At 39.2% G+C, this 144,179-nt stretch overlaps 2 protein-coding genes across 2 annotated transcripts; one reads left to right on the top strand and one right to left on the bottom strand.

Annotated features, from left to right (window-relative positions):
* Positions 1 to 69,038: 69,038 nt before the first annotated feature.
* Positions 69,039 to 81,260, top strand: CCNH (cyclin H). Its single transcript, XM_032206545.1, has 9 exons — positions 69,039 to 69,187; positions 69,316 to 69,438; positions 73,010 to 73,083; positions 73,342 to 73,552; positions 73,827 to 73,990; positions 75,951 to 76,021; positions 77,749 to 77,860; positions 78,164 to 78,224; positions 81,075 to 81,260. The coding sequence occupies exons 1-9, from the start codon at positions 69,071 to 69,073 to the stop codon at positions 81,111 to 81,113; spliced, it is 972 nt and encodes a 323-aa protein (XP_032062436.1). The 5' UTR covers positions 69,039 to 69,070; the 3' UTR covers positions 81,114 to 81,260.
* Positions 81,261 to 83,256: 1,996 nt separating this feature from the next.
* Positions 83,257 to 129,599, bottom strand: RASA1 (RAS p21 protein activator 1). The gene is made up of 25 exons (XM_032205466.1): positions 129,228 to 129,599; positions 127,831 to 127,980; positions 123,929 to 124,064; positions 123,008 to 123,078; positions 120,193 to 120,310; positions 119,159 to 119,190; positions 118,547 to 118,599; positions 117,710 to 117,860; positions 112,225 to 112,303; positions 109,838 to 109,958; positions 107,962 to 108,118; positions 105,267 to 105,354; positions 102,955 to 103,032; positions 101,125 to 101,282; positions 100,747 to 100,823; positions 96,793 to 96,965; positions 96,435 to 96,594; positions 96,126 to 96,268; positions 95,182 to 95,297; positions 93,854 to 93,940; positions 91,134 to 91,201; positions 88,464 to 88,552; positions 87,189 to 87,266; positions 86,132 to 86,266; positions 83,257 to 84,122 (listed from the first exon to the last, which is right to left on the bottom strand). The coding sequence occupies exons 1-25, from the start codon at positions 129,419 to 129,421 to the stop codon at positions 84,039 to 84,041; spliced, it is 2,796 nt and encodes a 931-aa protein (XP_032061357.1). The 5' UTR covers positions 129,422 to 129,599; the 3' UTR covers positions 83,257 to 84,038.
* Between the last annotated feature and the right edge of the window lie 14,580 nt (positions 129,600 to 144,179).

Raw genomic sequence — 144,179 nt, 5'->3', positions numbered from 1 at the left:
TAAATTTTAAATTAGCTTTAATAATCTTGACTAAAAGTTAATATCTCTTGAGTAGGGGCATCTAATCATGATGCAAACTTTCTTTTCTCTTATTTTTACATGTTAAGTTTGTATTCCTTATTTCCTGTTTCCCCTTCCTGTTTCACATTCAAAACACAGAAACTCAAGGGAAAAAAGGTAAAACAGAAACTGACAAACAGTTCAAATAAAATAAATAAATAAATAAATAAATAAAAACATGCTCCTGGCAGGCCCTCTGCTAAGAATCCTAAAATTAGTCCTCTAATGCCATTTAATAAGCCACAGAAATATTTGTTTGAAGAAATAACATTTACCCAAATAAGGAAACTAAGAACCAAACCATCCCAGGCATATTGCTTTTCTCTCCATTCCCCCAGGGTTTTGGCTGGCGCCAGGTTCTCAGGATTTAACCAGCAGTTAAATCACATTCTGTATTCAGTATCCTCTCATTGGCAGTGACTACATGGTAGAAAACACATCAGCCTCCCATGTTCTGCACCACATTACTCCAGGTTACCTGAAATCATTATAATGTGCAGTTTTAGTAATGCTGCATTGTTAAAACCCAGGCATTTCAAATTTAGAGGTGGAAATGTCAGTCTGAAACCACAGACAACTGAGTACTTCCCACTGTCGCTTACGAAATGCACAGGGTGTAGTCTCTGAAACGTTTTAATGGGCAGATGCTCTGATTACGCATATCATTTAATACAACTTTTACAAAAACTGTTATTGTCTATCACGCTTCTCTTTTCTTCTCTCTTTCTCAGTTTGTCCACCTCGTGTTCACACACATCACATTCCACTTGGGATATCGACCTCCCCAAGGGCTAGCATGCCTCTGAGCCTCTGGGTCAGACCTACTCATAGGTTCTGGTCCAGAGCAGCTTTTAGACACTGTGGTTTTATCTCCTACCCAATGGTTCATTACAACAGACAGGCAAAAGCCGAGAACCGAGCAAAGAATAAGGAGAACAATGCTAATTATCTCCAATAATTTAATTACATAAACTAGCTTTGACTCTCTATATCCTGTTTCCCAGCTGCTGAACCCTTAATTAACCCTTTCCTCACCTTTTCTTAGTTTATGAAAAGGTTTCCCTTCCTCCAACCTTCGTCTTTGAGTGACATTACTGACAGATAAGAAGAACCAAGCTAGCAATACCAACAACATATTTACTGTCTAATTCTTCCCTTTCCAGATTGCATTCATGTTTAAGAAGCGGCAAGCAGAGAGGTCGCCCCGTGAATAGGAGGGTGCAGTGCTCCAGCACCATGCTCCTTATTTACATGATTCTAATGCTTATGCAAGTTACAGACAAATACAGCTGCTGCCACCTTCCCCGGGAAACTCAGGCACTGGTCACGGCCACAGACCAGTCAAGCTGGTAACACATTTTTCATGGAAGTGTGAAGCGCTAAGAGCTGGTGAGGTGGAGCAGGTGACCTGTGCAATTTATTGTGAGATGATAGCTGACATTTTCAAAAAAACAAATACCCTACATCGAGCCCAGATTCTTTAGTGGCTTGCAAGCTATAGGAATATTTGCTGGTGATGACAATGCCGCAGAGCCAATCAAGCCGCTGTGCTACACAGCCCTCCGCGTGAGGAGCTGGGTGTTGAAAATAACCCTCATGCATTATTCATTAAGAGTTGATGTTTATGCAAATTGCAGAGGCATGTGCTTGCTTGGCCATCCTGGGTTAACAACAACAACAACAACAAAATACACATATAGCTTCTCCCTAAGCAAACCAGCAAGCTTTGGGTGTTCCACGCAATCTATATAATCAGTGATAATTCTCCTTCATTAAATGCATCAAAAAATTCCAGTTCTTACCTGGTTAGCTTTGCAGGGCCCTCAGATTTGCTGGATGAAATAGCCGACTGTGTGGGCAACCAATAAATCTGAACTGAAAAGCTGATTAAGGGCACTTGCTTAATGCAAAGCCACTCACTGAATATTCATATGATGTCTGTGTTTATGCAAATTAAAGCAAAGAAAGCCCAAAGGGATTGGTTGCCATAGCCCGCAAACACTATGTATGGCAGTAAAACAGGGAATAGTGACAAATAAATCTTGAAAATCATAGGTAGGAAGGAGAGAGAGGAGTAGAGGATATTAAAATTCTTACATGACTGACAATTCTAAAGAGTTTTATCTAATCATATCATTTTTAGGCTAATCAAGTATTTTTCTGCAATGTACCAATCTGTAATTATCATTTCATAAGACAATACCACTAGAGTTTGTCAGCTTTATTTTTTCTGCTTCTTTATAAGCAAAATCTTTAGCATATCAAATAGGTGAAAAAAATAATTACAACAACAATTATAGTGTCATGCTTTAGGAACAAACCCCATTGGTTTGTTTACACTTTATTAAGTTTTTCATCTGAGGTTGTCTTCTCAAGCAAAAGGATAGAAAAATGCAGAGTGTGCCAGTGGGAGTCTGCGAGAAATGAACTTAGGTCTTGGTATCTTAATTTTGTAGCATAGCTGCTTCATTCCAGAAGCAGCCTGGTATGTGATATGGTTAATATTTTTATAAATGAAGCCTCATCTCAATCTGAATTTAGTAATATTTATAAAAGAATGTTTATAAAAGGTATAAAAGGCAAGGAAGCAGCGCTGGGTGTGCGGGGAGTCTACTCTCCACCAACATGCACACATGAGTGTCAAACCTTCTAAACATACAGAACATTGCTTTTACTTGTACATATTATACCCGAGTACACCTATATATATGTACAATCAGAAAAGGTAACAAACAATCCTTTAATCTCCATGACTTAACAGTCTCCATTTTCCATTTATTTTCTTGATTACAAACAAATCTCCATTTTCCATTCCTTTTGAACAACATGTCTTGCTTTAAGTTGTCAAGCAACTCGGCCTTCGGGCCTTATGTATCCCATTCTTAGACCAAAGAAAAGCATATCCATCTCCTTCTCAAGGTCAATAGGGCCTGGGTCAAAAGGCACGTCCAGGTCACAAGGGGGTATAAGAGCAAAAACCTTCGATGGCTGTAGCAGCAGAGGGGCTGATGGCGTAGCAGTCGGATCAGTAAACAAGCCCACAGCTCCCTCACTATCTGGCAAACCACACGTTTCTGACTTGGTCCCACATGGCTCTTTAAGGCCTCAGAGTTTGCTCGCCAGGTGCCAAGCAATCCCACTGCAACCTTGTTGTGTTTAGTTGCAGAGTCCCACACCTTGACATCAATTTGGTCCCATATTTCAGGATCATAAACTGTCTGATTGTTAATAAGAAGAGTAAGATGTAAGGTTACCAAGACAGTCTTTGTTCCTAAGGACGTATGATTCCCCATAATGCGCAACTGCTGACCAGTGAGGGGCAGTTGTGTGCGCGGGTCTGCTTCTCTCAGCTTGAGCTTCTTCCCAGCTCCGGTGTGCCTATTTCCAGCGACTGTCTGTACGAGCTTCTCTGAGCAGTTTGCTGAGTTTGGTTGGACCTATCTTCATGAGGTAATCAATGTGTCTGCTCCTGTCCTGGTCTCCGTTCTGCTAGCCTGTTCCTTTCCATTCCTCTTTCCTGCTTCTTTATTGATGACATAACTTCATTATATCGTGTTGACTTTTTTTATCTTGAGGACAGGCTCCCCTCTTATACCCTTGTCCCCACAGCAGTTCTTTTCAAAACAACTTTTCATTGGTCAAACAACTTTGCATATAACAACAACAGCAAAAACCCAGAAACTTCCATGCCTTAACGGCTGAAGAACAAGCAACCCTAAGACTGCATGGAGTCTCCTGAATCACCCTTCTTGGTTCCCTCTAAACTCTTTTACATTCCTGATGGCCTCATCGTTAAGAGTCTGATGTTATCACCAACCACAGGGCTTTCCAACCTCCATGGCCACACTCCCACATCTCCATCTTCTTTATTAATATCAACCATTATCTGGACATGAATTACCACTCCATATATAACAATATTATTGTTGAACTGTTATGTTGTTTGTTTTTTTTCTCAGTCCAAAGCCATGTTGAAAAGACCAAGCTTCTTTACAATTAAAAACAAAACCAAAAAAAAAAAAAAAAAAAAAAGGGAAATTTACATAAAATGCTAAATCGGGTTCAGATATACCTATCCAAGTCCTTAGTATGCTATCACCAAAACTGAAAATGTTTTTTCACATACAGATATTGCAAAATCAGAATGATATAATGTATCAGCATTGCTATTTCCCTGATAAGCAAGAATATATAAAAATAAAAATCTTCTATTTTCTTAATCAATATATTTTAGACTTTTCAATTTACTAATTTATTTTTCAACAATAAATTATACTTTCAGAGAGATTTCTGTTTGTACATAACTATTTATTAATAGTGCCATTGCTATTCAAGGTTCAAACAGGATCAGATAAAACTGCTTCATATAGAGATATTTGAATTATGGATCAGCAGATTCAATTGGCTCTTAAGTTTGCTGTGGTGTCCTCTGGTATCTATTGTCTGCTTTTTGCAGATAACTGCAGCTGAAAACAACCACAACCACCAAACCCAACAGAAACAGCTTCTCCGTGGGTATCCATGAACAATGGTCACTGGTTTATAGGAACCTAATGGGATCCCCTTCCTGGCAAGACAAGCTGAGATAAAATTGTATTCTCAGAAAGTGGAGCAAAGGTCCTGCTGAAAGTAATCAACGTCTGTGCCCGGTTCTATCAAACATTGCTGATTTGAAGAATTACTGTATTTAGCTATTCTTGGAAAGCCTCCATATCTTACAACACCAACATTGCCACAGGTAGCCAGAAAAAAAAAGGAAAATGCAGAGTGCTCACCTATTTACCAGAAGCTGTGGGCTCAACCTAACATAAATAGAAGATATATACTGGGGGACAAAGACAGTTGGTTACGAGGACTGAAAAAAAGACAGAGTCTGAGAAGAAGAAGCCAAGAGAAGAGTCAGTCCTGCATTCACTCTTGTGAGTGAATTACTGGGGTCTCAGGAGCAGCTGAGTAAAAAATATCCAGCAGATGGAGATCAGTCAGTTGATGAATATAGATGTGTATTAAAGCAAAAAGAATGGGGAAGGCTGTGACGCAGTGCTCTCCTCTGCATTGCCCCCAGGAAAATAAACAAACAAACAAACAAACAAATAAATAATAACTATATAACCATATAGTTATGTTTAAATACATATATGCATATATTTGCCACAGTTCACCTGGAATATGCATAGGTTCATATTGGAACTATTGCTGTTAGAAGTATTAAGCCACTGTTCTTCAAACTTCAGATGTCTTGAGAGAGACTGTGCATTCATCTCCTGCAATGAGTGTATCTGCCTTTGGATTTTCTGAGGAAAATCTGACTACTAAATAACCTCCACAATTTGCATCTGCCTGATGTAAACTTCACTTGTCAGACTTCCTACCCTGAGTCCCCACATTCATTTAAATACTCAGCTGAGAGATTTGCAAGAAGACGAAATAAACTCCAGCTATTGAGATCAATGACTCACTAAACGATCTTTTGTTCTGCTCAGATGTCAATATTCCTTGGTAGCAAATGAGGACACCAAACTCTCAGAAGTCATGCCTTTTGAATCAGTCCTGCTCCTAAGAGAGGTGATGACATCTTGCCTGTATATACTAAATCGGGAAGTTGAAAACTTGTTGAGGATGCAACTTGTGAAATCTTTCACACCTCCCCAAATGAGAAATGAGTCTAATACAAAGTAGTAAAATATCCCCAAGAAGTACAGGAAGGGCTTTTCTATAAAACTAACCTTGTTTTCCTAATTTCAAGCTAGGCATGCACTACTGAGTGTGGGAGAATTTCACATTGTTCCATGGTTTTGGAAAGATCCTGAAGATCTGATAGGACAAAAATATTTCCAAGATTTTCCATTTCTTCTTAAGAAAAAAATGTCTGAAAAAATAAATAAATAAATAAAATCTTGTCCTCAGAGAAGAAATGTATTCCCAAGCTGGACACAGTGCCAACTGTGACACGGTAAATATTCAGCCACTAACTGAGCTGGGTGTGCTTATGAACATTGATGCAATGATTTGGCATGCAAGAATGTTATTCATAAGGTATGCAAGCGTGCAAGCAAGCAGGCTTATTTAGGAGGCAGAAACGAATATGAGGCAGAATACGAAGAAATTGTGAGGGGCTTTAATGAGCTTTATTTACTTCACTAGGACCAGACATTGCTCCTGGGAGAAAGTAGGTTCCTGCTGGATTCTGTGGGATGGGGTTGGTTGGGTGAAGAAGACAGCTGTTTTCAGCCTTCCTTCCCTACACTTTCATGCATTTGTTTCTAACACTCGACACAGTATGATACAGAGTGTGCTAGGGTACTTTTTTTTTTTTATTTATTTTTTTATTTTTTTAGGGAATTTAAATTTAAATGCAAATAGAAGCTAACAAAGTCCTACCTTTTCAACTCCAGCTTTACCAAAGATGTGTGTGTATGACCCGATTTTGTGGAGTGATATTTCTGCAGTGTACTCCTGTCAATCCTCACCTTTCAGCACACTAAACCAATAAAGTAAATTATTTTAAAGAATAAAGAAATAGCAAAAATCTGATCCATAAATTGACTTCTTTGTTCTGCCAATTGACTAAATGACACTTAAGTCATCTTTAAGTGCATGAAAAAAAAAAAAAAAGCATTTCTATTGTGAAGCTGATGAACAATTAGGCAATTGTAAAGCATGGAACAGCAAGGTAGAAAATGCATAGTAATAATTCCATTTTTTCTTATCCTGTTATTATTATTTATTTATTTATTTATTTATTTATTCGCAGCAAATACCATAAGTAGAGCAGCAACAGAACTTCACTTTCTAATCTCTGGATTATTGATTATTTGGGAGACTTAGTAAGTTTGCAGAAGCTCATCAGTGGAGTTTAATATTCCACCACTGTTTTACCATCATTTAGATAACAAGGGGACAGTTGGGTTGGATTGCCCTTTCCTACTGAGACCGTATTGTACCAGGTTAACTTTGGGTGCTCACACCATTTCCAAAGCCAGATGGCAAAAACACATGCAGAATTAAACACAGCATGAATTCATACCTTCATCAGAATGTTGTGTATCTCCTGGATCTCCAGAGTAATAAAACAATGAACTTCGACCACATGAACCTCCTTATTTATGATGCAAATATGACCAGACTTGTCATACTTCCAAGGATTTCACCTCACATTTTGGAAAAGATAGTGTTGAGGATATCTCCATAAAAGCAGATTTTTACTCCTTGCCAAAGAAACATGTCTGTAAATCAAAGGTGATGTACCTCTTACCATCTTTATTTCCATTAATAATATTTTCTGTTGAACTCTTTTTACGTTTTTCTACAACCTTCTCTTTCCCTGTGTCTAGCCTTTCTGTCCCAATAACCAAGTATTTACTCCTAGCCAGTAACTTCCCTGCTCTTCCCACCAACACCTAAGCTCATTTCAATTTCCTCTTTTCTTGGGGTCATCATCAGTTATTCATGAGACAATACCAGTACATACCCATGCCAACATAACTACTCAGATACACTGAATCAGGAAAATTTTATTTCATCTAATGTAAACAGAATTAGCATCTAGAGAAACTAGGAAACAAAGAAGAAACATGACTTTGTGTTACAAATAATTGAAGAGTCAACAGAGAAGATTGAAAGGTGGCCACCCAAAAGTTTTATGGAATACTTCATATCTATTTTAAAGAATGACATGATACTGCAAGTTGTCACAGGAAAAAAAAAAAAAAAAAAAAAAAAAAATTGTCTTGCTAGTAGAAAATGCTGACTTCTGAAAAACACACACACTTACAATAAAATAAAATAAAATAAAATAAAATAAAATAAAATAAAATAAAATAAAATAAAATAAAATAAAATAAAATAAAATACTTCCAAAATCAAGTAAAGATTAAAAAATGCAGTAGGGTGTGGGAGGGAGGGGGGAAGGAGGAGTAGAAACATCTTTTAGTGTGTTTGTGCCTTTTGCCTAGATAAGACAAAAATAAAACTGCTACAATGAGGATAAGGGAGAATTTGCTGCTGCAGTCATAGACAGTTTTTATAAAAAGTGGTACAAAATGAAGGGCATATGAAAGAGCAGACATTTATTTTTATGACCTAACACGACTTTGAAATTAAGCACAGCAGGTAGAAAGATCCTGTGCAATTTAAAAAGCAAATAAAAATGCATTGCATGTCTGTATGTGAAAGCTAGTTCTCTTTTCGAAACGCTCTGCTGTCACCTAGGGTACGGGAAATCAAAGAGTGGGATAGCAATGGACACACATCTATCTTCACAGGCAGTGCAGAAAGGACTTCTGGAGCTAGGCCTGGAACCAAAATTCAAGCTAGAAAGAGAAAAAATAGGAGGTTCTAGTGTCATAAATCACCTCTAGATTCCAATGTCTTGACATGCTACTGTTCCAGGATGTCTGCTTTGGAAAGCATCTGATTTAAGAGGAATTTTTTTGTGATCACTAAACCTGCAGGTAGCCCTTTGAATGGGCACACAATCTAATACGACTACAAAAATCTTTTTCTCAATTAATATAAAGGGCAAGGTGCCATTTGCAAAACTGTTTGTGAACAGAGAAAGAAAGGGAGAAAGAAGGAAATAGATTATCTGATTCTAGTTCTGAAACATTTTTCTGTAACATGAATCTAGAGATTATGTGCTGTGAACAAAGTTCTGCAAGGTCTGGAAAGTAGCTGCCTGGGCCGGAGCCGAGTTCCCCTGTGTGAGGCATAATTTTGCATACAAACCAAAAAATAAAGGCAATTCTGGTGTCTGTGCATGAAAGGTGTCAAAGCTGGCAGTGAGTGTGAATAATCTGATATGTGTTTTATACCACTTCTTTAGTGAGTGTGATGTTTATAATACTCAGCAGAAGGGATAAAAAATTAAAGAATATCATTGTTTACTTTTTTTTTTTTTTCCTTTGAAAAACAGGTATATCAGATAGTCCATGTCTCCAGGTTGCTGAGGATGAATGACCTAGTGAGGGAAGACCTGGGGAACTGGGGAAGATTTTCTAAGGATTTGTATTGTCCCTCTAAATATGGCAAAATTCAGAACAAGGAACTTTTGCTTTTATTGGGATGCTGATTCTCAGACCACAAAAGTTTTTCTCCCTTACTTTAATTTACGTTAGAATGAGCAAAGACTATTCAAGGTGCTTCTGTCTGAGCTCATGATGCCTACATTAATGCCTACATTAATTTTAGCAGAAATGAAAATCCTTATTCTCTTATCTTTTCTCTTTCTAGTTTGAATTTTGGTTCCAGGCCTAGCTCCAAAAGTCCTTTCTGCATGGCCTGTGAAGATAGACATATTCTTCCTTTTTGTTTGTTTGTTTGTTTACTGGTTTGTTCTCAAGTTGATACTTACGAAGAGAATACATTCACAGTTTTGTCAAACAAGGTGATGTGAGACCAATCATACCCCTCTCTCGATACAGACAAATTACTGACAAAGAGAAAAGGGTACTAGCTGGTACCTGGACAGCAGATGAACCTCAAAATCAGCAGGTCTCAGGTGCTGTATACTCCATGAACAGGTTACAAAGGTGCCCACAAAAGGTGCTAATATTCCCCTGCATGCCCTAACAGATGTAAGTGAACTGATTTGCTCTCCTAAGAGAAGCTTTTGGAAGTGCTGCACACTGTCCAGAGCAAATACACTCAAACACTGTTTGGATAATGATGTGGAATTACACACTGCTATTTTAATCTCAATAGACTTCTGTAGATATTGGTCATAATGCAAGGTATTCACAGTCTAGTAATTAAAATTTTAAGAAAATATTACAAAACAGAAATTTACTATCTAATGTTTACCAATTAACATGCTTTTGATGACACCACAATAAGGAAAACCATAAAAACAATTTTTGTAATGCAAATGGCTGAGGAAAAAATAACATCTCAAGAGAAGTAAGGCAGTGTATGTATGTTGCTTAACCAGACTGTCCTTGACCAGCATTTGAGACCCTCATTGCTAGCAGAAACCACAGGTCTATTGGACAACTGTGTGTCCTGGTTTCAGTTAGAACAGAATTAATTTTCTTCCTAGTAGCTGGTGGAATGCTGTGTTTTGGCTTAGGATGAGTGCTGATAACATCCCGATGTTTTAATTGTTGCAGAGCAGTGCTTATACCAAGCCAAGGACATCTCAGCCTTTTGCTCTGTCCTGCCAACAGGCAGGCTGGCGGTGCAGTAAGAGCTGGGAGGGGACAGACCCAGGACAGGTGACCCAAACTAGCCAAAGGGGTATTCCATACCATCTGACGTCATGCTAAACAATATATAGGGGTGGTTAGCCGGGGGGAGGGGGCCGGACTGCTCGGGGTTAAGCTGGGCATTGGTCAGCAGGTGGTGAGCAATTGCATTGTGCATCACTTGTTTGAACATATTATTATTACTTTCCTATTATCACCATTGTAACATTATTGTTATTATTGTTATTATTATTTTGTTATTATTATTTTCCTGTCTTATTAAACTGTCTTTATCTCAACTCACGGGCTTCACTTTCCATTTCTCTCCCCCGTCCCAGAGAGGGAGGGGGGAGGGTGAGCGAACGGCTGCGTGGTGTTTAGCTGCCAGCCGGGTTAAACCACGACAGTCTTTTTGGCGCCCAACGTGCGGCACGAAAGGTTGAGATAATGGCAGATCTGACCACAGTGTGTTAAACTAAAATTGGTGTAAGTATTAGACCTGCTTAATAGTCACTTGTCATAATGCTGATTGCTTTAATCTCAACTCTGCTGCGCCTGTTTTCCAAATTGAGTATTATAGTACATTATTTACCGTATTTGCTCTCTGTCATGTTGTTTATCCTCTCTGGGCCCTGGTTTCAGATCATTATGGTACTGAGTGTTGTAGCAATGGCTTATGAGACGATGAGATATCTGGTCATGACTCTAACTTGGTATTTGTACTCAGTTACATCGTCGACTCTGTATTTTGGAAACTGTATCTTGGAAACTATTAGCAATTATACCTATTGTTTTTTTCCATTAGGGAGTCAATCTGTGGAGGGGAAAGGGGAAGATATTTTCTCTTACTTGATTACTCTCCCTTTCTCCTTCACCACCCCTGTATCCTCCTGGATCACTATGCCTTCCTCCTTCACCACCCTCTTATCCTCCGAGCTTATTACAATAGCTCTCCAAGATATTGAATATCCTTGGGATACTCAGACCAGCATAGTCTTGTTGTTCTGCCTCCTGAATGCACTTCAGGTTCTGCTTAAAGTTAAACAACTACTTAGGAAGCTCATCCGGAGATCTGCCCGGAGGCAGTATAGTTGTGGGTATCAGGGAGTATGGGAGGATATGGGCAGGCATCTAGAGCAGTTGGCACCCCCAGTGTTTTGGAAATTCACCCCTGAACAACTGCAAAATCCTCAAAAACTGGCAGAATGCTTGAGAAAAAGGTGTCATGATTCTGGCAGTTCCAAAGTAACACAAATCATTGTAACATGCTGGGGCCTGGCTCATGCCTATCGAGCTGCCATTGATACTGCTATCAACTTAGTGACAGACCCTGCGGCCACTCCAAGCCCTGTGACAGATTCAACGGCCACTGTGACCCCTACGGTGGACTCTGCAGCCGCTCCAGTCCCAGCTTCTGCAGATGCTCCAGTCCCAGCTCCTGCAGCCACTCCAGTTCCAGCTCCTGCAGCCGCTCCAGTCCCAGCTCCTGCAGCCGCTCCAGCCCCAGCTCCTGCAGCTGCTCCAGTCCCAGCTCCTGCAGCCGCTCCAGTTCCAGCTCCTGCTGCTACTCCAGTCCCAGCTCCTGCAACTGCTCCAACTCCAGTTCCTGCAGCCACTCCAGCTCCGGTTCCTGCAGCTGCTCCAGCTCCTGCAGCCGCTCCAGCTCCTGTGGCTGGGTCAGAGAAAAGAGCTGTAGCAGTGCACGTTGACCCTGCAGAGGGTATTCCAACCCCTGTGGCAGACCCTGTAACGGGGTCAGAGAAACGAGCTGTAGCAGTGCAAGTTGACCCTGCAGAGGGTATTCCAACCCCTGTGGCAGACCCTGTAACGGGGTCAGAGAAACGAGCTGTAGCAGTGCAAGTTGACCCTGCAGAGGGTATTCCAACCCCTGTGGCAGACCCTGTAACAAGGTCAGAGAAACGAGCAGTAGCAGTGCAAGTTGACCCTGCGGAGGGTATTGCAACCTCTGTGGCAGACCCTGTAACGGGGTCAGAGAAACGAGCTGTAGCAGTGCAAGTTGACCCTGCAGAGGGTATTCCAACCCCTGTGGCAGACCCTGTAACGGGGTCAGAGAAACGAGCTGTAGCAGTGCAAGTTGACCCTGCAGAGGGTATTCCAACCCCTGTGGCAGACCCTGTAACGGGGTCAGAGAAACGAGCAGTAGCAGTGCAAGCTGCCCCTGTAGAGAAGGTGAAAAAATGGTATAGAGATTCAGGTCGTTTAGAACGCAGAGAGTCTTCTGCCAAATCTAGGTATAGAGACGACGGAGACGACGACGACGATGGGCCATCAAGGGTTCGGGAGGAGGAAGATGAGGATGCTGAAAAATCAACAGTAACTACCCGAAGCCTAAACGAGCGTGAGTTACGAGATGTGCGAAAAGATTTTGGTCGCTGTATAGGTGAGCAGCTTGTCACCTGGCTGCTCTGATGCTGGGACTCTGGAGCCAATTGTGTGGAATTAGACGGCAGGGAAGCCAAGCGACTGGGATCCCTTGCTAGAGACGCAGGCATTGACAAAGCAATTGCAGATGGAGCACAATCTCACAGCCTCTGGAGGCGTCTCCTCTCAGCTGTGAGGGAAAGGTATCCCTTCAAGGAAGAACTTTTATGTCTACCAGGCACGTGGACCACTATGGAGAAGGGAATCCAGTACCTGAGGGAATTAGCCGTACGGGAAGTGATTTATGAGGATCCAGACCTCAGACAAACATCCAAAGATCCAGATGAAGTCAGGTGTACACGACCCATGTGGCGGAAGTTTGTACGGAGTGCACCATCATCATATGCCAGCTCATTGGCAATAATGGCCTGGAAAGAGGATGAGGAACCCACAGTGGATGAAGTGGCTAAACAACTCCGGCAGTACGAAGAAAGTCTCTCCTCTTCCTTACAGGCCTGCATCTCAGCAAGGTCTCAAACTCAGGTGCTGTGTAACCACACAGTTTTCAGCTATAACTGTTACAGACCAAGTTCAATAAATAAGTTGCTTTCATTACTTTAGTGTAAAGAACAAATAAGTGCAACTTCCATGACCGTAAAACAGGGAAAAAAGAAAAAGAAAAAAAAAAAAAAAAAAAAAAAAGAGAGAGAGAAAAAAGAGAGAGAGAGAAGAAAAAAAAAAAAAAAAAGAGAGAGATGAAGAACCAGAACCCTGTCAAGATTTTCAAAGACTTTGAGCAGCACAGATTTCAGTGTTCTCTGTAGGTGCGTTGGGTGCTTTGCACCCATCAAAAATGAAGCTGAACATAATAACTACGTGTCAGAGTTCAGTAGGTAAAAATAACAGTACTTCAACAGCATTATTAGATGAAAGAGCGAATTCATTATAATGTGTAATTTGGAAGCTATTTGAACATTGGGAGTTTGCAAAGTGTGTTTGAACATTATTGGGTTCTTATCCTCTGTGGAGAAGATTAAGACAGAGAGGAGAGTGAAGGACAGAATATAAAGCATGCAAAAGAGCCTTGAAGAGGAAAAAAATAAGATCCTAGGCTATGTTTTATAAATTTGATTTTTCTTGCACAAGTGATTCCATTCCCCATGTCTGTGCAGAACCTCTGTGTATGTGCAGAATGGACTTCATATTCACACTCCAAAGAGACATATAAGTGCCTTCGTGATTGTTTATAGCTAAAATCCTGAAATGCCATGTTTTCAATTAAAATCTGTGTAACCACTTTTGCAATTCTGAAGCTGCGTTAAAATGACCAAATTGCTAATACAAGACTTTCTGACTTTCATAACAAAGGATAGCAAGTCTCTACAGGGGCATGGAACCTAGTGTTACAGAATAGCTAAGATATCCATACAAAAATTAATTACATTGAAGTGCAAAAAATGAAAATCAGACAGAGTTGTGACCAGGTTTTTAACTAAAATTTTATAACACCTTTTAAATTAGACTTGGCAGTTCTAGGTTGATGGTTGGACTTGGTCTTAGAGGTCTTTTTCAACCTAAATGATTATATGATTCTATGAAAATGTTTTTGTTTTTTGTTTGTTTGTTTGGTTGGTTGGTTGGTTTGGTTTGGTTTGGTTTGGTTTTATGAATTGTAGGATTGGATCCCTAATGCAGCAACAGACACTAAAGCACTATAGCTGGTCATCTCTAGACTTTGTATTAAACCTGGTGCCCAAGTCCACTTTAATTAGAAAAAGACTCAACAGCAGAGCACAAAAGTTTTCTGCTCCTTATAATCAGACAGCATTGCTCTAAAACTCCAGCCAAAATATCTTTAAGTTTCTAAACAGTGGTTGAGAAAGTGATATTTTTAGTAGTTTTCTTACATTGTATTCTGAAGCAATAAAATTTTACTAAAAAGAAGTGAAAAGCAGCTGCTGTTGACTGAAAATTAACAGTCCCTTATGTGGAATATTTTCTGAACAAAACTGCATTTCTCAAAATCTCACTGAAAGATTACTGAAACACATTGTTCCTATAAGGCCATGCACTTCTTTTTCAACTTTGCATGATATTTATATTGTAGTATAAATCACAATAGTGTACTTATAAGGTATTTATGAATTTGAAGTAGGAATAACAATCTGGAACAAAACACTTCAATGAAAGGTTGTTTTTACATTAAGTAGTATGTACATATTGTATATTAGCATTTTATTTTTAAAAAAAGACTATGCATATATTTTTGGGGATGAAAAAATAATTTTCCAGAAGCTAGGCATTCCAACTTTTCTTTCAACAATGAGAGAAAAATGTAAGACATCTGACAGCTGGAGTGGAGGATCACCCACGAGGGAAGAGGGAGCCTCATAAAACAGCCTAAATGTCACGGAGCCAATGTGCCAGGCTATCACCATTCACAGGAAGACAGAGGAAATTCTCTTCTCTCTGTTCTGAGGTCCTTCATTCACACCAACCACTTTGCTAGGGAAAAAAGTATATGATGAGTGTGGATTTTTTTATTATCAGAGTTTCTGGAAGCTGATCAGATTAAACAATGATTAAACATGATGCAGTCCTCACTTCTGACCTAATTAGTCTGTTTTTGGACCAACAGCTCTAACTCTTATGAGTTCATCAAAAGACTCCTGCTATTTGGAGATTTCCTAGAGGAGCTGATAGCCAGCATCATGAGGGTGTGCACAAATTTCCACATTCATTTTTCTTCTAACAAAAAACCAAGTTTTTATTCCTGCTGACTTTGGAGAAAGCTTGCAAATATGAAGCCAGTGCATACACAGAGTCTTTGCACAAAGACTTCAAGACCAGAAGGCAAATAAAAATTACCCCAGATGACTGTACATGTTTTCAAGTTGCTCTTGTGAATGGGGGATATAAGCATAGATCCTGGATTACCTGGCATCATTAATATTGCTGCTGTTGGCAAGGTCTGAACCCCATGCTTCAGCCCTGCTTCCACAGGACTAAACCCACTTATTCATTTATTGGAACTGTGCATTTTCCCTCTGATTTCCAACATCTAATGTTCCAGTGCACTAAGAGCAAAATTCAAAGATGGAATTGTGTTCACTGTGTCACTTCTACCTTGGTATTGCACATGCTATTAACAAAAAGATTTACAACAGGGGCAGCCCAAATAGGTGCTGTAGAGCTTGTGAGCTGCATGAATGGCTCAGTTAAAATAGTTTGAGAAAGAGCAAAACTGGAGATCCTCCCTGTGTTAAAAAAAAAAAAAAAAAAAAGGTTCAAAGGAGAAATGATGTGGCCAAAGGGGATCACAAGTGACGAGAGGCACTGAGGCTTCAGCAGGGGTTTCAGCTAATTTTACCAAATCTACAGAATAACTGCAGAGGTTTTTTTTTGTTGTTGTTGTTTGTTTGTTTGGCTGACTGCGCAGGGGCATAGAGTGCCTTGAGACGAGATACAGCAACAAGAACCACATCAAAAATAGGTTACCTTTGATTTTGTAGTAGCTGGGATGATGATTCAGACTATGTAAGGGGTGCAGGGTATCATTTCCATTCAGCTGGTTATTCAGGTTAATTCTATTGGACTCAGCCTCAAAGCAGCCCATGCAACTTCCCCTTCCATCCAGTGCTGAGCAACCTGCATTATAGGGTGAAAATTAATGAACCTTCACCTGGGAGAAAAAGTCCTTGTACCTGATAAGGAAGAAGAGATTTTTACACCCAGAAACTTGTCTTTAGGATTCTTCATGAAGAGAGTTTGCCTTCTTAAAACAAATAAACTTTTTGTTACGCCCTTTCTGTCCCCCTAAATAAATAAATAAATAAATAAATAAAGAGGTGTAATATTTGTATTTTGTAATGAGCAAACAGTGTATTGGTCATACATATAAACATATTTCCAGTGTTAAAAACAAAACAAACCAAAAAAAACACACAAACATATCTATTTCTCCCCACCTAAGCTGTCTCCACACTTTAGGGGAGATGTGCACAGGTCACCATGGTCCTGGCAGGACCTTAGATCAGAGCAAAGGCTGAAAACATGGGCAGATGATACCTCATTGCATGACCATGACTGGGAACCAGCTGCTGAAATGGAGTTATGGAGGAGGAGAATAGGAGACGAGGACATGGAGTCTGTCAGGTGCCTGGGGCATCCTTCCTGGCCAAATACAGTATTGGATAGCTTAGAAAAATTATGTCCAAGCAGCAAGCCTCAAATTATTATTTGTTTTACATTGCTGCTGATATTAGTTACACTGTGCCAGCAATAATGATCACTGTGACAGATCTAGGCCCCTCTGTGATGAAAAAATTACCTCCCACTGCAAATGTGTCTGGTAAGTCAGTGCAAGTCAGAAGTACCACCTGAGCAAGGAAAGACAAAATTTACTTATGCATGGCCATGTTTTATGTAGATGCCCCCACAGTCATCTCAGGAGGCTTTAACTTGAGTGTTGGTCCCATCTACATCTTCTCCTCTCACAGGCGGAGCAGCAGCTCTACCAGGCAAGATGCTGCTGAGATGGATTGCCACTGAGGGACACAAGCATCTGGATTTTATCCCTTTGATGATTTCCACATCACTTCTTAGCCTGTCAATTAACATTCCAGCTGGCAAGATTATCCCTCCCCGACCTTCACTTTTCCATTTGTTTAATTTCACCACCTGTAACAGTTTCAGATGTCCCATTAGCTCTTTACTTTTACCTCCATGAGCCATAAAGTCCTCGCTTTTCTTATTACTAATTTTACTTGTGTTTTCTGTAATCCCTAAAAAATAATTTGTGTTGTGCATCCCTTTGATCTGCAAGCTCTTCATACCTTCTTGAATAACATTGGGCATAAGGAGTTTGTTGTGCCTGCTAAGAACTTCAAACACTGTTGCAGTAGCTAAGCAAAATATCAGGCAAGCTCTTTTCAGTTACTTGAAGTGGTGCTTTTCTGATTTGGTGACATTCTTGTAGCTTCAGCAATTTGCTCAATTTTATCGCATGAACAAAACAAAGAACTGAACAATATTGCACAGCTCATGTGCTGTAAGCCAGCTGTGATTTTAGAATGGCCAAAAGCAATATTTAAATTGGACAGCTAAATATCTTAGCTCGAACTCTGCTCTTTCTGCATATTCTCACTAGTGAAGCTTGAGTGTTAAAATAATGTTATGAAAAGATGAAAGAACACAGAGCAGAAATAAATCAAGGTTGACTTTCAAAGTCAAGCAAATATTTTTGAAACAGTTTTCTGTTCATTTCATTTCTGTTCATTTTCATTAGCTGGCCAGTGATCAGGGACTTAAATCCTGAAAATGTCCTTTTATCCCTTGGCTGTCGTTCAGACCAGAGAATAAGGCACCTCTACGATTTTATATTACTTCTGTGTTGTGACTGGGGTAAGCAGAAATTCAATAACCTGTTTTAAATGCCTTGGCTTTTTGGAAGGCTTTCAAGTCCTTCACAGTAGAACTAGTTTCCTTCTCCCACTTCACACTGGCCACAATGCTCAGCATCCTCAGATTTATGGAGACAGTAAAACGTTGCTGCAAATTTCATCAGACCTCCTAACAGGATTTACAATTAACAGTGAGGTGGGTGATGGAAGTGGAAGCCCTTGCATGTGGGTACCATTTAAAACAGCTGGAGCTCCCCAGGCTGTTAGTCATTTTCATTTCCATTATGAAAAGGAGAGCAATGTGTTCTATAACTCTGCAGCCTTTTAACACAGTGCAATAGAACCATCTGAAGGCATCCCAAGCAGGAGATACCAGAGGAGACCAAGGTTTCCCTGGCTTACCAAAACTGACTGGGGCAGATTCATGTTCTGCTTGATAGTTAAGGTCTTCCATCATACAGATGGTCATCTTGTCTGAAAAAGAGAGATGGATGTACTTTCTTATCTACATACACCTATACCTGTTTGGTTCAGAGATGTCAGGGCAGAAGTCAAAGAATAATTAGGGATGGATAAGACCACACATTCTCATTATAACTCCTTAAGAGTAGACGTCTGATACTATGGCCACTTAACACTCAGGCATGCAATTTAGCTTTGACAGTTATTAACCTTGGTAGTGATTTATAATCTACCTAGTTTGAGTGCTTCTGAAATCCCAGGTCTGCACCTTGTAGGCATCTAAGCACCTTTAACAGTCTACCTCTTAGTTTAGCCAGCTCAGGTGTAAGAGCAGCATTTGACACCTGCATCTTATATTTTACTGCCTTTTACACATTGAAGAGCAGAATAATTACTGCCAAGTAGTTATTTATTCTTTTTTAACAAGACAGCTCTTACATCACAGGGCAGGATTAATTTTTCTGTCTCTTACCCTACCAACTTAACATTATTATCTACAATTGAAAAGTCCAGCGAGTAACCAGACTTTTCTGAGTGAAAAGACAAAAAAAAAAAAATAAAGAAAAGAAAAGTGGTGTTAAAGTAGGAGTGCTAAAAGAGGGGCAAAAAAATTGCAAGGATAATTACCCTGAACTACTTTAACCCACTTTAAAAGGTAATAAATAGGGCTATTCACATGTATCCCTAAGGACAGTGTTCTTTTGTAATGATGAAGAGTAAGTATAAACCAGCGTTGCTAATGTTATTATGATAATCCTATGTACTTCAGCAGCCACTTGCACTTAACTGTTTGTAGCTTAAAACACTTTCTGTAATCAAGCTCATAGCACTTTCTTCCAAGATTTCATTATTTATTTTTTCATTTAAGGCACATCTAGTCCTTTCCATATATGAACTACATCAACGTGCATCCACATTGCAATTCTCCCCAAAAACCTTTCCCTGGAGAAGAGGAGGCTCAGGGGTGACCTTATCGCTCTCTATGGGTACCTCAAGGGAGGCTGTAGCGAGGTGGGGGTTGGCCTGTTCTCCCACGTGCCTGGTGACAGGACGAGGGGGAATGGGCTTAAGTTGAGCCAGGGGAGTTTTAGGTTAGATGTTAGGAAGAACTTCTTCACTGAAAGGGTTGTGAGGCACTGGAACAGGCTGCCCAGGGAAGTGGTGGAGTCACCATCCCTGTAAGTCTTCAAAAGACATTTAGATGTAGAGCTTAGGGATATGGTTTAGTGGGGACTGCTAGCGTTAGGTCAGAGGTTGGACTCGATGATCTTGAGGTCTCTTCCAACCTAGAAATTCTGTGATTCTGTGATTCTGTGATTCTGTGAAGTGCTGCACACCCATTGCCTCCATGAATTGCCCCATTAACCCAGGCTTTTTTGTCTCAGAATCCAGAGAACGAGGTCCCAACACTTATTTTCAGGTGTCTCCCTGTGCATATTGCCTGCAGCTATGATTTGAGTTAATGCCCGGGACCCTTTGGGTAGTATAACATCCCTTGTGTTCAGTGATCCTGCAGTTATCTTTGTCTAATTTTTGGTTTGCCGACTGAGCCGACAGGGTTTTATCACGCAGCAGCTCTGAAGCATGACACCATTAATCTCACTGATGTGCCAGCATCACTCAGCCCATCTTCCTAGCAAGTACTGTTATAATATTATCCCACAACATGTTTTATCCTACTCTTACCTACAAAGCAGACTGAGCATTTTCCTCTCTGGGACTGCAACACTGCACATTGCTGTGGCATGGCAGAGATGAGCTCTCCATTCCACTTGTTTCCCTGCCAAATCAGCTAAAAAAGTGCACAAGTGTAATGCTTTCCCAAGCCGTCAGAGGAATGGTGGGGTTCCTCAAAAAATATTTGGGGTTTGGAGCCAGGGTCAACACAGTAAATAATGTACATAAAGTATGAGGGATGTATATAATGGAAATATTCAGATGTTTGTTGTGACATTTGACATCTTTCAATGAAAGGCAACAAGAAGTGGACAACACTGAAATGAAACACATACAAGACAAACCTAAACCTCACTGAAAAAGCAGTGAGTTGTGGCTCACAAGGCTGTCTGTTCACAGGGATGAAACGCACAGAAAGCAGGGTCAGAATAAATGAGATGTGTATTAAATTATTTCTACAATTACAATGTTAATAATGATGCACAGAGACAGTCATCTAATATCTGTCTAAATTTATCCTGTGGGCACAAGTATGCTTTCTCTCACTACACAAATGTAGACTAATTAGTGATACAAATGCTTGATTTTCACTTCTCACATACTCAAATGTAAATCAAGAGTGACTTCCTATAAATAACCAGTTATGGTAATGCAAGCTGATAAAAGAATAGAAATAAGATCTAGAAAACTTTTTTTTTTTTTTTTAATAATAATAATAGTAATATAAAAATCTCTATTATTTTTGTCTTTTTATTGTTTATTACAAATAAATAGGACAAAACATGGAAAAGAGTTCCTGATTTTTCTGCTCAAAAGAAGAACAAAAGGCAAAGCTGTGCATGCAAAAGGTACACAGCAGTGAAAGAGGTCACAGCCTGGCCACGATTAATGCAACAACTGCACTTAAGTCTAAAATAATACCAGTGCTGTTTTCAGATTGCCCTCTGCTCTTCTGCTGCGCTTCTGATTTGTCTACAAAGAATTCAGCATGAACTGGAGCCCACAACACCATGTGTTCCCAAGCTCACCTATATTTAAGCGATGCATACTGGCTAAAATGAGATAAAACACATCCATCTCTTGCCTGGAGAGACAGCGCTGAGAGAGGGTGCTAAAGGAGGGCTCGTTGCATCCCCTCACTCATGAAACCTGTCACCTTTCCCTTCCTTTCCAGAAGGCCAGCCCAGAAGTTCCTCACAACGCCACACCAGCTGCTGGCACTGCTGGCCTGGAGGAATGGCACCCGGAATTGCAAATGTGGTCAGGAACTCAGGGATCTTCATCTCCAAACCTCTCTTCTCTTCAAAGTCAGCTTTTTCCAGCACTCAGTACTTCCTAAATCTGAAGTTCCCTGAGTGATGGCTTGGAGAACTCTTTTGAGATGAATAATTTTGAAAATGCTGCCTGGAGCATACAACTCTGAATGTGCTGAATGCCCTCTGTGCCTACAAATGAGAGGTGTTTTTTAATTTAAGAACTCAGATTATTAGACAAGGATTCCCCTGTTTCTTATGTTGATGTTTCTTTTTTTCTTTTTTTTTTTTTTTTCTTAACCCTTTCTCTAAGTGAAACTTAGAAGATGTTTTCCATAAAAATTGTCATAATCACTTGTGCTCAATAGTTACTATTATGTATAATTAGAATAAAGCTGGTTGATAATCACATCAGCCATAGTCAATTCACCCCAGGATGCAGCTGTGTGGTATCTGAAAGGGTTAGTAAAATGGTGCTGAAGAAAATAAATGTTAAAGATATAATAAAAGAGTTCACACTCATTCATTCATCCCCCATTTGAGTGGCCAAGAAGTATCTATTCATTTGATGAGTTATTCTAGCTGTATTTCACAATAACGTTTATTACAATTATTTTTATTTATTTATTTAAATGAAATAGAAATATCTGGCTGTGCAAGTCTACCCATAAACAATAGTCTGACATGGAAGACTCCTTAGCAGGTTTCCCCCAAGCTATTTTGCACCTGACTACCCGCATGGTTTTAGCACCATTAAAACAGGTCCAACACTTCAGCACAAAATAAATCGTGCCTGAAATTGGGACTGTTAAAATTCTACAGTGCCATCAGGAAATTCACAGAGGTGATACCAAAGACCTGTAAAGAGCACAAAGTGAAAACACCTGCAACGTGAGGCTCCATTCATGTTTAAATGGATGGAGCCTCATGGAGCATCATGTCCAAAATGTTTAGCTAAAATTTTTCAGCTCCAATAAGCTGGTTCCTATTCCTTTGTCAAGTTAAAATTTACCAGCCAAGACTGGGACTTACTAGCAGTACAATAGTCATACAGATTTCTTAGGAAACATAATTCGTCAATGGCAAATATTGTCCTGTTCTTTTTCAACCTTAGGGTTGTTTACAAAACAATTTAGCTAGATCAAAGGTAGTAAAAAAATCTCATTCTTCAAAACTTCCTCTTGGTTTGTTAGAAGAAATCTACAACAGTCAGGCATTTTCCAACACAGATTTCATGTCAATCACAGATCTGATGCTGGGAGAATATTCCTAGCCTTTCTTCTGGTAATAAAGGAAAGAGAAATGTCATGTCATTGCAGCATCTCAAAGGAAAGGAAAGGAAGATTGTGGCTTTCTGCCTTCCTAAATGATCCTTCTCTCACTACACCTCAGTGTGCCATTTTTAATAACAATATTCCCTAATAAGAAAGCATTCCCTACAAATTTCAGGTGATTCACAGTCTGGTGCAGACATCCTTCATAGCACATCCCCCTCAAAGATGCACATACAGATCTCTCTTTTCAAAAAACTCAGCACATCACAATTGATCCTAAACTTTCAAAAAGATTCAGTTCCCATTTAATTCCTCTGAAGGAGTGCCAGGATTTCAGAAGAGCTCAGTATCCTACAGCTCAGCTCCCGTTGTCATATGCACAGCCCAGATTTTGATTCAAGAGACTTCAAAATGTACTGACCTCTTCTGAAATGTGGTTACTAATTTTGGTTCCTCACTGGAAAAAGTTGTCTCAACAGTTCATTCCCACCTGCTGTTGCCAATTTTTGTTGTTGTTATTGTTGTTGTTGTTGTTTTTTCCTGAAAATATAGCTTTTTGTTATTGAGTGAACATTCACAAAATAACACTAAGAATAATAAATAAATAAAGGATTAAAATTCTCTTTAACAGGGAAACAAAGTTCCATTAACACTCCATTACTGAAGTAACTTTCATTCAGAAAGATTCTTATCCAAAGAAAGAGATAGGCTTTGCTCAGTATCTAGGAACATTTATTTGGGTTATGGGAATCCCAGCTCCCTGACCGAAATGATATCCTGTTTTCTGGTCAGCTTCATGGGCTTCATTCAGCAGCTAAAGAGAAAACGTGCCACTTAATTTGACAGGTTTCACCTTCCCAATCCCAGACAGAATGTCATTTAAGTCAGAAGGGAATTGATGTTTGTAATAGCCATTTAAAGCCAATAATATTTCTAAAACACTCCTCCCCTATATTGATATAAACCTAAAAATTCCAAAAGAGCAGGCAGAGTTACCTAGCAGATAATTAACTGGTGTTCTTTGTCCAGCTTTGAAGTTCCACTTCTGTCATTGGCCTTCATTATCTTGAAAAAATAACTACTGATGACTCCATTTTCTACATATAAAATAATAATAATAATAAATGATGGTGGCCTTTGTGAAGACCTTTGAGTTTTTATCATCATCATCATCATCATTATCATTATTATTATTTTCAAATTACTGTCTAGGAGATGGGTGTTTTTTTGTTATAGTTAGCTGTGTAAATCAGAACATAGAGTTATAATACAACCATAATGCAGACTACTGTAGTATTTCAAAGATAACATATATATAGTATAGTCTATATATACTGTAGACAACATATTGCATATAGAAATATTTCACAGATAAGATTTCGTCTGCTTAACTAAAGTTTTAAATGTCTATATGAAACTTTATCTATCAAAGAGAAAATTTACAATTACTTTCGTGGGCATATGTTACTATTTTCAGATCTCTTTTGGCTCAGAAAAGTGAAAATACAAACACAACACATTTCAGACAACATCTATGGTCTTGGGAATTCCTCTCCTTGGCCACACAAACTGTCTCTGGTGGGCCAGTAGGACCTGGCCAGGTACTAGCACATCATGCTGAGTCAGGAATCAGAAGTGGCAGGGAGGATTGTCTGGGTAGCGTGTAACTGATCATCAGCTACTGCTGCATGACACTCTGGAGAGCTGCATTTTAGGCTGACAGTTAGGATGGGAAAAGAGAAGTGGACAGGCCATATGTACTTGAAAAGTAAATTGTCCTTTTTACAACAAAACTTGATCCTTTTGTTGTTACATGCTGGAAAAAGAAGTCTTTGTACTAAAGAAATATTGCAATGATATATTTTAGATTTGCAACTCCAAGCTTCACTTTATATAGAAAACAATTTCCAAATCTGAATAAAATAAAATAATAAAATAAAATAAAATAAAATAAAATAAAATAAAATAAAATAAAATAAAATAAAATAAAATAAAATAAAATAAAATAAAATAAAATAAAACAAAACAATGTTTGCATGCCATAATTGCATGCGTAGATTGCTATTTTTGTTGCTTTCATTTTACGTGTTTCTAAATCTAACATACCTAACACATAAGTGCATACAGTGATGTGTGCATACACACAAACACAAATAGGACACATAAGTGTGCCATGCAGAATTCACACAAGCACTTCTACCATGTCAGTGTGTCTTAATTCCCTGCCACACAGCCCTGAATTAATATATCAGAAAGGTTTTTCCCTATATTGCAAAATTTATTAATGTCATGTTCAGCAACCACCAAAACTCTGAACTCCTGAAATATGCAGAGAAGAATCCGATGATTGGTGTTTTTTCATACCTGTACTCTAATAAACTTACTGCCCAACTACAATAGTGGCAATAATCCAATTGCTAGAAAGAGAAAGAGTTGACTTTGTAATGAAGGTTTTCTAATCTATATTTGTAACCACATATAATTTAAAGTAAAACAAAGTCATTTAATATGAGTACATGCATTCATACACCTGCCTATGTGCATCAGAAAAATAATAATAATAAAAAAATATGGAGTTGAAACAATTTCTGTTCAATTATTCTTTTTAAGATTAAAGAATTAAAAGTATTTAGGTTATTTTAAGTAAGGAACAAGGAGAAAGGCATGTTTTTCACTAGATTATACAGTTAATTCAACAGCAATACCCATAAAACTTGATGGCTTTCAAATTTAATGCAATTTGATGTTGCTCAAGTGCTCTACTTTGCCCTATCTGTTTCCTTTAAAAGTCCACCATTTCAAGCAGAACAATGTTTAATTTTATATTGCGTGTAAAAATCAATGTTAGTAGAGGCATACATTTTAAGCTTTGACAGATCTATTGTGATAACCAAATCTGACCTCCTCTGTATCACAGGGCACATGAACTCAACAATCAATTTCTGCATTGATGCATTATTTCTAAAAGAATGAAAGCATATACTTTAGAAATAAAAGCTTTCCTTATTTCCTATGATGGACAGCTCACTTCATCCATACAGAAGTTGTTTCATTGATTAAGAAGTGAAAAATAATTTTGCCTTATTTTAATTGAAGTTTTTTTTATCTTCGGCTTCTGGCCATTGGATTTTGCTGGCACAGTGTAATTAATTTATGTGCAGTGAATAACTGTACTTACTTCCAGGAGCAATTAGATATTTGTAGCTGAAAACCATGTTTCTAGGTTCAGTTTACAGCACATACTTTTGTTTTTTCTCAAATATTTTTTAATAATGCCTTCTCCAACTACTTTAGTAACAAAGTAGACAGACTGGGGATCCCACAAAATTTATGCTACCAAACTTTTTTTCATAGGTTGAAAAGGGTCATGTCCCAATTGAATATTGCCTGATATTCCTGATATTCCTGACATATGTTGCTAAAATGAGAATTAAAATTTTCCACTAGAATGTAAATTAAAATGATCTGATGGCATCCCTTATATCTTCTCATGTTACAATAGAGGACAAAGTCTCCTCCTTAATTAGGAAATTAACCAGATTAACATGAAATTTAGGAGTTATGTTTTTTAAGAAGATGCTAAAATAATTTTGTCGTTTTGGCCTAGACAAAGGCCATCACTTGTGATAGATCTTGGGTAAACTGTACAAGGAAAATCTGACCAGTGTCAGATCCGTAGCCAACCAACACCTTTTCCTCAATTAATGTTCTATACTGACCTAATTTTCTAGAGGTGACAAACCTGGAAAGGGGCTAATTTGAAGTATTGGTTAGAGAAGAACTCTCTGCAGCTCTAATTTCCCTGGTTTATTACGGTGTCCAAGAGGGATCCCAGATGAGCCCTCACCTCTCCTCCCCTATGCATACAACTCCTACAGCCCCTGAGAACTTCCTCCATGGATATTCTGCAGCCTCCTCACTAGCATTCATCTAAACAAACTTTTTTTTCCCCCTGCTTCTCTCCCAGACTCACTTTCCTTTGCCATTTAGGCACACTTTTCCTATCCAGTTTTGGCATTGAGAACTCTTCATTCCTCCCAGATATACACCCTTCATCAGTTTTAGCACTGTGGTTCCCTCTCCCTGCACTCTACTCACACCACCAGTTATATAAAGAAGTTTTGTTTCTCATAACTCTTCACAGATTATCAAATAACTCTCCCCCAACTTTGGTTTTTTTTTTTTTTTTTTTTTTTTTTTTTTTTTCTTCTTCTCACTTTTCTAGCTTGTTAGTAATGGGTAATAAATTACACTAACCTCCCCATGCTGAGTCTGTTTTGCCCATGATAGTAACTGGTGAATGATCTCCCTGTCTTTATCTCAACGTGAGAATTTTTCACCATAGTTTATCCTCTCTTTTTTTAAGGAAGGGGAGTGAGAGAGCAGTGTGGTGGTGCTGAGCTACCTACTGCGGTTAAACCACCACAACTGCTTGAGGATGGTCTGCAGGGTATATTAAAAGTGTGGCTTAATTTTCTTAATATGTTTACAGATATGTTAGTAAAGCAAATTTTCCCCTTCATTACAGCTTCAGCTTTTAACCTGGAGTGGACTTTGATATTGTGTCTTCAGATAATAAGTTCCCTGGTTTTGCTAGACAAAATGTCTCTGGGAATTAATATAATTCAAATATTCTCTAAGAAAATATTCTCATAACATCAAAATATTCTCTCTTCAAGAATGTCATATTTTAAGTCATAATATTCTTGACCTAATCTAAGAGGCTGTAGAGCCTGATCCAAGCCTAGGGAGCTGTACATTTCCATATCTATACATCTGCATTTGGTCATTTATGAACTATAATGTTACAACAAACAAACAAACAAACAAACAAAAAACACATCAAAACAATTTATATTATGAAATGGAATTTGATTAAAACAATCAATCTGAATCCCTGAAAAATCACCCATAAGTGAGTAAGATTCAGGAACAACTACAATCAGTCTTCAGTTTCATCAGGATATATTTGCAGGTTTGTTTGTTTAGTTGGTTGGTTGGTTTTTATATTTTTTTTATTTATTTTATTTTATTTTATTTTATTTTATTTTATTTTATTTTATTTTATTTTATTTTATTTTATTTTATTTTATTTTTTATATATATCTCATTTCTTTTTCCCTAAGAATAAAGTGAATACTGGCTTGCATTTCATGCTTTTAAACTCTTCTGGAATAAGGATGAATGAGTTGCTAAAAAGAATGGGAGATGTGTAATTAAAAACATATTTCATAATTCTAAAAGAAAAAAAAAATCTCGTAAAGGTGTCTTTATAAAGCAGAGCTACTGAGAAATAGAGAAAAAATACAAATAGCATTTCAAAGAAATTAAATTTTGAAAATTTAAATCATATTTTCTCATTGCTCTTGGAACATATTCATAGTACTGATGGATGATAAATTTATATTTAGTTTTACTATGACATAGTTTTAAAAGAGACTTAGAAATATTTATGAAAGTCTAAAAGCTGCCATGCAGTAAGTCCATGGAGGTATAGTGGAAATAAGTCTGAATTGCTATGTTGATTTAAGTATACAATAAGTGTAAGTCTTGTACCTTTTTCATGATGTTAGTAAGGAGCGAGCATAATTGTTTCAGTGATCTGAACCATGTTTTCAAACAGAATCACAGAATGGTTTGGGTTGGAAGGGGCCTTAAAGATCATCTAAATCCACCCCCTGCCATGGGCAGGGACACCTCCCCACAGCCCAGGCTGCCCCCAGCCCCATCCAGCCTGGCCTTGGGCACTGCCAGGGATGGGGCAGCCACAGCTCCTCTGAGCAGCCTGGGCCTGGGCCTCACCACCCTCTGAGTGAAGAATTTCCTCCTAACATTTAATCTAAATCTCCCCTCTTTCAGTTTAAAGCCATTCCCCTTTGCCCTATCCCTGCACTCCCTGACACAGAGTCCCTCCCCAGCTTTCCTGCAGCCCCCTTTAGGCACTGGCTGGCTGCTGTGAGGTCTCCCCGGGGCCTTTTCCTTTCCAGACTGAACAACCCCAGCTCCCTCAGCCTGGCTCCATAGGAGAGGTGCTCCAGCTCCTTCATCATGCTTGTGACCCCCTCTAGCAGGCTCCTGTCTTCATGCTGGGAGCCCAGAGCTGAGCGCAGGGCTCCAGGTGGGGCCTCACGAGAGCAGAGCAGAAGGGGACAATTCCCTCCCTTTCCCTGCTGTTTCCCTGCAGTTTCCACTGCTGTTGGTGCAGCCCAGGGTACGGGTGGCTTTCTGGGCTACCAGCACACATTGCTGGCTCATGTTGAGCTTCTCATCAACCACCACCCCCAGGTCCTTCTCCTCAGGGCTGCTCTCAATCCATTCTTTGCCCAGCCTGTATTTAGGCTTGGGATTGCCCCAGTGTGGGTGCAGGACTTTGCGCTTGGCCTTGTTGAACTCCATGAGGTATGCACAGACCCAGCTCTCAGGCCTGCCCAGGTCCCTCTGGATGCCATCCTTCTCTCCAGCCTGTTGGCCACACCACACAGCTCAGTGTCATCAGCAAACTTGCTGTGGGTGCACTGATCCCAGTACCAACCCATTAGGAACTCCACTCATAACTGGTCTTGACAGGGACATTGAGCCACTGTGTTGCAGAAGATAAAGACCTTCAGCCACTGACTGCAACTCTTCAAGTGCAAACATCCAGTGAACATCCTTATCCACCACATAATCCACCCATCATATCCATGTCTTTTCAATTTAGAGACAGGGATATAATGCAGGACAGTATATCTATCTTTGTATTTCAAAACCTCTTTTAATGCATATAATCAGGTCCATGATCTCCCTAAGAGAATTTTTTTTTTTAAGAAAGAAAAATTTTGGAATTCAAAAGCAGATTTTCTTCCTCTGCTCCCTGAATACAGAGGGGAAAACAAACAAACAAACAAACAAACAACAACAAAAAAAACAACAACAACAAAAAAAAACCACTCCGATGGCATATGACAGTAATCGTGCATGGTTTTGGCAATGAATGGCTTTGCTATTCCTGTGGTATATGCCCAAGTCTATGTACGTGGTTGAATGTACGCTTCGGAATAAGTGCTGAAGCTTACTTGACTTTCTAGGAGGGAGATCACAGTCAAAAAATTCCCTGTGAGACAGTAGGACATAGCCCCTGGATGTGTGTGCTTTCCTGTCTTAGTTACCCTAGTAATAACACATTCCACAAAAGGCTGTTGTTAGCAATATACCTGTAAAGTGCCTTATTTCATTCTCCTCTACTTATGATTTTCTGCATTATTTTTGTCTATGCTCATCCTATAGTAAGAGTCATCATAGCATGAACTGCTGATGTTAGAGAGGTTCTCTTCCTCCCTTGCTATTAGTACAGGCTGAGGGCCTAAATTTCTAGTCAATTTGATTGGTATGAATCAGAAGTTCCTACACAATGAGTGGAATAACATGGATGTAAATCCAGCTCAGATGTGAGGAAAAGCAAGCTGTACTGCCAGAAATGCATTTAGACCCGTGTGGAAAATACATGATGGAATACAGTCACACAAAGGATGAAAAATGAGTTACCAGGTGCTGATTGAACTGCCATCACTAATCAGGTGTGTGCTTTTTGACCATTCCAATCAAGAGGTAATTGAGTTAATCCTCAGTGCAAAAGATTCTGTTCAACTGTGTTCAATGTGCATCCTAACACCTTTTTAATGAACAAACCCTTTCCTCAGAAAGTAGTCCAAAGAAAAGCATTTTATACAAGGTGATGAATTTAAGCCTTTTTTCCACCTTGCACTTCATCACATCGAGTCTGAAATTGTTCCCCTCTTACTGTGTAATGGGCATGACATTAACGTTCTCACAAGCACATCAGAATGGGTAGCACAGCTAAACCAAAGGTGGGTACAGGTGGCTGAAAAAAATGTACTCAGCAAATAACTATCAGTGTATTCCTGTCAAATGAGGAAGACAAAGCCAGTGACACCCTGCAAAGTGGGTCTGGTAGTATCTGATTTTTAATTTTCATTAAGGACCTGATTGACAGAATACAAGATATACCTAATAAATCCTCAGACAATAGAAAACCAACAGGGAGTGCTAGTTGATTGGAGAAAGGTTTAGGATCTAAATGACCTTAACACATTGGACATGGGGCATGAAATTATAGGATGTTCTTCAACACTGGTAAGTGCAAGGTATTGTCCTTGGGAGGAAGTAGCCTTGTAGTTTGGTGCAGGATGCAGCAAAGAACCAACCAGATGAAGGACCCAGGACCTTCACAGGGTTGAAGATCTCTCAGTCTTTTACCTTGACGGCATTGCTACAGGAGGACTTCATAGGTTTTGCTGCCCTGAGCACAGCAATGGATCCTTCCTTCCCCTTTCCCTGACCTTTGGCTATAGCTTTATATCAGGGCATGTAGTGTGTGCATGGACAAAGCTCAATGGCCAGTCAGCACACAACACCCACCCACTCACCGTCAGCACGTGCTCCAATCTTCACTAACAGCAACACCAGCAGGAAAAGGACCATTGGTGAGTTAGAGCAGGACCTGATAAAAACTCAATCATTACCAAGGGGAAAGAGAGGATAGCTGTGGAGGAACCACCAGCAGCACAACGGAGGAAACCAAAGGTATAGCACTCATCTAGAGACCCCTGTTTCTTCTCTTCCTGGCTGGCCACCATAGAGTTTTCCCCTTTTCACTTCTCTCCATCTTCTTCTGATGTCTTTGTTGTTTTTCTTCATCTGTTTCTCCCCCCAAAATAAATTCCACTATTAGTCAACACACACTGTATTTTGCTATGGACCCTTCTAATTAATCTTGATGTGTGGGAACTTGAAACCCTTTATGTAACATGGGATGTGGCTACTGCACACTATCTCATTTGGCATGGTCATGACTCCCTGGTCAGTTCAAGCTGAAATACTTCACCACTGCTGGAGAAAGGGTAAAACAGCTTTTTTATCCTTGCTCTGTCCCCTCAGTTCTGTCATCAGAGCTTGCATGGTTCTTCAGGATACCAGACCTAGCTGCTTTCATTCTTCAAGCTTAGTTTTTTGATTAAAACACCTCCCAAACCCTGAATTTGAGAGAGGGTAGAGAGTTGTGCGTTTTGGTGATGGGAAGCTGGAGACCACCCATGTCAGCATGACAGCTAACTAGATCATGCTCAACCACTTGTGTGTCTCATCCTGAGAAAAGACAGTTAAGTGGAATATGGTAAGAGCCTTCAGATATGTAAAAGCTGCTAAAGAAAGGACAGGAACCATATCTCCATGTCTCAGCAAAGGTGATTTACCATCAGCAAAAACTCTCAAACAGTAAGGGTGATGAAACACTGATGCGAATTGCTTGGGGTGTTATGGAGTCTCCAGCATCAGAGACATTTACAAAAGGTGGAGAGGAGCTTGCATCATAAGTGGTGTAAGTGCAGTCTTTCTGGTCTTTGGAAAAGTGGCAGGCTTTTGGTAGTCCTTTACAGCCTTTGGTTTTACAGCTGAATGGAGATGAATTGAGATTAATTTCTCGATGTATGTGGCTCCTCCTGCCATTGATCATGAGTGTCCAAATGGCTCCTCTCCACGATCCAACCTGTTGTTCCATATTCTACAAGTTCCCATAAAGGTAAATTTTAGGTCCCTGCACCCAAACTCTAAGTACTCACTGTGCATCTGTCGCATTAAGGGGTGTAGCTGATTAACCATTACGGGCCCGGTCAGATTCAGGGTACTGAACCAGTCGGACATTCACCAAAAACACATTAACCGTCTGGGGGTCCAGTCAGACATTCACCATCAATGCATTAACGGCCTGGGGGTCCATTCAGACATTCACCAAAAACGTATTAACCATCTGGGGGTCCGTTCGGACATTCACCAAAAACGCATTAACCGCCTGGGGGTCTGGTTAGATTCAGAACACTGAACTATCACGGATAACCACCCTCACCCTCGTTGCACTCAATGAGAGTTATCACAATGCAATCAAGTATGGTTTATTACAGCAACAGATAATCAGGTTCTTTTGGATTGCCGGCGATAGTGACTGTCTGCAAAAGCAAGTTAGTATGCATAAAATACACAGGTGTTATAGGTGTTATAGATGTTACAGGTGTTTATAGGTGTTACAGATGTTACAGAGGTTATAGGTGTTGCAGGTGTTACAGATGTTACAGGTGTTTACAGGTGTCACAGGTGCGCAGCCTAGAAATAAACGCATTAAAAGGATCAAAGACTCTATAGAGATTTATAAGCAAGTATTCAGATCTCACCCAAAGGCGTCCCAATGGGGGGGAAGAGAGGCTCAGCCCGTCGACTGATCCCAGGAGTCAGGAGGTCCTAAGGATGTTGTATTTCCTCGGGATGGTATCTCCCCTGACAGTGGTATCTTCCCTAACATCCCCTTTCTCTTGGGCCAATTTATATGATTTTCTATCTTTTAGGTGGAGCTTGAGTGGCTCTAGTCAAGCATATCTTAGTTATGATTGGTGTAAAGTTTTCCCGTCTCCGTTTAAAGTAATAGGCTCCGAGAAATTCAGGGCGCGTGCTCAGTGAGGGGTGGTCGCACCTTGGAGGCGGGTAGCTTTTGGGATGGAGGTGTGTTTTGGTATTATAATGATATTATAATGAGCAAAAAGTACACTAGGGTACAGCATTTGTCAAAACATGACAGGTCTTTGGCTTAGGGTGGCAAAAAGTGCAGCTTTGTGCACAAGAACAATCGAGGCCCCGTCTGATTACAGAGCCTAGCCATGGTGTCTCCACTCCACTCTACGCTCCGTGCTGTTCCTTAGAGCTAGCACACCAAGTTTCCCCAGCACGATAGCATCTAAGGTTGGGAGCCTAGGGAACGCTCAGATAATGCAGTTATACCCTACCCTGAAAGCCTCTTCAATGCTGTACCTTTTCCTAAAAATGTGAATGTTAGTTTTATTTTCCTAATTACTTCAGGCATTTACACCACAGCATCCAAATAAAGAGGAAAAATGCCCTCTACCATTTCTTTCACATTGCCTTTCCCAAGACAGGTACAACAGTCAGTACATCTGACAGCAGTCAGCCATTCTGAAAAAGTAGGCTTGAAAGGATTTTTGCTCAGTGTAGTAGCAGTGAGACATCTGCCCCTCGATGAGACAGTATACATGTACATGGGCCATCTTAACAGCATTTCTCTGAGGAGCAGGCAATAATGTTGGTGAAACAGACAGTGAAGAATCTTTCATTGATCTCTTTTTAAAGAAAATACTAGTGGCATTAGATTTTTTTAATTATTATTTTATTTTATTTTTTTTTAACATTCATAGTCCAGTGCCACCTGGAACAGAGCATCACATCTGTGCATCACCCTTTACACTGAGCAGCATACAAATACTTGCTGACCCCATATAAACCACAGTATATACTCACCGGTAACAGTGTTAGAAGTGCTTGCCTCTCTCTCCTATCCCACTGGAAACAGTACTACAGAAGCACAAGAAGCTCAATGAAGTACAATGATGCACAGCAGGCAAAAAGGGGAGGCTTATTAAATCAGAAGGCAATGAGATGGGGATTTACACTAATAAATGCACTATATACTGGGCATAATTTGGGCATTTCCTGCTGCTCACTCATATACAGAATTACTGAATTAAATGTAAAGACAATACTTCATAAGTTAATGATAAGGCAAGGACAAGTTGCCTTCATTGCCTGGAGACTTGAGGGTTCATGCCTGATTCTCCTTTCCTGTACTTCACTGGGTCAATCACTTTAGTAGAGTTAGGTTCATTGCTAAACTTTTAAAAAAATGTTGAAACACCAGCAAAAAGTGGTCTTAAGTAACTTGATGAAATGTGGATATAGATGGATCAGAGATCTAAGCTTAGATGGATGTTTCCTGTTCTCATAGGAGGGAAGGGAAATGAGACATCCAAAGACGCTGGTTATTCCTAATTAACTCACAAAAAGAATAATGATGAAAATATAACTTTACTGTACATTTTGCAAAGTACTGCTATCAAAGCAAAGCATAGGCACAAGATCATGGGAATTACTGGCCTTAGCTTTTACTCTTGAAAGACAAAGACAAAAAGAACAGTCTTCCATTTAATTTGAGGAAGATCTACATTCTTTCTAATTTTTATGATAATGACATATGTTTCAAATGCAGAAAATTCACCTGGCAAACAAGCCTGACCTTTTTTTAAAGGTCACAGAAGTGATTAAACTTACAAGCCTGGGTAAAGCTGATTAAAACTAATAATGAATTTTGAAGTGCGGATTTAAACATTCTCTGTCAAACTTATGGGGTCTTCCAGAGTGATGACTGGCTTCTGGCATTGCTTTCAGGCTAACAATCCTAAGTCCTCCTGAAAAAAAAAAGCCTACCCTTTGTGTGCAACATTTTTATGTTATATATAGCTGACCAGGTTATTGACACCTAGCCACTGAAAGGAACGGCAACCAGATCAGGACCATGGGCTGAAGAGCACCTCATCCTTCAGCTATTCACCTCCATGTTCCTGGCCAACCTCTCCAGACTGGACATGCTGTGATGGTGAGGTAAAGGAGTTGCTCACTGAACAAAGCACTGAGCAGAAAGTGAGTAAATAAACTGAGAAAGATCGTTTTCCTAAGGACACCTGCCCTGTGTCCCCTAAGTTTTCCTGCTGCTCACCCACTTCCCTCTCCTACCCCCTGCTTGCCGTGCTTGACAGCATATGCCACGATGGTGTGTGTGCTGATGGATCAGCCAGCGTGGGCATGCTGACTGACCAGCTGGCTGCTCCCTCTTAGGAAGGCCAGGGATCTGCATTATAGCTGCCTTTGCCTCAGCAGAGGGTACAAACCTGGGCTTGCATTTCCGCCCTGCCCTCATCTTGCTGGCTACCACAGGCTGGCAGAGGATGGCTAAGTTCTTCCCCTCTCTGCTTTTGTCATGGCTGAATCCCAGTCCCTTTCCATGACTAGTTGCCAATTTCCTACAGCATTCATTAAAAATAAGTATCTTTGAGCCCTCTGGCTGGCTGTCAAAACTGGCCACAAAATTTACATAAAAATTAACAGGCAGGTAATGTGGTCAAATATGTATCATGTTCCTCAGATTTGGGCTTATTGCACAACTGTTTATATGCAAAATTAATTTTCAAAATACCAGATGAACATGAGTTTGGGTGACTTCATACATTACCATCTGTCAAATGAGTCACAAAAACCACCTGGGGGCACAGAGTCACCTTATCCCAATTGTGAAAATACAGCTTTTTAGCCAAAACCTCAATATGGCTCTCTGAACCTGTACCTTTGCAAGTTTGGGTCTTTTGAGTTCTACACCAACCTTCTTCAAGCACTTAGTGGATTTTTTGTTTTTGTTTTTGTTTTTGTGTGTGTGTGTGTGTTTTTTCTTTTCCATTTTGAGATGCAGATTTATTCAACCAAAAACATTTTTGACAAAAGCTTAGCTTCAGGATTGCCACCATATAATTTTACACTCCTAAATTGATTTTTTTTTCAATGTGGCACAGTGATCCTGCTTCCCAAGACAATGTATGGCTTTAGCTAAAAGAAATGACAGATTCCAAAGATGTTCTTGATGGACAAAAAAATGCAAAATGTATGTTAATTTTATTTAAGGGTTGTTCTGAAAGCCTTATTCTTCCCCCCACTTCCAACAGCCAATTCATTTAACTACAGGTATTAGACCATTTTATCTTTGGAACTTTTGCCAACACTAACTCCTTTGGACTATTAACAGCATGGGAGCACACAACAACAATGAGATCTGAAGTAGACAAATACTGCAGGCTAGCAAAAGTACAATAACAAGGACAGAAATTAGATTTTAATATGCATTGTGACATGTAGCCAAGCTCCTGGGCTGGCAGTTTTGTGCCCATAGTGTTAATTAGAAACTTTGAAGCCAAGAAAACCTCTAATGGCACTTTACGTCCCATTATGTTTGAGACATTTGAGATAGAATATGTTGCTTTCACTGCAATTAAGGCTGAATGCTTCTTTACTTTGCACCTTACCTGATCACTTTAGTGTGATAATGGAGCAGATTGACAGTTTTCCTCCATCATATGTTCTGCACAGCTGGAAATGATTACACAAGATGCTCAGAAGCACTGGGATGACCATTTCTCAGATATCTCTTCTTTCTTGTTCCTCAGGCCCCATTCACTAATTTGATGCCTGTCATTGCTCCAGTACTGTCAAATTCCACCAAACAGAAGGCTGAACCCAATGAAGTATGGTGCTTCTTTAGTCACTACTCAGCATCAGTTGTGACCTCCCACTGCCTTGCAAACTCCATGCTCATCATAGGGCTTATCTGAACCCCTACCAAACAAGCCTCATTTTAGCAGTACACCAAAAATGCCAGGTGACCAAGTCATGCCAACAAAAGCCCTACCAGTGCCATCACCCTACTGTCCAGAAACAACAGATTTTAATGTCTTAAGCAGGAAACCTGTATAAAATAGAAGAGATCTTTCATAGGCCTAGGTAATAAGCTTTGTTTTTTGTTAGGATATCTTTACTTGTAATTCTATGCCAAAAAAACAAACAAACAAACAAACAAAACAAACAAACAAACAAACAAACAAAAAACTAAGTGCTTGAAGAAGCTAGTTCACAGAAATCAATGTTATTCTATCTTCCGAAGTGTTTAATAGCTATCTCCTTGAAATCTTGCCCATCTCATACCCACTGAGAACAGAAATACATGCTTGTATTTTTGTAAGAGACTAGAGTCAATAACAAGGTGGAAATGCCTTTTAGAAAGGGAGGGTTGGCAGTCTCTCCGTACAGCTGTTGGCAAAGTAGGCTGTGCTCCCTACAAAAGGCCCAGTCTCTCTGACCTGCATACAACAACTCCTCACTCCAGGAACATGCCTGGAAAATGCCACTCTCATGGTGACATTTTATATGTGCAAAAGACCTCCATGCCTATATTTGCAATATTTATTAAGCAACGGGCAAGTAGCTAGCAGCAATGAGTCCTGGCAGCCTGTCCCAAACCGAGTGTCAGGAGAAACACATGCTTTTTTAGCCCTGGTCCTCTTCCTCTTCATTTACATGCACATAGATCAAAGGAAAGATGCAGAAAAAAACAAGCAAGTGAAAAAAGGAAAAAGGCATTGCTAGCAAGGGCAGGCAGGGAAACATATTTACTTGGAAAAAAAAAAAAAAAAAAAAAAAGTGGGGCTAAATTTACAGACAGGCTGTTGAGATTTAAGGAGAAGCAGTGACTGTGAATAAAAGACAGTTTAAACAATTTGACTGTACAAGGAGAGATTTCAGTGAAGGACAGCTCCTTGGTCTTGCCTAGTGAACACCAAGAACACCTTGGATGCCTGGGACACCTGCCACAAAAAGATAAAGTGGAAAGAAAATGCATTTATCTACCCCTTCTGTCCCAAAGAGTGGGGAAATAAGATACAGATATCAGAAAGCACAGTACAGGCCAGCACAGAGACTTGATTTAACATATAATCTTTCAGCTTTCTGCTTGGATGATGCTATTAAAGGCCTTCATAATCAACGAATTTCACTTCTGTTGAGGAAAAGAAGGAGCCTGAACACTTCAGCAGTTTCTAAAGAATGTGCAAACAGCAAATGAATCAGTGATTCATTAAGCAGAGGAACCTGATATTTTAAAGAGGTTCTTCCTATGTTGTGCTAGCTGTCCGCCTGAGGAGTCAGCATCACTGGGGCACTCATGATGAGAGTCTCTGCTTTGCATTTTTCATCAGGATCAGATGTAGCCAAAGTTCTGGTGTTATCCTGGGCATGACCTGCAGCAGTACAGCAGGTGAGAAGCCTCCTGCATCTTCATCCCCCTTCACACTCTGTGCTGATCTCTGGTTGGAGACACTGGGCTGTCAGATTTATCTGCTGAGGTTTCCAGGGACTCAGAGCAGCCACAGAACTTCTCTTGCAAATTCTTGCTACCTTTGCTGTAGATTAGGTGCTGTGTTTTGTTTGCTCATTCCTTTGGTTTTGGTTTGGTTTGGTTAAATATGCAAAATCTGCCACTGTCTCATTCTGTAATGAGACTCCTTTTCCCTGCAGCAGTCCCAGCCCACAAGGGCACCACCTGAAAGCTAAGTAATAAAGTGAAGTGGCTGCAGCTTTCTGTTTATCACATGAATAGAAGCAGCACTGGTCACAGTAGGCAGGACCTTTACAGGAGGACATAAAGGACGTGCATTCAGACACATCTTTGTGTCGGTGTGCTGTGTGCTGTAAGCTGTGCAGGGGCAGAATGTGAGTAATTGCACCAGATGTATCAAAATAACAGCAAGTGTGGGAATGGTGTGGATTACTCAGATTTTCTCAGCCTCAGCTCCCAGGCAGATAGGGAGAACATGCTTGTTTGTAAGGAAACGCTCTTCTATAGGTGAATAGATTTTGAAACCAGAAGAAACTCCCTTACAGTCATCTCCTTTTTGTGGGAGATTGCATTCAGGTAAAGATGAGGTGTGTGCAGCAAAGTGCATCCAGAGGCAGCAGATACAGGGCTGGCTGTTAGTGTGACAATAACTGAGCAACTGAGATACAGGTATCGTCTGATATTTGGGCAGCCCTATTAAAATAAATAATTCCTCAGATAACCAAAGTCACAAACTTACATTCACGTTCTGGGGATACAGGAAGGGAGAGCAGTGTTTTTCACTTGGATCTCTGTTTCCTGGATAACAAGCATGTTGGGTATACTTCTCATATCTGAATGCCAACTCAAAAACTAGCTGAAAGAGAGAAAAAATATTATATAATTCTATAAAGGGGGGCTTACAGGAAAGATAGGGAGAAAATCTTTACCAGTGAGTGTAGCCATAAGACAAGAGATAATATCTTTAAACTAAAAGAGGGTATATTTGGATTAGATATAAGGAAGAAATTCTTCACTCTAAAGGCAATGAGGCCCAGGCCCAGGCTGCCCAGAGGACCTGTGGCTGCCCCAACCCTGGCAGTGCCCAAGTTTTAGGGATTTGATAATTCATCCACAACTTCTTTCTAAAGCAGCAGTGACAAATGCCAGGACATCCTTGATATTTGATTGAAAATATGTCATCATCTGCCACTGGGCATACATGTGGCGACGATGAGCCAACAAAGAAACAGAGGTTCTTAAACCAGGGCTCTGAACTGATTTATGAAGTAGTGTTTATCCACAGAGACACATTCAAGGAAAGATTCCCAGGAATGCCAGCTTTCCTGGGAACGCCAGAAAAGTTGGAACAGCAGAAAGCTGAGGTAACTAGAGTTTAACTGAAGCAATTTAGAAATTTTAATTGGATGTTGAATGGAGAATAAGAATAAGAATAAAAAAAAAAATAAGAATTGTCTCTCTTGGGTGCAAATATAACTCCTTATCCATTTAGGTTTTGGTTAACAAGAGAAGAGAGCAAAGAGGTCCTAAAAGCTTGGCAAGGAGAGAGAAAATGGGGAGAGGGGTTTTGAAGATATCACCTCTTTCCACATTAATATAACAGAGAATCGGTAGAAAATTTCTGTTTTCTTTGGCAAACCTGGGGTACTATAATTGTTAGAGGTGAAAAACATACAGGCTCATTATAGTCAATTCCACCAAGGAGATTCACGGCAGCTAAAAATCCATCTCTTAGCATTGAAAAACAGCTATAAAATTTGTCTGCTAATGGACTATATCATAATGCTATGTAATACTATGCTATACTTTTCCAGAAGGAAGGAAATACACATTTCCCAACAGCACAGGCGAACAGATAGCAGAGCTGATGTTGACAATTACTGCCATGCCATCCCTACAGAACAGGAAAATCTCCTCATCAGACAAATGCCTTCAGTGAGAGTTTTGACAGACTAAAGATTGCATAAGGACTTAAGGACTCAACCCTGGAAGACTGAAATATGAATTGATAGGAATCATTTTCAGAATATGAAAGTTTTACTTCACTTCCAGTAGGGAAACGAGTCCGATAGAGATAATAGTAATCAAGATGCCAGTTCTGCTCAAGCTGCAAGAGAGGGAAAGCCTCAGATGGTCGCAGTAGCTATTGCTCTATGACTGAACTGTGTTTTCCCCCTAGTGCTTACCTCAAAAATAAGAAGAGCAAGGAGGAAAAGGCAGAGAAATAGATTAAGGGAGCATCAAGGTGGCACAGAGGCTTGATTTGCTCAGACATCTCAAGATCTTTCATTAAGATTTACATCACGATGCTGACCTAGGTGGCAAAGCAATTTTTTCATTGTGGGAGAGGGAAGCTGGCGCTCTCCAGCTGGGTCAGGCAACCTTTCCTGTGCTCACTGCTGGTGATGCAAGTGGGACGGACCAAAGAGGAGCGGGTTGCCCAGGATCACTGTGCGGCTGCTTACAGCTGAACAAGCAGCACCTTGATTTTATCCATCATCCTGCACGAGACAGGCCAGGCACAAGGCAACATGATTTAAAAGTGCTAAACAGATTGACGATGAGGGTCTGATTTTTGTGATTAATTTCTAACTTTCTGTCTGCGTGAGTGCAAACAGAGTTTTACTGTTTGAGATTGGGAGTGGTCTGCTCACGAGAAGACCTTTCTGAGCAGGATGCTTGGCAGCAGCATGAGTTATATGTTAGTTTGTTCTGAAATTGAAGCACTGAAACAGCTCCCACCTGAAATCCTGGTCCTGAATCCCAGCCCAACACAACACATGCTCAGCATTCAGACCTGCCCCAGAGCTATGTCCCCATCCCCAGCATGAAATACTTTGTTTAAAGGAAAACTATTTGTGAAGATGGTTTACTGCACACCTTGGGGTACCAGGACAGGGATCTCACAGCCACACTGATAACCCAACCTGGCCCAACCACAGCCAGCTGTGGTTCCAGCAGTGGGGCTGTACCTGAACCAGGCACACTGGTTTCCAGCTTTGGGAAGCACGGCCACAGCCTTGGGAGCCTCTCAGCCACTTGATGGGCACTCTGTCTTCCCAATGAAATTATTATTCGAGCAACGTCTTTGGTTAATGAAGTATTCTTCTTAATGGAGACAACGGGCCATCTGCCAGGGCATCTTGATTAGGATTCCACTGTATTAAATTTATGGTGGTTATAGAAGATTGAAGTGGAGTGAACCAAAACAGATTTTCTTCTTTACATCTTTTTGTTTAGAAGCATTCTTCATTGTCACTGCACATGGGTTGCCTTCCCTTGCTGCTCACAACTTCCTGTCTTTCAGCCTAGTTTCATCATAAAACAATCTCGTCAAGAGCTGGTTTATTTTAAGGTTTGCTAGGAGGGACTGAGTTTGTGAACATAAGAGAAAAATGATCTCGATATTTTGCTTGTAATGTAGCCATGTGACCTAGCATCCTCACTGGCCCAGAATTTCTTTTTTGGGCATGTCTCTGGAATAAGGCTTCTGACTGGTGGTGATTAGCAGCATGAAGGGTGTTTTGTATGTTAGCATCTGGCTCAGTAGCTGCTACGGACATTTGTGCATGTTTTTATGGCAGAACTGAGAGTATCACAGAATCCAAACAGAGCCCTGCATTAGGATTTTGCAAGGAAAACGAAAGAAGCACTTCATTTTAAATATTTTCAACCATTTATGAGCAACATGTTGGCTTTTTTTTTTTTTTTTTTTTTTTTTTTTTAATAGAAAAACACACATGCAGAAAACACACTTGTTGTAGCTGGAGCCTGGCTTGCAGACTTGCCGCCTACAGGGGAGTGCTCCCCACCCCTTCTACAAGGGGTCAGTGGGGCAGCGCCGTGCCCTCCTGTGCGTTATGGAAACCTCAGCAACTGCATTTCTTTATTTATTCATTTGTTCATTTATTACTCATGTCCAGAGTATGAAAAATAAACCTCAGGTAATGTGTCAGCAACAAGGCTTGGACACTGGCTGCCTGACAAAGTTCTGCCATTGTTAAAAGAAATGAGGGAAAAACAGACAAAGTTTTACTGCTGTGTTTTGGGTGCGTAGATGCAATGTGATACAGGTAGCTAATTTTCTGAATGACTAATATAAGCAGCAGATGGCGAAATGACAGTACCCTCAGCTATTAAGAATATGAATCAAAGCTAACAGTGAGTACTTGTACGTGACCTAAACATCTACAGGGACTGTTAAACACTGTGTGAAACCGTTTGCTATAGTAACCTCAGATACTTCCACAAAACATATACAGAAATCAGAAAAATTTTTCTCAAGTCATTTATTGATTTAAAATTTTCTAAAACAAACCTTTAGTTATGTATCTGGATGACACTGGAGGATAATAGCAGGTGCATGGTCGGGCTGGCAGACTGCCATTCATTTTATTTCACAAGAAGTACCCTTACCTTCTAACAACACGCTTGAAAAACTTGGAAAAATACTGGTCAAAACATAATCGTGAGCTACATCAATTTTTAGGACCTCAACATTTTTAAAAAGTGTGTTTTTGTTTGTTTGTTTTGTTTGTTCTGATTTTTGTGGGGAAAGGAATAGAATGAATTTATATTTTTTCTGCATATACATAATGATATAACTAAGGCATTGCTAAGATAAAAGTGTACCCTTTGTGCAACTTGCTTAATTAATGCAACATCTTTGTTTTCTATTAAAAATCCATTTGCCTGTTCAAGGTAAGGGTAACCTGTATGCTGTAACAACACTAATGACCCAGATACAAAAAATTAATGTGTATTGTAGAAGCCAATTCATTTTTCTTGGGGGAAAAAAAAAAATAAATAAATCTAAAATACTAACAACTTTATATTTAAATTTATTTTAATTTTTGTATGTTAAGATATTTCAGCTTTATCTTCAGATGTTCTTTAACATTACCTTGTTACCTTAATTGATAAACCTCAAGGAATCTGATGGTTCTTTATTTTTTGCTTGTGCTTATGTTTATGCAAATAAAGAAGAAATCCAGCAATATCCTTGTAAAATAATAGTAATAATCACAGATCTGACTGAATCTTCAAAAGAACAATCACAGACCTTTTAACCCATTCTTCTCAGGGAAAAACTAAAATAAAATATAAAATGAACAATAATTGTATTGCAAAACTTTGCAATACAATTGCATTGAAAAGACTACAAATATTTCTCACAAAATAAATATTGTCCATTTCTGTCAGCCTTTTCAACCTCTTTTGTGTTCCCAGAAATTGCCAGTAATGAAAACAGAGCAGAGCCAATCAAATTGTTGTGTACACTACTGCACAGTGGGAGCTGGAAGCCCTGCATTTAAAATAAGTCTTATGCATTATTCATGCACTGTGTATGTTTATGTAAATCACCAAAGGCGGAAGTGTGTACTAAAGCAGAATGAGAGGTAAAAAGGTGATATTAAAAATCCCCTAATTAAACCGTACCTTAGCACGTGAGATACATGACCTTTCTATACCTACTTGGTAAAATAAATAAATAAATAAATAACATAAAAAATAGTGTGCATCACATGCTTTGTCCTGTATGGAAATCCAATATACTTTCTGGCTTCTAGGACAGATACATTTTTCAATATTTATACTGGAACAAGTGTACTAATATAAATCAAAGCATGTGAGCCGTTTAGTCATTCAGAAAGGAAGTGGGGAGATTTGGTTGTGACACTGAAGTGGAAGTTTAAAATTATAGCATAGATATTTGTGGGAATTGAAACGTGAAAGCTGACTAAAATAAAGAAAGGGTCAGGAGCTTGCAGAGGAGAAACAAATGTTTCCAACAAAACCTAGACATTTCTAGGTTAAGGATCTTCTTTCTACGCATCTATAACATTATCGAGGACATATACCATCTGTGAGGAAGAATTTTGGAGGTGATCGTATTCATTACAAACGCATAGGGAAGGGTTAAAATGCTAATTTCATTCAGGCATTATGAGTGGCAAGAGGAGGAGGAGCATTTACGTAAAAAGAGCTTTCTACCTCACGGTTGACTCTGCAGCCCTCTGCAGTTTAGTATTGCACATAGCACTGACACATTTACTGTTCCTGGATTAATATATTTGCATAAAAAAAAAATAGAAAATTCATACTAATTTGTTTATATTTTGTCATACTATTTTGAAATTATAAATCTGATATAATACATGCTGTATGAAACATGATATATTACATGAGTATTACTTTAGGTAAAATCATTTTACAGTTTTCATTCTTTACATAAAAACTGTTACTTGGCCTAAGCTCAGAGCATAATTTACTGAGTGACTGTGTAATTACATAGCTGCATAATTACATACCTAGTTTGAGCTGGAAATTGCTTTCCTGATCTTTGTTGTAATTTTCCTGGAATGCATTAAAACAAAACCAACACCATTTGAAATATTTCAGATTTACATCTTGCACCATTAAGTATCCATGTTCCTTTAAAAATACGGGTATTTTGAGTAACACAAAAACAGAGGAAACTCAGATGTAAGCTGGCTGATAGGAAATAAGGGTTTTGAAAGGCATTTTCCCACTCTAATGCAGCACCGATTTTTGAACACTGTGATTATAAGATGAATGCATCATTAAGGTGCTCAGAATGTGCACAAAATTCTGTGGGAGGACTTGGACCCATGATCCTGCACTGACAAACACAGAACTAGCAACTGACTCCAGACACCAGATATCTCCCTGCCAGAACATGGGTACATCCGTATCTTTCCTATGCATATGCATAGATCGAGTGTCTCTCCATCACCGCCTTTCTACATGTGTAGTACAGAGATCCCTCAGGAACACCCATGATAGGAAGTGTAGGCAAGGGCTTGGATTGTACCTCAGCAACGTTGCTGATAATGTCAGAAACCCTCGTGGCAAGGAGCTGGGGACCTATATTACTCTGTCAGTTCTCATCTCACAGTGCTTCCACACTGTGAAGTTTGAGAATAAGGAACTGTAATGAGTTTATGTTGTTAATTTGACAACAGGAATACACTGAAAGACCTCTCCAGAGAAGAAAATCCTGCATTCAGGACTGCCTGAAAAGATTTTCCATCTTTCAGGAATATCTTGCACCAAACAAGTCCGGCAGCCTCAGGCACCAGCTGTTTTATGCAGGCACCTTATGACATTTCACTGATACAGCACTCATCATCTTTTATATCATGCAGTGGAATAGCTGGCTACAGACTTTGCCTAATATTTCCTGTAGACACATGTATATGTATGTGTATGTGTGTGTGTATATATATGTATCAGATCTATCCATAGTTTACATAGAGAGATAGATCGGAAAGACAGGTCACATATGTAGAGATCAGATATGTAAAGATCAGATATATGCATATCAGAAAGATAGCATTTAACTTCTTGATACTGTTGTGACAGTGAAAGGACAGAGTGAAATAATGTTAAGTCAGGAGATCTAAGCACATTACACAGTTTTAGGAAGCAACATCAATATTTAGCTCCCTGTTGAGGCTGAACAAAGGGAACAGAAATGTTGTAAAGGTTTTGTTTTGACTACAGTGCACGTAGATTTTTTTTTGAGAAAAATTACCAGTGTAACCCTTGGCAGGCTTAAAACCCAGGCTGATATCCTAGAGTGTGTCAGCATGTGTTTTTCTTGCTCAGGCAATTTTGTTAATGTTCTTATCTGCTTTATGTTCCTGAAAATAACTTCTCTATCAGCAAATTTTGCAACTCACTCTGGTTCACAAAGGGCAGCCCCCAGTCTTCAAACATAACACACTTTCTAGCTCATACCATCATAGTTCAGAAGCATCATGACCTGACAAGTTAGAAAGAGACATTCTGTTCTTTCAGAAAGGTCTCACTGGTACCTAACACTGGAGCTCTGAAAGGCGGCAATAATTGTCAACAAACAGAGACATTTAAATTAATGATATTTAGTACAGAAATGCTTTACATGTACTTCTTACAGCTTGTAGTGAATACATTGTCTAAAGAGGTAGACATCCAAGAGGATGGTTATGAATACAAGGCAGACTCTATGAGGAATGCTCAGAAGAGAAGAGGACCACTTGCTCTATGGGATTTGACAATTCTCCAGTAAGATGGCTCTCCATACACATCACAGTGTGATGCAGTATAAAAGCATTCATAAAATATGCACAGTTTTACAATTCCATTCTCCAAATGATTCTATAAGTACCAAGTTTGAAGACATTATCTGGACTACTGAAAGACAGTGCAGAATAACTTCAGTGCAGAATGTCCATGGAGTCTCTTGTGGCCATTCTCCCAGATGTCCAGCTAGAGTAGCGAAGCAAAATGGTAAAAGAAGACAATTGCTAGACAATGGGACTGCATTTAGCAGCTGTAACCTAAGCCTCTTATTAGTGATTTTAGATGAACTTCTGAGACCTTCTGTGTACAGGCATCACCCAAATTAAGCACAAACCTTGCATTGAGCTAAAGTTTTGGTATTAAACATTCAGTGAGACAATGGCTGAAGAAGGGATTGAGACTCATATTGCAAGCCCTTCCGTGGGACTCGGGAGGCTTCAGTCCAGATGTTGCACTTTAGACAAAACTGGAGAATATAGGTCGAAAAACGTGCAATGGAATTACAACAAGATGTTTCTCTTGCTACACCATCATTGACTGAATGCATAAGAAACTCATGGTAAATATTTCTTCATGTTCACCTTTCTTCATAAAGGTAAAACACCAAAAATCATCAGTATGGTTACTTTATATTTGTGCAATTTCTGTGTATGAAAGCTTCTCTCTCAAATGTATATTAGCTAAGCTGTAATGTAAAAATGGAATCACTGTGAATTACTAGCAAGTATTCTGCAAATTGTGCTTTTTGCTGGCATGGAGCTGCAGCAGATTTACACACAGTATAGATGGAAATGAAGCAATGTGACATGTAGGACTTCACAAACATCAGACCTTTGTGCTACAAACTCTACCTCCTCCAACAAACAATTACTGCCACTTACAGATCAAAGGCTGTGTTACAACTGTTATGTGTTCACTGTGAAATTTTAAAAATACCTGGTTTCCTTTAATGGGATTAGGACAAGGAGCTTCATTATCACACGGCCACATTTTCAAATTAGGGAAAGGAAGCCACTTTTAAGTTTACTATAGGGAGAAATCCATGCTTTCCATCAGGCTGGCACGTTTTTACGGAATAAGAAATTGTGCAATAAAAGGACGGAAGTCTTCAGAGACTTGATACAGTGAGTAAACAATATGTACATGAAATGTATTTTGTTATTTACATAACATTTGTCTACACTGTAAGACTCTCTGCCCGCATGGAAACACAGTGAAGAATTTCTGTGTCTCAGTACAGAAATGTCTGAGTGTATAATTCCAGCTGTTTGATACTTGCTGATACTTTTGTACGCTACACTGGTGATTTCAAATCATATTTTAGGAAAGCAGTCAAGAATCCTTGGATATCATGAGTAAGAAGACATAATATTTACCTCTTAAAGTATCAGAATAAATCTAAGGAAATGCAGAAGTTACTCTGTGATAATTCTCAGGGAAATAAACTAAAGATATAAAACAGGAAGGTGATACTGGATTCCTGAGATGTAACTTGTTATTGTGGCACAGGATGCTGGATGGTATTTGTTGTTCTGTGTCTGAAAGCAAACACCAAGTGTTAGCACGACTTCTTGTTAGCATTGGCCTATACAGCTGAGACTAAGGAGAACACGGATTTTGCTTTAGCTGCGGTCAAAGAGGATGGGAGAACAATGAAAGAAATTTTAAAAACTTCTCCAGATTTTGCCAATGCCAGGTCTTGCTAGCTTTCCAAGTAAATGAAGCAGTTCCTTCCAGTTGCTAAATATTCACTGTCCCATGACATATCAACACACACAAAAACAATAAGGATGAAGTAAGAAGATTGCCTGTGGTCCATTGAGAAGGAAAGACTGAAGTGGCACCCATGGTCAAGCCCTTCTGGTGGCTGCCACCTTTGCCATTGCTGCTGCAGAAGATAGGATTTAGACAGTGTGGTAAGGTAGAACCACAGAAAGAATTAGGAAACGTGATTGTTTTCAGCCTGAGGGTCCCAACAGCAACAAGGGGATACATGCCTTCATCTCCAGGATAGGGTCAATATAAAGGTGGGGGTTGGTCATTTACAGATTTTGAGGGATATTCTGCTTGCTTATTTTTAAACAGTCTTGTCAGAGAGATGTGACATTGATTAATGGTATCAGTATTGCTGACTGCAATCACACCAAATACAAAAGTCAACCTACAGAAAGATCAGCAGAGGTTTAGAAGTTTCAACATACCTTTTCCAAATGGAGGAGATTTTAATGCCTGCATTATTACTATTATTATTACTATTACCAGAACACTTATACCAGAAGTTATATCAATCACTTAAATATATAGAGTAATAGCACGATAGCAGAAAACACAGCTTTCATATGATTTGAAGCAGATTTGTGTCAGGGTTAGTTTCAATATACAGACTTTAAATTTCATTATGTTATGCTCACAGAACCAGTGAAATAACTGCAAATTACAAGACAAAAAGCCTTGCAAAATGCAGCTTTTAAAAATCTTCCGTGTGAAAGATACTTACCTGTAAGAAACACTGTCTTTTTTTCCCATTTTTCTTGTGAAATGAGATCATAAAAAGAACAGAAGAGGGTAGAATTTTAATCAAATGAGAAAGCTTTAAGGGAGTTTTCCTTAAGCACATTTAGTAAGATAACTGTGTGCCCCCAGATCTGATTATGATGATTTTTGATAACACACGGCGGCTGGAACCTACTTGGGTGTCCAACAGCTCAGCAGGCATTAACAATCCACAGATAGCTCTGCAGCAATTGTGTCCTGCAGACAATAGGGACCCCATGATCAGTAAGAGGTACCAATAGCCTTTTAAATTGTTATCAAAACAACTTTTCAGAAGACAGGGTGTGACAACAATGAAATCCCCTTTAGCTTCCACATCCTCTCAAAGTACCTGTGTACAGGTACTTTTGCTACAAAAACAGAAGAAACTGCTTGGGAAGAAAGGTACAGTTTCTTTAAGTAAGAAACTTTGACGTTCACCAAAGTTGGTTTAAGACATTTTACGGTATCCTCATCTTCTTAACTTTCTTAGTGCTCTCAGTCTTTCTGTGTCCTGAATAAGGTTTTCACAGTTTACAGATGGAAGTTCCTGAGATACGAGTGCCGAGTGCCACCTATCTGCAGATCACAACACATCACCTTTTCTCAATTCAAAGGCAAAAACTACTAGCTGCTGCTCTTTTTTTTTTTTTTTTTTTTTGTCTATTTCTTTTTTTTTCTTTTCTTTTTCTGCCTGTGTTGCCGACTATATGCTAGAGATCAGTTGTAAAACATTCAATAAAATGAAAAGAAAAAAATAAAATAAAATAAAAATCTGTGGAATTCCAAGGTTGCAAACAGCTATATATTATGTACTGGCATTAACCTCCATAGAGTAAAACTGTCTCCTGTTCTTTCAAGGTGAAAACAGTTTTCTGTTTGCAAAACCTGCACACCAGTCAGGACAAATTCTCTTTCAAATAAGGAGAAATAAGCCCACCTGGATGTCCGTGGAGACACGGTTACATATTCCTTTAGGACTGAAACCAGCCTCATTTAATTCGTTTGCTGATGAATTTGCTAAGGGAAGAAATGCAAAAATTCAGTGGCCAAAAAACAGCAGAAAGCACAAGAATGAAATCACAGCTTCAAGTCCAGTGATTTGCACAGTGGGCTTTGGGGAGGTCCTAACATCACTATCTTAAAGCATCACTCTGTGACAGAAACACAAAACATACCAGCAGAGGTACCCTAATACAAAAGAAGAGTAAGTGCATTTAGGAAAATATGCAAAAATGGCAAAAAGCCATATTTTAAAATCTTAGTAAAATAATAATAGAGCACTACTTCTAAAGTTTTTCCTTTGTCTCATTGTATGGCTTTTTCTCCCTAGGATTTTCTCTTAAATGGTTACGGAAATGTTAATATATTCAAAAAGCATTTTTCATGCAGACATTGTTCTTTCCGTCCAACATGCTCAGAAATTACTGTTATTACCAAGAAAAACATAGTAACCAAAAAGGAGTCATGGCAGTCTGGTGAAGTTCCCACTGACTGGAAGAGAGGAAACATAATGCCCATTGTTAACAAGGGAAAAAGGGAAGACCCAGGGAACTACAGTCTCACCTCTCTGCCCTCATCAAGTTTACCAGTGACAGAAGCTGTGGATGCCCATCTCCCTCATAGTAAAAAGGGGGAGTGCCTCACTTATAGTAAATAATTTCTATTAACTATAAGTGCCCTTATAGTAAATAATTTCTTCCTTATAGGTAAGCTAATTCCACCCTCTTCTGGTTTAAAACCATTACTGCTTGTGCTATCAATACATGTCCTTGCAACAAGTTTCTTTCCATCTTTTGTAAGCCCTCTTGAAGTATTGAAAGGCTATAATGAGGTCCTCTCAGATATTAGATTATTCCCAACAAAAGCTGAACAACCCCATCTCTCTCAGCCTTAATTTAAGAGGTTCTCCAAAAAGCATAGGAAGACATTTCTCTACAAGTTTTTATTTTATTGGGGAAATAAAGCAGATCTTGAAAGCCTAGTAGCATGATCTTATATAGATGCACATCCACCACTGTTCACAGTCCCCCAAAATTCTTAAGATTTCTGCATTCTACATGAAAGTAAAAACAAGATTGAAACTGGAAAAAGATAGAAGGCTGTTGAAGTATGGCAGAAAAAATCTAAACAAATCTTGATTTTTCAGTAAGACTCTTAAGGTGTAGCATGAGAATAAAGACAATGAGGTAGTTTCTGTGTACAGTGTAGAAGTAAAACAAATATTTCTATGCACTAAAATATGCATACATTTCCATCCCAAATGAACTGGTATATCAGACTTAAATTCCCTTCTGACACCCTTTTGTTATTAATCTATCGCTACTTAGCTGTCTTGTTTTTAATCCTCATCCTTTCCATGTTAAGTTCTCATTGAACGTATTGAATGCTTCACTGAATAAGATATTCTTCACTGGAATCCATACTGACGTAAGAACTATTTGCTTCTCTGGGCAACTGGTTGTTCAAGAAAGAGTTTAGTTCACTGTAATATAAGGTAGATAATAATGAAGTAAGTAAATATATATAATCTGAATATGTCAAACGTATTTCCTAAGGACATGGGTTTAAACTGTGAAGAGGAATATTTGCTTCATTCCACATAATAAGCACAATGATTTAATATCCCTTTATAGACAATGGAGGGAATCAAAAGGGATTTAAAAAAAAAAAATGGTACAGAGGGAGGTTTTACTTTATATGTTCAGAAACATCTCCTAGAGAGAGATTTCTAGAAACAAGATTTCTCTGAGAAAATCAGGCTTCTAGAATAATCATCTAGGTTGGATGATGTTGCATTGTTGAGGTTGAAGAGGGTCAGAATATCATACAGGAATAAACACATGACATTGGGGGAGGGAATAAGAGGGATGATCGTGTGCTGATGAATACAGATTCATGTGTTCAGACATCATTAAGCAGAATTTCTACCAAGAATGTTGAGTCCATGCTGAAAAACATGCTTTTGGTAAAAGAAAAATCCAAAACCAACATTTGAGGATCCCCTTGCTCCTAGGAAGACTGTGATCTTATGAAGACATGACAAAAGAAAAATAAAAAATTAAAAATAAAATTAAAAAAAAAAAAAAGTAAAAATAATCTAATTACTCATCAGGAACACTTCTTCCAGTAGAGGCAGGGAAATATTATTCACAGCAATAATGTTTCCCTGGGCTTCACATACAGTCAAAGGAAAATTGAATGGGACTTAGTAAGCAGCAAGTGTATTTGCATGATAGGAGAAATGGAAAGTCTAAGGGTGAAGGAGAAGACCTTCTTAAACTAATGAACTATGCTCGTACAAAACCCAATACTCTTAAGGTGCCCATGAATAAATGTAGATCAAAAAGTAGGTTTCTTACTTTTAGGACAAGATATTCCAAGGCAACCTTCCACTCAGAGTGGTCCAAAAAAACAACCAAATTCAAGATGGAGAAGCTTAAGAATGAGCTTTATAAGTGGCAACTGTAAAGCTCCCAGAATATGGTCCAGGGCTGTGATGGAACCGTATAAAAAATTTAGAGAGGCATTCTGAAATCATCATATAGAAAGTGATACATAACGTGAAAAGAACTCTTCATAATTAAGTATATCTGCTTTTTCATCATTTAAAAATAACATCAAAACAAACAACCCCACAACATTTTAAACATTGATATTAAGAGGAGGAAAATGAACACAGAAGGACACCATAAGAATCAGAATTGCGGAATGGATACAAGTGGGCAGTAGAAGTCAGGTAGACAGAAAATTTAGGTAGTATCTGCAGTGATATTCCATAGGATCTACATTACTGAAGTCTTATTTCTTTGACTTCTATAAAAAGCACGGGCAGATGATTGCCAGGCTACAGTTAGACATTGTGTTATTGGATGCTTTCAGTATGCAGTGCACACCGAGTTCTGTATTTCAGCTAATAAAATAACTGTTCCTAATGACATCTTATGAGCTCCAAATGACAGCTATGGACAGAGAAGATGCTCCCAGCACTCAGAGACTAAGAATTTTTGTGGTATAATTTTATAGCCACCCCTGGTAACAAGCACTGATACTGCTCTGCTTTCTGATGTCCTGTTTTACATATGTGCCATGCCTGAGCAGCATATGAAAAGAACTATTAAGCTTCAGGAACAAAACTAGTTAGGGTCCCTGCCTGTTTGCCTCTCTTTATCCATATAATCCTTTCACACTATGGTCAGTTAGAAAATATCTATACAGCTAAACTACTGTAACTTGGCTGGTTTGTATTGTTAACAGAACTGCCCATGTGTTGTTTTTTTTCATAATCTTGACTTTACAGATTTAAATTGGGAGGATGTGAGGGGAAGAAAATCAGTTAGTTGCCATTATTCTGCTTTAATTATTGAATTCACTGTTTGATGAGAGGAAAAGTAAACTTTGAAATATATGTCTGGATACACCTTAGAATAGTAATGCTTTTCTTCTTAAAATAAGAGGAACTTCAAGAGGGTTAATTTGGAGACCTGTATTTGCTCTGTGCTTATGATTTCCAGTAGAGTCAACAACTTAAAGCTGGTTTAATTGAAACACAGTACCTAATAAGCTGAAAAATATTTCAGAATATGAGTCTTGAAGTTAACAGCCAAAAGCATTTGAGGAATAAGGGGCTCAGAGGGGTTCTATGAGCATAAAATCACCTTCAAATCTTTTCTTGTTGAATTTGATAACACTACTCACCTCTCAAAAGTATTTATTACTTTAGAAGTACTACAGAGCAATAATAAACTCAATAGTGTTTTATATTTTAATTTATTGAAAATAATATAGCTAGCACCAGATTGAAAAATGATGGAATACTGTGCATGCTTTTCTTTGGAGAAAAGAACAACCCATTAATGTGAGAATAAAAAGGTTTTCAACCTTTGAGTGTCAGTTCTCTGGCATGAACATGTTCCTTTTACTGCTTTGTGCTCATACCACAGTGGTTTACAGCAATACCAATAAGATTGTCAAGATGTTGTAAATCTACAAAAAAAAAAAAAAATAAATAAAATAAAAAAACCTGCCATTTATAGCTTTTGATTCAGAAACATGACTTTTTATTTTGATTTATTTTTTTCAAATAAAAATGAGGACTGGTTCTGACCCACAACTGAGATGAAGTACAACTATATTCTCTCGTACAAAGAGTGGATCATATTCTTTACAGTTTTGGGGGTGACTTCAGTGACTTCTGTATGATACCTGCAATATTTTCCCCCCAAGAACCATTTTTATGATCTCTTTCCTGTTATCTTCCTGTGAGTCCACTGACCTCACAGTCTGAAACATAACCATAGCATTCTGATAAATGAGGCTCTGCAGACACAAGAATTGTGTCCTACCAGATGTGATAACTCATACCCAGAAGTTACTGATCAGATCTGATATTATTTTTGAAGTAACAGAAGAAATCTTCTTTTATTGGCCTGACACTTTTATTGGGAAAGGTTTTTTGTAGGTGATACTTTTCCTCCTGTAAATAAGTAACTATATAATACATGCTTAGAGGTAATATGTGACTATCTGCTTTTACTGGGAGAATCTGTCAGCCCATTTTCTACCAAGTGTTTTGAACCACAGACATGCAAGTGACATCCTGTGTATTCCGTCAATATCTCCCTTGACATTTTAAAGGAATATTGTACCCAACTTCAACTTGTTTATCTACAGGAAACAATACTGTGTTTTATTTTTTTTTCCACAGGTAAACTTTGAAACAGGAAATCCTCTCGTGCCCAGAACATAGTAAAAATTTTCTTAGATCCATCCTTCCCCTTTGGCATACACGTAAAAGAACTCTTGATTTTTAACATGGTATGTATGCTGTGAGCTTCAACATCACTTCTAAATTTCTGAATAAGATATATTTTGATGATGTTTCTAGATGCATCACTTCAAAATTAGTTCAGAATTTTGGGAATATGACAGGAGTAAATCATGACCCTTGAATTACAATCTCACATAATCCAAGCTTGAATTATGTTTGAAAATGTAACATTAAGCATCCCAGAACACTCAGAGCCTGAGGTATTACACAGAATTAAATGACTGTGATTGTCACCTTCAAGAGAAAAGTAGGTTATACCTATGAGTGAAATGTATAATATATTCCAATAATGTAAGGTATCTCATTTCATAACTTGAAAAAATTACTACAATAAAATCAAGAATGTTGCATTCATACAGCACATGCTTGGATGCAAAGTAAGAATAAAAACATTTCTAAACTCTAATTTTAGTATAAAATTATCTTTTTAATGTACACATGATGTGCTAGCTTTTTACTTCAGTTTACATGGCTAGTAGTATGACCACAGCACTATGGGACTGAAGAAAAATTTTAGAGTTCATAACATACCCTACTGGTCAAGTAACAATCACCTCTTATCTGTGGTATTTCTGACAGACACCCGGTGAGGATACATCAATTCTGCAGCAAGCCAGCAAGCCTACATTTCTACTAACACCTAAACTGTGCCGACATTTTCCTCACCAGACTTCTATTCTCTTTAATTCAGATAACTCCCATCTTTGCAACACTATTCAAATTTTCACTCATTTTTATTTTTTTCCTTTAGTCTCTTAAAATATACCATCTTTTTCTTTGGGTTGGGTTGGGTTGGGTTGGAAAAGCCCCAGACTGTGAACTGTTCCAACCTTACATGCATTAGGCAGAAAAATATAATAATAATAAGAATGCCACATCCATTTCCAGCAGCATGACATTGATTCATATTTAGGTCTTCCAAGAGATAACTGCCTAGCAAAACTACCTTTCCAGATGCTTTGCATCTTTTATGTGTACAGCTGACTCTGTATTTTGCACTTTAACACAATTTTCTCAAAATTCCTTTAAAACAACGCCTCTTTTGCAATGTATTTGCAGAGCACCCTAGGCTGTGGTTTCATGGCAATGTAACATTTTTACACATACTACATTGCCCAGGTGAAGAATTACAATGCAGAAGATGCATCTAGATGCAGAAGAGACTGTTATAGAAGCCTACTCAAACCCATTGACAGATGATACACCTTTTTCATCATGAATCATTATTGCACTAATTAAAATAATCTTATTGTTCCTGTATTAAAAATAAATCAGGAATGAACACACTCAACTCCAGGTGCTGAACTGGCTTTCCAGAACTCAAGAAATATTCTTATCCCACTTTGTAGGGCATACATGTATGCCCAAGGAAAACCGGGACAACAAATTTGACACTGACATTTCAGAACGTATGAAACATAATAGATTTATTTTATTATTTTTTTTTTTTTTTTTGTAGAAAGAAGTCCAAAACTGGTAATTACTTAAGGTCAGGGAGGAGACAAAACACAAACAAGAATAATGTCCATGAAAATTAGAATACCCTACTAGCAATTCAAGGCCATTAGACTTACACAGCCACAGCTACCTTATTTTTTTTTTTTTTCTGCAGGGAAAAGAGAAAATTATATATGCACTTGTGAACTACTTATACTTCTAATAATATTTCGTAAGATAAGGATTTCCTATGAAAAGCCTAGTTTGAGAGGAATCTATTCCAAACTATCCATTGTAACTCAAGGGTTATTAATGCATGTCGGGGGCAGACAGTCAAAGCCCTCTGCTCTGTTTTCTCCCCATATATCTCCTAAGGCAGCATAGTGAAATTTCAATATTTGCAAAGCCAGTTCCAGATGACAAGTACCTTACCTCTACAGCTTAAGCCCTTTTTCAGCCTGGAAGTTGCTTTTGTGTAGCAACAAGGAAGATCTGTAACATTTCTTGAAACCTTTTATATTTTCATGTCAGTGATTATGAAATCAGGAAATCTCATATGTGCTGTTAGTAGTTATTTAGCCCTCAGAAAATTACCCTCTAATGGGCTTAAGTTAATAGCATATTTTGGCTAACAGGTTGGAACAGTACTTTGTATGTGAAGTTTCATATCATCTGATTTGCCTGACTATTTTGGTGTATGTATTTCTCAAATCCCTCATTCTTTTTCTTTATATCTTTGCAATGAAGCTCTAAAAACATTTGCTAACCTCCATCAGTTTCCTTTATGTTACAGTTATTTCAGGTACTTTAGATTCACAGGGATTCAGTTATTTCATTTTAACTTATCCTACAGACTAGAAAGAAGAAAATGTTTTCTTGCCAAATCTAATGCAATAAAGAAGTGAGATGGAAGAGAAAAACCACCTAAAGCCACTTACACAATGCTGAACTCAGTGAAGAATTACCTCCATAAGTCCAGCAAAGAACAACTCTCAGAACAGCATAGATCACTCTGAGCTGAATGGCAGTAGAGATGACATGAGGCAGTGGCATGCAGGACTCTTTGCTGCTCACAACAGCATTCTCTCCTAAGGCCCTGTGAGCAAGGCAGGCAGGGAGGGTATTCCAGCTCTAATGGCAAAGATGGACAACGGGAGGAATGAGTTGATCCCTGGTAGCTGAAAGGCCAGGAGCTGCTGCGAGTGAAACAATTCTTTCTTCTGAGTTTCATAAATATTCCTTTATTTTCTATTTCTCTTTCTTCTTTATGAAAAAAAAAAAAAAAAAAAAAAAAAAAAAAAAAAGTAAATGGTTGATATGTGCTCTATTTTTAAAGAAAGAGTGGTGTGGAAAAACAGTCATTTCTCTCCTTTCTTACTCAGGGAAGCATCTGCTCTTTAGCAAAGAAGAGGCAAGAGGGGAAAGGAGACCGTAGCAAGACAAATAAGCAAGGAACACCACTCATTTCTAAGGTAGCAGAAAAAATTACTGCAGTTGTAGGAAATGGGGATCCTGACCAGGACACATCAGGAATCATCTTTCAGAAAAGATACTGGGTAAGATGAGATAAAAAGCACAAATATAGGAAAATATTTTTATTTCAAAGTTTGTTTCCTGTTATGAGTTCAGCTGTGGATGGACATTATGAGATTCTCACATAACATACAGATATGTTATGAAAAACACAATAAAATGAGTAAATATCACAAAATATGGAAGTACAAGCTGCTGACTGCTTTAACTGCATGCATTTGAGAAAAAAGTTTAGAATCTCTTGGGCTTACCCACTGTCAGCTTTGAAAAGTTTCTCATGTTTCCACACAGTTTAATTTAATTTATTCAAAGATATAAAGAATTGTTTTCCTTCATGATAATTTACAAAATACTTCTGGTCATGTCCCTGTCATGATCACAGAATCATGGAATCATCTCAGCTGGAAAGACCTTCAGCATCATCGTCAACCACCAGCCTGACCCACAAAATCCCATCATAAAACTACATCCCTTAGTGCCACAGGTACCTGGAAGAGGTTATAAATTCTCAGTCTCGTCTCTCAGCCCACTTTGTATCAAACAGATAGCAACAGCAGCACTCCTCCAAAGGAAAAAGATAATTTTTCCAAGCAGCCTTATTAATATATTACAGTCTCAAACTCCTTTGCCAATTTTCAAGTGTTTCTAGTTTTTCTGGTTTGCTATAATTCTGGCAAGTGCTAAAGATTCACAGCCAGATGCAGAGCATCCACCTCCTTTATCTGTGGAATTTAGACCAGGGGGTAAAAACTCAGACAGTGAGTACAGAATTAGTTTTGTCTGCTTTCACGTGGTCACTGCTGCTAGGTTAAGCACCTCTTCAATTACCCCTGTGTGCAGCACTTCCAGCTCACCTTCTGCTGCCCCTGGTTTGTGGGGAGACAACACTGCGTCATGTCATAAGCACGGGAAATGGGAGCAAACTGGCACCCTGCACCTTCATACATGAGCTGCTCAAATACAGAGGCTACTTAGTAAGCCGTAACAAGAAGCATACCAAGTAATCACATAAAGTAACCTTAATTTTCAGTGTTTTCATGCCTTAGGACAGGAAAGAAAGTTTTTGGATCTCTGCAGGCTGTACCCACAGGGTCAACAATGTCTACACAAATACTACAAATGTCAGATTTGTAGTAAAAGCAGCCTGTCTTTATCCTTTCCAATCACATCCTAGAACATTGTACAATCATGTAACAATTTGAAATAAGATCTCAGAAAAACACTTCAGAAACAAATATCCCTGAAATTTAGGATAGTTTGCATCAAATCTTGCCTTTGCAACAGACCTTTTCCATCTGTATTAAAATGAACTAAAGCCCCAGCTCTGAATACTACATTCTAGCAAAATTCAGGTCCAGACCTGAATCTGGTGTTGTAGCTCAGATTTATCCACAAAAGTGGTATCTGCCTGTGCTAAGCAAACACAAAATTATTGATCCACATTCAGTCTTGGCTGTCCATGATCATAAACCTTAAAGAAAGTATTTGAAAAGTTGGAAAAAAAAATAAATAAAAAAGAAAAAAGAAAAAAAGAAAAAAGGTGGTGTCCAACACAGATCCTCAAGGCTGGAAGTGGCCTAGTATTCCTGTAGATGTGGTCGTCAGGAGATTTTCTTATTCTGCAGTGCTGAAGAGCTCTCATTTTTAAACCACATTTCAAGCACACTTGGTTCCTAATAAATCTTTGCAAACACACCATAATGGTGCTTTCTGAATATGAAGGCAGTTGCAGTGAATGACTCAGAGGTCTGTGTCCTCAGTTCCTTCTTAATTTCAGTTCAGAAGTCCAGTGATGATTTTTCAGCATCAATAATTTAATTATAGGCATCTGAGATGATATACTGGGAGTGAACTGAGTGGGAAGAAAGAAGTTGTGAAGAAATTGAAAAGAAAGGTCAAGAACACCCAGGCAAGGTCAGGAAGGGTAACAGAGAGAAAGCAACAGTGAAGCAAGGAACAAGGGATGGAAGCAGCAGTACTCACTCAATCAATGATTCAGGGCATGTCAGTGAAGAAAGGCAAAAAATACTATTCTCCTACATAAAAGCCAGCTTCAGCTTTTGGTCCTTAGGCAAATCTTCTACTGACTTCAACAGATGTTCTCTGCTGTATCAAAGGCAGTATGTAAATCTGATTGCCCAGAAGGGATTCAGTTCTCACTACTGAATGAATGTGATGCCTTTAATTTAAGAATAAACAAACACTTCTACCTTAGCACATTTAATTTTTGCTCCCATGTTTTCTGATTTCTTTGATGCCACACTTAGTGCGCACTTCAAGCTGTACTGTATTAAATGCAAAATGTTTTCTTTGAGATTTAAAAAATGTCAAGGTCAGGAATTCCCAGATGACATATCTTGTCCCTTTTCAATTGTTTAAAGTTTGAAGTTTTGCCAAGAGTTATAATCTTTATGTAGGGCATAACCAAACTAAATGACTTATAGCCTTATGCACATGCAGATTTTGCACTGATTTGAACAACCAGTACATGTTACTAACACAGACTAGCACTCCTTCTACAAAAGAATCTCACTGATATCAATAAGACCATACAGAAAGTAAAATACTACCTAGCAAAAGCAAGAAAGGTGAGAATATGGTTCTAACTAGTATTTTGGTGATGGGACCATTGATAATCAGTCATTGTAAAGTCAAGTAGAAGTCAGTCTGATATTGTATTCATATATACAGCAGACTGAGGACTAAAACACAGTATTTCAAACACTAAATTTAGGACTACTGACAAATTCTCAGTAGTATTAAATATAGCTAATATTAAAATCATATGGTAATAAAGCGATGTGCTTTTCCACCTCTTAGGCTTAATGCTCTCCAAGAACATCAGCAAGGTTAACTCTTTCCTTCTGTGAATATATTGCCACCATCTTTTAGGCTAAGTAAAAAAAGTATCTTTGTTTAGACTTAATAGGAAATTAGTTATCCTTAGACACAGCTGAATTAAGGGAAAGAAATAATTTTATCTCCCTGAAGTTACGAGGAGCTGGGCTACTGATTTGAATGGCAACAGAATTAGCTTCTTGGATTCAAATGTGCTAGGGACCTATAGGAAACATGAAATGAGGAAAATACAATCCCCCAAAACAGTGTGAAAATATTTCGGTCTGAAAACAATTTTCCTTGGAAAATTCCAGTTCTTTGACCTTAGTAATATTTAGATAGAGTGTTTTTAAAAAAATAGGCGAATAATTTTATCATTATTTTGTAGGCCTACTCTGATGTTTTTTTTTTTGATTGTTTGTTTGTTTATTTTTTAGCATTCACATAATCCCAGGTACATTTTCCTCCATCACTTGGTGAAATGCAGCTCCTCTGAACTCCTCCATAGTTTTAGAATACACGTGACATTGACTAGACTGCATGTTTCCTATCTTTACTATAGAAACATTCCATGCTAAATTCTGCATATATCTCCTTTAGCGTATCAGCACAATTCTTTAACGCTCAGAGGCCACTGTACAGCACTTTTCATTTACAGTTGCTAAAAATAAATAAATAAATAAATAAATAAATAAATGCTTAATTAGCAGCAGCCTTAATAGAAATATGGGAAAACTGAAGATAAATGACATGCCCTGTGTAAGATGGTGAGTCAGAAAAAAAAAAGGTCTTTATTCCTAATTCCAAATAAACTTGATTGTACCACAGGAGACTTTATTTTTTCCTTCATGGAAGCCAACAGATACATAATTCTCAATGATTTTTCAGGTTTATGTTCCACATCTTCCAGATGTGGTGTTATGCTTGGTTACAGTTTGAAGAAACAACATCCCCTGTCACAGAATCACAGAATCATCTAGGTTGGAAGAGACCTCCAAGATCACTTAGTCCAGCCTCTGACCTAACACTAACAAGTCCTCCACTAAACCATATCCCTAAGCTCTACATCTAAACGTCTTTTAAAGACTTCCAGGGATGGTGACTCCACCACTTCCCTGGGCAGCCTGTTCCAATGCCTCACAACCCTTTCAGTAAAGAAGTTCTTCCTAACATCCAACCTAAAACTCCCCTGGTGCAACTTAAGCCCATTCCCCCTCGTCCTGTCACCAGGCACGTGGGAGAACAGGCCAACCCCCACCTCACTACAGCCTCCTTTAAGGTACCTGTAGAGAGCGATAAGGTCGCCCCTGAGGCTCCTTTTCTCCAGGCTGAACAAGCCCAGCTCCCTCAGCCGCTCCTCGTAGGACTTGTTCTCCAGGCCTCTCACCAGCTTCGTCGCCTTTCTCTGCACCCACTCAAGCACCTCCATGTCCTTCTTGTAGCGAGGGGCCCAAAACTGAACACAGTACTCGAGGTGCGGCCTCACCAGAGCTGAGTACAGGGGGACGATCACCTCCCTAGCCCTGCTGGCCACACTGTTTCTTATGCAAGCCAGGATGCTGTTGGCCTTCTTGGCCACCTGAGCACACTGCTGGCTCATATTCAGCCGACTATCAACCAATACTCCCAGGTCCTTCTCCGCCAGGCAGCTCTCCAACCATTCCTCTCCCAGCCTGTAGCTCTGCTTGGGGTTATTGCGCCCCAGGTGCAGGACCCGGCACTTGGCCCTGTTGAACTTCATGCAGTTGACCTCAGCCCATCGGTGCAGCCTATCCAGATCCTCCTGCAGAGCCTTCCTACCCTCAAGCAGATCGACACACGCACCTAACTTGGTGTCATCTGCAAACTTACTGAGGGTGCACTCGATGCCCTCATCCAGATCATCGATGAAGATATTAAAGAGGACCGGCCCCAGCACCGAGCCCTGGGGGACACCACTAGTGACTGGCCTCCAACTGGACTTGGCTCCATTCACCACGACTCTTTGGGCCCGGCTATCCAGCCAGTTTCTAACCCAACGAAGCGTGCGCCAGTCCAAGCCTAGGGCAGCCAGTTTCTTGAGGAGAATGCTGTGGGAGACGGTGTCAAAAGCCTTGCTGAAGTCAAGGTAGACCACATCCACAGCCTTTCCCTCATCCACCCAGTGCGTCACTTTGTCATAGAAGGAGATCAGGTTCGTCAAGCAGGACGTGCCTTTCATAAACCCATGCTGACTGGGCCTGATTGCCTGCTTGCCCTGCAAGTGCCGTGTGATGACACTCAAGAGAATCTGCTCCATGAGCTTCCCTGGCAATGTCTTGCTTCCCTGTCTGGATGTTTTATTCCTATGTCACTGTAGGACCACCCTTAGAACCACTTTAGAAAACTCACTGTAATGATTTAACTCAAAGGGAGCACATGGTGATGCATTCTGTAAAAAAAAAGAGAATAGAGTGCTCTCCCTATGCCCACAGCTACTCAACATATTTTTCAGTAGATCCACGCCTGCATTTCTTGTAATGATTTTCATACACGTACTTTGTAAATGAAGCTTACAATTCGACTGGCTGCTGTATGCTTATGTTAACTATTTCCTCCCCCCCCCAAAAAAAAAAAATTTTTTTTTCCTCACAAATTTCTGGAAAAAAAATGCTTCTGTTCAGGCCATATCTATGCTGACCACAGTACCAACCAGAGCATAGTTACATGTGAATCTACATAATGAAGGCTTGAAAAACACACACAGGCTGTTTTCAAGAACTTAAGACCTTGGTGTTACAAAGAATTGTAAAGAGACAGTAAGAACCTCAGCTGGCTCACACTTCAGGCAATAGAAGTTTTATTCTAATTTTAAGTAATATATTACTCACTTATTCCTAGTTTATAGGAGGGACAGAACATTTTCAGGATTTTGGAAAGATATCAGCTATTTTTATACAAGAGTCCCATGCCACAGGTCCATCTCACCCAAACTGCCTTGAGGCAAAGGATGCAACAAACAAAAAAATCCAGGAAGACTTGTTATGTGACTGGGGAATGAGTGAGGCAAGGAGTCACAGCAAGAGCACTTACAAGAAGAGTTCATACATGCAAATATGACTGAAATCAACCCTCTGCTGTTTGGAAAGGCAGATAAAATAAAAATAAATAAATAAATAAACAATAATGATAAAAGAAGCAAAAGACAAGAAGGGAAAAAAAAAAAAAAAAAAAAAAAGAGAGAGAGAGAGAATTACAAATTTTGGACAGAGCCAGAGAAAGAAAGAGGAAGAAATGCTATCCGAAGGATGCCAGTGTGCCTCAGTTTGACCTGAGGATTACCATTTTTTCTCTCAGAAATTCTCTGTGCATTATAACTGGGTTCTGGAAGCCTTGCAGAAGATTGTCCCTCAAAGAAGAAAGCACAAGACATATGGTCCACCATACACACTGTACCAAATACATGTTTTTGCTCAGCAAGTGGTATCCACATTTGTGCACCCACCCTATCCTCAAATCACTCTACACTCCCCGTGCAAGCATCAAACCCTTTACCCCTCCTTATTCACTTCTTATCAGAAGTGTTCTTAAGAAACTGCTATGTTTCAGGACATAGATAGGGAAGAAAATTTTTCCTTAAAGAGCATTGGGGCTCTGCTCGGGTATGACATTAAGAGGGATAACTCTGTGGGAGGTGTTGATAACAAGCAGATAAATTGTGCTGTTTCCAGCCAAGTATTCTAGCTCAAGTTCAGAAATGGATTCCTGAACCAAAACAACATTTAGCCCTAGGCGGTGGACCTTATTTATGCTCCAAGGTAATTTTTCTGAGAAATTGGTGAGCACATTTTCAAATGACTAAGCAACTGGATAACTTTCATTATCCCACAGTTTTGCTCTGCTACTGCACAATTTGCATAATTCTGAACAAATAGTCCTGTGCATGTGATGCTTAAAATCAGAATAACAGATACACTGCAAGCTTTTACACTTGAGGAGGTAGACTAATGGATTAATGACACATACAGTTACTTATGAAAATTCACTGTATTCCTCTTTCCATAACTTGAAACTAGAAAAAAATAAAATGAGCTACTCTGCTCAACATAGTTCCACATCTCATAATTAAGTAGCTGTATTTTAAAATATTACATTTCAGTTTCTGAAACAAATTTCTGTTGTTACCTTTCTGATTTGAATAACAAGGTATTTTATGCCTACTTTGCATTTTATTAGTGTATTTTAAACAGCTCTCCATAGATTTGGTTACTTGCGCAAAGAATTGGACTGCAGCATTTATACTTTTGTTAAGTTCTTGAATTAAAAGATAACACATTAAAATTGTGTCATAGGGAAGAAGGTTGTGAAGAGTGCTGATGTCAAAGCACAGAAACAGAAACAGTAAATTCTTTTTTCAGCACATTGCTTGATAACAGATTTGCACAGGGTCTTGACCCAGTATTTTATGATTACCTTTTCAAGTGTGTTATCTAAATTGACCTGTCTCTGCTTTCAGACTAATCTTTAGAATCATTAATAATAACAGCTAAAGTCAATATAAGACTAAAATTAGTGAAGTCAATAGTTCTTGAGTGTTCCTAAAATTATACCCATACCCCACTGACTTACAGCTTCTGAAAAGTGAGAGGCATAAAATCAATTTATTTTTTTTTTTTAATTCAGCTTTATCTTCCCTACTGTTCTCTTCAGAAACAGTCATTTTTACTATTATAATGTTTTACATGACAATGATACCATGAGATTACTTCAACTCTCTCAATAAATTGACTGATTTTTGCAATTCGTATGATTGTCTGATTTCCTTATGGAACTGATATGATTAGATTCTGAGCAAAAAGGTGTGCTTATTTTGGTGTACTTGGTATCTGAGTGTCTATCATTCTAGAAAATCAGATTTGTTCTGAATTCAAACTAAAGAGATGTTCTACTGCTGAAATTTAAGGTGAACAATGTAAAAAGTAATGCAAAAAAAAAAAAAAAAAAAAAACTGTCAATGCAGGAACTTAAAATATTTCCTATGTAGTTTAGGAAAAACACCTAAATTGGCATTTCAGGCCACCAGAAACCATCTTAACTACAAACCCATGAACACCTACATTTGCTTAACATGAAGAATTTAACTACCCCACATACTTCAAATATATGTTCAGGAATATTTAAATTATGGTTGCCAAAGCAGAGGCTATTAAATGGTGTTTTTGTAACTTAATTTGTTTTTCTTTTGAATATCCCAAGTGTATTATGAACCTGCAGGCTCACATGGATAAAACTGAAGGAGATACTGTGTTGCTATTCTGCAAAAGTTTGTCTACATTTTTTTGGCAAAATTCTCATTATTGCCTTACAAAGTTTTCAAATAGACTTGAATTTTTAATTTCTAATCTGGAACCCAGAATCCTATCTGTATGTATTGGGCCTGGCTGGGATGGAAGTAACTTTCTTCATATCAGCCTGTATGGTGCTGTGCCTTGAATTTCTGGGTAAAAGGCTGTTGGTTACACAGTCTCATTTTGCATAATGCTGTGAACAGTGCCTGTACAGTGCTGAGGCTTCTTCTCTTTCTTTTTTAGCCCTGTCCTCCCGCTCGACTCAGTTCTGTATCTCAATAAGAAAGTCTCAACAATGAATAGCTTAATAAAATAGCTATTTTAATAAGCCAAAATGGAAAGTAATATACAGATAATGTCCCTTCAGATGCTGGGTACCCCACATTCATGTAGCATTGAGTAGACCCTAGATGGATTTTCCCAGGGCATGCTGCACCAATCTGGTATGTGGAGAGGTTCCTCGCCCATCATGCACCTGGGTGCCTTCTATTTTGCATAACAAAAGAAACCACACATCTCCTCCTGATGGATTGGGATGTCCTTTTTGACACCACTCATCCTAACATAAGGGTTTTTGAAGTCTCATGTACAAAGCCCCAGTAGAATAGACATGACTGTCCAAAACCACTAACTCTGCCATACAACATCTTCTGCAAGACTCCCAGTACACCTTCAGCAGACCGGTAGAAAGAAAGCAAGTTCTGGTAAGCAGGTATGTGCTATCTAGAAAAAGAGAACAAACAGAAAGTTAAGTAACCAAATGTCAGTGTGATATATGGAGTAATAATTCGTGTCAAGATGTTTGATGTTAATAAAGAAGGGGGAGATGTGGAAGTGTGGCCATGGGGGTTGAGAAGTCCCATGATTGATGATAATATCAAATTCTTAACGATGAGGCCATCAGGAATGTAAAGAGTTTAGAGGGAACCAAGAAGGGCAATTCAGGAGACCCCATGATGTTTCTGGTTGCTTGTTCTCTAGCCATTAAGGCATGGAAGTTGCCGGGGGTTTGCTGTTGCCAGACAAAGTTGTTTGACCAATGAAAAGTCGTTTGAAAAGGACTGCTGTGGGGTGAAGGGTATAAGAGGGGAGCAAGATGAAAATACAACACTATATATAACATAATGAAGTTATGTCACCGATAAAGAAGTAGGAAAAAGGAACGAATAGGACAGGCTAGCAGAAGAGGGACCAGGACAGGAACAGGCACATTGATCACCTTATGAAGATAGGTTTGGCCAAACTCAGCAAGCCACTCAAAGAAGCCTGTATAGGAAGTCATTGGAAATAGGCGCACCGGAGCTGGGAATAAGCTTGAGCTGAGAGAAGCGGACCTGCGCACACAACTGCCCCTCGCTGGTCAGCAGTTGCGCATTATGGGGAATCATACGTCCTTAGAAACAAAGACTGTCCTGGTAACCTTACAGCTTATTCCCTTTATTAACAATCACACAGTTTATGATCTTGAAATATGGGACCAAACTGAGGTCAAGGTGTGGGGACTCTGCAACTAAAAATGACAAGGTTGCAGTGGGATTGCTTGGCATGTGGCGAGTAGTCTCTGAGGCCTTAAAGAGCCCTGTGGGCATGGACATTAATAGTAGTAGACTTAAAGGATTGTTTGTTAAACACTTGCCGGAATTCGGAAAATTTTGCCATGTTTATGTTACAATTGATACCTTTTCTGATTGTACATATGTATAGGTGTACCCAGGTTTCTTATGAATATGTAAAAGCAATGTTCTACATGTATATATATTTAGAAAGTTCAATGTTAGTGTGTGCCTGTTGGTGGAGCATAGACTCCCTGTGCATCCAGCACTGTTTACTTGCCTTTTGTAAACATTACGAAATTCAGATTGAGTTGTATCTTCATTTATAACATCAGTGTCATTGGCTTGTCTATATACACCAAACCACATAATTATCTAAAATGATAGCAGCAACAGGGAAAATATACAAAGTTCTGGGGAGAACCATATGATGGGTGAAATGATGCTAACATGTTGTGTTGTTAAGTCACCTTCACTGAGACACTGATGAAGACTATATATACATCAACTTACAGGATACAAGTTCGCAATTAGGAAATCAATCCTAACTTTACATAGGAGAAAAGACTAGAAGAACCACTGGAGGGCCCTTTGTTCTCTCTTTGTTCTCTCTGAAAACTCATGGAGTTTGATTTAAATTGGCATAACATGTATTATTCCCTGCTCTTTTTTTTTTTTTTTTTTTTTCCCTGAATGTATTATTATTAGATATTGATGAATTATATGGTTTTATAGTTACATGGATGAAAACAAAATAGTGAAATGCATTGGGATAAGGTGAGGTATTTTTTGATGTCAGCACACTTCCTGATATTTTTGAGAAGCTTGAGAAAAAAACAAAACAAAACAAAACAAAACAAAACAAAACAAAACAAAAAAAACAGGAATTTGCATTTTACAGCTATGCATTATTGTAACAAAAAAATGTAAATGTAAGGCTGACCACGGCATAGGGCAGGGCAGCAAGTCCTTTTGGTACATCATCACAGGAAAAAAAAGGGATTCTTTATTTTCAGGGTTTACTGTAACAGCAGGTATTTCGTGGCACACGGACTGTGGGGCACACCCCAATTCCCTTCCTTGTCAAAGTTCACGTATAATTATGTGGAAAGACGCCGGAACAGGCAAACGACCGTGGTCAGTTCCGTCCTGTGGTAGAGGTGTCGGCAGCCTTGGCAGCCACACACCCGACTGTTCCCCCTCTTTCCACCCATATCCCTCTGGTTAACTACTTTTCGTCACGTTTTACTTCACTTTTTCGTGTCTGTGCCACCCCCCGGGCGGCGCACCGTGCCCTGACCAAACCCCCCTCACCCTCCTTCCCGCCCCGCCTCCGCCATCTTCCCGCTCCTCCCTCCCCGCCATCTTCCCGCCCCCCCCCCCGCTCCCTGCGCCGCCGTGAGGGTGGCGGGTGGCGGCCGCTCGCCGCCGCCATGTTCCACAGCAGCACGCAGCGGCGGCACTGGACCTTCGGCAGCGAGGAGGAGCTGGCGAGGAGCCGAGCCGAGGCCAACCGCAAGTTCCGCAGCCGGGCGGCGGCGAACGGGAAGGTGCCGGGCGGGCTGGAGGGGGAAAAGGCGGCGGCGGGGCTGTGGGGCTGTGAGGGCAGAGGGGACACACCCCCCCCCCCTCCCCCCAGTCCCCCTCCGCCATGTCGCATCCCCGCGTCCCCTCACAGGTGGTGCCCAGCGAGCTGTGCCTGCTGGAGCCCCAGGAGGAGCTGGCGATCTGCAAGTACTACGAGAAGCGGCTGCTGGATTTCTGCGCCGTCTTCAAGCCCGCCATGCCGCGGTCGGTGGTGGTAAGCAGGCGCCGCGGCCCCCCTGCGCCCTGCCGGCTCGCCTCAGCGCGGCTGCCCCGCTGTTACGCCTCTCCCCTGCCGTCATCGAGGAGTGGAAGCGAACCCGGAGCTTTCCAGAGATACAATTGACGATACAAATGTTTCAGTTAGTTGGGATTGATTTCAGTGAGCCAGGGATACAGGAAAAGCGCCTGGCTGCTGCAGGGGGGGTCCCGGCGCTGAGGTGCGCGGTCCCCGGTTGTTTGTCCAGCACTGGTGTGTGTCTGAGGGCTGGGAGCTGGTCTAAAAGATTAGACCCTGCGCCTAAGCGCACAGTGCGATCGCTTCCTAAATTCAGGCAGGCTTGGTGCAGTGAGTACATCCCTGGGGAGCCTGTGCCTGTGTGCAACCACCCTCTGGTGAAGAGCCTCTTCCTGATGCCCAGCCTAAACTCCCCCTGCCTCAGCTTAACACCGTTCCTGTGGGTCCTGTCACTGGTGTTACAGAGAATAGGTCACCTGCGTCTCCATTCCCCCTTGTGAGGGACTTGTAGGCCACAATGAGGGCCCCCCTCAGCCTCCTCCAGGCTGAACAGGCCCAGTGCCCTCAGCTGCTCCTCATATGTCTTCCCCTCTAGGCCCTTCACCATCTTTGTCGCCCTCCTCTGGACACTCTCCAACAGTTTCATGTCCTTTTTGTGCTGTGGTGCCCAGAACTGCACACAGTGCTCGAGGTGAGGCAGCACCAGCGCAGAGCAGAGCGGGACAATCACCTCCCTTGACCTACTAGCAATGCCGTGCTTGGAGCACCCCAGGACAGAGTTGGCCCTCCTGGCTGCCAGGGCACACTGCTGGCTCATATTCAACTTGCTGTCTACCACGACCCCCAGATCCCTCTCTTCTAGGCTGCTCTCCAGCGTCTCATCGCCCAGTCTGTACGTGCAGCCAGGGTTGCCCCGTCCCAGGTGCAGGACCCAGCACTTGCTTTTGTTAAACTTCATGCCATTGGTGATCGCCCAGCCCTCCAATCTGTCCAGGTCTGTCTGCAAGGCCTTTCCACCCTCTTCAGAGTCCACAACTCCTCCAAGTTTGGTGTTGTTGGCAAATTTGCTCAAAACACCTTCTAGGCCTACATCCAACTCATTTATAAAGACATTGAAGAGGACTGGCCCTAAAATGGAGCCTTGAGGGACCCCACTGGTGACCGCCTGCCAGCCTGACGCAGCCCCATTTACCATAACCCTTTGGGCCCTGCCCGTCAGCCAATTGCTCACCCACCATATGATGATTTTGTTTAGCTGTATGCTGGACATTTTGTCCAGTAGGATCCTATGGGAAACTGTGTCAAAAGCCTTGCTGAAGTCCAAAAAGATCCCATCAGCTGGTTTCCCTTGGTCAACTAGACGGATGATCTTATAAAAGGAAATCAAATTTGTTAGGCAGGACCCCTCATGAACCCATGTTGGCTGGGACCAATGACCTCATTGTCCCCCAGGTGTGCCTCAATAATTTCAGGGATCATCTTCTCCATGATTTTACCAGGCACTGACATGAGACTGACAGGCCTGTAATTGCTAGGGTCTTCTTTCTTGCTCTTCTTGAAAATTGGCATGTTTGCCAGCTTCCAGTCTACTGGGACCTCTCCAGATTCCCAAAATCATTGAAAAATAATTGACAGAGGTCCCTCAATGACATCAGCCAGCTCTTTAAGCACCCTGGGATGGATCCCATCCGGACCCATGGATTTGTATGGATCCAGGTGGAACAGCAAATCCCGCACACGTTCAGGGTCGGTTGGGAGTTTTCTGTTCACATATCTAAGGAAACCTTTTTTATTGTCTTCCACAGACATGGCCAGCTTCAACTCTAGCTGGGCTTTGGCCCCACGAATTTTCTCCCTACAAACACAAACAGCATCCCTGTATTCCTTCCTCATTGCCTGGCCCTCCTTCCAGCAGCCATACACTTTCTTTTTCCATCTAATCTCCAGTAGAAGATCCCTGCTCAGCCAGGCCGGCCTCCTGCCCCGCCTGCCTGACTTCCGATATTTAGGAATCTCCTGATGTTGTGCTTTTATGAGGCAGTGCTTAAAGACTGACCAGCACTGGTGGACGCCAACGCCTTCAAAAGCAGTTTCCCAGGGGACCTTGCTGACTAGTTCCCTGAGCAGCCTGCAGTCCACTTTCCCCATATCCAGGGCTGAAGTTTTGGTGGCAGTTTCCCTTCTGTCACCATAAATTCTAAACTCAACTACTTCATGGTCACTATGACCGAGACAGCCGCCAATTGCCACGTTTCCCACAAGACCCAATCTGTTCTCCAGCAACAGATGAAGGAGGGCACCTTTCCTAGCTGGCTCCCTTAGCAGCTGCACCAAGAAGTTATCATCGAGGTGGTTTAGGAACCTCCTGGACTTGCCACGTGGTGATCCCAGTTGATGTCTGGCAAGCTGAAATCCCCCATAAGGACAAGGGGAGTTGACCTCGAGGCCTCTCTTAGTTCTGCAAAGAACAATTCATCGGCGTTGTCATCCTGGCTGGGTGGTCTGCAATAGATTCCCACTACAACATCCCCTTTATTTGTTCGTCCCTTAATCCTTACCCGCAGGCTCTCAACTTTGCCATCCCCAGCGTGAAGTTCCATGCAGCCCAGCCCATGTTTCACATACTTCGCCACCCCGCCTGCCCTGATGCTATCAAGTCGTTGCCCCAAAGCCCTAAAGTCCCTTTTGATGGCTCTCGGACTTCTCGTTGCTACCTTGTCATGACCAGCAGCAAGTAGCAGCCGGTGGGCTGTGCCAGGCGTGTGACTTCCTTAGCTAAGTCTCTCATCCAAGCCCCGTGGAGACAACAGAGTTCCCCATGGGTTGGGTCTGGTCAGCATATGTCTGTCCCTTTGTCCCTCTGTCCCTTTCCGAAGGGAGTCCCCCATGCCTTAGGCACCCTCTCCAACTGGGACGGGCTTTTGTCTCCTTCATTGTTCTGGCTATGGTTCTCTGGAGCCTCCTACCTGTTACCTACGGGTATCATGATGAATGTCTTGCTAAAAGCGCATTCACTCTGCACCTGTAGGCTGCCACCATATGCTGCATGAAACCTGACCTTATATCTGAGAATTGGCTGCCCTAACTCAGTGTGCTGAGTCAGACTTCCCAAGTAACAGGTTTGCAATACCTGATTTCATGCTGGTGGGGCTCAGATCAGTGGGGAGTTCAGCACTGACAGGCTGGGGTACTTGCAGACACCCAGAGAAGTGTCACTTTTAAACATGCAGGGAAGTAGACCGTCGCTGTTTCTTAAATTTTGTGTCAGTGTCAGATTCTCATGAAGATGCCATCAACTTTTTGCGCAGTCTTCTTAAATCTATGTCTAAAAATGTCAGAAAAGACAACCAAACCACAATTCTGTAAGCTTATTACACCCACAGATGTACTAGATTTGGGAATGTTTAATGGCACGGCATTTGCACCTGTATTGTGTCCTGTATGCCTGTAGTATACATTTACACTTGCTACTGCTGTGTGATCTTATTTTATTTTTTCTCAATCTATTTTTGCTTCTTACTTTTCCCTCCTTTTTTTTTTTTTAACGTAGGGAACAGCTTGCATGTATTTTAAACGCTTTTACCTGAACAACTCAGTGATGGAGTATCATCCTCGGATAATAATGTGAGTTATCAACACACCTTGCGTTACCATATCGGTTAAAACGTTAGAAGTATACTCGGCATTTGTTAAGATATTTAATCTCTCAGTTTGTTTTTTTTAAATATATGTAAAGACTGGTCACCTTCTGTTTCTGCTTGGGAAAGTTTGTGTTCTATAGATGGTACTTTGAATATTAAAAAAAAATAATTCTGCACAGAACTTCTCATGAAAACATATGCAGATATGAATTTTTTTGTTTTTCCTTTTATCCTTCTCAAGGCTAACGTGTGCATTCTTGGCGTGTAAAGTAGATGAATTTAATGTGTCCAGTGCACAGTTTGTTGGTAACCTTCGAGAAAGCCCTCTTGGACAGGAAAAAGCTCTCGAACAGATACTGGAATATGAACTGCTTCTCATTCAACAGCTGAACTTCCATCTTATCGTGCACAATCCATACAGGCCGTTTGAGGGATTTCTAATTGATATTAAGGTAATAATGTTTTATGTGCTACATACTTCATATGCTAATGTAAGACAAATGTTATGGCTTATGGTAGAAAAAATAAGTGTGCTCTTAATGATGTTGACTGTAAAGTGATAGGTGTTTGCCAGGAGGTCTGTTTTGTTGTGCTCTTTAAACATCATTTATTTTGAACAAGATGGCCAGCTACTCTTTTGCTTTATAGTACATTGTTGTGTTTGGTGTTCTGAGCTGACGAGTGGAAGTTCAGGAACAGCTACTTACTTTCTTACTCGTTTTCTAGACTCGTTATCCAATGCTGGAGAATCCTGAAGTGCTGAGGAGAACAGCGGATGACTTTCTCAATCGAGTGGCTCTGACAGATGCGTATCTACTCTTTACTCCCTCACAGATAGCTCTCACTGCTATCCTATCTAGTGCTTCAAGAGCAGGAATTAACATGGAGAGGTAGTCTTTTTGTTTCTTTGGAGCGATTTATTTGCTACCTGTATAAAACTTTACTGTAGATGTTCCTGACTAGTAGAATTAAGCATTTACTTGGTAGTTAACAGTCTGCTGCATTAAGTATGCTTCAAAACTAAAGCTGTAGTGATTTCTTTTTCAACTTTTGAAAAGCAGGAGCTATGCAGTTAGTTGGTGTCTGGTTTTTATATTCCTTTGAAATGTTTTTTTTGCTTCTTCCAAAGTGATGGCTTTGCCCTAATTAGAGCAGAATAGGATTTTCAGAGTGAAGAGACTGGAAATGCAGTAGAAAGTGAGGGTATGAAACATAAAAGAATCACTGAAAGAAAAAAGTTAGATTTTTAAGAATTTCTAAGATACCAAAGATTTTGGAGTGAAATGGTGTTTCTCTGAACTGATGGCTACTAGCTATGCCCAAACCGTAAGTGCTACACTTGGTTGGTACAACCATCAGTGTACACAGAAATGGACTAATGATAAGTTCATTAAATGGTAAGGTGCTCTTAAGTAACTCGGTTTCTTTTCTGTGGCCTCTCCACTTGTTTCTAGGGCTTTGAAAGCCCTTGTTTCAGGGCTTTGATACCAACCCTGAAAGCGTTTATTAAAGCCATTCTGTTTACAGAGTCTTCCACAGCGTGGGAGAATGCTCTTCATGATTCACTGTTTTCTCAGAACGGTGTGCCAGCGTTCAGGTGCTTATTACAACTTGTCGATCTCATTCCTGAGCGTATTTTCTGTACTCCATACATCAAAACTCAGAAAGCTTGGCTATAAAGAGAACTAGAATAGTTTGTAGGTAGCATGGGATTCAGGTTATGTGAGTTTTGTCTTCTCATAAAAAGAAAAAACAAAACAAAACAAATTCTTTGTCACCCGTCAGCACCTACAGTTGCTACAACCTTGTCAGTCACTGTTTCGCATCAGCTTCAGCTGCTGCACACGAGAGAAGCTGCAGCACGGGTCTTGAGGGCCTGTGAGTAGGGGTCCCTGCATCGGCAGGGCAGAGCTGGGTTAGAACACAGAGGCTTGAAAATCTGTGGGTCCCAGATGTCAGTGTGATTAAATCTGTGTTCAAGAAGTTACAGTTTCAGGCAAAACAACAGCAACTGGTCTCTGGCAAGTAATGGCTACCAGTTAGTCTCTCATTAGGGTGTCAGCAAAGGGCTCCTGAAGTTGTCTGAGCAGTGGCTCTAAGTGAGCAGCTGCCAGCTTGTAGCAATTAACATTGTCTTCCTGGTGGCTGGGGCCTCAGACTGTGAGCTGCAGCTGGCACAGCTGAGTGTATCTGTATTATAAATAAGTTTTCTCTTCACACAGACTGGTAACACTTTAAGAGTCCTTGGATTTTACATGCAAGTTTTCTTCCCAGCAAGGGATAAACTGTTTTTTTTTGTAGATCTTGACAAGGATTATTGCTTATATATCTTGTGGTTTTAACCAGCTGGTGTGTGGGTTTTTTTTTCTTTTTTGTTTTGTTTTGTTTTAAGATTTGGAAGCATAAATGAGCAAGTGCTAAAGCTGAAAGTGAGATTATTCTCTAAACTTTTCATATTTTTACTCGGAGGTCCTGTGTCGTGTGTTCAATATTCTGTTTCATAGCTTCAGTTTTCATCTAAATTCACTTAAATCTTAAGTTCCTTTTTTTTTTTTTTTTTTAACACTGGAATGTGATAAATGTCTGTGTAATGATGTTCCTCAGGTGTGCTCTTTTAATGTGTTACTAAAAGGAACTTTGAATCTGAGGAACAGAAGAATGCTGGAAGTGAAGGACTTGCTTCATCATTTGCTTGTCACTTTATAGCACTTCCACAACAAAAGTGTTCTTACTAAGTCTAATCATAATGCTTTAGCAGATGGAGATAGGTGTTTTATTAACTAATGGTAGCTGTCACAAGTAATTATGGCACTTTATTTTAGGAAATTATTCTTTCATTTCTCCTTACAGTTACTTGTCAGAAAGCCTTATGCTGAAAGAAAACAGAACATTCTTGGGCAAGTTACTAGATGGCATGAAATGTAAGTAAACATTGGAAAAAATGTGAGAAACTGTCTTTCTGAAGGAAAACAAACAAACAAACAAACAAAAAAAAGAAAAACATGATGTTTTTCCAAACTACAAAACTTTTAAGCAGAAAAGTGTGCTTCCAATGGTTTTGTTCAGCTCAGGGCTTGCATAGGGTAGGTAAAAAGTTGGCAGTACAATGACCTACTTGCTAGGTATATGCAGGGGGAGAAAACACTCAGACTTACCTTTGTTATTAAATTAAATCAAAATGGTAAAGAGCCTGATGCTTTGCAAATCATATATGTTGTACTGTTTTTTTTAGTAACTGATTTGTATTCAAAAGTGAGAAATCTGTTTTGGGCACTAGTTTGTGTGAGTTTGGATGAGTAACTTCTTTTCAGTCACGATGACTTGAGAGTGCAGCTTCTGACAAAAGCTGCACAGAACCACTTCTACCACCAGAGGGTGACTTTTGTAAGCTGAGTGATCTGCCAGCATTTGAACACCACTTTTACTTTGTAGCTATAAAGGTGTTTCAAAAGATGTTCAGGTTTTATGTTTAGATGTCTAGTACAAAACAGCTACATATATAAAAAACAGAACAAAACATGAATGCTGGCATGGTTTAGCTGTGACAGTGGGGAGTACAGTATGCTGATCATTATATTAAATGACAGTCGAGGTATGGAATTTTAAGAAGGCAGTTCTTTAATATTCTAACCTGATGCATGTATTTAAAATGGAGAGTGCTAGCATCGAAAAGAAAAAATCCAGTCTGTTGACTAAGCAGACTTCGGTGGTGAATATATCGTTTAAGTCAGCAGGGTCTACAAATTCAATTTAAATTGAATTTATGAAGTTTGAGGTACTCTTACCTCTGTCTTCTGCTAACAAACCTAGTCGTCAGGTTTCTTTTAGTGAAATGCAGAAGGATCCCAGACTCGCTTGCAGCTTTGTGGAAAATAGCATTACCCTAAAGGCAGCTCTTCGTAAACGTGGCTGGCAGAAAATTTTAGAGCAGCTGAGATGCTAAATCTGTGAGTGGTTTGTTTTGCATAGAACTGGTGGTAGAGAAGGTCTTCTTTCTTGTAGGGTACTTGTAAATTTAATTTACATTCATAAAAGACAGAAACTGTTTTTAAGACTAGGATACAGTGCTGAATACAAAAAAACACTCATCTATTTTGAAAGTTGCTGGCAAAGGAATGTGAACGCTGTAATTTGCCTTGATGAAAAACAAAAAATGTGATGCTGGCAACTTAATTCAGTTGTAGTCCTTTGTGCTGAGCTTCTGCTGATCCTTGATGCTAATTAGGATTAATCCTCTGTTTTTAAGATGATAGTCAAGCCTCGTGTGTGTAATCTTGGATACTCCAAAGTTAGTGTGCTGCAAGTGATGGGAAATTGTGTAAGCAAATGGTTTGGGAGTTGGAGAAGGTCAGAACTTGGGACATCTGATGGTTTGACAAATAAAAGTAGGGATTTTAGTTATAAAGATTTCTGTTAAGTTGGTAAAACTTGCCTTACAGTGTCTTGAAGTCTGTTTGGAAAATAGATGTGATGTTTTCAAAATCTGGCAGAGATGTGAGGGAAAAGAGAGAAACTGTTGCCTCAAGGTTAAATACAAGGGATAAGCAGTAGCAGGAGCCACACTACTGATTGATACTGACGTTGTGTAATTCGCAGGGTGGAGCAGAAATTACTTAGTTTGCTTAGAGCTGTGTTGTTGCCACTGTAGGCATGAAAAATCTTATAAAGAAATATGAACTGCCAAGGCCTGAAGAGATTGCTGCTCTAAAACAGAAATTAGAGAAGTGTCACAGTCCGGAGTTTTCACTTAATTCCAACATGTAAGTAGATCCTATGTAATTTGTTAAATTTCAATCTTTTTTAATGCTGTGGAAACACTGACTGATCTGTGAGTGAATGAAAATGAAAACGTGTCAATGCAAACATGAGGGTGCCTGTTCAAAGTCTTGGTTCTCAGGTTCACACAGTTCTTCTGTAACACCCAGATGCTGTTCCTCTATGCTGATTAGCACGGCAGGCCCCAACAGTGGGAGATAAGGATATAATAGGAAATAACAGGAAATAAGGAGACTGACTCTGGAAATGAATAACTAAACCTACTTTTTTTTCTGGACGGTGGTTAGGAAGAAGAGGAAAGGTTGTGAAGATGGTGACTATAACGCAAAAAAGCCGAAAATTGATGAGGTTAGTAAATGTATGGTACAAATACTTGTTTTTCCACTCTAATGGTTGATGAAATTGACACAGCCACTGACAAACTTCTGCCACTGATGTTCTTCTACATATTGCTCAGAGTGTTTTGCAGCTTATTTTTAAAATGAGCCAGAGTTACTGCAGGCCTGCATTTGGGAGTGTTTTTAATACTCATATTTTCTGTGGGGAGTGGCAAGCACATGCAGACCATCCTTCCTGCTCTTCCTTGTGCTTTTGGAAGTCTCTTGACAAACCACAGCACAACATGAAGCTTAGTACTTCTACTCCACTGTCTGAAACTCTGTGATACCACTGAGGGAAAACAGCTGTTAAAACAGCTTGGAATACCATGGTGAAAGTCCTGGTTTTGGAAGGCCAGGAACTGAAATCCTAACTGTGCAGGCAGAAATTCACTGCTCAGGATTCAGCGAAAGGAATATGAAGAAATATGTGGAGATGCCTGCCTGATGCGTAAGCTTTAGGTAGTGTTTTTAAGCTGGCCAGTGTTTGTGAAAGTGTTTCCTTTTACTTTGTCTTCCTGACCAAGGTTGAAGTAGCTGGTTTGCTAGCAAGGCTTGCAAACAGTGCAGATGAGTAGCTTGTACCTCAGGTTGTGAGTCCGGGTATAAATACGGTGGAGAGGGTAATTTAACAAATGAAAACAGAGTAGGGTAATCCTTCATGATCTAATCTGAACATCTTTTGTAACTTTCAGTTGTAATATTGTCTGGAAATCGTAGACAACACTGCTACATTCTGGTGGAGGAATAGCTTTGTAAGGAACCCTTTTTAATGGAACTTTTATTGATACTGAAAACCTTGTACATACAGAGAGTGATCTGTCACCCTTAGCATAAAATGCATGCTTTTGTTTTTTAAATAGCACGACTAGTTGAATTGGGTTGGCAGTGTGCCCTCACTGCTAAGAAAGCTAATGGTATTCTTGGCTGCAGTGGATAAAGTATGACCAGCAGTCAGGAGAGGTAATCCTTCCCCTCCAGACTGCACTCATGGGGCTGTACTTAGAATCATAGAATCATAGAATATCCTGAGTTGGAAGGGACCCTTAAGGATCATCAAGTCCAACTCTTGACACCGCACAGGTCTACCCAAAAGTTCAGACCATGTGACTAAGTGCACAGTCCAATCTCTTCTTAAATTCAGACAGGCTCGGTGCAGTGACCACTTCCCTGGGGAGCCTGTTCCAGTGTGCAACCACCCTCTCTGTGAAGAACCCCCTCCTGATGTCAAGCCTAAATTTCCCCTGCCTCAGCTTAACCCCATTCCCGCGGGTCCTGTCACTGGTGTTAATGGAGAAAAAGTCTCCTGCCTCTCGACACCCCCTTACGATGAAGTTGTAGACTGTGATGAGGTCTCCCCTCAGCCTCCTCCAGGCTGAACAGGCCCAGTGACCTCAGCTGTTCTTCGTACGTCTTCCCCTCCAGGCCTTTCACCATCTTCGTAGCCCTCCTCTGGACACTTTCCAACAGTTTCATGTCCTTTTTATACTGTGGTGCCCAGAACTGCACACAGTGCTCGAGGTGAGGCTGCACCAGCGCAGAGTAGAGCGGGACAATCACCTCCCTTGACCTACTAGTGATGCCGTGCTTGATGCACCCCAGGACACAGCTGGCCCTCCTGGCTGCCAGGGCACACTGCTGGCTCATATTCAACTTGCTGTCTACCACGACCCCCAGATCCCTCTCTTCTAGGCTGCTCTCCAGCGTCTCATCGCCCAGTCTGTACGTGCAGCCAGGGTTTCCCCGTCCCAGGTGCAGGACCCGGCACTTGCTCTTATTGAACTTCATGCGGTTGGTGATCGCCCAGCTCTCCAACCTATCCAGATCCCTCTGCAAGGCCTTTCCACCCTCATTCGAGTCCACAACTCCTCCAAGTTTGGTGTCATCAGCAAACTTGCTCAAAATACCTTCTATTCCTACATCCAGATTGTTTATAAAAATATTGAAAAGTACCGGCCCTAAAATGGAGTTGTCACTCCAAAAAAACAAGCGTTTTTGTTTGTTTTTCTCCTTCTTTGATAAGCAGTATAGCATGCTTGCAGAAACAAGCTGGGGTCTCTCCCTTGAGCCTTTCAGTTGTGTTTTCTGGGATAAGCCACTGATGGCTGAAAACAAAATCTTTACCTCTGATGTGTTTATGTTTGCGACCGAGTTCTCTCTGGTTTCATCATCCCTGCAGAAGATAGCATAGTGGGTGGCTGTAAAGGGAGAGTGACAACAGTTTTAATGAACTCGGGAATCAAAGTTTAAGTGCAGTCTTACAACAAAATAGGGGAAATGTCTTAAACTGTTCTCACATTTAGCAACATGGGAAGCTTGAGCAGAAATCTGGGATCATTGGGAGTTGCCAGGAAATGAAATATCCTTTCATCTTTTTCACTAGTTGTTACCAATAGTCGTAGGTCAAGCACATCATGACAATCTGGGAGGGAGCCTAATGAATGTGCTTCTGTGTAGGACTTGCATGAATTTGTATTCAGCTTTTCTGTGTTGACTGACATTCTTACTGGCTGTCAGAAGTAGAACAGTCCCTGTATTGTCTTACACCAGTCCTGGAAGAAATATATGCATGTCAGGTAAAGTGGACAGACAAACTAAGTTTTAAAATCCATTTAAAGTTGCTGTTTCAATCTTTTACTGTCAGTAGGCACAGTCTGAGAGGTCAAAGTGAAGTTACTTGTATTACTTGAACTCTTTTCAGCTGGCATACATAAGGGATGTTATGCTGATACCAGATGCAGCAGTACCAGCTGGTCCATGTTCCTGCACAGCTTACTGTCTGGCCGTGCTGCTCAAGGCATTGCTTTTTTCCTTCCCTTAGGAAGAATGTACCGATGACGAGTTTGCGGAGCTGGTGTAACCCCGAAGAGGAAATCCTATCACTGCAGTACCCGCTGTCCTGTGACGCGTGAACCTGTCTGCCAAAGGTTCATTAGCCTGTATTAGCATGAGGTATTTGCTCTTTTACTATTTAATATACTTGCAATAAAGCGTTTTATACAATTCAGTTTTAGTTAATTGTAGCTCCGTTATAAAACCCTCATCCATTTACGGTCAAATATCAGTAAGAAATGCTCACTTGGAGAAATCTGTTACGCACAGAAGAGTGACAAAGTGATGTTAAGAAATGCGTTGCAGCATGGCAGTAGCTGAAGTCAAGACTGGCATTTAGCAAAGTGGTTAAATACAAGCAGAAAGCAAATTGGGTAATAGATCCGTTACATTGTTTAGAGCAAAACATGCATGCCCTCTTCCCAAGTTTGTTACTGTTCAAAGAATATAACCTTGCCCCTAACATTTTCTGCATTTGAGAAGAGTTTCTCTTAGGTTAGGATCAGCGGGAAGGCCAACAAGGCTAGCGTCCTGGTGGGGGTCTGTTACAGACCGCCAAACCAGGATGAGGAGACGGATGAGGAATTCTACAGGCAGCTGACAGAAGTTGCGAAATCGTCAGCTCTTGTACTCGTGGGGGACTTCAACTTCCCTGACATATCCTGGAAGCACAACACAGCCCTGAGAAAGCAGTCTAGGAGGTTTCTGGAGAGCGTGGAAGATAGCTTCCTGACGCAGCTGGTTAGTGAGCCTACCAGGGGTGGTGCCCCGCTAGACCTTCTCTTCACAAACAGAGAAGGACTGGTGGAGGATGTGATTGTCGGGAGCTGTCTCAGGCAGGAGGAGGCTGTAGCGAGGTGGGGGTTGGTCTGTTCTCCCAAGTGCCTGGTGACAGGATGAGGGAGAATGGTCTAAAATTGCACCAGGGGAGGTTTACGTTGGATGTTGGGAAGAACTTCTTTACTCAGAGGGTTGTTAGACATTGGAACAGGCTGCCCAGAGAAGTGGTGGAGTCACCATTGCTGGAGGTCTTTCAAACATTTAGATGTAGAGCTTAGGGATATGGTTTAGTGGAGGACTTGTTAGTGTTAGGTCAGAGGCTGGACTAGGTGATCTTGGAAGTCTCTTCCAACCTAGATGATTCTGTATGTGTGAGTCTGTGTGTGATTCTCAGATGTACTGAGAGGCTGCAGCAACTACTTTACACTATATAAAGTAATATTCACAATTCTGTGACTGACTTGTTACTGTATTTCCTGTTCCTGCAGCCATGATCTCAGATTAGTGGCTGTGATAAACCTGCCTGAGGGCATCAGAGAACAACTTAAAATCTTCCTAACTACTTACACAGCTTCTAAATGTAGGGCAAGCTCTGTTTCCTTTTCATACATTGATTTAGAACACATGCAGTTTTAGTATACATTCACCTAAACTGCAGCTTTAGGAACGTTTACTATGCTGTTTTAAGAGCATCAGCTCTACCTACTACCTACACTTACTAGTGTAATATAAATATACCACTTGTGGCACTTGAGAGCTCTTTTCAGAGCAGAAGGTTCAGTTCTGGGCACCTACCTTCCAGAGAAATAAATGGCTCAACTGGAGAGCAACAGCAAGCTGCAAGACATGTAAGGAAGAACGTACAGCAAAGACCGAAAGATAAGAGTCCATGCAAATTAGAATGAAAGTGAATGCAAAATGCAGTTGAATAGACGGGAGATACTGCGTGATGTTGTAACAGGTGTGTTCATGTTGCACAAGAGTTATTTATGTGGCATCTCATACACCTTGCCAGTGAATCTCAGCATCCTTTCATTCTTTACCAGATCACTCCCAAGAATTGTCATAAATGGGGATGCAGAATGCCCCTGGATCAACTGCATAGTTTAAGTTCTTCCCCTCCCTCCCCCCTTATTTAAACTCTTAGTTTTGGTCTGTTACACTGCTGTTCTGGGGATTTATGCTTAAAACCAAAGTGACACTGCACGAACACATCAAAGGACATCATTCACCACATATGCAGACACGAGGAAAAAATCTCCACAGCAACCAAAGTTAGCAAGTTTCCATAGAGTTGATCTGCAGCTTGATTTATTTCAAAAACTTAACTTTCCATGTATAAAAATAAGATTCATGGTAGACATACAGTACACAAAAGACCAACCAATACATATTTTATAAAATGGTTTAATGAATGCATGCATGTCTGATACAATGATCAATAAATTTACTTAATTCAAATTATTTACTGTTGTAAACATTTTACAAAAGCATTGTGATTTATCTGGATATACAGTCCTTGATGGAAGAACTATTCAGACTGAATCAGTGGCACATCAAAAAATAAAGCTGACAATACCCATTCTGCATATTCTCTTTCAACATGATTCCAGCAAGAGAAACAGCATGGTATAAAAGTGTACAGTAAAGATTGTTCCTACCATAACATCAAATTCTGAAAACTGTAAATACAAGTTAAAGTGGATGAAACAGTCAGAAGTCATAATTATTGTAACCAGTCAGAAATTACAGTAAGAAATGTTATCCAGTTATATGTAGCTGTCAAAACAACACATTTCTTTCTTTGTCAGTTGATAATTCTTTTCCAACAAGACAGCAAAACTTTGGCAATTAGAGGTGCTGAAAATAATTTTAAAGTTCAAGACACAGTCACAGCATTTTCTTTGTGGAAGGTGAACTGTACACCAAGGCTCAGAGGTTGTGAAAACTGTTTCCAAGTGGAAAAAAGTGCAAATGTCCTGCACAGATAGCTTAAAAAGCTGCTGGTACAATCATTCACCAACAGAATCTTTGTTTTCTTTTTGCATAGTTCACACATTACTGGGAATGTGACAGGGTGTGCTATTTTTGGCAAGAGCAAGAAGAAAGTGATACTGGTGTGAGTTGCCATGTTGGGCATGCTGGATCCATGCAGAATTCAGGTAGAGGGCTGCTACCTGATGTTGTTGGACACTGAATACTGGTTTTGTTTTTGTTGAAGCAGTTCTGTAATAGCCAACAGCTTCTTAAGAACATGCTGTGGAAAAAAAGAGTAAATACAACCATATGTTAGCAACTAGTAAAAAACCCAAAAGTTTTACTTGAGATACACTTTCAACATTACCTTAACAGACTTACAATTATGTAGTTTAAAGAAAAGAGGGAGGGGAACACGACAACAGCTCTGATTTCCTAGTCAGTAGGACACTACTTGAAAAGGGAACTCCAAAACAGCATTGTGAAATTCCTGCCGTACCCATGGATCTTCTTGGTGCTTCTTCTAACACAGGTAGGCTAAGACAGTATACTGCTAGCACACAGTCGGGAGGTCAACCATTTTTGTCATTATGGAAGTACTGTTCTAACTAAAATAGGTGGTCCTGAACCATTAGGGCATAATTAAGAAGAGGAAAATGCAAGAGAATTTTGTCTGTAGAAACCCATAACGGAGAATTTATCCTCTGACATATGAAGTTAAGTATATCAAGAAAAGAGGATCACATCCCTCATCATTATCTGTATCAGGTTTTTCTGAAGATCCACTCTTTTTTTTTTTTTTGTGACAGAAGAAAACCATAACCTGTTTGTCCGAGCACGTGTATTTAGTACTGATTGCTTCTGTCCTGCCTTGCCAGTCTAGCCACTGCTGGTGTTTTTTGTCACGACTATCAGCCACAACAACTCAATTACGAACTCAAACATGACTTTTTCTCTCATGCCAATATAGAGGTAGATTGCTGTTATTGAACTGGATTAGATTTCAGGTGCTGTAATAAAGAACTCCTATTTTATTTTCAAATTTCTTGAGTTTTTTTTCTTCCAAAGTTAAGAGTTAAATACAAGTGTACTTCCTTGTTTTATGAAATTATCACAGAAGTTCACAGCAGCTCTAGTTTGGAAAAAAAAAAATAGTGCTGAAATATGCATTATTCAAGTAAAAGCTTGCTTGTTCTGCTGCTGCCAAAGGACCTGCCATACAGATTTATGGTCTACCTGGGATTAAATTAAGGCCTTGTAAATACAATAGTGAAAGTGCTTATAAAAGGTATTTAGAAATGCTTAATAGTGTTGATTGAAATTAACTATCAATGTCCAAAACTTAACCTCTTTGAAAGTCAGTCATTCCAAAGCAAAAACAACCCTCGAAAGCCCCACAATCAATACAATCAAGGTTAAACCTCAATAATCAAAATGAAAACAAAACTAAACAAAAAACAACTCAAAATCCTCTGTGGGAGTCCCCTACTGGCTTCACTGAACATGTATCAATGGTTTCAGCTGATACTAATCCAATTTAAGAAAGATTGTTGCTAATAAGAGGTTTTCAAGTGCAACTGTCCCTGCCCTGGAGGCACTAGCATCAAATGGTAGGTTACTCAAATCACTATTGCCTGCACAGCACAATACACAGAAATGTTACTGTGAGGTAAGTTTAATTCCTTCCTTGAGATTCACTGTTATTAGCAGAGCAAAAGGAGGTATATAACTTCTGTAGAACTTCGAGACAATGCAGTAAGTAATTTGAAGTAATTCCTTTTTGAGTTTTTATAAAGCTTTTTTTTTTTTTTTATAAAGTTTGGAAGTTTAATCATTTACAGTAGGCCTGCTTAACAGCTGGAACAAACTAATCACAGTGGGTTTGCCAGAAAAGCTTGCTATGTTGGTTTATAAATGTACTATAAAAATTAGGAAGCAGAAATAAGATAGCAATAGAAAGCTAGGGGAAGTAAATTTAGTTCAGCTGAAAAAAACAAGATCCTTAAAATATTGACCTAGAGAAACTGTCAGTAGTTTCACAGATGTACGCTTCCTCTAGAAACTAAAATCTTCCTCTCTAAACCTGAAAAATCTTGGTTTTATTGTACAAATCTTGCAACTATGGACTAAGTATTTACAACTAGCAGCTTTCTTGTGAGATGCACTTTTTATTTTTTTTTAATCAAACATAATGCTAGCCAGAAATACTTAAAAGAATCCTGGCATGATGGATTACCTCAAGATACCCTATCTGCACCTGTGATTTGATGGTTAATCTTTGTGGTTTACCTGCATTACACCTCGTTCGTTACTGAGTGTCCGAAGTTCATCTGAATGTGCCACACAAATCTCGTGCAAGGCTGCCAGATCACGGGATAGGTCAGTTCTAGAGTGCTCTGTAGTGTCTGGAAGCTCAGGAACATTCTTGAACAAAAATGATGAGAGCAGATTTAAGAACAGTGAGTAACCAGGTAAACCCTGTACAGCTTAAGCTACAGCTCTAAGTAACTCATTAAATTACTCATAAAAAAATAGTTCTGTGATTAAAACAGATTAACCTGACTGTTAGTTTCAGGACAATGGTTTTCAGAGACCTTGTGTAAAATCTCTCATTTCAAGAAAACTGATGCATCACAGTATACAGAAATTGCAGTTCAACCAGAAGAGGTGACCTGTCTGCATGCCACACTAAAATACTTGTTTCTGTGTCTTACCAAAATGTTCTGAGATGTCATTTATGTCACTTTAAAAGAATAAACTCAGGAAGCTACACACATTTTTATCTTCATTTTTAATACAAATTCTTAGTATAAATACACACATATATGAACTCCTAACTTCTGTTACAGCTACCGTACGCAAAACAATAAGAGTTTAAATATAATAAAGCAATTGTTCCATTTCAAACTACAGTATGTACAACACATTTGGGATACGCTGGGGAATGCTGGCTGAAATCTATTTTTTAAAACAATTTCAATGTCTCGTCAAAGCTATATGAAATTATACATGGGATTTTTTTTGTTTCAGAATACATTTTAAAAAACTTTTTTAGCCAAGATTCCTAATTCTCATGCAGATTAGGTATATTTTAGCTTCTTGCATCTACGGAGTTGCTAAATGAACAAAATGTATGATGTTTGATGGTTTCAGTTTTGTGTGAGAGGCTAGACAGCAATCTGCATTTTTTAAAGATACGTGAGGAAGATTTATTCAGCAACAAGCATTCAAAATCACGTGGAAGCTGATGCATTTTTAAGCTAGTCAACAAAAAGTGTGAAGAATTTTCATTTACAATATTGCATATTAGCATATAATTTCCAGTAAAGAATTTTTAGCCACTTACCCCAAGTTCATCTAAAAACATGATCATGCGGTGTTTGTTGCTCTTGATGAATGGATTTACCCCTTCCATATATGGCTCCTAGCAATTTTAAAAAGTATTCATTAAAACAAATCAGTACCAAGTGAATTGTCATAGCTGATGTGAACGCAATGCTGTCAGAAAAATGACATTACAAAACAAGTATGTTATCTGGGGTGACTTTAACTTCTCACGTGTATTTCTGAACGCCTGAATAATGTACACAGGTCAAAAGCCCGCGCTTTTTGTTTTCCAGGTGGATTCAGAAATAGTTTCTTATAGGCATACTAGCACGAAATTTAAATCTTATGAAGTATTTCAGATGATTTTCCCCACACATACTAGCTTCAATAAACAAACTCTCTACAACTTTGAAAAGGGATAATCAGAAGCAAGGTGCCCTTTTCTTTCATTAACACTTGTACTACAAGTGGTGTGTGTCAGACGCTGAAGTCCACAGGTACTTATCAGTCATGTTCCTTGCTGCTTGGGAACTGAGACAGACCACTTGTTGCTTGCCTTCTCTTATCCACACAGCAGAAACTTCATTAAAAGCTAGGTCTTTTTACTGCAAATTGTCAAGCTGATTTACAACATTCATTAAGTTTAACGACAGGAAAACGAATACAAGTAGAAGGGGTGTTTGGAAGCTCTACAACAGAAAACACCAAGGTAAGGCGCAAGTAGAAGCACAGGCGAAACAGCAGGTGGCGAAAGAGTGACTCAAGAGGTCAGTAGTTCTTCCTTTGTTTCAATATTGGATACTCTATCCAGCTCTGAGTTTAAGTCTGATACGTCTCAGTTTGAAGGTGAATTATATACAGGTAGATGCCTGCTGAGGTTATTTGTGTTCTCATAGCATCAACACATAGTGGCATCACATTCTGTAATGCCTACTGCAATGCCATTCATTCATCAACTGTTTTAACAGCCCCTTGCTGATACAACTAGGTTCAAAATCTTCATGGGATGCACAAGATCAGGTTTCTAGATCAGTTTATCCCAAAATAGTGGGCCTCCACTTCACAATTTGGCCAGACTGCTATTGCTCTAGTTCAGATCAACATCCTGTTCAGTTCCAAATGAAGAAGACACAAGAAGTGCAGGAACAAAGCCTCTATGCTGGTGATGACAAACAGGTCAGGTTTCAGACTTCGCATAAGAAAACAAAAGCAGGTTTTTGCCCGTATAAAGCAGGAACATTGAAACATATCAGAAAAGCAATTCCAGGCTGTTCTGTCCATGTATAATATTTACCTTAGCTCCAAATTCAACCAAATTTGCTAAATTCTGCACAGACTTGGCGACCAGCGTCAGCGTTCTTGCAGCAGTAGGGGAAGGAGAATCTGACAGGAATACAAAGTAGAGTTATTGGCCATTGCACTTAAGACTACCAGCAGTCACACAAAAGCAAACTCTTCTTCAATTTGTATTTGCAGATTTAAATGCTTTCAATGTTGTAACAGATCAGCATGTGGAAAATATCACTTGGTGAAGTAATTACTAAAGCAATTTAAGTTTTATGTCCAAAAAATAAGTAAGAACATCTGATTTTGCTACTAGCTGTACACAGAAGTAGGCAAAATGAAGTGTTGTTTAACAGGAGTTCTGTGAAGTAGCGAGAACCATTTTCACAAATATTAAACAGTTCCGGTGAAAGGAAGATTACTTGCAAAAGTAAAATACTAAAAATGGTGTACCTTTCTCCATATTTGTTTATACCCACCTAAGCAGGCTCTTAAGTGTTTTACCAGTTATACTTCGAGTTACTAGCACTGGGAATATAGAATAACCATGACATGCAATCCTGGCTTGTATTTCCATGGCAGTGTACTTCCTTCCTGTACTTAACACTGCGCTTAGCACTTCACATTAACCTTGCAGTCAGTTAGAATTTCCTTTTCCGACAAGTGACAGCAGGAGGACTGTTAAATTCCCCCAAATTACAGTAAATGGTCTGGTCAAAAGACAGTTTTGAATTTTTTCCAAAAGTGGCATAGTTATTATATAGACTCTAAATTTTGTAGTTATTTGTAAGAATGCTATATACTGTTCATTGTCCATCTCTGCCTTTTGTTCTCTGTCCTTCCCCTTCCCCTTGCACTCCACTGAAGCCCAGTTCTAGACCAGCAGAACTGGTCAAAAGAAGTGTTTCAAAAGAAGTTGTTTCACACAACTCAAATATGTTTGAACCAAAGGAGCTGAATTTTGAAACAAAGGTGTTTTTTTTTAAGCAGTTACTCAGGTGATATGATTTCTGCTGAAACTGAACCATGCTCAATACACACAGCCTTCAGGATACTTGTTTCTCATTATGGGAAGAATGTGTATGTTGGAAGCCTTGCTCCAAAAGGAGTGTCAACCTTTCTATTATTATTTTCTGAACAGCACTAAAAGCCCTACACAGGGTGTGTAAATTTACCTTGACAATAATCAAGAATATTAGCAGAACTTATGCAGAGGACTGTAGCAAGGTGAGCTTAAATGGGATTGCAGAAATTGATTGATAACTTTTAATACATATAGATGCAGCGGTCTCATTTGTAGCCCAGGTCAGGAGGGACCTATCTTGCAAATTATCTTAAGATAATAAAATGCTAAGGATCACTGTGTGTGAAGCAGGCCATGTTTCTTAAATGTTTTCTCCAAAGCACGTGTGGAAATGATTACAGAGTGAGAAAGGAACTTTCAGTTTGACACAGTCCTTCTCATTTAGTATAAAGTATAGAACAGGAAACATGCTACATGGTCTGAAAAACTGTTTACAAAAGAAGAAAAGGAGTTTTTCTGAATCAGACTTCCGATTTTGTGTTTCCAAATCAGCATTTTTGTAGTAAAATCAGGAAACTGTTAGGGAGGGAAGGAGGAAGAGCAATGGCTAGTGTTAACCAAGTACCCTCTAGTTTGGTGTGATCTTCATCTAAAAAAAAAAAAAAAAAAAAGGGTAACAAAGATGGGTATAACATACTTGAACTTCTAAGTCAGACTTTTGAATTTAAATTTTCAGAAGTCTGACTTAGAAAGTATAAACTTAGAAGACTGACTTAGAAAACTATACAAGTCAGACTTCTGAATTTAAGTTTTCATAATAGAGTTTTCTCTTTGGTAGTTTATGCTTTTCCTTTCTTCCTCCCACACAAGAAATTCAGCACCAGGCAGCACCGTGCCGCAGACCAGTTCTGCAATCCTGCTCTGGCAAACAGGAATGTTCCCCATCGCCGTTTTTGTTACTGCTACAGATGCACTCTACCAAAACAGCGGCAAAAAAATAGGTTAACTACACAGTGAGAACATTCACTTGGGCATATCCATGGGAACCCTTACACGTGGCCTTTAAGCCAAACGAGATTACTGTCTTGAGTCCATACCAACCCACCCCTTATAAATGTTACCCCTCTCTCTCATGTTTAAAATTCCTGATTTGAGATTACTTTGAGTCATTAAGTACAGTCAAAGACTTGTACAATGTCTGGAAGCTATCTAAGCAGCAGGTTCAAACGGGTTATTCAAGAATGATTTTCTGGTTCCTCAAATATATTCCAGGCTTTGCAGACACACTTTCAACTCTATAGATCTTGTTCATTTCAGAGATACTGCAGAAGTTCATCCATAAACTTTGACATTGCATTCAAAACAAGGTGTGAAGATCTCATGCTTAACTTTTCCACGCTGATAGAATATCGCACGGTGCTAGACTATAGCACTACACTGTATTATTAAATACAACAGCACATGTTCTGCAGTTTAGAACAAGCACCTTCTAACCTTTGAGGGTGAAAAGCTCACAGTTAGGGAGAAGTCATAAGTGATGTGGATAACACGAGTTTGGACACTGTTCAAAAAGCATCATTTTCTACATTAGTTGCTAAAGTAAACTCATGTCTACTACTACACAAAGCATGAATTCGATCTGAAGCATATAGTCACCTGAGATGATATTAAACATCCTTGGGTTCAGGATAGCAGGACAAATCAGTCGAAGAAAAACAAAGCCACTGAAATGGGAAGAAAATCGTATTTTGTTCAATAATAAAGTTAGAGTATTAATGTAAAACTGTGCAGTCTTTAAGGATTCAAGTTAATGTGAAAGTCTTCTTAAGACAGACAACAACCAACCAGCCTGCACTCTGTGAACACGTTCGTTAGTCAGGAACACTGATATGACTTCATCTATGATAAAAAACGAAAGAACAGACATATTGATTTCCCAATTAAGGCGAACTGCTGAAACAGCCTGGGAAGAACTTAACTGCGAAGTCATACTGAAGCTGATCGAAGTCCACGCTGACTTCAGAAAGGAAAGGCCCCTGCTCTCCCAGCTCTCCTGCCTTCCGGAGGCTTTTTGCTGTGCATCACAGAGGGCGTTCATCCTGCAGCCGCCCACTGCACCAACCAATGTAAGGAGCACAGGGCTGCGTGGGCGGAAGGGAACCTCTCTTTCGGCAGCAACACAGCCTTATAATCAGCTTAAACCAACCTATATCCTGATGACAGCATGTTGCAGCAGAAGAACAAACAGTAAGGGATCTACCTTCCTTCCAGAAGTAACTGCTGCCATCGAAATGCTAGAAAAAGCAGTCTGTTTGCAGAGCTAGGAACTCACTCAACAGAAGGGCAAAACGACCTTCAGTAGCATGACAGAAATCTAACTTTCTTAATAGCAGAAGTAGAAAACACCCAGCTCATGGCAACCTCAACCCTGCCTAACTGCTGCACAAGGAAGAGATATACAGACCAGCTAAGACAATCTATGCCATCCTTCATTTTGTTTGGACTGCTTGGACACTATCACCAGACTGTTCTTCACTACAGCAGTAACAAAGCATTAACAAAGACAATAGTTCTAGCCCTTTGTGAAGCAAAAAAATAATAAGAATTCTGTGGCATGAATTTAATCCTATTAAGAAGTACCTAATTTTGAAGTCATAACACTTTTTTTTTTTTTTTTAAAAAAAAAAAAAAAAACCTGAAGCTGACGGCCACTGAGGTACAATCAGAAAGGATGGACCTTGCTGATCCAGAAGATTTGGTGCTTCTTACCTTGCCTAAATTAATGAATCAGTATCTATATGTGATTTTTACAATCAGAGAGAAATGCCAGCACAGTCTGAGTTACCAGGGAAGCTACCCAGATATCTAAAAACTGTCCACATGTCTGAATACTCTAAGCATTTGTTCACCATAATCAGTGCAATAAAACATGACAGTCTTCACCGAAGGCTGCAAAACTCTAGTGATTAAGTCACAAGTACCACCTTGTGAAGACTAAGGTCACACCAGAAAGTGACCCGATATTTATAGCGTTGGGCGGAGACCTGTAGAAAACACTAAACATGAACTGTGTCCGCGTAAGGAAAGCCACATATTTTTCTGGAGCTGGGGTGGAACACAAAGGTGTTATATATCCACCGCTGAGCTCTACAGCCCTGCAATGTGTTATCCCCTGAAAACAAGAGGGCTCTTATAACATGAGCAGCCCTAATTTGAAGGGCAAGATCCAGCGCAGCACCCTGGTTGACATGAACTGTGGCTTTTAATATTGAAATGATAAACAAGGCCCAAAGACAAATCCTCTGAAAAACTCCAGCTGGAGGGAATCCAACCTCAGCAACTGGTACGACTGCCAGATGTTTGGGGGAGATAAAAAAAGATGTGTCTGATAACCTCAAACCAGTAACATTTTGAAAACCATTGCCAAGATCACATCTTTGTCAGACATTTTAATTGGACTGGCACTGGCAACGGAAGGTGTTTGAGGAAGAACTCGTATATTGCTTTGGATTACAAATGTGGATTGGAATTTTTGTGCACAGCGTGAGATCAGAGGAGCCAGGTTGAGCATCCTCTTGCATCATTTTTACGGGAGCTTGGGAATGTTACAACATGACCGAATGGGAGCAGAGAAATGGACGTAAAATCTTACAATATAGAATTATTTGTTTTCAGAAAACAGTGTTGACAGGAGTGATTAGCATTAGCAACACAGCACCAGCAACTGGGAGCCTCCTCCGATGCAGAGAACTCTATATTGCAGACAGTACTTCAGTGAAATCTAACGACAGTTCAATGGGCTTTATGAGAAGGTGTTAGATTCCTTACCACGTTGGGTCTGCATTGTAAGGAGTATTTATCTTAACCTGTGTGAGATTTCTCCAGCAATCAACACTACGTAAGAAATAGGCAGTAAGGCATGGTCTTCCCAGATGGCATGAGATCGGAATGCAATCTTCAGAGGTCACTGCTCTCTACAGGTATTTGAAGTATATTATCCTCATAAAAGTTAACTACCGCTTTAAGTGAAGTTTTTCCTTCACAGAATTAAAAAGGGAATCATTATTTTAGTTGTAAAGCTTCACAAAATATAAGTTAGCTCGAAACTATTAAGTAAAGCTATCCTGACCTCTGTACTACAACATCTTACTCTGTCAAAGTTCTATGAACACGGTTAAGAATCTAGCAAGCTCTTAATCCTTAATTGGGATATCATGTCTCAGTATCATAAATATCATATCAGTATCATAGATAGCAATATTTAAAATAGTATTATAAAGTTCTGTCACCAAAAGAAAAATAGATAAGCACACTGAAGCATATCATTAACAAGACTTTAGAAGATTACTTTCAACATAAAGCGTTAAGTAACTTACCTAACAACTCTGGTTCTCATGGTGGTATTAGCTGGCCACTTGCTTTGAACAGACTTCTGCAAGCACCCATAGATATATCTTAACGTCCTGCAAAAATAATAGCTAATTAAAAATAATAGCTAATTACTCATTCCATTAAACACAGAGCATCAAAAAAGCTGCTGAGAAAGGCTATAATCAAACCTCCTACTTGATGCAGAACTTACCAGCTCTAATTTTGTAATTTAGACATCATTTTTACAATTTTAAATTTAAGAGTTAATTTATAAGTTCATACATTTGTAAAAAGTCCATTTATATTTGTATGTTGAAAGGGTTTACAAATCAGAGAAAGGCCTTCATTAATATACAATTCTATTCATGCAGATAAGAATCTGGGATTATTTAGATGTGCATTAAACGTTTTACAACCATTTATGGCCTGTTGCTTAAGCAGTATTTCCTTTTAAAAAATACCAAATTTATTTTTTATTTTTTATTTTTTAAATTTTGCTCTTTTTAACTAAAAACTTTTCTTTCCATAAATAAGGGTTAGGTTTTTAGAAGCACCTAAGCAACCACAGCAATTCTCCTCTCCCATCAAAAAATGGGAAAATTGTGGCATTTTTCACCAGTGTTGGGAGCCGCACCATATAATTAAAAGGAGTGCAACTTTTAACCTCGTCGGCACTACCATAAACTAAACACTTCTGTGCTACTCTGCCATCTCAAATTTGAGGATTTTGTTTACTTTAAAAGCTGATAATACAGTAAGAGAAAACAGTAATATCCACTCTTTATTAGATGGTTCAAGTCTAAAATATGAGCACAAGTTATTTTATCACTTTGAAGAAGAAATAAAAGTAACTTCTCCATATCCCTGTTAGACAGAAGTAATCATAACAGGTATCACTCTACTACTACCCACTTGTATTTTGAGTATGGTGTAAGTAGTTCCATTTTGCTTTCCTAGTGGAAAAGGACTAGACAATTTGTGATCGACTAGACACAATTGTCTCCTAACTTGTACTGTCTTCTACCTCTGAGGAAATATGATACTGATTATTTTTATTCTTCTTCTTTCCCTGACCTCTTGGACCTAGTAGCTTCTCCTTCAAAGAAAAGCACATACATGTTAGCCAAGGAGTTTTGCTAAAAAAGTACTATTTATTTCAGAAAGGATTATTTTTTAATTCATCTATATTCCTCTGTATATACAGCCACCCTAAAGATATTAGTCTCGTGACTGATTAGCAGAAGATGAACCAGTAAGAAAACAATTTTAATGTGCAACATAATCACCAAACGGGAATTTTCAAATGCAAATCTAACAGAAAACTCCAACTTACGGAGGCAGTATCTCTGCAGCCATGAATATTTTCTCCACCAATTCTGAAAGTATACTGAGTAGATGTGCCAAATTAGTGTTTACATCTTCATTTTTTTCTAGTTTTGAAGGATTTAACTAAAACCAAAAAAGAAAAAGATTAAGCTCCCTCTCCTAACTAGTGCTACCTATGTAAGTTTCATAATATTACACGTAATACTACTTCAAACTAAATTAAATATTCTGCTGCTGTACAAATGTCAAGACTCCTACAGAACTCAAAAATCTGATTCAATGGCTAGCAAGCACATGAGAAGCAATAATTCCACTGTGCTATGCTTTTAATAGCTCATTCAGTACAATCCGTCTACATGACCTTTTGCATCTTTTAATTCAAATTACTGAGGACTCCCATCCTTTCCCACAATTCAGCTAGAGTAAAACACAGGAGTTAGGAGAGACACTTATAAAAAAACAACCTGTAAGATCAGTAACAAGCCACAGAGTGCCTTGTTACTTTCGACTCCAACATCACAGAGTCAAAAATCATAATAGAATCACAGGATGTTAGGGACTGGAAGGGACATTGAAAGATCATCTAGTTCAATCCCCCACGTTCTGACTTCTACATCCTGAGCTTACTATACGTTACTTAGGACAAGCCATTGAGTAACTGCTGCAGAGCAACCTACATTTTTGTTCTGTAGAAAATGTAATTTAAAGAAATTAAAGAAATTAAAAAATGAATTAAACTTAAAAATTAGTACTATGAATGTTGCTCAAGCTAACATCTAGAAAAACTCTTAATGAATTCAGTCCCTGTATTAATCATATAAATTAAATTTAGCTCTGAGAGATCGATAAGTGTTTCTAAAGCTAATATTTAATGCAAACACAATGTCTAACAGTCTGTAGATAATTGTGTCAATAAACCAAGATGTTTAAAAACATAGTTCAAGGTATCACCTCACAGGACTGCTTGCTCTCCATTATCTTTAATATAGAGTCTTTCAGTGCATGGTGAACAAAACGTGTTGCTGTGGCTTTCATGTACTGCTCCATGAGTGTACTTGCTAAAGTGGTGGCACGAAACAAGGTAGTAGCTTCATCTAAAAGAAAAAAAGTGAAAGGCTGAGAAAGGAGACAGAGCAGTGAAAATAACTGGTGTTTACATTTCTATGTGTGTCGCAAATACAGAAAAACAGAAGGCACCAGAGCCCTTCCCTCCCTACCCGCCCACAGTTTCAGTAAACTTTAGTGTAGTTAGTACAATACCTTCCATGCTTATTTCCCTGTCATTTAGTGTTCGTAACAACAAGGACTCAAGCTTTTCATGAAGAAAAATCTTCAATAAAATGCCAGCCAACAGTGTTCTGTCCTGTCCACAAACGTGTGATAAGGCATAGACTACATGAAGCTCCTTCTGGAGTATAAGCTGGAAGAAAAACGTAATTTTATATGTTAGAAGTTTCTGAATATTATAACAGTTTTTGAAGAAACTGGTATCATACATCTATAGAGAAACAGAAGTCACTACAAATATAATGATGTCAACCTGTGTTACTGAAATCTGTCTCAAACAGACAAAGCGAGTTTTGACTGGTGAACTAAGGAAAGTTAAATAATTTTATACCTCTTTAAACTCACTGTATTCCTCTTCTGGCATGATTTTCTCCATAGAATACCGTGCTCGAACACGCAAAGATCCTGGCTCAATACCCTTTAATGGTACGTGGGAACTGAGTTGAAACCACTCATCTGTTGCATGTCCTTTTTGCAATCGGCTTAGTTGGCAACGCATAAACACTTAAGGAAAAAAGCATTTTTCAGTTAAGTTATCACCAGCAAAACAGTGTTAGTATAGAATAAAACTGTATTTTTGTCACATCCCATCTCATTTCAGCAAGAGTATTAATAACAGTAATCAAGATTTCTGCCACCAATATATTAGCAAGTTCTCTATTCATTGGTTTAAAATATTCCTGTGAACTGAAGTGGAAGTAAGTACAAGGTGCTGTTCTGTAAGTAATGTATAAATATACAATCAAAAATGACACTGGATATTAACAATTTTCTTTTTTAACACCCATGTAGAGGGTAAAGAAAGTGCTACCCTGTAATTCCTGGTAGTAGTCTGAAAATAAAAGCTTATAAAGTGTTCAGAATTCACTGTGTTGTTGTTTTTCCAGCTTTGGGCTGATATTACTGTCAGGCCTGCTCCCTGACCACTCTGTTACTTTTTATTATTTATTCTTATAGAGACACTACTTAAGTTTCTCATATTAAAATACCCCCAAGCAAACAGTCTTTGATTTTTCACAATTCTGCAAAGCCTATACATAACATGGCCCTTCAGAAATTGTTGACAATTCCAGCAGACTTTCTATTGCCTCAGTGTTGCAACAGGTGCAATCAGGTTATCATTTAATACTGGAACAGAATATCATCATATTTATAATGCTGAATTCAGGACATGCCATTTGCCTATTTCACATTCTCTGGAGCTGATAAACTGATGTAAGATAATGCATTCAGGTCAGCTGAGCAGTGTGAAAAACAGTTTATCATCTGTTACTTATCACCAGTGTGGATGGGACCACAATCCTATCAACCAACTTTCCTAGAATATTTCTTCCCAGCAAAGGTGCTATACACCCACAAATAAGTAATGTGTTTTCTTGCTTTGCTCACAAACATGGCATGTACTTCTCACCGATGGGGACGGTGAGATACAAGATCTAGAATAATCTGATTCTTTCCTTCTTTCCTGTGACTAGGAGCATTCATAACTGTAACATTGCCTGGAAATTAGGGAGGGAAGGCAGCAAGTCTCTAGCCAGTACTAGTAGGCTGACTTCCCAGGGCCACAGAACCGTCAAGCATGCACCACAGTGATCCTTTTTTCTCCTGACAGTTGCATAATCTAAACTAGCACCTTCAAAAACAAGCTGTGGCACTACTGTAAATAAAAACTCTGCCTGAAAGGAAAAACCTAAGCTATTATTTTGCTCTACAGACTTGCCTGCCTGTGTTGACCCCCTCCATTACAAAAATGTTTCTTTTTCAAAAACGTTTCTTTTTCACCATTAACTAATTTAAATGAACCAACTGTGCTAGTACAAAAACTAGACCAGAGCTCGCATTCCAGTTCTCAGTAGCAGCAGATGGAGTACGGTCTATGGCTTTGTTGCGTTTTCTCTTTTTTAAGATGTTTATATGTATTCATTTGAACAAATCCTTATGCAAATTACCAGTTTCTCTTTCTGAGAGAAATAAAGAAAAACTGAACAGAATTAATAAACTTCTTAGTATCATTTCTGTATACTTGAAATAGTTTTTAAAAGCAAGAAGACTAAAATAATTATGGATTATTTATAACAGACAAACATCAAAGTCAAAAACTTGAGAGCTCAGTAAGCATTTTAAAGTAATGAAGAACCAGCCTTCTTGCTCTTATTTTAGTATTTATTTCTGTGTTATGATGAAGAAATAAAGCAGTGAGATCCATACCAGATTTTCAGGACCTTAATCTGTACATATGACAGAAGCAGCTAGCAGAAAAGATGACTTAAATAACGGGGAAGATTACAGTACCAGCCTCACATGACTCCCATTTCAGAGCAATCCACATTTAGTAACTATTTGAAAAGCTGAATGTTCACGAAAGCAACTAGTTATCCTGCTTTTGGAGAGTTCAGGAGTTATTCAGGCAAGATATCTAGGTCTGTTTTAGCTCATTTTTTTCCCTCCATTTTATTTCAAATATTTAACAGGGCAGAGATATATGTTAATTCCACTTGAGTTGAATTTTTCCTTTTTCCCTCAAAATGAAATTAGGGTTGAGTTATGCACTAAGAGTGCGCGTAACAGTAACTGTCAAGTAACTCTGTCAGTAAGGCACCCATCACCTCCCTGGCAGCTGGATGCATTTGAAGTCAACACAATCTTCCTAACCTGGACTGAGAGAAGCAAACTGCAAAAAACAATTCTAAAGAAATTGCTTAAGCATTCCATTCACAAACTACCCTGGTAAAGGTTCTTGTTTTACTAACAACATGGTTCAGGTAGCTAATTTCTTTTCTAGCTCAAATGAATATAGTAACAGTGCAATCACATGCTCAAAACAGCAACTAGAGCCCTTTTGTCTGTCAGAAGAAATCTATCTTTTTCCTCCAGGTATGCAAGAATTTTTCTAGTCAGAGGAAGGGCAAAGTTTTGGAATTGAATGAGGTGCTCCAAGAGCATTCAATCTGAGTAGTAATTCTTCTACTTTGGTCACAGCTACAATCTCTTCTCTACATATCTCTTCTCTGAAAAAATCACAAAATTATCAACAAGGCATAAAAAAACCAGGCCAGTAACACAATATACATAAACCGAAAACATTTCCAATAGATTATAAATATTCTGCCAGGCTTTCAGACAGACAGGTCTGAATACAGTGGAAACGAAAAATTCTTCAAACAGGCTGAGGATGTGTGCATAGCAAGGAGGAGGTGGGGGCTGATGCTGCTACAGAATGGGTACATCAGCAAACAAAGATACTTTGAATAGAAGAAAAAGCCTAAAACACACTGTGTGGGAAGGGAACCAAACTTGAACAATATATAAAACAATATATATATATATGCATATATAATATATATTTTATATATACAAATTATATATTACATATACATAAAATATGTATATATAGTATATACATATAATATAATTACATATATGTAATTTGTAAATATATAATTTATATATATATACACAAATTATATATACACACACACACACGCGTATATATAATAAGCTCAGAATACATTCTTCAGATTGAGCCCTTTCTTTTCTGGGCCTACCAGCTTCCTATTAAATTGCTGGAATAGAAACAAAACAAGTGCTGAAGAAGCAGCTGTCTAGGTAACAAAAAAAAAAAAAAGCAAATTCTTGTGAACTCCTGTAGAAGGTGTAAGAAAATATAAATTAATATAAAATATAAATTAATATAAAATATAAATTTAAAAAATAAAAATATAAATTAAGCCCAGAAGCAGAACAATGAAAGTACACAGATGGGGTAAAACAAAGAATACCAGGCAAAGTTTGTTCCAGTGACTCTCAAGGTGGTGATTTTTTTAATTATTTTTTTTTAAATGATTAAAGTACCATTTTCCTCCCTTTCCTTTTTCACTGGGAGCAACAAAAAATTAAACAGAGAAAGAGTCCCATACACTCATACTTCAAACAGATCCCAGAAATTAGCTCAGTGAGACAGTACTTAAAAAGCAGACTTTTTCCCCTTGCTTTTGGGTAGGCACAGTCATCGTATAACATAATAGCTATTCCAGCAAAGAACTATGAAAGCCATGAAATACATAGGACTGGATTACTGTGCATTTTATTACTGAAAACATGGAAGCTTTCACTGTAAAAAACATTAATGCAAACCCAGTAAGAAACATCCAAAACATACAAATACAGTCGTGTGGTAAGTGAAAAAATAAATGTAATTCTCTTGTGACAATTACAAGAGTAATGAAAACTGCACAAAGAATCCATTGCTGCAATACATATGCAACTTTTACAGAAAAATACTTACATATATCTGGATCTTTACTTTTCTTTGTTTTGTTACTAAGACTTATCTCAAATCTATTAATATCAGATGAAAGATCACTAGGAGAAAAGACAGAAAGCCTCAATTAATACTATACTTGGCTGGCATTTAACCTTATTCTAAACTCAATCCAATCCTGAATTCTCATTTACAGCCAAAGATGCACACTTACATTAACGAAGATATTTAGATACCTACAGAAAATTCAGCCCATGCATTTATGATTAAAATTTTTCTGTTGTATAACCACACATACAACTTTTTTAAAAAGCATACACAACAGACAACACAGTGTTAAAAAATATAAATGCAATGCATCTTACAAGTGAAACTTGGTAATTCAAGAAGAGTAAGACTTACTCAAAAACAAATTCTTCTGACCACACAGGGTTCTGCCCTTCCCTGATATGTGTTTTTGCTACCTGGACACTGTTCAGGTAGATGTTGCAATACGGATTAGTAAAATGCTTTACTGGGAGGGTATGAGCTTCTTCTACATGCAAAATAAGACTGCTGACCTAAAGAAAACACAAAAGATTTACTTCTTTTTGCTACAACAGAAATACGTAACAAATGAATATAAGCTTTCTTCCTCCATGGGGAAGCTTAACATTAACGTATAAATACTGAATCCAAACTATAATTTCCTGACAGAGAGAGCAAAGAACATATGTAATGGAACAACACTTTAAGAGATACCAGTGACAAAGTAACAGTAATATCAAATAATTACTGAAAACAAATCTCTGGCACCATATGTTTTAACGCATCCCATGAGACATTAGGATTTGCAAATACTAGCTGTTCTATGCAGAGAAAATTTTACTGAAATCAAGAGCCAGCACTTTGAGTAACAGCCATGGATGGATGACTGCAAACACAATAGTGTACTTGGTGCTTTCCTAACAGATTATGTAAAATTGCTTTGAAGAATATTTTGAACTGCCTCCTACCATACAAAATTCCGAAACACGTGTAATTCGTATCTGACTCAAACAACTACTGATACCAGCTGATGTCAAATATATATAATAAATACAGGAATCACCACATTTGATTGGGTCAACATTCTATTTAAATTCAAATATTCAGCACCACTAATTTCAAATGACTTTACAGGAAAATTATTTAACAATTCACATTAGTTTCTTTACATTCTCTTTGAAGACAGCTTACACCATAAAAGTCACCAGCAGGATTTTATTTTCCATTACACTCTGCAGAACATGCAGATACGAACTAATTGATCTGTTTTCTCTTCACATTTTTATGTTCCCTGACATAATTTCTCTAGGATAGAAATAGAAGTGTGTGATTTTTTTTTAATCTTTCATCTTGATGACTCACACATACTTTTTACCTATTTCCTATTGTATTCCTGTATGGAGATAAACATTTTGTTTTTTGAAGAACAGAATTAGTTCAGATTGCCACTCTGTTTAGCTTTTGCAAACTGCAAAAAATAAAAAAACAAGCCCACAATTTTCACCTGCCAGTTCATCTGTGAAGTCAATTAGTTCTTTCCTTCAGAAGCATTTAATCTTCTTTAATACTAACTACAGAATAATTGTGTGTGCTGAAAAACATTGTATTCTATTTCTTTTTCCACAGCCTGCTAAAATAATTACTTTTGGTGATCCTAGCATTCAAAACTATCAGGCATTCTTGAATTATTTTCCCATTACTCTCCACTCATTACAGACTTAATCATTTATGGCTATTTGTCATCTACATCTGTAAGAAATTCTGGCCATGACAGCAATTCCATGTGAGATACTATGCCACAAGAACGGACCAGCACGTATTTGCTACCAAAAATGAATAGTTAAACAAGCATTTTGTTTATACATAAGTCTGCCAATTTCTTGTAAAGCTTCTCAAAATGTGGAGAATTTAAAGGAATAAGGTGATACAAATGCTGACTTCTTTACACTTTTACTCAAATGAGGTCAGACAGTAATATTTAGCATAGCATCTGCAGATTCCCTAAAACACTTGGTCTTTACGTGTACATGTGTTATAGCAAAGTTGAAATGTTTCTGGTTCTGCATAACTCTAAAATGAAAAGCAAGTACATGCAGAATTTGTTGAAAGGAAAATTCTCAGATTTATCAGTTTCATTTCACAAGGAGACAAAACACTCCCCCCTCCCTTCCCCTTAGAAGACTCATATTAACTACACAGCTTCACCTGACGTAGACGTTTATTTGATGTTCCTGGACTGGTTTTTCTTAAACTGCAAAACATCTGCAGAGCTTTCATCCAGTCCTAAGAGAGAGAAGGATGTGGAATAGCGTAATGAAACAAAGTCAGACAGTGATTCTTGCAATGGGCTAGACATCTAAAAAGATATGTTGAATATCTCAAGTATTCCCCTAGCTTAATGTTTTACGCAATTCCAAGGTATTCAAATTTGTTAAAGTAAAATTCTTATCCTTAACAAGCAAATGCAAAAAGAATTTGCTAATCCAAACCATTTTCTATTTTGGAAATACCAAGCATTGCTAATGAGATCTATACAGCGTGACTTTTGTCAATTTTCCAAGCTAGTAGTATTACATTAAATTACAAAGGGCATATAAAATGAAGCAAAACTTGTTTGCTTCAGAGAAAATACCAGTTAACAAGACAAATAGTTCTGATTTTTCTCTCCAATATTTCTGTATTGCAGTCACAGTACTTGTATACTTCAACCAAAAACTACAGCAGCACTAAACAACGATAAGTATACCATACACCCCCCTTTTGTCTGCTCATGGATGCATAAAGCAGAACAGATAGATGGATTTCATTTCAATAAAGAAAACACACAGGTTATCTAACACCAAACTGACTATGGAACCTTTGTGCATTTTTTTTTAAACTGAATAAGCTGCTAAGAGGCACCGCCAACTTACCAGGTCACATCTGAAAAAGTCAGAGGAGTGTAAGAAAGTTCCTAACAGAAGATCTTTGTACAGGGTCTTAGCTTTGGAACATCATCTTCTGCAGCTCTTCTCAACTAGACCCTTCTCAGCTTGAGTTAGGTTTCAGCTTGCTAAACCTTCCACGGTAGGAAAGGCTTTCAACTGCACTGCACAGTGTTTTAATGGATTTCTTTTCTTATTCTAGTAAGGAGTAGTGATCAAAAAAAACAAAGGCCTCCAAAATACTGTACATTTACAGGAATAACTCCTAGATGCACAGTATACCTTAATACTCACTCATAACAGGAAAACCTAACCCCTTAAATGCCAAAACTTACAGCAGTGAGAACAATGTGCCACTACAAACACAATGACACTAGCGTACCACCCTTCACATTCACTTATGCTTTGTACTTAAAGACTACACATAACCCACAGGATGGTTGCTTTGATATTTATTTGCATTACACGAGAACCATCATATTTTCCAGAATATAGGAATAAAACTAGTCTTCTATATACAATGTTATAAAGTAAAGAAAGCAGGAGCTTCTCGAAACAGAAGCTTCTGTTTCAGAAGCTTCAGAACTACATTAAAATTAATGTAAAAAATTACGTAATGTATGTACTCTCAATTACTATACCGCATGCTGCTTCTAAAGATAGTACATTAAGAGTTACATGATAAACATCACTGAAATATTCTTATGTCATCTCAGTAACTTCCATGAATTTATAATAAATTAACAGGAAAATTTGTGCTTTTCTGTGCTTACAGCACTGGAAGAATACTAAATTTATATAACCCTTAATGCACTGGTGAATAGCAGCCTGTTACAAGTGTTTTAAACAGGTTTAATTTGATTCCTATTAAATCACATGCAAAGCTTAACTCCTGATGGAACCTGTATATATCAGAACTGTGACCTTATTAAATAAAAACATTGTTTTTATCTTGCATATGCTCTCCTGCTGGTAAGTGAATTTCAGAGCATTAGGCTCCTGTCTTATAACTCTTAATCGACAAATCCAACTGCTAGAGAGGTAGAAACTAAATGATACTGACTGAAAACAGAAAATGTTATTTTTCATGAATAATCAGGGCCCAAAGCTATGAAAAAACATCAATTTATGGACAGGAAAAATAGCTGCAGAAGGCAGTCGTTCCACAGACTTTGGTCACAGGGCTCACGTACATTTTACTGTGTATCAGGAAAGTGCTCTCAAAGAAAACTCCCAAACACTGTGCTCTGATTTGCCAATATAGAAAACACTTGGAGAGCAACTTATTTTTCTGTACTGAATTATAACAGAAGAGATGTTCTCCAAAAAACATTAAACAACATAATGGATGTTCAGTCCTTGGCACCTGAACCTGTCCAAACTAGAAAAAAACACAGGTAGGCAGGTGCTGGATTCTCAGCAATAGTTTCGCTCATCTATCTCCTACTACTGCATTGTAACACCTGCTAATATAGACTTAACCACTACCTATTTGTGGTATACTTGGTTCCTGCTACAGAAGGGTGGTATCATTGAACACTACAAGGCAAACAAATCACTTTTAAAATTATATTTACCAACAAAAGCTCTCACCTGTGCTTGTTCTGGAGTTTCGCCTGCAAAGTAAAAGATGTAATGCTCTTCACTAAAGTGCTGAACTACTATCTGAAAACAGTTTGGCCTTAAAGATAAACAAAACAAAAAGATATGTTTTATTAATCTTCATAATATTGACAGACACCTTTACTTATTAATCTCAGACTGGGCATCGGGAAGCCTTTCTTTACCCTGAGGGTGGCCAGACACTGCAACAGGCTTCCTAGCAAGGTGCTGGGCACCCTGAGCCTGTCCAAGAGGCGTTTGGACAATGCCCTCAGTACCACGCTTTGACTTCTGCTCAGCCCTGAACTGGTCAGGCAGTTGGACTGGTTGATCTCTGAAGGTCCCTTCCAGCTGGAATGAATTAAAATGACATTTACACTGGACTAATTTTTCTGCTGATTGTCTGAAAGGAGCATTGAACATGGCATCAACTTGGGGTGAGCACAACTCTAGCAACAGCACCCACGGAGAAGGGAGAGACAGGATGGACTCCAACAACAAAACTTCTCCCATGCTTCAAAACTATATTTTGGTTTGAACACATGTAATTTTAGGAAAATAGTGTTTCTGTACAGCTAGTTTTGTTTTGAGCATTAAGAAACTTTTAAAATGTTTTATAATGAATATGCACGTATACTATCTTGTAGTCTAAGCAAAAAACTAATCATCTGAGAACTATCTGGGTTGAGGACTACTCCCACAGGCTTTTTAAAACAAGCAGAAGTTCAGCATTAGTTCCCACAATTAATGACAAGTTAAAGATTTGTTCTTTCGGGAGCTCAGGGAATGGCACTAACATAACGAATCCTCTATATCCTGTGTTCCACAGGTCTCAAAACTAATAAAATGTGTATTGGAGCACACACTACTCGTCTGACGTATGTCACAGAATCACAGAAGCATCTAGGTTGGAAGCGACCTGTAAAGTTCACCTAGTCCAACCTCTGACCTAACACTAACAAGTCCACTAAACCACATCACTAAGCTATGCTTTAGAGGCTTGTATGTATCACACTCTAAAACCTTAAACATAACCATGGTGTCCTTGCCATTTTGTATAACCCCACTCATTTGTCAAAAAGACTATCAAGACTATCTTTATGTTGTTAAATTATAAGCTATTGCAAGCGCACAGTTCATTCACAAACTTCCACGTTATGTTCGAACGAATTTAGCTGTCCTAAACACAACATTACAAGGAGGATCTTATTTTTTCATTTGCAATGGCATGTCACTCTTCAGTTCCTCCATCCACTTCAGTGCCTGGTGAAATGCCGACACAGCATTTTGTCTCCATGCCACAGAAGGATGGGGGAGAGCAGGATGTAACCAGAGCTGGGGCTACTTAAATCACTGCCCCCAAAGAAACAAGCAAAACTACAGACCTCACTGTACTTCTGAGAAAATGATAAAAGAAGGGTTTGTATTGTTTTCCTTTTTTTTTTTTTTTTTTCTTTTTTTCCTTCTCCTAATACCAGCTACTTAAAGTATAGGAGGAACTTTATCTCAGCTACAGTTCCTTATTAGCAGCTTCCTGAGGTGATGCAACCATGCATCTTCTTCTACCCACATTTAGTACCACTGACTCTCCAACTTCATATTAAAAACAGCACAGGGGTTTTTGGAAGCTGCTTAAGAAAAGGTCACCATTAAACAAACTTCTCCTTTAAAATGTACACCAAAGCTTCCTTTGTAATTGCTATCTCACATGAGGAACATTTCTGTAGTAGTGTTTTTTTTTGGTTGGTTGTGGGTTTTTTTTGTCTGTTCTGTTACACTTTATTTATATGTATGCTCCTCATTCCATTAGTTTCATGGGCTTTTAGAATTTAAGAGTGAAAAAACCTGGTGGAGCAAAAATCTTTCCAGCTTAAGAAACACCACTAATTTTAAACATGTATGTTCAAGGGCAGTTTTTTGTTTTGTTTTTTTTTTTCAAAAAAAAATAATCACATGAAATTGGCTACAAATCCCCTTTGATTAAATGATAATACATGGGTTTTACCAGAATTTCTATTTAATTATTTTTAATCTGACACTTGTAGGAGTAAGCATTCATGTTTCTTGTATATAGCTTTAAATAGAGGTCAGTGGACTTGTATCTAAAGTATTAGAGTAAATAAGATTTGATCTGAAAATTATCTGAGTATAGTTTTTGTTTTTGAAAAAATTTATAAGGATGTTGACTTATGAATTAACTTACTTTTAAAGTTGGTCTGATCTATCAGAAGTACTCATTCTTAAATACAAAAACACTTACAAACTCTGCTTAACCAAGTTAGCTTTCAACTGCCTATCAAAGAAATGTAGACCTTTTGGAATTTAAGAAAATTCCAAATTCCTTGTCAATTCTAGATTCAAAAGATTAAAACCCTGAGCATTCACTCACTATTTCTCATGTGTAGAAGATGAAACACTGAGCAATTATTACACTTAATATTCAATAATGCGAATGCTTGAATCGTTATCACACCTCATTTCACAATAAAGCTTTAACGCTGAATACTGAAGTTTTAACTACAAGCTGTTTATGAACTCTTGCTAGCAACTAAGTATGAACCAAGAGTTACAAGGCAAGTCAAAGCAACCTGCTCCCTGGCAACACATTGCACATACATTGTACATGCTTCAAATGAGCAGTCAGTTCTCCTGCTGCACATACAAGAACCAAAAGCCAGCATCCCACCTGCCAAACAAACTGTCATGTACTCCGTAGACGGAACACACACTAAGGTCTATTAGTCCTTTGGGTTTCGTGGCTCGCTTTTCACTTTCAAAATAAATAAGCTGGGCATCGTTTCCCTCTAATATAAAGTACAAGTTTTTCCATCTCTTTCCTTTACCTGTAGAAAAGCAAAGCAAGAAGTTAATATAGTATTCTGAAGAAAATGGAAATTTTATAAATGAAGATAATGGAACAGAGTAGTAAGCTTTTGTCAAACTGCAAACAGAAGAACAATATATAGCTAATCACAACAGGTATATTATCAGTATAGATACTCAATATTATGCAACATGTAGCTAAATCTAGACCCTTGTCATAATTCAGGTACAGTTGCAAAAGGGTCTCTAAATGTTTTCACCAATCTCAACAGGATTAAGGAAGTGTATATGAGCTGCCTGGACAACTGGTTCATATCAGCAGGAAGACCCTGTATGCTTACAAATAATGTCCTGATGCTGTGATCTCATTTATTACAACAGTTTTAATTAAGAAATAAAGTCTTGACATGAGAAAATTATTCATGAACTTTGACCAATTTATAACAGTATCCTAACGCACCCATCTGCAATAATTTGGCTAGTTCCCTTGTTTCAGAGAAAACATTCTCTGAACTTTGATAGATAAGAACGTTCTGGAACTAATTCTTATGAGTCACATATAAGTTTGCATTTTAGAAAAATGTTCAGCCTTAACATTATGCTTTGATCATCACAAATCCACCACAGGCTTTAATGAATGACTACTAGTATTGTTTTTGAAACGATGACTAACATCCAGTTACCACACAGTCTGCTGGATGAAGAGTGATTTCATTATAGTTGTTCCATACGCAGCTATGGGCATCTCTCTACACCTGCTCAGTAATCCTGTTTGCACTTTTAAAGTATATCATTACCCCATTTAACTGAACTTCTCTTCATTCTCATCCAGTTCCTCACTCTGCCATGTCCCTGTACAGCTTCCCTCAGAATTAAACTTCGCAATAGATGTTTTCCTTGTTCTGTTTGTAAGATCTATGATTGTGCCTTTTTTTTTTTTTATTATTATTATTATTAGGCAATATTTGACTTCATACTTTTTCCTCACTTTTTGCTTTCTACCTACAATACTATCTATAATTTATCCTTCTAGCTGCGGTCTCTGTCATTTATGTCATCAAATCTTTTGTTATTGATCTGTTTTGTTTCCATTAAAGTTGATTTAAAAAAAGTAAAAATCAACACTTTGTAAAGTACTAGCTGCTCCAGAACCTTAAAGACTTGCTGAGTGGCAATTCTTCAGGCATATAAAATAACACATCAGTCTACTTTTGATCCTTTCATTGCACATTATGGTGATGGTATCAGTGTTAGATCCTCCAAAATGTTGTTATATATCTTGTACATAAAAATACTTTTTTTAATTTAAAACATACAACCTAACTTGGACTAACGAAAGAGCTGTACAAATGAATTGATTTGTACTATTCTAGCGCTAATATATTCTGTCTGCAGGATTTTTTTTTGAGTTCCATATAAAATACTTTTCATGGAAATGCATCTTGTTAAATTAGTTTGAAAGCTAACTTTGATAGGTATGTCTAGTTGTAGTGCTGTACTCTGATTTTTTTTACAATGAAAAACTCCAAAACAACACACAAAACTATATGCAGTGTGAAAACATTATCTATTTCTATTCATATGCAAGTCAAGGAAAGAAACTTCAACACTCTTTACATACATTCTACAACATTTTGCCCACTTTAATTTTGTTCTTTGTAGTACCAGTATTATACACTAAATTCACTGTATGTGTACCCAGGTCTGTTTAAAAAAAAAAAACACCAAACAGAACTCACTTTTTTTCAAAAGATAGCCTTTCTTGACAATATTTTTATAAAAAGCATCCTTTGTTTTGCGACGAATTGTATTGTAGATTTCTTTTCCATCCACTGTATCATTAAGCACTTGCTCTTGGTGCTAGTAAACAAGAAAACATATTTTAGGCTCAGAAACCACCATTAAAAAAAAAATAAAAAAAAATCACATACTGAGGCTGCAACCAAGATCATCTTACTAACAAATCTTTAATACTGTTCTCTACGCTGCTTTATTAAAACCCATGAATTTTTAGTAATATACTCTTGCTAGAAATGTAATTTAACTATTTTCTGTGGAATTATTAGACCAGAGTCATGATAAAAGTGATCAATACAGACCAGCTTTTATAAGGTAACATCTGTGTATTTTTCCCACTAAGTAGAAAGCAGCATGTTTCACAGTGATTTCTGTAAAATTTATGGAAGTCCTGAAAGATTTATCTAGCGCCTGTCTTCTATCAAGGCTTTTTAGGCAGAGTAATCAGGGACAAACTCTGAAGCAACAAGAACAGTACACATCTCAATTAAAACCAACACACCCACAGAGTTGCACAGACCCTCATTCACCTCATTAAAATTCACGTCTTCTAATTGGATAGAACTCTTAACAGAATACAACAGAAGAAAGCAGAAACACGAGACAAAAAAGGATAAATCACACAGAAAACTGTAAGATCTGGAAAAGCAAGTTAACAAATGGGAACAGCCAAAAGCCAAGCTAAGTTTGACATTACCTAGCAAGCTGATCAGCAAAAAGTCTTTCACCATAAGAAATATGAAAAACAAGACTGTCAAGCAGTGAGAACAGTGTTGAGATAAAAAGTGATAAATGAACTGGCTCGATATTGAATTTCTACTTTTCTTCCTGCCCATCTATTTGTCAGAACTATGGTTCTGAACAATATAGCAAAGGCAAGATGAAAAATATTTTGGTAATACTAACAGGACCTACAATGGAAACAACATCCAGATGTTTATGAACAAGATAATCTCTGTAACGTAACTACTCAAGGAACAGAGCACAAAACAGATCTAGTGACCATGTCTTTTTAGTGACCTCCATATTGAGGAAGTCCCATCAGATTCACACTAACAGTAACCAAAACTTCCCAACTTTTTTTCTTCAAAAACACAGAGCATGGCAGCATGTGGAAGGGAGGTAATACATGGCCAAACCTAAAAATTAACTACCAGTCACTAGATTTTCAAACAAGGAAAACTCACGAACATTACTTAATGTTATTTTAAATTATTCAGAAGTCTTATGCAGAAAATTATTAGTAAAGGAACTCTAAGTGCATATGAAAAAAACTAAAATGAATACAATTACTACTATGGCCCAAAAGGAGTCATGGAGCATGAGGAAAGTCACTAGCAAAGCCTTCAAGGATTAGTCTCCAAATTCACATCTGCATTGGGGAGCATCAGTGACACAAGACTATCAGCAACACAGGGAAGATGGAAATAATAAGATGCAAGGCTACTAATGCAACATAAAAGTTGCATTTTTTGATACTTACCACTAGAAAATGAGAAATAGATGAGAAATCTGAATGCCTGAGTCATTTACAGGATGACTGAGCTATAAACAGAACGTAGCTATGACAATGTATTGCCTTTGGTGGGGACAGTTCTTTATTTTCATAGCAGTTCATATGGTGCTGTTTTGCATTTGTGACTAAAACAGCTGATGATGCACCAGTGTTTTGTATATTGCTAAGCAGTGTTTGCACAGCACCAAGGACTTCTCTGTTTTTCACTCCACTCCAGCAGCAGACTGGGAAACAGCAAGAAGGTGGGAGTGAGCACAGCTAGAACCAGAATAGATGGCAGCAGGGCAACTATGAGAATGAATGGTATGAGACAATATTGCCTTTGATATGCTTGGCTTAGTGAGAATATAGGAAAGGATGAACTTTTGTGATGGGGCAAGAGTGTTCCAGAATAAACCCTGCAACTCAAGATTTTCTGCATCTACAAGTTTCTTCCAGCAGAACAAACAACTCAGGGAGAAAAGACTGGAGATTGCTTTGATTTCCTCCTAACACATGGGGTTAATGCACAGCACTGCACAGTCAGGGAGCAGAGCTGGGGCACACAGCAGAGGATCAACACCTTGTAGCACAGATAGAGCCTACTATTATTCTGTTGACTACGTTCCTACCTTTGATAAGTGAATACACATGAGAAAAAAAAAAAGAAATATACCAGCTGAAAAAAAAAAAAAAAAAAAGAAAATTAGAGATGATGCTGTTTAAATATCACTGGTATCTCTGCTTTAATTCAGGTCCTATACTATAAGCAGGCTTGATGATGATGAAGGGGAGGTGAGTATCTTCACCAAATGCTCAGAAATGAAATCTTACCTGCATTGGAACAGGATCTTTAAGGTAATATCCTTCAACGATCTGTTCTTTTCTGTAGTGCTCAATGATGTCAGCAATACTGTTCCAGAAAGAAAAACAGCATTTAAATATTAAACTGGTTAGTTTTTCCTGTCTGAGAATTGCTTTTCCATATGAATCACAGAAATTCGTCAACATTTAATAAAATCAAGTGCTAAACATCGAAATCTCCTTTGCAGCAATGAGAATTTGCTAACATTGAGGAAAAAAAAAAAAAATCACAAAATTCATAGTGTCTGAAGTTTAAAATCTGTAGATTTGTTTAGTTGCTTAAAATGCCAAACAAGGATGCTTTTTTCCCATACTCAAATAGCATGTGCTTTACTGGTTCTCCAACTAAGCTGAAAATTGCTAGTTCATTGATAATAGCTTTCAAAGTCCTAGAGTAAACAGGGAATGGTTCATACTGCAGTCTGTAAAACAATTTCTTCCTAGGAAGGGAAGAGCAGAAAATAGAGAAGGGTTGTAACAGATCATGCAGATTATATTTGGAAATCACTAAGGTTTCATGTTAAATTAAATACACAATCAGTAGCACCCCTCTACAGGAAAGCCTGCATCATTATTAGATTCAGATTACACTTTGGAAGGCTCAGGAGACAAACTGACATACACAAGCTGAAATTCAAGGTAAATGAGTTGCTTAAACTTATTTTTACATTTAGTGAAATTTACACTATAATAAAGAACAGCAACATGAACACCAATACAAATGAATCATTCATATACAAAATATCAACCTGAAAAAGAGAACTAAGTAAGCAGAAATACACTGAATGTGATTTCTCACTTCATAGGTTGCAATTTGTGCAAATATAATCAAAGCACAGTGAAGAGATTTTTGACCTATTAGAACTGGATACAGCTATGTCCAACACGGAAAAGATATGGTACAGTATAAACAAACTCAGTAACATTTAAATAAAATGGCAAGACATCTTAGCCCACTTTCTTTTTTTCTAAGGCAATGAATTAGTACACATTTGATAAAATAATGAATTGTTCCACATAAAATTTTAGTTATCAGCCATGCATAATGACTGATTTCTTAATTATTTCATTTAAATAATAGTAATTTTTATTGAGATACACCTGGTGTATCATTTTCTCCGTAAAAATTGAAAGTTTACCACACTGCATAAAATGACACAGTCATCATATCTGGCATGTAAAGTAGCTGCTGCCAACATCTAGGTATAAGTAAAACAGCATTCAATATTTGTTCTTATTTATCAGATCAAGAATACCTTGACCATCATTGCCTTCTCTCCTTCCTTGATTAAAAATCCTGCCAGGAGTTCCTTAACATAGGAAGCAAGTGACTAATTTCTTCCAATGTCATAAAATGGGCTGAAGAATAAATTCAGCTATATTTGAGAACTTATTCTGCAGTCAGTGTGCCATATAGGCTAGTATTTTACGCCTTGATGGAGTGATTAAGGACTTAGTTCTGAGCCTTCTGCTCCCTGAAGCGAGCTCAGTTTGGGTGGTCATACATATATATTGCTTCAACACTAGTGCAGCTGAAGCGGCTGAACAAACTGAGCACTGCAAACACAGAAGGATACCAGGTATCTCCAGGCAAGACTAGAAACATGACTTAACAAATGATCAGAGCTACCTAACGTGTGAGAAGTCAAGCATGAAATCAGACTGACCACAAAACTCATCTAAAGGACAGGAAAAAAGAAATCATAACCCTTCTCAATGTCTAACAGCAACAAAAACCTTACACAAAACGCATAAAGGAAGGTATAAATAAGCAAGGATAAAAAAATCCTTAAGCTTGGTTTAATATACAGAAATAAAGATAATCTCAATAGTACATTACAGTTTCTTTAGTGATTTTAGAATGCAGAGCACAGGGCTTGTTAGGTTCCTCAGGTCTTGGCTACCTAGGTAATTTTAAAAGCATCTTATCATTATGAGCAGTATCCTTTTTTTTTTTTTTTTTTTAATTTAAAGGGTGAATTGATTCAAGATTTTCCAACCACTGACATTTAAAATAATGAAGAATCCAAAAAGCAGAAGCTACAACCTTCTACACGTTAAATTATAAAGAAAAAGAATGAACATGTTAGATCCATATTGTTTAGCATATCAAAACACAGATTTAATTCCCCAGTCGGAAACAAAAAGTGTCTTCCAATCAACTATTAAATTTTCAGATCATCTTGTCTGTTAAGTTAAAGATAACTTGAAAACTGAATTCCCTCTATAAACTGCTGGGTCAACACTTCTTTGCAGTAGAATCAATAGAAACAAACAAAACCTTAGTATTACTTTTTTTGTTTGTTTGTTTATCTTTGAAAGTCATCTGTTATGTAGGTTGAATTTAGCAAAGAAGGCAGATGGAGAGGACAGAAGAAACGGTCTGGTATGCATCTCCTACCACAGGTTCTAAAATCAGAACTGAAACATCGGTGTTTTTAAAAACAAACAAACCCACAAGGACTGTGAAGCATATGCAAGTTCTCCACAGATCTGCTGCACACGGAAGGCACTTCAGGAGATCACCCACTTGAACTCCCCCTAGATCACAGCAGGGTCAACTATGGCAGGTTGCTCTGGACCTTGGGTAGCATCTCCAAGAGTGCAGACTCCACACCTTTGTGGGCAACATGCTCCTGCGTTCAGTCACCCTTGCAGTAAAAGAACTTATTACATCTAAACAGAATTTCCTGTACTTCCTTTTGTGCCCACCGCCTCTTGTCCTGTCACCAGGCATGACAAAGAAGTGCCTGGCTCTGCCTTCTTAGCTAGAAACCAAACAGTGCCTGCTCATTCCCTGCCCTCAACAGGACAGGAGAGAACGTGAGAAACATGAAATGCAAACTTTAGAAAACTTGTGGGTCGATACAAAGAGGGTTTAATAAGTGAAAAGGTGGAGAGGGAGGGGGCAGGTGGAGGGAAAGGCAGAGTGATGCAAGCGCTATCACTCACCACCTTGCAAAAAGCAGGCAGATGTCCACACAGACTCCGACCAACAGCCACTGGAAAACCAAACACCCCTTCCAGTTTTTATTGCTGAGCATCTCTTTGATCAATTTGTGCCTCTGGGAAACACAAAGCCACGATGCTGTGCAAGCACCATCCAGCAAAAGCCTAAATGCTGCTGGTCTTGCCAACACCTTTTTAAGTTACAAATCCCAATCACAGCACCACACTGGCTGTTGTGAAGAAAATGAACTTCATCCCAGCCAAACTCAGCACAGGCACCAAGAACTGACTTTGCCAGTTTTTCCATCAAAATGTAAGAAGGAGACTGTTAACAGAGAAACTTGTTATCCATGGAATAAACAAGAAGATCACAAAAGTTACATTGTTTCCTGAAGTTCATGGGAAAATATGATTTTATTATATAGACAAAGTAATTTCTCCAATAAAAACACCATATATATGCTATATATTTTGACCCTCAAGTGGTCAGGCAAAAGACTCTGGATTGGCTATTATGTAGAGCTGATATGAAGATAATGAAATCAGGAAAGCCACCTCTTCACAACAGACTGCAACTACAGTCTATTAGTCATATTAATTTATAAAAAGATCTAAAAAATTTACATACACAGTGGTGGCAGCACATGGAAATGAGTAAGGTTAGTGGAAGAAACAGTCTACCTATGCAGCACAACAGTAGATGCCTGAGATGCACCCAGCACCATTTTCCCCATGATCACCCAGAACAACTCTGTCTCACATCTGAAATACAAGGAAACATGCTACTGCGTGCAGAGGGCACCAAGCTTCCAGTCCTGTGTCTGGATATTCAAACTACCTGAGAAATAAAACTTATTTTAAGTTTCCTTAGTATTCTTTAGATTTTTTTTTTGTATGAAAGATCTTGGACTATAATTTCAGAACTTAAGTGTAACCAACCCTGTGCAAATTAAGAGCAGATCGGTTGTATTCTATTTGATTTTTTCACATTGGTTACAATTACCAAAACTGCAAGAGAATAATATTTAAAAACAACTCTACTGCCAAGGATTTTTATTTTTATTTTTTAAAGATGAAGTCTAATAGTAGCACCAGAATTTAAAAGAGGTATCTGGCGAACACCTAATGAAACAGCTCAGTATAGAAAAGGTTAGACTACTGGAACCAAACAAGCATTTAAACAAACAGCAGCATTTCCCTTAAGCCAAAATTTTCAACTTGAGGACAAACACTAAATTTTCAGATAAGCCACAGAAGATAATCTGGAGGAAAGAGTTCTCCTGTGATAGATGTATTTCATATAGATACTTCAAGTGAATTCAGCATTGGGAAATTAATTTTCTGAAGTAATAACTTAATGCTGTAACTTTCTGAAGGTGTGCTATTTAATGCTGCAAAGCCATTTGAGACTAATTTGACTTCCACTAATTTGCTAATTAGTTTTACATCACCAGCGGCGAGGGCTTCTGGCCTACCATCCTCCTAATAAGCCATGTAACTACAGAATGGGCAGGAGCATTTACCTGCATGAAAAGCTGTCACTGCAGCCAGCTCAGTTTTCAATGAGGATGTCTGGAGGCCAGACTGATTAATGTACTCAGGCAGCCTGGGTGTGCGATATGCACAGATTCATAGGTTCCAATTGCTTAGCCTCACACCTTTGTCCATCACAAAATGTGAAAAAAATCCACAGTACTTCTTAGTTAGGAGACCTCAACATCTGAGAATGAGTGAGAGAAATTCTCTACTGGGATGAAGAATGCCCTGGTTCTAGGTGAACAAGATTAGAAAAGTTCTGATTGTGTGAAAAGATGGAGGTGAGCTATTACTACTGAGAAGTCTTACATCTACAAAAACTCTAAAAATATTATCACGGACAGAATTGCATTGATAGCTTTTCCCATGGAAATGGGTAATATCTCTTGTAATCTACTTTTCTTTTTGTACAGATTACTGTATTGTTGTACTACTGGCAAAATAAACACATTCTAAGTTTCCTCACTCTACATGAAGTCATCTGCAATTCTTACCAAAGTATCACTCAGACGTTATAATACCATTTAATAACTTCATCCAACAATTAAAGTGTTTTTTCCCTTACTGGCAAATATCCTCTTCTATTATTTACACTTCAAAATCTCTGCTGAATGTCTCATACAAAACTAACATCCTCTTTCAAATGGAGAAGAACCAACATTACAAATCGCAGCTTCCAAGACAGTACAACGTTTTCTTAATTACACCTCCACATATGATCCACAACTTTGTATGAAGAAACTGGTTTGCAGAAGAACAATTCGAAAAAAAAATGAATTTAAAAAAAGCTATGCTTCGGTTTCAAGAACTTCTCAGTCACAAGTAACTGTTAAGCAAGTTAGGTGAAACGCTGAGTATGCTGTTAAGAAAACTAAAGTCTTATACCAGTAAGTAATTATCAGGAACAAAGTATGCAGTTTCTTTACACAAGCATAAAGTACACACAAATCTTCTTATCATTAAAACTTACCTATTATAATATCTGCCTCCCATCATAAACTGATTGTTTGCAGTTGGACATATTTTAAATCGCTGAATATTTTCACTGGTCCGAAAATAAAGTGAATAATCACCAGGTGTATTATCTGAAGGTCTCACAAGAAAACTGCACACTTGACCAACTGAAAAGATATCACAATAGTGTTATTTACTGTTACTTTTCTTACAGTATTACTTATGAGCCCTCATCAAACCTGTTTCTGCATAAATTAACAAGAATTGCACACTTCAAGGAGAGAGACAAAGACTAGGAGGTAAATTCCAACACAGATTCCAAATCAGACAAAGTAATGTTAAACTGCCAAAGTTAATACAAATTGATTTAGCTGCAGCTGGCTACCTACCTACCTAAGAACATTTAAAAAAAAAAAAATGAGGTGTTTTCAAAAATTAATGGTGTTTGTTCTTACATTTGAAGTATTCTGTTTAACAGCATGGGTCAAAAATGTTCATGTTTTCATTTAAAGAAATACTTCGTCTACAAAAAGACCCTTTGGGTCCATAACTTTTTTTTTTTTCTGAGAAATATTATATTACCAGCCCATAATATTTTTTAATACATGTATTAATCAAAAAGAATTTCACTCTTTCACTCAAAATTTTTAAATTATCTGTATTTGAGAATTTAAATACACTTGACATTCATAGAAGTTTTATTTCAATGTAGTATTCTATTGCAATAACAACCAGAGTCTGGTCAAACTAAGACACTCCTAAGTTCAAACATAAAAGCAAGTTTTGCCACAAATTAAGATAAATAGGATTGCTTTGTGCTATTTGACTACCACTATACCAGAAGTGCAAATACCTGTCATCAGCAAATTGTAAGCCTCTTGTTTGGAGATCTTCCCATGGAACCATCTTAACAAAGATGAAGAGAAAAATTAGAAAGCAAGACTACAAGCTCTCTTTTTTTTGGTTGTGATGGCATCCAAGGCACCTATGGACTGATCTGTATTTAAGAAGACCTAATACACAGGCAGGTAAGATTATGCTGCTTAATGCATAATGTTCTACCAACAGCATGAAAAAGCTAAGATTAACAGATTCATTATTGTGATGGTACTTTGCTCTCTCCAGCATTTATAGTTGAGCAGATCTGAACAGGTTACCTCTGAAGTACACACAATCCTAATGAAATACTCCAATGTGCATATTTTGGCTGTTAAGTGATCATACAGGGATTCATTGATGATTTTAGCAGTGCAAAATCCCTTAATTATAGGCTTGAGACTTGCAAGACTTTCATGTCAATTACCTGTGCATCTTTAGCAGTTAATATAGAAATATTTTTTTCCTAACACAAAAAATCAGTATCTTCTGTTCATCTTCCCAAAAGTCTGTAAACTTCAGCTAGAGGTTTCCAATCAGTTATTTTATGATTTGTTTTTAATTTAAAAAAAAAAATAAAAATCCTTACATTTTGCCTTCATGTGGATCTTCTTCTCTTCCCTAATGAGAAAATTAACATATTAAGTGCATGAAAACAGTACAAATTAACCTATGAAGTTTATTTTCTGAACTAAGACCTTCTGTAGAAAAAAAAAAAAACACATTATGTAGCCTAAGATATTTTGAACTAAAGGGCTTATTGCACCTCTGTGAAAGTTTTCCTCTTCATTCACAAAGTGAAAATTCAGCCAAAATACAGTATTTTAGAGGATTTTATTTGTTGTGTTTCAATCCTTTCTTTAGAGACAGTAAGTTTTAAAACTCAGCTTTCCTAAGGTTAACTTCACCACTGATATAAAAGTCTCCAGTTTAATATTCTAGTAATACCAGTTCAATTTAGCCATTCACATTGTCACTTGGATCTGTAAGAAGCAGCTGCAAGTAACTCCACTAACAGCAATATACCTGTGCTGCACAGGAAAACATCCAAAGCAATGCTAAACTTTAAGAAAAAAAATAAAAAGCTCTTGCTTAGCAAGTCCTTTAAACTGTCTCTTCTCTTGCAGTAAACTCTGTTTTAAACCCTGCAGGTCACCTGGTTAACTTCTCGAGTTAGCATATACCCTTCCAGGTACAACTAATTCACTAACACTTTCTAGGTATTGACCTTAAAAGAAAGACCTGCCACAACATAAAACCATACCCTGTACACAGTTTGCCACAAAACATTCACAAACATAAAACACAAGTGCAATAATATGACCAGCAGATTCTTTACAAAGACAGCTGAGTTCATGGAACTGCTTAGCGAATTTGCAGTACCATTCATTTGTATTTCTTTGGACAACATGTGAGTAAGTGCTTTTTTGATACTGAATAGGGTTTAAATGTTTTTCATAGTTTTTTTTAAAACCACTAGATCCAATTACTAGGCTCAGAAAAAAATCATATAACTGAAAATGAGGCAGTTAAGCGTCACTGATTTCAGTATTTTACATGTATTTATTTATATGCACACACATAGAGATATATACACAAAGATTTGAATATAAAATTACTTACCACTTCTTCTACCAGGTCTTCTACAATAAGACCTTGTTCATCAGTACGAAGGTTTGTAACCCACATCCAGCCATCTTCCAATTCATTATGGACAATAAACATGTCTCCTTTAAGGAAACTAAAGAGAATTACAGTAATAACAAAGTTAGAAATATAATCACAATACAAGCTTTAATGAACACAATGAATTCTTGAGCAGAATTTCAGCAAAACATTTGAGATAATCTGCTTATGAAAATACATTGATATTCCAAGCATACCGTGTGTATTTTTCTCATGGTTTAAGTGGCTATCATATATGAATATTTATATTTCTTTAATTTACATTCAAAATGTAATACATATTTAAATTCTGTCAACTTTAAAGTGTACTAACAATGCATAAGACAGAAATAACACAACAGTATTAGAAGATAGTAATACTTTCATTTTTTCAAGATGGACCAAATATAAAACACCAGTAAAGCAATTAAAATGCCATTAATAGTCTGTAAGAAAATAACACTCCTTTCATTGAAATTTAATCTAGCATAACAGAAGCCTGTGGAACATCTGTTATTTATGTTCTCACACAGGAAAACAAGTGCTACGAAGAGAGTATAGAATAGTTACTGGAAAAGCCATGGCATCATCTACAAGAAAAGCATAAATAAGAAGCATTAACGTGCCTAAGGGAGCTTCATTACTAGAAGGTTTGGGTAAGTTACTCCTTAAGTTATCCCAAACTCAGGTCACACATAAGCATTTCACTGTAGCATAGCAGGACTTCTCAATCAAGTCAGATGATGCATCAAGGGTACAGGAAGTATCTACATGTATAAGACACTGAAGTTCATTAACTACAAATCCAGTCCAAAATTACACAGCAAATTTCAAAGAACATTTCTCTCATTTGAGATGGCTACCAAAAAAGACATTAAGATCGTGCATAAAGCCAACAGCTAAAATAAAAAAGCCTAATGGAACATGGAATTAATTCATCTGCTAATGAACCTAAGCTGTAAGAATGGGTGGTGGCCAGCAAGAGCACCCTACATCAGCTCTATTATGAAGAACTAACTACACGGTAAGTTGCTGCATGGATGATATGCTGAAATTAATCCTGCAATGCTATTAACTTTAATATCCTCATCAGTATTTACAAAGTTTTCGGTCAGGATTCACTGAGTCACAGAGTACATTTATTTGACCCAGAACAAACTGAGAACTTTGTTCCGGGCAATGCCAGGAACAGAATTATTTTAACCATGATCTCATAAGCCTATCACAAAGCTCTGCATTTCAGCTGTATCCTGGAACAGGGAGAAAAGGTATTATTTGCTATCACAATAAAAATTGTAGAAAAGTAACAAAATGTTTTTCTCCTGTAAGTTAAGTTCAGTAAGCACGTACTGGACTTGACTGGTATTTTTATTCTTACATGTAGTAAGAAGTTTTATTTGAAATGTATAACTAGAGTTCCCTCCTTGCCTTACCACCCTCTTCTTCTCCTCCCCTGCTTAGAAAATCATCACCTCAATGATAAATATCATCACAACATTCCTTAAGGAGGTCAGGCTGGATTAGGCTGTGAGCTGTGCAATAAGTTTCCACCCTAACGAGGATATAAAGCTCTTATATCTTTTTCTGTATTGCTGGATATTAGAATAGTTCAGTTGAAAAGGACCTAAAAGGTCATCAAGCCCAACTGTATCTTAGATCAATACTCCTAAAAACAAGCCAATTCCCAATTCACTTGGAATGTTAAATCAGCTTGTGAAACCAAGACAGTCTCATGAGACTAAAAATCAGTGCAAACTTCTTTGAAACCCTCACACTTTTCTATTTGAAAAAAAAAAATAATCTAGTATCACAGGAAAGCATTATCACTCCAAGTAATTAGCATATGCTGTTCTATTGGAGATGGAACTGTTGGATTTGTTTCCTTCCCACATATGCAGAGTATCATGAAAAATCAAGAGGTGCACAGCACACAGACAATACTGAAGAAATTCTTCAGCTATCAATGTTAGAAAGGAAATGAGTAACAGTGTAACAAAGTTATGATAAACCAGCACAGTTCAGTAACCTTTTAAAATCTTAAATTACTAGAGATTACACATTGAAATATCATTTGTTCAATAGAGACTTTTTGAAAGGAGAAGGGGAAGAGAAAGGAAGCAAGAAACATTTTTGCTTTACTTGAAGAATAGACAAGCAATGAGAACAAAGTAACAGCCACAGGAAACAAAAGTTTCCAAGCACAGACAACAAAATACATACTAGCACATCAGAAGCCTTTGTTTCTTTAATGTCACTCCTTCTTTCTTAGTTCAAAAAAAGGTACTAAGTATGCTAGTTTCAAATTTTTAGGTAGTCAACCATCACATTCTCTTTCTGGTGGGAAGGATTACTTTGGCTTGAACTATTTATCTGCTATTAGCTACTTCCTATACACAATTAAGGGAAAAAGCAGCCTAAAACATTTATTTCAAATATTCGTGAGACACTTCTGCACAGAATTTTCTCATACACAAATTTGCCCTCTTTAAGAAAAATATAGGCCTTTATACAACTTACTGGAGAAACATAATTAATTTTAGTTCTAACAATCTAATGCAACTTCCCGTACAACACAAAGTAGCATACAGAGAAAAAAAAAGTGTTACTGTTATATCCAACAACAACAAAAACAGAGAAATCATCCTTTAAGCTAACAATATCATACTGGAAAAAGAGATGTTCATATTGCACATGAATGTATACTTAAATCCTTGTTAGTATCTATACATACTCGGAGAATCTCAGAACTGCTACTACCTATATTAAAACATACCTTATTTCATCAGTTTCTGGCACTTTGGTGTAAGGCAGAATTGCTCGAACTCTCCTTCTGTCCTCCACAGGCTACAATTTAAAAGAGAGCAAAAGTAACACTTTTTTCACTGCCTTGTAACTCCTCTCCCCAATACTGTGCTATTCTGAAGAAAAGGATTTGTAATGGTCACCTATATCCCCCCCGACAGCATTAAATTTTCCAAGCTTAAAACCACTAAGAATACAATTCGTACACTTACAGGTAGAGAGTTCTCACTTTGTTTCGTTTTGTACCATGAAAGATAATGTACATTCTCATCTTGAAAATACTTTGCTAATAAGCTAATTCTCATGGAAGTATAAATCTGAAGTTTCTTCCAATTACAATGGAAATTTAAAGAACTTGAACTATCAGAAACATTTTTAGGTTTTAAGTTTTGTTTGCATGGTTTTAGTGATGAGAAATTGAAAGATGCCCCATTTTCAGAAACTTTGATTATCCACAGTATGAATATTTGGATATTTTTTTTTTAGATACATAAAATATCACAAAACAATAAAGGTTGGCTGTATTACAGTGGTACTCCTTACTAGCCAAGAACTACATACATGTATTTTCTTGTTTATGCCTATCCACCTGCAATGCTATTGCTACTTTTGGAGACAACAGCAATACCCAGTATCTAGCTTTCATTAAAAAAACAACAACAACAACAACAACAACAAAAAACACTAAACAGCATTTTTTTAATCATTATTTTCCATCAGTAAGAATGCTTTTTTAATATATTCCTTATACCTCATGATATGTTGAACCTATGTAGGATGCTCAGGAGCTTTCTGCAGTGATTTTTATTCTCCAAAGAAAACTATGAGTACTGATTAACGATACCAAGTAAATGGCTCTTAAAAATATTACTGCAAAAATGTTACTACTTACCTCTGGAGGTGCTACTGGAAATAATAGCTTTTCCCCCTTCAACAAACAAGACACATGACTGTAATAACCAATTAAGTCTGAGAGTGAAGCAAAGCGACGTCCACCAATGTAATAGTCTCCACACATGGCAATAATCCTGTTAATAAAAAAAAGGAAGCTTGACATAGGTAAAACGAACCATCTGTAGAAAAAAATCCCCTTTTTTTTTTTTTAAAAGCAAAAGGAAATTAGGTAATGTTGAAGTTTTAAAGCAGAATATCTACATTCAATAAAATACCGTATTACAACCTCTCTGTACAAAGATGTACAAACCTTAACTAATGGGTATTTCACCTGAAATTACTTATGTCTGTAAAGAAAGGGGAAAAAAAAAGACAAAATTTGCTACAACTAAATGAAGTAAACTAAACAGAAAAATGTAATTAGTGTCCTGGAAAACTGACAGGGTGCTCTAGTAGATGCAACAACAGTACCATGTGTATCATGCAGGACATAAATACATGTATGTATTTAATAAAGTATCAAATTATTTTCATAATGAAGACTGAACTTGATTATAGAATGCAGAAAATTCAAACACCTTCAAAAATAGTCATTTTCTTGCAGTTAATTTGCTATCCATGCTGAAAATTAAGAAATTACTTTGGAATAATTAAAATATCTCCTTATACTTATTTTTTAAGATCTGTATTTGCTAATTGTTAGGGAAAGGCTTATGGAACATTTTCAGTATTTTAATACACAAAGAATTCTTTTAAAAAAAGTTTGTTTTATTCTTTCAAGGCTGTGTTTTCCCTAAAATACAGATTCATGAAAACACTGTCATACAAAAAATGGAAGGTACCACATCTGTTCTCATTGCTATTCCATACAAATTCTAAAAGCAGTCAAAAATAACTGATCTAGGCAAAAGGATTAACAGTATCAAAAGCATTCCTGCTATAACCAAGAATCATTTAGAAATGTAAAGAAGTACTTAATTTGAAGCAACCAGTGTTTTTGACCAGATAATCCAAAGAAACAACAGGAAGTATGTAAATTGGTGGCATCAACTGGACCTGAGTTTTTCCAGCAATGCAGATGTGACAGCTGCCCTTTGTTAACAGCTCACTCACATTCTTACAGGGCTATCTAGAAAGCAGCTGGGAGCAGGGAATAGATGCTGGCACAGGGACTGAACCGCTCATTCAGTCACACAAAGTGAAAAGGAGACGCTCATCTATATAAAAGTTATCATTTCTGGTACAACCATTAAACATCATCTGTTTTTATAAAGCCTGCAGCTTCCAATAAATTGTGTCACAGGTAGAAAAGCCCTCCTATTTCTCTCCAGAATTCTTGTTGCAGATTGTTGGAATCCTTTCTAAAATATCTTATGGTACACCTTTACAAATGGAAGTCTAAGTGTATATATACTGCTTTTGATCAACTGAGAAAAATATATGAAATAAAGTACAAAAATAAACAGATTATTAACACAGTAAGCAGATTTTGCTTATTAAGGAAAAACTTAAAATCTACGAACTCATCTTAATTCTCTCTCCAGTCTCCAGAAGAGGTAAAAATTATCTCAAGAATATTTCAAAATAAATAATAATACAAAGAATAAACGTATCTGAATCTTCTCAGTATTCCACTGCTAATCCCTTTACAATGTTTGGGCACAATTCAAAAATAAAAAGAAAAAAAATTCAACTGCCACAAAACTTATCTCTCATCCAAAAATGAGTATATTACTTATCTGCAGCTTCTTTCTTCTGTTTTTACTCCTGTTTTCTTTACCAGGTCAGTAATCTCATACACTAATAAAATTCTTTCTTCTCAGGCTGTTCTTTGAGCTGAATTATTTCTCCCAAACAATAGTGTAAAATCTAAATGAGGGTGAATCTTCAGAGATGAAATCTGAAGTTTTTAAGCATGTAGCAATGAAATAGAGAGTCAAATAACAATGTAACTTTAAAGGATTTAGACCAGATCTTTTGGCATATTTTCGGCAAGATTCCTTGGTGAATTACTCCATAGAGATTAGGTTCTTATTGAAATACAGAGTTTCAGATTATTATTTCAAGCATGAACAAAAACTTTCTTGGAACACAGAGCCAATGTATACAGAAAGACTTCTGTAATCCCAGAAAATCCTGAAGGGCAAGACTAGAAGACAAATATTGTCCTTTACAATATTTGGTATCATGCAAAAAAAAAATGTATCACTTCTGTGAAAATAAATTGTTTTAATAGATCCATATGCTACCCATCAATCACACGGTACCCAAGCATTTTCACCCAAAACGCTGGGATTTTTAGGGAAATAACTGTGGGAAATAATACTTGTAGGAAACAAAAAGAGGAAGATTGTTTAGCAATGACATTTTCACCCATTTCTGGTAGATTGCAATTGGCAAAGATGAAGCTCTGGTGGAGAGAGCACTTTTACTTTGTGGGAGACAGATGATTAATCCCTATGTTTGTTTGAAATTACATCAACTGACATTGTTACGTTTGACAATATTCTTGAGCATAGCACCTGACTTTTTATTAAGAAAGAAAAAATACATTCAGCAAATGAGATTGAAATGTGTCCAATCTCTGAAAAACAGTATCAACAAAACACAAATTAATTTCCTTGGTATGTTTTATGGATCTTAGAATGAAAGATTATTTAAGCTTGGGAAACACACTAGGGACCCTTTCCTTAGGGAATTGGAAACTGTTGGAGAACATTTTCTACCTGAGATGCCAGCAACACTTGGTGGGCATGAACCAATATTCAAGTGCCCTGAGGTTGGCTTCAAGAGCCTAAAGTTATTAAAAATAATGCAGGACTGTAGAGCAGTACTAGAAAGAAAACATAAATATAGCTTAATTTTCTGCTACTGCTAGACAGGTACCAGTTCCCAACAGAGTATCAATACAGCTGAAAAGCTGGAATTGTTAGCTCAGATAGCAAGATGCAAACATGAGATACTATTTGTGTGCTACACTGCCTGAATTTAGTGGAATTATGAGCTGATGCCTATGCTAGATCAGGACCTCTGAAATACATCTCACCTCACAGCAGACACATGCAAAAGCTCCCTACATTTGTATACCACAGACATAGTGGCTCATACGTTGGTATCCTGGATAATTTGCTTTCAGAAGTTGAAGAGTTTAGTTTGTGTTTGTTTCTATCAAGACCACTGAGAAAGGTTTCTACTACTGACAAAGAAACTTTCCTTCCTCTTTCGCCAATATTTTTTCTACTCTATTTGGTGAAGGTGAATGTTACACTACAACACAATACTTGCTAACTAACATTCATGCCTGTCTCAGAATACATCTCATTTACACTAATGAATAAATGAACTTACTAATATACACAGCTTGCCAATAGTGAAATAATCCTAGTTACAGTTTTGTATAAAGGCCTATTTGTATTTAGAACAATTAATTCTAACATGTACTGAAAGCTGTTTCAAGCAAACCCTTTGATTGTTAAATACATAATCTCTTCATTTCTTCTCGTTATTTTCTTAAAATTAAGGAAGCAATCATACTTGCTAGCACTTCGACATTGAAGTCTGTTCTGTGAGCTAAAAACGAGTTCTGAGAAACAGTCCCAAAACAGTCTCTGTGGCTGACTAATGGAACCTGCATGTTACTTTAAGTCTATTAACAACAACTTCAGACAAGCCTCTCTCTACTGAGGGTTTCCTTTTATTTTTGTTCTTTAACCTATAAAGTGATTCTTAAGTAGTGTATTTTAAAACAACTAAGCACAAGTTAAAAGCGGTACCATGAAAGACTAAAAAGACAAAAATATTATAATAGTGGTTATTGCTGTCAGTACTGTGTTCTAAAAAAAAAAAAAATAAATAAATAATAATAATACAGTATTTTAAGAGAAAACATTTAATTCTCACCTAAAATGATTGACATTTGTTTTACTAAGGAATGAAAGCACAAATGAACCTGGTCTCCGATCACTCTCTCGAATAAGGTAGCTTCCAGGTTTTCCCGCCTGTCGAAGACGTTCTTCTGCAATTGTTCTGTCAAGTTTTCCATGATACCACCTGAAAAAAAAAAAAATTACAAGGGGTGTCCTTAGAAGTTAACATTTTCATTTATTCTTACAGAACATATCTGAGACCAAAGCAAGCTTTCAGTTGGAACTGATATCACTGTGATCTTTTCCTGCAAACAAAGTTACTACATATTTGCAGGTGCAACCTCCCAGTAAGTGCTTTTAAGACAGCATAGATTTCAGATAACCAAGTAACTCGCATTTTGAACCATCCCATGGGGCAGAAGCTCTAAGTATCATCTTTTCCTCTTTCCCCAACTCACTTGTTTTAAATAAACAGAAGTGGAGGTGACTTCTGACTTGAATGAAGACTGTTGTGTTTTAAGCCTGCCTGGGCTTCAGTTCAGGCTGGAGTTTCCTAAAACACGAACTGTAGAAGTGATTTGTAACAGCCTTTCCTTAGCTCACACACACAGATATCCTGGTAGCAAAGCCTGCATCAAACTGGAGTGACAGCAGACACCAGACCACCATCCAGTCCCAAAAGAGCCCTTCCTAAACACAATTCATACCCTATAAATTAAAAGCAAGTACAGATGTGTGGCAAGTCACTGACTGCTGAAAATGACAAAAGCGCACTTCCATCTGTAAAGTAAAAGTAAGACTTAACAGCAAAGCATTAATTAGCATTACCTCAATTCTTTTTATTTACATAGCTTTTGTCAGAACTCTTATTCGATCCCAAATGATTAAGCATTAGGTTTAGCACTAAAAAGAAAAAAAAAAAAAAGAGCAGCAATGGAGAGAGTAATTGAAATATACAAAGTCAAGTGGTGTTTCTCATCACTTTGTACAAGGAAAAACAACTGTGCCATTTACAAAGCTGCAGCATGTTCTGGAGCTACATAACGTAACTTATTAGGTCTGCATCTATCAACTCACTGTGCTTAGAATTAACCTTTAATCTCCACGTTCAAGAAAACATCCGTTTTCATACTATCACTGTTTTATAGTATTTACATCATTTACTACTTCAGTCACCTACTGATTCTACCTGTTTGTGTAGATCTCTCATGCTATAAAAAAAAAAAATGCATTTTGGAACAGATATGAAAATTAGCTCTTTAAAAAAAAAAAAAAAAAATACAGCGGGGCTGTTGATAAAATCTGGCCGGATACACTTTTTGTATGAAATGGAAGCAAAATCAAAAGTTTTCTCTGAGGGCTTGCCTCAGAATGAAAAGCAGATAAGCTGTACAGATAAGCACTACGTGCACCAGCGTCGATACTGTTTACCCTGGCAAAGCTGTGCTCTTGCTGGTGTAGCTCTCCTTGCTTCTCTTTCTTCCTCGTCCTGATGGAAACAAGCTAAACCAGAAGAAGTGCTGCTTTGTCTGTCCAGCCGTACCAGCCAGGTTACCCAGATGTGCCTCACCACATTCCAGAGCAGCACAGCCTCCTCGCTGCTGGCAGGAACAGCCAGCTCGCATACGGTCTGCGCTGCCCCATCCGGAGAGCTCAATGGGAAACAAAAACAAAATCAGGAGTCTGTTTTGAGCTCTCTAGGATGAAATATCCTGCTTGTCGAAGGGCATGTCGGTGGCTTGAACCCAAGGCTGTGTGTTATGAGCACACATCACAACTGGGCTTTGCTCGTCTGGATAGACTGGCTTTCTTAACACAGAAAAACTCCCCGGAGACTCGAGAAACCTTCCTGATCAAGAAATTCTTTGAAACCAGCATTCCACGGAGCCTATTTTAAACTAACAATAGGCTCACTACGCTTTTATTTGTTCCTATTTATCACCCACTCAAGAAAAATAATCTGGGCTCTGTTGAGGGACACATCGTGTTTCAATGCCAGGCTTAAAGGCATGCCTTTAAAATGGGGCAAGTGGGAGTGCTGATAAGAATGCAAATTGCTTATAAAAATATATTAGGAAAACAAAACAGCAGAATTACAAAATATATATATATATATATCAATGTTTTTGAGGGGGACTGTGATTTCTTACAATGATAGTCAGCAATACAGCACAAACCTGGGTGCCAAAATTTTAAGACCTGAAGCTCTAAACAAAGAGGACGCCCTCCCTGCTAGTTGGTGTATCACACACAGTGGAGACTGCCTCCCCAGCGTGAAACAAGATATACTTACTGTCCCATTCAACAGTTTTGTTCCTACCTCAGCTGAAGATAGGTCGTACTAATTAAGGGATAAGCAAGGCTAAACAATGTTTGTCCCCTTATCTCAGAAAAGGGTTGTTTTCTAAAATAAAGCTGCCTGTTCAATGCCACTGAGCACACACATACTTGAAATACTTGCAGCTGACACAAAGTACAGTTGTATTCTGCAGTTCACTATGCATTAGTGCAATGAATAAACTACTCCACACCAGGAGCTACAAAAACACGTGTTAACCCTGAACTTCACTAGCAGCTGATGGGAAGGCGAGATACAAATGTCAGTAGAGCAGAGTCAATACTCAGCAACGATAGCAGAAAACAGCTCAAGTGATATCCTCAGGAAGCCTCTGTAGATAGCACACATCTTTAGAAAACAGGATACACACTCAAGTACAAGCTTTCAAGATACCATTAGAGTAAGCAAAATGCTTGTCGGGAAATAACTGCATTTTTCCAGACTCAAGTTTCATCACTAGAGAACCACTTTACTCAAACAATACAGCGCAGAAGAGTGCTGGAAGGCTTCAATGTTAAAAGCGCACATCTTACACTTCACCCAGCTCTCACCTGACTTCGGCATTAATACGAAGATGCACTCTGCAAGTTTTCTGCTTTACCTTAGAGCAGTTTAATAGAAAATAGCGAAGAACGTTTTATAAAACTGCCACGCTTGATTTCATTTACAGATATCAAGTGCTCAATAAAGTATTGTAAGTATTATCTTTCTTAATACTTGCTAAGACTTCTTTTTTTTTTTTGATTCAAAATACACCCACAGATCAACTTTTCTTTCAATACTGACCAGGTTACTGATCACAAATTCACACTACTGAAAAATACTAAGATCATTTATGGTGTGTTATCAGATATAAAGGAATATCCACCCAATAATCAATGCTAGCCAAAGAAAAAGTGCATCAGAAATACCTGAACTGCAGAAGCAGTCCTACTCATCGTAATTGCACCAGAGAACAAAGAGCACAGAGCACTCTGAAGGATGGGACCAGTCTGAAATAAACTCCAGATTCTCTGCCTTTAACCCTCAATCAGGCATCTCTGTGAAGCCTGCAAAACATGTAAGTAAAATCCACCTTTTCCTCTCAGACGACTCCGCAACATTGTGAACTCTATAGGTCAAGGTCAACAGTTCCAGCATTTTTGCAGCCAGAACAGCTTCAGATTTAATGTGCACACAATTAGAAGCAACATTTAACGTGACGTCTTAACTTTCTGTCCAATATAGCCGCCTCACAGAGGCCAAATGGGGTCCTAGTTGCAGAGCAGCACGTTTATTAAGGGTTTGGATAGGAAGGTATCACACCCAACAACCTGCCGAGCTGTTCATCAGTAGAAAGTTGCCCCTCTGGCTGTGACTCTTACCACGTGTGCACTCGGGAGAGTAGCTCACAACTACTTACATGCACATCCTTCATTGCTGACAATGACAAGATCCCTATCGTTCCTAGTCAGTCACCTCTACTTCCTCGCCTAGTCCCATCTAGGAACACGTCTGTATTGCCAGCACTCACTTTGCAAAATTTTAAACGCTGATAATCCACTATTTTCACAGTGTTATGAGCAAACATAATTAAATGGCATTCTGAATCAAACAGCTAGTGTCCTAACAATACGATAGCTGTCATGGAAGGTATAAAAAGAGAAAATTGTCACTCAAGGTCATGGAGTGATTCAACTACAAAACGCCTAACTATGAATCACAATTTAGGCTGTTGCTCCCATGACCAGCAGTTTAACCCTGCTGTAACCAGCTCATTATCCATTCTGTGGCCTTCATTTTTACTCTACGAGAATCAGTAACAGACTTCCACGTTTCACAAACCAACCTGATGCAAGAAAACCCTTCCACCAGTTTAAATCCAAAACAGCCTATTCAAACCTGCACCATAACCTCAATTACAGCAAACAGAGGGGGTGCACACTCGATGTCCAGCAAGCTCAGGGTACGCTGCTCACAGGGCTTTTGGCCCCTGGCAGGGGCACTCCACGAGGGCCGCGCCAGACACAGGCTGTTGGAAACGAAGCAGCAGATGGTGAATTTACCAGCTGGGAGCACATCACATGGGTCAGCCAAATCCTTTCATATTTACGTTTTTTCCTTTTCACTTGGGAGAAAGGCATAGGTATGAAGACACATTGCTCCATCGAACATTTCAGCACCCTGCTACTTTAACTCGGACACACAGCAGGCCAAGGAGAGGGAACGCGGAAGAGTGATCAAGGACTGGGTAAGTGTTTTTGAGCAACCTAGCAGAAATGAAGGTATTGGTAATAACAGGAAACCTGTTTCCACCTACAACACACGTTACAGTGCAGAGGAAAATTCATCACCACATGCTATATCCACTTCACTCAAAGCTCCTCTTAGCCATACCCTGCTGCTCCAACAAAACGTATTGCAACAAGCAGAGGACTTCCAGGAGACATGGCCAGAGCTGCCTCCCTATCAATGCAGCCACTGCCTTTCACAGTACCTCTCACACATTACAGATTCTTGTTATCACTTCCTGAGACTACACGAGCTCTCGTTACTTACCATTCCATAATTAGCAATTTTTTGACAGGGTCTTTGCAGTTCTCAACATCACTTCCTGCCAGAAAAAACTTCCTGCCAGAGAAAAAGCTCTGCAAATATGCGCCACTTGCTGTACTGTGCTCACCTGTAAGACACTGAAACAAGCTGAAAATAACCTGAAGCACTGTAGGTGTTCTTTGCCCAGCACGCATGAAATTAGAGGCTGTTTCATACTCTTCTACTAAGCATGCTGGTGTTTTTTGATTCGTTTTATATGCATTTTTCCATGTGGAGGCAGAACACGTAAACCTAATGCAGTTAGCTTATATCCTTTTTCTGTTCTAAAACCCCTTAAAAACAGCAAGTAGAAAAAAAAAAAGAGGCCATGTAGGAAGAGTAGGAAGCAACTGACAAAGTTCGGTCCCACCGTGGTATTTGCAAATGCCTCTGAAAGCCACTGAAATGCTTTCAGCAGAGAAAAACACAACTGTGGACTTGAGGAAAACAATAAAATTAAAAACATCTCAAACAAAAACCTCAGCACGTCTTAACAGAAAGACCAAGCAAGGATGAGAAAAAATGAGGAAAGCCTACACTTAATAGGCAATACATTTAAATAACTTTAAAGAAAGTGGGGTTCTAAACACTTCCATCCTTTCAAAGATACAAGGTGTAGTAAACCTTAGAAGAGATCTAACAGCACAACAGACAACAAAGGCAGGCCACGGAGTTCTTTCAGTCCTATCTAATGCACATTTACTAAAAAGAACAGTGACCGCTATCTCCTTTTTGCAAAAGCCACCGATAAACAAGATAAATATAGATAAACCAAGCAACAGCTCTTGAAACTCTCATTTTCTTACTGAAAGGTCAACTTAGGAAGTAAATTCTGGAACTCATTACAGTTTTTAGCAAGACATTTCCCATTTTTAGCAAAAGTTTCCTATTCAGGCATGCTCCCTACACGTGCCTTCTGGTCAGAGATAGGCCTTTTCTGTTCAAACCAAGAGTAATGAAGAAGCTACAGAAGCAATGTCAACACTGCTCTGCAAGTCAGCAGATAATCTTCAGCAACAATTAAGGAATTTCTGGGATTTTCTTTCCTATACTTGAATTTAGAGACGATTACTACGGAGGCTTTGTTACATTTTGGTTTTGGAAGCATGAAGACATTTCTCCAACACCCCTCGGGTTGCCAAACAGTAAAAAGCACAGCTCTCCCCAGATGCTCAGAAAGCACGAAAAGCCCTCCAAGAAAAAAAAATCTAGGGAAAAGGTACAGAGAACCGGCTGTGGCTTGAACAAGACAATGCAAGTCATTCCCAGTCCTCTGGATTAACAAAATATCCAAACGTGAATTTTGTAAAGTCTCTGCTACTGTTTACTAATAAATGGAGACACAGAAAATGAATTAATTGATTAATGATTGCTAAGTTTTATACGTAGAAAAGGTTGATGCAATTTATCTATGAAAGAACCACACAGAATCCAGTAAGCAAGCCACGGACAGAAAATCCTTTTCTCTGTGTAGACGTATGGGTGAATATTTGCATACATATGCATAATTTTACAGCAAACAGGAGGACTGGATAACAGAGCAAATGTTTCAGAAAAAAATCTTACATAAATCTACACAGCAGTACAATTCCTGAGCTGATTAGCAAAGGTTGGATAAATGTACGTTGTTTCTTGAAGCTTCTGCAGAACAGAAAGCTCTGTGCTCTGCAACTGGAAGTCCACAGAGGAAAGCCTTGCCCAAACATCTGTTAAGTAGCTATAAATGAGAAAAATCATATGCATGCTCCTGCCTGGGCAGTGAAAGTAACCTTTAACAGGAAAGGTTAACATTTTTAATATTCCCACCTACCTACACAGCCAACTTCTTCAAATACGTGCAACTGTAACATCTGCACATTAGCATCAATATTCCAACCTAAAGAAAGTATAAACTGATGAAAGCCCAACCACTACTTGAAGATGAACAAGAATTACTACCTCAGTTCAACAAAAAAAAAAAAAAAAACACTAACAAAACATACAAAAATAAGTAAATTATTGAAACTTGAAGATGAGAATCACTTGTATTATCCACCCTCTTCTACCTCCTCTCCTGAGCAGCACCGGGGAACGGGGACTGGGGGCTGTGGTCAGTCCCTGACGCTTCATCTCCTCTCCTCCTTCAGGGTCCCTCTCTGCCCCTGCTGCCCGTGGGGTCCCTCCCACAGGATGCCGTCCTTCCCAAACTGAGCCTGCGGGGGCTGCCCACAGGCAGCAGCTCTTCAGGAACTCCAGCAGCAGGTCCCTTTTGTTGCAGCTGGAGCTGGCTCCTCTCTGACCCGGGGCAGCTGCTGGGCTCTGCTCACAGAGGCCAGCCCTGGAGCCCCCTGCAACCAAAACCTTGCCACAGAAGCCCAGCACCATCACGAGAAGAATCAGGCCTTTAAACAACCAGAACCCTGGCTGGGTATGTTGAGTGTCCTCCTTCCCTCAAATGTGCCTGTAGCTTTCACGTTTACTTAGCAGCACTGGCTTGTATACAATTATTAACATATACAAATTGATGTAATAAAGAGATAACTTGAAAGGAAAACGTATACATTGCAAGCAAACTGATTAAATATTTAAGGAGCACTATTAGGTATCTTACAATTTCAGAAAGGGAAATTTTTGAGCTTTGGCCACAGAAATTGGGAGATCTGCCTACACAGAAAATAACGAAGTGTTCTACTTCACCCGTTTAAGGATTTCTTGTGCTTCCCTTTAAAGCCTTTGCTATTAGCTACTGCCACTGATGTGACTCCAGAGTACTTCAAGTAATAATTCCCAGCAAGTAAGTCCCATAACACCCACCCTCAACTATACCATCAGCGTATTTATACACAAACAGAAACATTTTGGTTGGAAATGACCATGGGGGCTGTGTAGCTACCAAGCCCCCAGTGCTTCTCAAGCAGGGCCAGCTACAACAGGCTGCCCCCAGCCAGCCACACGCAGCGGGGTTACAGGTACCTGCAAGGATGGGGACTCCACAATCTCAGGGCAATCTGTGACCGTGTTTGACTACCCTCACAATTAAAAAAAAAATAAAATAAAAAAAATGTTTTTTTCCTGTATTGAAATGGATTTTCAAGTTTTTTCATTCGTTCCCACTGAGTCTTGCCCTGTGAGTGGCCAGCACTGGGGACAGCTTGGCTCCCCCATCCTCGTCCCTACCCATCAGGTACTCACAGGCGGGGATACGATCCCTCTGAGCCTCCTCCAGCCCAAGCCGTCACCTTGGTGGCCCTGTACTGGCCTCGCTCCTCTGAGCCCACATCTCCCCCACTGGGAGCCCAGCACTACACGCAACACCTTGGACGTGTCCCACAGTGCTGAGCAGAGGAAGGATCGCCTCTGACACCCCTCGCAGTGCCACCCAGGAGGCTGCTGTTTGCCTGTTTTAGTGCTCAGATATGTTTCTAGCTCCTGGCCAGCTTGCTGTCTGTCAGGCCCACTCAGGCACAGCGTGGCCCTGCAGAGCTGCTCACCAGGCAGTCAGCCCCCAGCACAGAAAAACATCAGTCAGTCCTCTACGGGGCTGTAGCTTTGTGTTGCCTCTGCTGAACTTCAAGAGGTCCCACAGGGCCCAGCTCTCCAGCCTGCCCAGGTCCCTCCAAATGGCAGCCCACCCACCTGGCACATGAGGCACTCTTCTCGGGTCTGTATCAGCTGTGAACTTGCTGATGAGAGCAGACCCCGTCCCACTGCTGAGGCTGAGAACCACAGTGTTCAATGGCACGGGTCCTGGAGGACACCACCAGTGTCACCCCACGGACACCACCACCTTCCCCTACCCGACAAGCCAGGGACCTCACTGCAGAAGGCCACAGTACAACCAGCGCCGTCCTCCCCCCATCACCTTCAATACAAAACATAATGCAAAGACATATTCAGGTTAAAAACAAAGCAAAACAAAACTTTCCTTCCATTGCAGAGCGACGGAGCAGACACTTCAGATAACAAATACAGACTGAGGACTGTCTGCAAGCATGCAGAACAGCATTAGGAGCCTGACAAGCATCCGAGTGACAGTAACACCTTACTGGTGCTGAGCGTACTCGGGCAGGAGGCAGAGGAATGCAGAATTGTTCCATGGGGATACTTCTAGGAAGCACACGGACCAGGTTCAAACACCTTCTCCTCCCTCCTGCTGCACCCTCCAGTGAGATACATACAAAGACTTCACTGCTTTTCTTAAATGAGCAAGGAAGACACAGACAAAGTGGAAAAGTACTGCATGAGCCCTAAGAGTTTATGGCTGAACCTACAGATGGGGCCCTTCGCTGGAGAGACCCAAGCCTCACTGGTAAATTCGTGCTTGCCCCAGCTGCCCCACCACCAGGCATGAAAAAGCAAAAGGTGAGGGGACACGGCACAACACTGAGCACCCCAAAAGGGCAGAACAGTAGATGGAGTGCACAAGTCCCAGACTGCTGTTCTCGGAATCAGGGACAGAACAAAAACTCGATAAAGTGAAGGTCAGGAGAGCATCCACTCCTTAGATGAAAGGACAGCATCCGATGTTAGCTAGAAGTACTGAAAATCCCTGCTCAGACTTTCACTAGCACCAAATGCTTTCCCACTTCTGTTTTTTTTCATCCGAAGCTTCCTTTAATGTACGTACCTACCGTGTCAGCGCACTTACTGCTTGGCTTCCTATATATGGTTAGGTGCAATTCTGTCCTGCTGCTCTTAACCATGCATTTCTAACGCCACACACTCAGCCAGAGGTAAAACCAGACTTCTCTTCACGTCTAGTTTGTAAGCGGCCCAAACAGTACGCTAACCAGCATCTTCAGGTAACTAATTTCTTTATCGACTTCTGCTCCCTGTGGAAGGGGAACACCTTGTTTTCCAAAAGAGAAAAAGTTTACGTGCTCAGGTTAAGTGCAAAACAGAAAAGGAACCTCATATGCTAAAATCAAGTTGCATCCCATTTCACTTTTTATTGCTTATATAGAACCTAGCTGCATATGCCAATGTTATTTCCCCCCAGCTCTCACTGCTACAGACTTATTCACTGGAATGGAAAATGATCCTCAACCATTATTCAGGGAAAAAAAAAAAATTCTTTTCTTATTAGTTACTCAAATAAACAAATGTTGCACAACTCTGGGCTTGCCACCTTTGACAGACTTACCTCAAGAAACTGTAATTCACACCGCGTTCAGACAGAAATATTCTTTCATGCAGTCTTTGCTTGTAATGCTGTTTCCCTACCCATCTCTCTGTTTTCAGCTTTTTCTCCCTAATTTATTGCCTCAACAGATACCACGAGCTACTCTAAGAATACATCTGCTTTGGGTAAAATTTTGTTTTAACCAGACAGTATTTTGACAGCCTGTTTCATTTTGTTAGGTTGATGGCTTTCAATTTCAACTTGTTTCCATTTAAAACTGCTAATCGCTGCTTAAAAAACACCATATGAAAATGTGAATTTTTTTGAAACATCCAAGAACTGCTTCTGCTACTTTCATGGAACACTACAATCCCAAACAGGTTATTTAGTCAACTAAGATATTTAGTGAAATGCCTAAATAACTATAAACTATTTCACATAGCAGTGATTTTTATTTTTTTTTTTAACTAAATTAAGCAGCATTCACTCATTAATTTTGAAGGCCATTTCCTTGCACGATTTCAGACTGCCGTCAGCCTGTCAGTGAGCTTTGCAGATGGGGAAGAAAGCACAGAAAAAAAAAGAACAAAACAAACACAGAATTGCCCATTTTATTCCCTAGCATCCTGTGCTTCCCACCCAGCATTAAACTACAATATAAACACGCGACTGCCGTGCTCCAGAAAAATGAACCCCCCCCCCCCCCACACACACACACACTGAGCAGACAAGTCTCGAGTCCGCTCCACTCGGGATCAAAGAAGATAAATATCAACCCTACTTGGGAATTTTGTGCTTCTGAGTAAAGTGAACCTGTTACGTGCTGACAATCTCCTCCTAGTGCTAGAAAATTAAGGAAAACATGTTAAGAGAAGACATGTTCCCCTTTTCCATAGGTATGTGGAAAAGAAAAGAGGAAATTAAGTGTATTAGGTGCTTGCTAGCAAAGACGAACACATCCTGACTGCTCTGAACAAACTATATTTACAGCATCCTGATGGGAAGTCCAGAACTTGCATCTGCTTCATTTCCCATCTCTTCAGGTTAGCTACTGTAAAAATCAGCATGACAAGAATACGGTGTCTAAAAAGCTAATCTACAAAATATATTCGGTCTGTACCAACTTTATGGCCTAAAACTTGCAAACAGGGAATTCACTCAGGTATTTTGTTTTTAATTGCTAAACAAATTAGGAGATAAAAACGTTATAAAGTTATGTGCAAGTTTATACAAACACTTCATTTCATTTTATGCATAAAGATCCAATTTCAGACCAGAGTACAAACTAGGAAACACCAGAAGCGACTTTTACCAGATTTTTTTTTTTTTGTTTGGAGTCAGTAACCAACAATTCAGTAAATCCTGAGATGCGATGCGTGTCCAAGGGAGGGCAAAGCGGGCTAGTTAGTGGTTATTGTTGTGAAAGAAAAAGAAAATGTCTTTTCGTTCTCGTACAGGAGATAGTGCCACACAATGCAAAGCCAGGAGTGAGGAGCACTCCCCGTTCTCTGATGTGCACGCATTATCCTGTAAGCAAACAGGGCAAAGAAACAAAACTGTGTGACAGAATCACAGAATTATCCATCAGGCCAACCGTGTATGCCTCCCATAAAAGCTGAATGAATTAGGAGGAAGTGGGAAAGGGTGGAGCTGGCAGTCGTATTTAAACAAATGGAACAGCAGCTTTACAATCGTATCCAACTGGAGAAATTCAATCCACGTTACAAATTCAATCGTTGTTCTTAAAGATTTGTGCTGGACTTTTCCCTACATGAGATTATAGATAATGCTGAACTCTGTTTTGGTAATACACTCAGAGCTCAACTCCACTGCAGCAAACAGTCTGGCTACAAAGACAGGGCCCTTCCGAAATAAAACAGCAGCAGTGAAAGGATGGCAATATCAGCATATAGCCAGTGCAAACGGCTTAACAGAGAGTGGCAAAAACTGACAACTGCAGGCGAGATGAATGAAAAAGGCCAACTATATTAAATCAACCCACTTCAGATGTTGTTTACTGAGAAGTCACATACCCAAGATAAAGTTACAAAGAAAAAAAACACAGTTTATTACAGCAGTAAGTGCTTCCAATTAATCTTTAAGTACTTTATTTCTTGGGTTTTCCTTCTGTTAAGGGTTCTCCTGGGGCACAATGCTCTGCTACTGAATGCCTGGCTCTGTGGAGACTCCAGCGCCCCTTTGGTGTCAGCAAGGTGAGCCGTGCTGTTAACCAAAACAAAATCAGGGCCTCTGCAGTCCTCCCCGAGCACGCACTTGTCAGAATGCTAACATCCTCTTTTACACAAGTTCACCATCACGCCAGCACGTGAGTCACACGGCAATATCCCGACAGCAAAACCCGCTCAGATTTGTCCAGGTCATAGCAGCTATTCAGCATCAAATGGGTGATTATTTACACCGTATAACCACCCCTCCCTCTAAAGTTACTTGGAAAATAGCCTGCTTTCTCTCCAAAACACAGCCGGGTCTAACAGCAGCAGCAGCCCAGTCTTTCAGAGGGAAAACCAGAAGCGCAGAGCTCTGTCTCTCGCTGACTTTACAGACAAAGTAACTTCACTTTTATGTGCTTCTGTTTCCCTCCTTACCCTTTGTCAAAACTGCCTAATCATATTTCTAGCTCGTTAGTGAAGCCCGCAAGTTAAAGACTATTCAAACACCACCTTCACAAAACAAGGCCCTAAGTAGGCAAACTTGCATGAAAACTGAAGGAATTAAAAGAACAAAGGAAGTCTGTCAAGGTCAGAGAGAGAAATTTAAAAGGAATACTTGAATATTACATCTTACGCCCTCCTCACGACTGCAAAGGCTCCTGAAATGTTGGAAATACCTGATAGCACAGAAATTAACTCCCTGGTAGTGGAGTCACAAGAGAAGGTAAAAAAAAAAAGAACCCAAATTCAGATCGGTTTTCAGATTACCCTTCTGACCTGTATCCTGAATCCATCTACCAGCCGCCACCTTGAAATCCTAAATCGCCTGCTACAGTCACTGAAACTTCAGGAATAATGTATTTCTAGGCACCAATGAAGGCTTTTGAAGCAATTTCATTTTTTAAGCAAGAAGCTACCTGCTAAGAGGACCACTTTCTGCTCTAACACGGGGCTCGCAGTGCTTCACAAAAACCTGCCGACTTCCTACACGTGAAGCCAGGGGTTGTTCTTAGAGCACTCGCTAATTACACAAGCTCCACATAACATTTTCGGATCCTGTATTTCGGGCAGGATAAACACAGAACCGCTCTCAGGGCCAGATCCCCGGCATTACCGCCCTGCAGGACCCCGGTGAGCCCTAATTACTGGGCAAGGAAACCTAACCAAGGATTTACCTGGATTTCTTTCCACGCTGCCTCTCCTCCCTGAGCACAGCCTAACTAGGAACAACTCCCGAGCTGGCTGAGGAGCAAAGCAGGCTGGGTTTATCAAAACACACTGTCCTGAGTACTTTGGGACAGTGGAAGGATCAAGTTAAGAACGTGATGGTTTTAAGAATGTGCTGAGGGTGAAATATAAAGGAAAAAAAGAAAAAGAAAAAAAAAAAAAAGGCAACACGTGCATGCCCCTTTGGTGGTGTTTGAGGGGGTGAGGGTGTGCTGGGGGGGGGGGGGGGGGGATATGGCACGCAAAATGATGAGGGGGTGGGAGAACTATTTCGCACCACGTGTTGAGATTGGGCTTAAAAGGGGAAAAAATAACAATAATAATAATAATTAACAATAATAAAATGAGCGTTGCTTGACGGGAGATCGCCGCCTGGAGACACAAAGCTGCCGCTGCCGGCTGCTGCCCCGGGGGAGCCCCCTCAGCGGGGGCGCGGGGAGGGGGATTTGGGGTGGGGGTGCGGGGCCGGGGGGGTCCTTTACTCACTGGTTGGTGGGGGGCGCGTTGAGCGGGATGGCCACCTCCTCCTCCTCGTACTCGGGGCCGTCCAGGGAGTCGCCTTCATCCACCGCCCCCAGCGCCCCGGCCGGGGGAGGAGGCGGCGGCGGCGGCGGCGGCAGCGGGGGGAAGGCGGCGGCGGCGGCGGCGGCTGCTGCGGGCTCGGGCGGCTCCGTGGCGGCTGCCGGAGGGGCGGCAGGGCCCGAGCCCACCGCCAGCAGCCCCAGCGCCGAGCACAGCGGGGCCGCGGAGCCCGGGAAGGGACCCGGAGGGCACGGCCCCTTAGCCCGGCACGGCCCCGCTTCGGCGGCGACGGCGGCGGAGGAAACCGAGCCGCCCTCCTCAGCCCCAGCCCCGGCCTCGGCCGCCATCATCGTGAGCCTCGCCCCCCTCCGGCCGCGGGGAGGCGGCGACAAAAGGGGCCCCGCAGCCGGCACCGGCCCCGCCCCGCCGGGGCGAGGCTGAGGCTGAGGCGAAACTTCCCCGGTGGGGACGGGACGAGGCAAACGGAGGGAGGGAGGGAGGGAAGGGGAGGGGAGGGGGGGGGGGCGGCCGCTCAGGGCAGCTCGGCGGGGCGCCGCCGCCGCTTCATGCCGCCTCCCTCCGCCCTTCCACACGCCCTCAGCCCGCCCCCGACGGACAGACGGACGGACCGACGGACGGGCGGGCGGACAGACCGACAGACAGACGGAGGGAGGGAAGGAGGCGGGCATGGGCGCGGCGCGCATGCGTCCCCCCGCCTCAGCGAGCGCGTGCGCGCGGTGTGCGGTGTGGTGTGTGTGTGTGTGTGAGGCAGGGTCGCCTCGCCCAACAATAAAAATCCACCGAAACGGCCCCCAAATTAATAAATTATGACGTAAAAATGTGTTGTAGTTGTTATTAGGGGAAGGGGAAAAAAGGGGAAGGGGGGGGGGTTCTGCTGCTGCTTGGCGCGGGGTTGGAGCGTCCCGCCCCGCCCCGCCGCGCCGTGAGGAGGCGGTGGGTAGGCGCTGAGGGCGCCCCGCCGGGGAAGGGGGGAAAGAGGGGGGGGGGAAATAATAAATAATTTAACCGAATGATTTACAATAAATGAATAAATAAGTAAAGGGCGGGGAACGGGGAGGTAGGTGGAGCCGGAGTCCGCTGTGAGGGGAAGGGAAGCCGGGGGGGGGGGGGGGGGGGGGGGGGGCTGCCGGTGGGGTGGGCACTCGAAGAAAATAAACAATTTTTCACAGAAAATAAAATATATATAAAAAAAAAAATACGTGTGTTTTTTCCTCCTGGAAAATCCTGCAGAGATCGGGATTTCCAGCAGCACGAACAAAAAGTGCTTGCTAGAGTCTGCGAGGCGCTGCGCACCTTGTAGGGGTTGTAGCACCGTTGATACTAAAAGGCATTTACTCAGCACTTTCCTGAAGTTATACTTTTTTTCTTTTTTTCTTGCTACCCAAGCCCACAGCCTCTCACACCCACAAGCCTATCTATCTTCGTCATTAATGGTGCTGCTGGCTGCAGTGGGCTTACTTGGCGCTTCAGATTCACCGCACGGGAAAGTACCTCTGTGATCAAGAGGACGTTGTGCGACAAACATTACCGGGCACTGTAATGTGTAGGTATCTTTTGATTTTTTTTTTTTCTTCTGATTTTTTTTTTTTTCTTCCTCAGTAATAAAAGAGCTGACAAATAGCAGCACGTTGACACTTGTATGTCTCTCAAGAGTTCTCAGAAGGCATCTAAACATTCAGGTTTTCAAAGCTTTGCATTACCCAAAAGTATTAAGTGAATTTCTCCCGAGGCCACTAAAACAAACTACTGCTCCCACTTTCACAGCTCTCCCGCCAACCTCTTTTTATCTGCTGAGATGAAGTTTCATATCTTGCCTTCTAAAGGCAAAATTTGCTTCCAGTTAGACCACTAATATCAGTGGAATTATGCTGGGTTTGTGCCCAGTGTCAGCGCAGGAGCTGGCTCTAGCCCTCGTTTTACAGAATGGTAGCACATTTAGACCCTGCTGTTTCCCTGTTTAAGAAATTGCAGGTTCAACAGCAATCTCTTACAGTTTTGATTTTTGCATTGCAGCGTTTCACTATTGTGTATGTAATTCCAAATAGTCTTGAAGCCTACTGTCTCTGCGGGCTTCCACTCTGTTTGCTTTCCCTCACAGATCTTTAAATAAAACGATTTTAGCACAGTCTTGTTGCTGTTGTGAAGTGATATTCCTAAATATAGAACTGCCGTGTAAATATTTATAAGATTGCCTTAATGAGGCTGGCTTTTCTGGGTGCCGTCAAGGGCAACAGCATGTGTGCATGGGTGTGTGGGGACTAGGACAGCTGTCCTAGGAATTTCCTGCAGGAGGGGGTAATCTAACTGCAGCACTCCTTCAAGAGATTTATTTTGGGGAGACCAGTTTTGAACTTGGCAAGGATTCCACAGAAAGGGAACTTCATGTAAGATCAGCCGAGTTGTTGCATCTCTGCCCCTGACACACTGCT

The sequence above is a fragment of the Aythya fuligula genome, chromosome Z (genome assembly GCF_009819795.1).
Source record: "Aythya fuligula isolate bAytFul2 chromosome Z, bAytFul2.pri, whole genome shotgun sequence".
Classification (NCBI taxonomy): domain Eukaryota; kingdom Metazoa; phylum Chordata; class Aves; order Anseriformes; family Anatidae; genus Aythya; species Aythya fuligula.
This window is presented reverse-complemented; position numbering and strand designations above follow the sequence as displayed.

What these genes read in the sequence shown, in the direction of transcription:
- CCNH (XM_032206545.1), top strand. Translation starts at nt 69,071, where the DNA reads ATGTTCCACAGCAGCACGCAGCGGCGGCACTGGACCTTCGGCAGCGAG. An exon ending in GGGCGGCGGCGAACGGGAAG is followed by an intron (nt 69,188 to 69,315) that starts GTGCCGGGCGGG and finishes GTCCCCTCACAG; the next exon opens with GTGGTGCCCAGCGAGCTGTG. An exon ending in GCAGGAATTAACATGGAGAG is followed by an intron (nt 73,991 to 75,950) that starts GTAGTCTTTTTG and finishes TTCTCCTTACAG; the next exon opens with TTACTTGTCAGAAAGCCTTA.
- RASA1 (XM_032205466.1), bottom strand. Translation starts at nt 129,421, where the DNA reads ATGCGAGCTGGCTGTTCCTGCCAGCAGCGAGGAGGCTGTGCTGCTCTG. An exon ending in TTCCAGTAGCACCTCCAGAG is followed by an intron (nt 123,079 to 123,928) that starts GTAAGTAGTAAC and finishes TTTAAATTGTAG; the next exon opens with CCTGTGGAGGACAGAAGGAG. An exon ending in CATGACAGTTTGTTTGGCAG is followed by an intron (nt 105,355 to 107,961) that starts GTGGGATGCTGG and finishes TTTATCTTTAAG; the next exon opens with GCCAAACTGTTTTCAGATAG.